The sequence below is a fragment of the Cryptomeria japonica genome, chromosome 5, assembly GCF_030272615.1.
Source record: "Cryptomeria japonica chromosome 5, Sugi_1.0, whole genome shotgun sequence".
Classification (NCBI taxonomy): Eukaryota; Viridiplantae; Streptophyta; class Pinopsida; order Cupressales; family Cupressaceae; genus Cryptomeria; species Cryptomeria japonica.
The window spans coordinates 166,075,308-166,219,486 of NC_081409.1; the positions used below are offsets into that span (position 1 = coordinate 166,075,308).

General features: G+C 35.2%; 3 protein-coding genes and 1 long non-coding RNA gene across 8 annotated transcripts; 1 reads left to right on the top strand and 3 right to left on the bottom strand.

The window, feature by feature from the left end:
* Positions 1-13,144: 13,144 nt before the first annotated feature.
* On the bottom strand, positions 13,145-14,144 carry LOC131041155 (alpha carbonic anhydrase 7-like). The gene is made up of 3 exons (XM_057974140.2): positions 13,825-14,144; positions 13,515-13,732; positions 13,145-13,420 (listed from the first exon to the last, which is right to left on the bottom strand). The coding sequence occupies exons 1-3, from the start codon at positions 13,904-13,906 to the stop codon at positions 13,310-13,312; spliced, it is 411 nt and encodes a 136-aa protein (XP_057830123.2). The 5' UTR covers positions 13,907-14,144; the 3' UTR covers positions 13,145-13,309.
* Positions 14,145-26,146: 12,002 nt separating this feature from the next.
* Positions 26,147-66,491, bottom strand: LOC131041144 (cytochrome P450 716B2). Of its 4 annotated transcripts, none has more exons than XM_057974125.2 (8): positions 65,214-65,352; positions 64,940-65,133; positions 48,037-48,254; positions 28,858-28,964; positions 27,357-27,459; positions 26,916-27,083; positions 26,671-26,724; positions 26,147-26,459 (listed from the first exon to the last, which is right to left on the bottom strand). In XM_057974125.2, the coding sequence occupies exons 2-8, from the start codon at positions 65,049-65,051 to the stop codon at positions 26,370-26,372; spliced, it is 852 nt and encodes a 283-aa protein (XP_057830108.2). In that variant the 5' UTR covers positions 65,052-65,133; positions 65,214-65,352; the 3' UTR covers positions 26,147-26,369. The 4 variants fall into 4 exon arrangements, with proteins under 4 accessions (XP_057830108.2, XP_057830110.2, XP_059077289.1 ...); XM_059221306.1 differs by lacking the exons at positions 26,147-26,459; positions 26,671-26,724; positions 26,916-27,083; positions 27,357-27,459; positions 28,858-28,964 and adding exons at positions 45,908-46,148; positions 46,443-46,496; positions 46,678-46,845; positions 47,506-47,608; positions 47,837-47,943; XM_057974127.2 differs by lacking the exons at positions 48,037-48,254; positions 64,940-65,133; positions 65,214-65,352 and adding exons at positions 29,060-29,277; positions 29,370-29,628.
* On the top strand, positions 48,254-48,930 carry LOC131041146 (uncharacterized). The gene is made up of 2 exons (XR_009104973.2): positions 48,254-48,420; positions 48,533-48,930. It is a non-coding gene; the product is annotated as an uncharacterized LOC131041146 (long non-coding RNA).
* Positions 66,492-66,603: 112 nt separating the features above from the next.
* Positions 66,604-69,365, bottom strand: LOC131041145 (alpha carbonic anhydrase 7). Of its 2 annotated transcripts, XM_057974129.2 has the most exons (7): positions 69,207-69,365; positions 68,904-69,121; positions 68,410-68,516; positions 68,168-68,270; positions 67,389-67,556; positions 67,097-67,150; positions 66,604-66,770 (listed from the first exon to the last, which is right to left on the bottom strand). In XM_057974129.2, exons 1-7 carry the CDS (start codon positions 69,301-69,303, stop codon positions 66,702-66,704), a joined length of 816 nt encoding a protein of 271 aa, XP_057830112.2. In that variant the 5' UTR covers positions 69,304-69,365; the 3' UTR covers positions 66,604-66,701. The 2 variants fall into 2 exon arrangements, with proteins under 2 accessions (XP_057830112.2, XP_057830113.2); XM_057974130.2 differs by lacking the exon at positions 67,389-67,556.
* Between the last annotated feature and the right edge of the window lie 74,814 nt (positions 69,366-144,179).

The following is a 144,179-nucleotide window of genomic DNA, read 5'->3' on the forward strand; positions in this document are numbered from 1 at the left end:
TTAGTTCAAGTGCCCATAAGATACAAATAAAAATACACAACTCGATATTGAAAGAGTAGACACTAAAGAAATCAAGGCATATTAGATTTTCATTATTTACTTCCAATTCCCAAATTTACCTTTCTATTGAAGTCATTCCATATAATGTGAAGTATATAGTTGCTACTAAAGTCATCCCAAATTTTGTCAAATGTAGTAGTTTCTAATAGAGTCCTTTGCTTTTGAAATCATATTCACAATAGTGTTAGGATGACTTAGGCTAATGTTGTCAAAGTTACACATACACTAATCTTGTAGAAGTGACATAAGTTGATATCGGTAAGTTAGCCAAAACATTACTTTACCTCTACAGTCATCCAAGCATGTCTAAAATCTTCCTAGAGAGCCAAAATTATGTTAGCTACCTTTATTCTATTCCTAGATGATGCAAATTTGCGCATGGGTCCAAATTATTTTCTCCTAGATGCATTGGTAAGAAATTATGTAAGCATGGTACCCACAAAATAGAACAAAGTGGTAGAACCACTCTTCTAGGATGTTATTTCTTAACATGCTTCACTATTGTAATAGGTACAATATAAGAGTTGTTCCCTTGCCTCTTCTAGCATTCAGCTAGAATAAATTGTATCCTCATCTACTAATTTTGGTCATTAACTTTCATTCTAAATGTGTATCTCTATCTACCATAGCCCAACTTTGTCCTCCAAATTATTCTCCCCTTGTGGAGTTTAATACACCATTGTTCATCCACCTATACCAAATGTCTCTCCTATGAGACTTCACCTACCAATATATATTCAAATATATTGAAATTATTTTTTCATTCTCCACTCGTTATTTTTTCTTCCACATAGCCTTTTACATCTTAGATGCCAACCTACATATATGCCTTATACTAATTTTTTGTTTGCATCTCCATTCAATATCCTACATAAAATTTATTTTATATTCTTCACTCACTATTGCTTCTTCAGCATGGGTCTTAGATACCAATAACCCACCTTGTTGCACTTGTACAACATACACTTCTACATCCATACTCAATACTAACTTTTCATTTGCATATCCATGCAATATCCTACATAACTTCTCACTTAGTTCACTTACAAAAATTATTTAAATTTTCATAAATTTCTCATCCTCTCCCTTCCCCAAAATCTACACAGATATTTGCTTATGCCCACCCCCTTCAATGTTCACTCATTAGACTATCTCCATGAATTTTGAATACTTTTTTGATCCAATTCTTTTCTCCTTTCCAAACACCCTTTCTTCCAAAAACAAATTAGCTCTCCCTATTTTTCCTTTTGTTGTCCACTACTCTACATATAGAAACTTTGATAATAAATAAAACAAGGATTCCCTTTTAATGGCCACAATGACTAATTATTTTCCACACTATCTTGTTTGTGTGTTTCCTTGAATAACCACGCCATTATAATATTTTACTTTCATTCTTAATGTAGGACAAATTAAAATAAATAATCCAAAATATTTATTTATATTATCAATTATATATACATTTTTTTAGTAAAATAAGTAAACAACATTTTATGCGTTTCAATTAAATATGAAAAATAAAATATAAAATACATTATGTCTATTGAATATAGAAATATTTATTTAAAATATTTTCACAATCATAATTATCTTTTAATCTATAAAATATTAAAAATAAATAATTAGGCATCATTATTGAATAATTATATCATAATTTGTAGAAATAAATTTAGAATGAGATGTAATAAATAATATAAAATAATGCTATTAAAGACAACTTCAAAAGTAGGATTGTAATCCCTCAATCACTCTCATTATTTAGTGATCTCTCCATACGTTTATTGATTCAAATTAGGGTATATATGTATTGTGTATTATAATCAATTTTGAATCTACTTTATACTTGGATTCTATTGATTTCACATTAATTTAATGGCCCCTTACACATAACACAATGAACTAAAGGCTTGTTAATCACATAAGTTTGCGAAAAAATTTAATGAATTTATGGGTTGTTGCAGTTAATAACTTCGTATGACTTACAAGATTACAAAATTATGTGATTTTGATATAAATCTAAAAATAAAAAATGGTTATACTTAGTAAATTAAGATTTTGTTTAATTTTTAATTTAATGGTTTGAAATAGTTTATCATCTAATTTTTATTACTATAAAATAGATATATCAATTAAATTATTTCAATTGAAAGTGAAGATTTGAAGAATATCAATATTTCAAATTTATTCAAATATAAAATAAAGGATGTATATATTTGGTTTGAAAACAAAGACAAATTTTAAGATGGGATGTGAGTATGCATTGAGTTTTTAGATTTGACTTCATATTATTTATTAGCATTAATTATTCATATCATATTCTATTATCTATTGTGAGGATGAAATTGAGGTAGAGAAGAGAATGAAAACTTTATGACAATCAACAATGGCGTGGGAAAATTTACTAGAATATATCTTAAAATGAATCAATATAGAATACTTTGAGAGATGTCCTAGTAAGAGGAAAAATGGTAAAAATTTTCTTTAAAATTGAAAAAATAAAAAATTACATAAAAAATAGAAAGTTATAGTCATTTAAATCATGTTTGAAGCTAGAAGACAACAAAAATAGAAAATGGGGAGTCCAATATGTAATAATTAAATCTAAAATATTCTTCTACTTAAAAAAAGCAACAAAATTAGAAAGTTGCAGTCATTAAAATCAAATCAAATCTAATATATAAATCTTTTAAATGGAAACATACTCATGTTTTACATTTTCTAAATGAAAATATGACCATGTTGTCTTTTATTTTCTCTTGACGTACTTTTTAAAATCAACTTTTGAAAATAGGCTATAATAAAAAAAAATTTAAAAACATATCATCCACCAAAATAAGTATTTTCCCTCTTTGTAATTGTCATGCCAAAACATTGAAATTAACACAATTTTATCTCCAAAATGTAAAAGGTTCCTATAAATTATTGAATTAACAAAGGAAAGAAGTGGAGAGGGGGCAGTACACCAGTAACATGGGCCATCTACACTAGTGATATAAACTAGCAATTGCACCTTGGTGTGCAATGGGTATGCCAAAGAGGTGTGGAAGGTAAATGATAGAGAGGAGGAGATGGAGAGAACAATATGGAGAAGGATATGAAGATAAAGAGAGGAGAGAGTAAGAGATAGTGATGGAGATAATATATTGAGAGGGAGAGAGAAAAATAGAGATAGAGATACAAAGTGATATATATAGAGAGGTAGAGAGGGGAAGAGATATAGGGGTGTAGCGTCGTAAAATTGTGACACTTGCAATTTCAACTGCGTTTGGGTCTTCACGATGGCGGCACAACGTTGAACCTGAATGGAGACCCCGAAACCTGTTTACGACATCAAAAACTGCATCTTTCTGCACCTTGGCCTAATCCTCCTTGCATCCTATTGTCCCGGGAGGTGGGACCAAGGTGCCCAGCGCCCTGGTCCCTGGCCCTATTTTGGGCCCGATCTCTTCTTGGGCATCGGGTCTTCAAGTTTGCAATTTGGAAAATATTGTTCCTAGGTCGGCCTAAGGTCAGAAAAATCAGTCTCCCAACCCTAATTGACAAGTATATAAACTACATTTCCCCTCCCAGAAAAAAGGTGGTAAAAAGGGAAAAACATATGTGTGCAAGAGGCGGAAGTGATAGGCAAACATTAAATCATTCAAGCATTCAAGCATTCCTTCAAGCAATTGAGCATTCTAGGTCTCCATTCAAGGCTAGGTGTTGCATTCAAGACAAGGATTCAACCATTGAAGAGGAGATCACATACAACATACAACATCATTACACCTTCGCATGTAAGAATACAAACACTCTTACAACAAGGTATTAGTACTTGATTACATTACAAACATTTACATTTACAGCATTCTCATTTCTTGGTTAATTCCAAAACCGAGGTTTGACCTGAAGGCAAACCCCTAATCCCTAACCCCCCAATCATCCTCTCTTTTCTGTGTGTAGGTTGCAGGTACGCGGCTATAATTGAAGATTTGGAATCCTTGTGCAAAGACGAACAGATCCCCCTTCGTTTTACGGATTTTTCGGAGGACCGTGTGCACTCCGGGTGCCATCGTCCCGTCAACTTCCGCTCAAAATTGCAGGACAGCATCGTCTCGACATTTTACTGCTAATTTCAGGTCCGTAGCTTCATCTCGTGTCCCTATCTCCGTCTACAAGTGAATCTTTCTTACTTTTACATACACTCCTAGTTCAATCCTTCTATCTACATTCTTTACAAAAGAGGGTATCCTTGTTGTCTCAACCCTTGAAACTCATTTAGAATTCAATCTTGCATTGTGTGGGATTGGATCTTGTGAGTTTCAACCCCTCTTTTGAATGTAAAGTCTCTCCTAAGTGAAAACCGTCAATCCTAGTGACCTCCTTTCTCTCTCCTTGGAGTGGGGGAACACCTAGGGTTCGATTTTCCGCTTTACAAGGGGTAGAGAGAGGTGAAAGAATAAATATGCAGAGAAAGAGATAGAGAGGCAACCAGATATAGGTATAGGAGTCTAGGAAGAAGGAGAGGGAGAGAGAAAGAGATGGATGGATAGAGGGAGGGAGGGAGACATGTCTAGAGAGTGAGTGAGAGAGGCATATAAATACAAAGCAGAGATAGACAAATAGAGATGGGGAGAGGGAGAGAGAAATCTAGGGAGAGAGAGAGAGAGAGAGAGAGAGAGAGAGAGAGAGAGAGAGAGAGAGAGAGAGAGAGAGAGAGAGAGAGAGAGAGAGAGAGAGAGAGATGTCAACTTATAGATAGAGAGAGTGAGAGATAGAGGGTGATATAGAGAGAAAGAGAGTGATAGGGAAGTGATAGAGAGATGGGGAGAGAGTAAGGGATATATAGGTAGTGAAATATATGGAGAGAGAGAGAGGGGGGGGGAGGGAGAGATGACTCAATAGGTAGAGATTAAGAGAGGGAGTCATATAAATACAGGGAGATATAGAGAGAGATAGAGGGGGATATGGAGAGAGCCAAGGGGATAAAGGTAGAAAGATATGGATAGAAAGAGAAAAAGAGAGGAGTGAGATGGAGACAGAGAGGGAGAAGGAGATATAAATATAAAGAGAGAGAGAGAAAGAGTGATCTAGTTAGAAGGAGAGAGAAAGAGGGAGAGATATGGAGGAGAAGATGGAGGCATACAAAGATAGAGATAGGAAGTTATATAGAGAGAGTTAGAGAGAGCGAGATATATATAGATAGAGAGAGATGAGAGAGATAGAGCTCATTATATCTCTATCTCTTTATTTCTCATTATCTCTCAATCTTTCTCTTCTTGTCTCTATCCTATTGCTATCTATATTTTTGTTCCTTGCACTCTTCATCTATCTCTCTATCTCTTTTATATTTAAATTTTTAAATATTTTATATTAATTTTATAATATTTATATATAATGATAATACATAATAATAATAATATGAATTTTGTATTAAAATTACATAACAAATATAAATATATAATATTTAAATATAATAATATTTTCAAAATAAAGTTAATAATTATATAATATTTATATGTTCTTGAGAGTCTTCTCGAACATCTGCATGTTATCCATGTTCTTCCTCCATTCATAGCCATCCGTCATCTCAAAAATGACATATCCCTCCTTCAGGAACCTTTTGAGCTTTTCCTTATTAATCAACATTGTGGTATGATCCTGCAAGAAGATTTTAAAATATGTGAGTTTTCAAAAAAACTCAGTAAGAACTCTGGGGTTGTTTTGATACCTTTCCTCATTTCTACATTTCTAGTTCTGCCATAAGATATTAGAAGAGAGAATGTTCCAAAACATATTAGTATCTTTTCTTAGCCCCTCAATATGCCCAATAATAATTTCAAGAATATTAATAGTCATAGGATAAGAGATACCAAACATATTCCAAATTTCCTTAGCAAAAATACAATCAAAGAGAATGTGTCTTGCAGTTTCAGGAAGCCTGCATAAATTACAGTATTCAGCTGCAGAGGTGTCTTTTCTAATTGGGAGTCTGTCAAGAAGCAGAAGCCATTTAAAGCATTTTATTTTAGGTTCAACAGAGCCTTTCCATAATATTGTAAAATATTTCTTCCAAGAGCAAATGTCAAGAGAGGAGTACCAAACAGGAATTGACATGGTCAATGATGGCATCATTATATCCAATCACTTTGTAAATGTTCTTAGCTTTGATTTTGGATAAAATGTTCCCATCCGACCATTTACAGTTTAAGTATCTATGCGAGTCCACATGACAGGTAGTAGGCAAGTCCTTGATAGCTTTAAGAATCATATTATAAGTTTTCTTCTAGGAGGCCAAGATATCAAAATTGCTTCTAAGATCATTCCAGCTGATTAACCTGTCATGCTCAAAGAAGTCAGTCAGCTGAGAAATGCCCATACTAGACCAATATCTAGCAAAGCAGTCTTGGGAGAGGGCAAGGGGTTTGCTAGATAAGTGCAAGTTCCACCAAATGGACCTTTCACCATATAGCTGATTATCATCATGGAAATCCTTGATAGTAATATATTTCCTGACATAACTCCAGGCTTTCCATATGGACCTAAAGACGGCGGATCCTTGAACAACAATAGGAAAGTTGCCAATAATCAAATCATTAAAAGGCAGATTCTTCCAAGATTTTGCATTTTTGGGGCTTCCCCTTTCTATATTGTTCCTAACAAGGATCTTCCACGGATCATTACCATCCATAGAGTGGAAAATCCATTTGGCAGCAAGGGCAATCCCTTGAAGTTTAAGATCCTTCAATCCCAAACCCCCAAGGAGCTTATCAGAGTGGCACCAATCCCACTTAACAGCGTGCATCTTTCTATTTCCTTTACCATGAGACCATAGGAAGTTTCTGACAACCTTTTGGATTTCCAAGATTTGGTAATTATTGAACATCCAAGCTGAGGAATAGTAGATATTGTAGGAAGAGAGAATTTTTTGGCAGACTTGAACTCTATCGGCCAAGGATAAAGATCTATTATGCCACTTATCTAGCTTCTTAGTGATTTTATCTTTAACCCAGGATCACATATCTTTTAAGGAGGGTTCAATAGAAAAGGGGATGCCCAGATATCTCACAATTTTATGAGGACCTCCCCATTGAAAATCATAATTTTTAAACCAGTCAGGGGGCTAAACATCCCATCCAAGACATATAGATTTGGAGTGGGATAAACAAGCACCAGAAATAGTGTAAAAGAAACTGAGTTTGTTCTACAGAGCTTCAAAATTGTCAGCACCTTCTTCAAAGAAGATAGCAGTATCATCGGCAAAATGGCAGTTTATAAGTTCATCATCATTAGGGAGAGGGATGCCCTTAACCACAGGGGAGATAGAGTTATCCCTAAGAATGTAGTACAAGGCATCAAAGGCGATAACAAAGAGGGCAGGGGCCAAGGGGCAACCTTGCCTGATGGATCTACCAAGGGGGAAGGAGTCACAAAGAGAGCCATTAACATCAATCTGGGAAAAGGCATCATTGAGCAACATATTAACAGAGTTGCAGAAAACTCTAGGAAATCCAAAAGCCTCAAGCATCATGGAGATAAAGCTCCATTCCACTCTCTCATAGGCCTTCTCAAAGTCCAAAAGAAACATGGCAGAATTTTGGTGGGAGTAATTGGCCCAATTCATGGCTTCCTAGCTGGTAATAAGATTCTCAAGAATATATCTTCCTTTAATGAATCCAATTTGAGTAGAACAGACAAATTTGGGCAGGATATTCTCAAGTCTTAGAGAAAGACTTTTGGCAAAATTTTTATAGGAGACATTAAGAAGAGTGATAGGTTTCCAATTTTTGATGAGAGCCTTGTCCCCATCCTTAGGAATCAATTTGATAATACCCCTGTTGATAGAGCTACCCAGGGAACCTCTAGATAAGGCTTCTGAGTAAATATCTTAAAGATCTTTACATATCCAACTAATGTTAGCTTTGTAAAACTCCACAGGTAAGCTATCAGGCCCAGGGGCTTTGTCATTATTAAGGGAGTTGATGGCTTTTCCAATCTCTTCCAAGGAGATATCTTTGGACAATAGGTCAGCATCAATAATGGATATCCTATTTGGGATAAGAGATTTGCACTGATTTCTAAGGGAAGTAGCCTCCTCTGAATCCTCAGAGGTGAAAAGTTTTTGGTAAAATTCAGCAAAGGCCTCTTTGATGTTGTCAAGGTCAGTAATTTCTTGATTATCAACAATAATTCTCTCTATCTTTTCATTGGATTGTTTATGCTTTACGAGGTTAAAGAAAAACTTAGAACCACGATCACCAAACTGAAGCCAGTGGGCACGGGATCTAATTTTGGCACCTCTAGTTTTAACCTGTTGGTGTTGTCTAAGGGCTTCCTTAGCATTGAGCACTTGAGAGACGAGATTATAGTCTGAGGGGTTGGCTTGAATGTCATTTTTAGCTCTCTGAAGGTTAGAGGACAGATTTTTTTCAGTGAATCTATAGTCTTTGGCTCTTTTTTGGCCAATGGTTTTTAACAGATTCTGCCAGGCGAGAATGTTCATGTTCCATCTGTCAGTATGGGAGCTTGAGGGAATGAGAATGTTCATGTTCCATCTGTTAGTATGGGAGCTTGAGGGAAAGTTGTACCTATTAATGAGTCTAATGATATGAATGGCAACAAGAACGTCTTCATCTTTAAGAAGGCTAGTATTCAGGATAAACTTAGGATTGGAGCCTTTTCTGAGCACAGGGGAATTATAAAATCTAATACAAGAAGAGATAGGATGGTGATCGAAGAGGGAAGTGGAGGTGATGAGGACAAAGTTGCCCAGGTTATCAGGCAAGACAGAGAAGAAATTTTTATTAACATAGAAACGGTCTAATCTGGAATAGATTCTAGAGGGCCCTTGTTGGAAATTACACCATGTATGCCATAAGCCTGGATTAGTGTCTTTATTTCCGGCCAAGGGGTCAAAGAGAAGTTTAGCATTTTTCATTCTATTCCAGTGGATTTTTTCCAGGTCTTTCCAAGCAAATGGAAGACCACCAACTTTGTCCTCTTGGGATTCAACCATATTGAAATCCCCACCCACAAGCCATGGGATATTAGGAAGAGCAGCTAGCCAATCCCAGAGGCACGCTCTCTCCCTAAAATCATTCGAGGCATAAATAAAGCAAATGCCAAAGGTATTGTTGTTGTTAATAGTAATCCACACAGCTCTATTACAAGGGGAGATCCCATTACCAGTGATATAATTCCCCCATCTTGGATTAACCATAAGTGCAACTCCACTCTTGCCCCTAGGGTGGTTAGTGCAAAATTTGATAGCATCTTTCCAAAGGAAGTTAAGATTGGTTTCAAGCACGAAACCAATAGCTTTAATCTCTTGTAACATCAAGAAGTCCATGGACTTACAAGTATCTAAATAACGCTTAATAATAAATTTCCTGTCAGGGGATTCAAGCCCCCTTATGTTCCAAGAGATGAAATTCATGAGGAAACATGGGGGGGAGGAGAACATTGGTCTGTTGAACCCACAAGTGGGGCCATAGCAGCAGAGGGGGTGTCCCCGTGCTTTTTACTGGAGGATTTCTTATTCTTGGAACCCAAAGGCCTCCCTCGTTGTTTCGATGTGGGGAAAACACCCTTGAATTCATCATAATTAACTGAGACAGCATGGGACAAGATATCCACCTCCATGGACTTCTTGGAGTGGAGATTAGCAGAATCCGAGTAATGTTTACCAACAGGGATGACCTCAAGCACACAGTCATCGCTTAGCTCTTTGAAAATCTTATGAGGGAAGTTCTGGGGAGGGTCTGAGTCAGTGCAAAATACAAAGGGGTCCTTGTTGAACAAATTGTTTGGGGGGGGAACTACTTTGGGTTTCTTGAGAGATGACCAGGACAGGGTTGTCTACGTTGAGGCTAGAAGAGGACTTAAGTACTCGGAGCCCACAGTGGAGGTGTTTGTCTACTTATTGGTCCTACGCCTACGTTTATTAGACTTGTTTGCCATAGTTTGGAAATCATCATTTTGATTCTCATTTTCAACAGACATAGAGTTAGTCGAGATTATGATAGGGGAAGGAGTAGCAGGGAGGGGATTAGAGTGTTCACCTGCATGAGGGGTTTTGATCACAGAGGATTCCACATTAGGGTTAGCAGTATTGGTGGATTTTTGAGGGGGCGAGGGCTTAGCCGACGGAGGTTTTTTTTTTAGGATGGGGCAGTCCTTCCTCAAATGCTCTTCCCTTCTACATAGGAAGCAAGCATTCAGACCTCCAAGAACTTCAATAGTGCAAGAATAATTATCGTCAGTAATGTTAATGTTGATTTCATCCGGAATCTCTTTACCAAGATTCAACGAAATAAGTATCCTAGCATCCACATGTGGAACCAATCTCACCGTGTCATCCATTCGGATGACTTTACCAAGTGGTTCAAGCAATTGCGGAAGGAAATGCCATAGAAAAGGCAAGATTTGTTTAACCAAGATCTACCGAGGGGTTGAGAGGGAAAGAACTTCCTCAAGAATGGCCTCGGGGGACCAAGCCAGGGCACGAAAGGAGGTAGAACCCACGGTCCAATATTGTTTTTTAAGCACTTCGGGTTGGGATTCGTGATTAGCAAAAAAATCACATATAATGCTTTTTGAATTTGTCTGCAAAACGAAATATGAAAGCCAAGTTTCAAGTTCCAGTAGTTATGGAACCAATCATCTAAAAAATTTCTGGGAGGGCATTTGTCTACTTCAACAACAGAGAAAAAAATAGCAGAATTCCTTAACCTATTTTTTTCCTTCACAATTTCAACAAGCATTTCCGGATTCAGAGAAACAGAGAAAGGTAAAGCAGTAACAGCAGCCACATTGCTCATATCGGTTTCAGAGGCTCCAAGAGCACTCGCCAGATCAAATCTTGCGCTCGCGTCAACGGCAATGCCAGAGTTAGCAACCACCTCGGAGAATGATTTGGGTCTTGCAGGTAAAGAGTTGATGGTTTTAGTGGGATTAAGCAAGTTTGGATTGTCATAGGGCATTGATGCTCTAGGCGCAGCCGAGGGAGAGATAGGGGGTAAGGCCTCTATCGAACGACAGAGGGAAGAGGGAGAGTTTTCACTCATATTAATTGAAATAAAAACATGGAACGAACACACCTGTTAGCTCGCCGTCGCCGCCATTCTCCTCTCTAAATCAATTTCCAGCCTTCGGGCCCACCGATGACTCGCACAACTTCTCCAAACTCAATTTCCAGCCTTCGAGCGCATCGATGACTCGCAAAGCAAAGCCCTTCACACAGAGCATAGCATATTCCCTATTCGCACATTCGCACTTTCGATTTCACGCAGAGCACTTTCACCTGCTTCTCTTTTTTTCTATTTGAAAAATTGTAAATTATTAACAATAATGTTATATGTAATATACATATCATAGATAATATTAAATAAATATAAATACAATATATTATAAAATATAAAATATATAATAATAATATAACCATGATATTATTTTAAAATAAATATAATAATTTACATTATAATATATAAAAATAATATAATTACAAATATTTTAATTATTACTTGATTTTAATATTATAACTTATTTAACATTATATTTTTAATGTTAAAACACTAAGAGCTTTTATTTATTCCTCATAAGTATCCACATCTTACTCTTGGAATCAAAACTCCATCCTATGTGAAAGGGGTGATTTTTTATAATTACTAGAGATAATTGCTAAGAACAAATAACAAATAAAATTTAAAAAAAAAAAAAACGAACGAACGAACGAACATGTGAACACATGAAATTTTCCTTCCAAAGTTAAAAAAGTAAGAACATGTGAACACACACGAAATTTTCCTTGTAAAGTTAAAAAAAAAAAGTAAGAAAGTCATGTAATTAAAAAATGTTTGTCCTGCGTTTTTTACTCTAGTTCAGGCCTGGAATTTGAGTTGTTATGTGAATTTTTTAATGAGGGTTTGATCATTTCAATATCTTTTGACATTTAAAAAAAATATTAGTTGTCAAAAAAAATTAATTAATATTATATACAAAAATCTTAAATTTATTAAATTTCTAAATTCATAATTTTTTAAATAATATTAATATTAAAAGATAACAAATTAATAATTATTAATAATTAATTTCAAAATCATATTAAAAAAATTAAGCTCACAAATTTAAAATTAGAAAAAAATATATCTATCATTTTAAAATATTTCTAAATTTACATTGAAGAAAATCTTAAATTTTTAGAATTTATTAGTAAATTAGATTGTGATATATAGAGTTTTATAAAAACATAAAATGTCAATTCATTCGATCCAATAATTTGTTTACCTATCATATACAATCCAAAAGTGTAAAAACAGCCATTTTGACCATCAAATTCCAATCCAGCGGTCCATTCAGTAAGTGTGCATTCATCCGGTGAAACAAAATGAAAACCAATGAACAGGTGACGATATTCACCGATAAACAGTAAAACAGTCGGAAATGGCCAAAGGCAGATAATAACTCTGCCAACAAGTTCCCGAGAAACACTAAAACAGTAGACGCAAAAAGCGGTAAACCCATGAAAGTATGGATCAGGCCTGGAATTTGACGGAATTTTTTATGACGGTTTAGTCATTTTAATATCTTTTATTTGATATTTTAAGAAAAATATTAACTGTCAAAAAATATAAATAAAAGTAGAAGATTGAGAAAATAATGATATATTGACTAAGTTTCTAAATTCATATATAAAAAAATAGAATATATTGCAAAAATTTATATTAAAATATTTTATCAATTATATTCTATCATTTCAATTATGACAAGTTTCTAAATTCATATGAAAAAATTGAATGTGCATTAAAAAAATTATATTAAAATATTATAAAATTAGAAACAACTACATCCTTCCATTTCAAAATATTATAAATAAATTTGTATTTTTATAATAAACATTCTAAACTAATATATATATATATTACCTACTATATTTTTTTAGATTATAATACCGTTTTAGAAAAAAAGAGATGAGATCATCCATCATCTTGCATCCATTTTCCTGACCGTGCACACAGTTGATGGAAAAAAATAGCTCATCCATTTCATATAAGGGAATACCTTCGTAATTATTGAATGAATTAACAAAAGAAAAAGTGTGCAGGGGGCAGTTCAATCAGTGACATCTAACAGTTAATAAAAATACATTTTAAAAAAAAAGTGAAGAGCACTGAAAGCCAAACAGCCTTGAAAAAACATCTGTCATTAATGAAACAATGAAATGACTACCAATTTGTTTAATAGCTTAAATCCTTCGGAAGATAATTTTACATTACCTTCTGCCATTTACAGTATGCTCAGCTGGAGTGTGCCGATGGCATTGATTAAGCCTGAATCTTCTCCCCTCTATCTCAATGCTACCAGCACCTGTGGCCCACTTCACCTAATCAAACATCACCCAAAAATCAAAAATCAATATCCTTGACAGTAAATCAAACAACCCAAAATCCTGAAAGCGCAGCATTTGAATGACAGACCATGATAACATGGCCCCTGTTGAGGAGGGTTGCATTTGCAGGGAAATAAATCCTGCGCAGTTTGCCCAAATCGGGGTCGATTTTAGCCCGCCTTTTCACCACATCAATGGGAGACTGCTGCTGCCCATTTCCACACGCTCTCCATTCCTCATGCAGATCTCCCCAATGCTCTGCCCCTCTTTCCTCTCCCTCTTCATACGTGAACTCCCTTTCATCCTCTGTTTCATTCACATCCCCATGTCACAGAAAACCCTACAAAGATCTGCAAATCAAAACCCCCAAAATAAAACAACAAAATCAAACGCAATACCGACTTCCTGAGTTCGAATCCCCTCGATGTAGAGCAGTAACCCTAACAGAAGCAGTGCAGCTCGCATTACAGGCCGTGCCATGGCGTACTCAATCAATACTCAAAATTGCAACGAAATGTTAGAACTGTAATCCAAAAGGCTACCAGAGAACTATAATAAACAGTCTGAGTTATAACAGTCTGTCAAATTAGAATATTTGTTTATTGTAACAGAGTTTTGCACGCGGCACGCCGTACTGTGAAATGAATTCTATCTGTGTCGCAAACTAAGTTTATACAGTGCACTTGCAGGGCAACTTTTCAATAGACTTACGTTATTTGACGCGGTTACCCGGTTGTCTGGTAGAGAATTTTGCCAATCTTTAAGTATGAACATGCGCCAATCAAGGTACAAAATTTCCTGTAAAAGTCATTTGGTGTGACGGGAAATGGGTTTCACACCGTCGTTTTTGACGGCCAGTTTTCTTCGTGGAAGGCTTCTCGTCGAAAAACTTCTAAAATTGCTTTCGTCATGTACGTTGAGTTGAATAGAATTTTCCTAGGTGGGCGTTTCGAAAATTTGCTACCGTTTAAAGAGACCAGTTTTGCACGATCAAATCAAGAAATTTCCTACCGTTATAATTTGGTTTTAATAAATTAAAGATGTTAAAAAATTTAAATATAAATTTATTATTTTTTATTTGAAATAATAAAATTATTTTAACTTGTAGTAACTTATTATCTTAAAATTTATTAAATATTAAATTATAACAATGTTATTATTTTCTTTTTGAAATTTAAAAATTAGTTTAACTTGTCATAAATTTATTTTAATTTGTGGTAACTTATTATCTTGAAATATATTAAATATAAAAGTATAATAATTAAAATTATAAAAAAATATTATAAATTAAAATAAATAATTGTTATCATTTATTTTATTATTCTTTATTAATTATTCTTTATCATTATAATTTTTATTAAAAATTATGAATACAATACAAATAAATGATTTTTATCTTTTTTTTTAATATTATTTTTTATTAATTTTTTTAATAAAGATTATATTCTTTATTAATTAATTTTTTATTAATGAGGAAGATTCTTGTACCAATGAATCTTATTAATCTTTGGAGATCCTAAAATAGTAGAAATATGATTGATATCTATATAATTATGTAGAAAATAAATTATTGAAAAGAAAAATCTATAATGAATTAATACTTCTTCATCTTAATTCCTAACCCTAACCCTAACTAGGACATCAACACTTACCCTAACCATAACCCTAAATCCTAAGCTTAATCATAATCCTAACCCTAACCATAATCATATTCCTTCCTCTAAGGTTTGTAATGAATCTTATTAATCTTTGGAGCTCCCTAAAATGGTAGAAATATAATTGATATCTACATAATTATGTCAGAAAATAAATTATTGAAAAGAAAAATCTATAATGGATTAATACTTCTTCATCTTAATTCCTAACCATGACATCAACACTAACCCTAGCCATAACCCTAAATCCTAAGCTTAATCATAAAACTAACCCTCACCCTAATCATCTAAGCTTAACCTCAACCATAATGTGAATCCTAATCCTAACCATAACCATATTCCTAACCATAATCCCAAATTGCGAGTCTAACAATAATCCTAACCCTAACCCTAACCATGTTGTAAATCCTTACCATAGTCATGATGTAAATCCTAACCATAACCTTCTACCCTAACCATAAGACTAACATTAAATTATACAAATTATTATAATTAAATAAAAGATTGTTATGGTTTTTTATATTATTCTTTATTAATTATTTTGATTATTATAATTTTTATTTTTACTACAAAATTATTATATTATATTGATAATATAAAGTACTGATCTTGTAAAAACTATAATAATAGAGGAGATCCTAAGGCAGAATACAAATCATATATTTAAAATTTGATAGGAAAAAAGCGAATTTCGGCAGAGTTTTTTCGGTGAGCGAAAAACAGCAGAGTTGTTAGTTTCCGACGCCGCGATGGTGGCGTCACCCCCTGGTGACCCAAGTGGCGGTTGTAGCCAGCTGGACACCCCTAGCCAAGGTAATTTGCAGGAGGCGGTGTGCGATGAAGTTATGAATGACATTAATTCCTCCTACAGACGGACGGTACTCGGCAGTCCTCAAGGCAACTATGGCGGTGGCTCCAATTTATTACCATCTACCTCGCGTCCGAAGTCATTCTCTGAGGCAGTGGCTCACACTGTTGAAATTAACGCTAAGGCTAGGTTTGATCCTGTCTGCCCTAGGTCAAATGAAGAGGCCGAGAAAGGTAAGAACCCTTCGGCTTCCCCTGCGTCCTTCTCTATTGCTCCCAATTCTGATATGCTTAATGAAATTCTTAAGGAAAAAACTAGATTGAGCAACACGGCAATTTTCTTTTCGGTTACTGATGTGGACAAATGTCCTCCGAGGAAATTCATGGATGATTGGTTTCATAATTTCTGGAACAATAAACTAGGGTTTCATATTTCTTTTTGTAGGCAGTTACCGAAAGGTCTATATGTTATTTTCTTTGTCAATTCTGATGCCCAAAAAGAAGTTTTAAAAAGACAATATTGGTCAGTTGGTTCGACTTCTTTTAGGGCATTAGCCTGGTCGGCGGATGTTGTTCATGAGGAAGAGCTTGCGTTGGCGGCGCCTAGATGGATTTTGGTGAAGAATGTTCTGCCTTTTTTATGGCGGTTCCTTCCTCAGTTAATGGAGCCACTAGGAAAGACCATCTGAATGGATGAGTCTGCGAGATTGGTCCCTCACATGGACGCAAGGATGTTAATTTCCCTCCAGTCGGGTAAAGAGATTCCGGAAACAATCTGTGTTGATATTTTGAATGAATCCTTTGTTTGCCCTTTGGAAGTTTTGGGTGGGCTCAATGCGTGCTTCCTTTGTCGAAAGGAAGGACACCGTAGAAGGGATTGCCCTGTTTTAAAGAGAAAGTTGGTGAATAGCCCTAGTGTTGCGCACGTCAACCCGCCTGATAAAAATGTGAGCCCCGCTAACGCTAAGGTTCCTCCTCCAAATAATGACACTAGCCCTACTGGTGTGAAGGTCGCGTCCTCTCCTAACCCTTCCTCTGTTTCGAAGAGTCTCAATCCCAGTATTTCTCCTAATCCCTCTGCTACTGCCAACATGCCCCCCAAAGACCCACCTAATCCTACTGGTAGTGTTGCCCAACCTCATTTCAGCTCGCAAATTATTCCCGCTGGATATTCAGGCATTGATCTCAATTCTGATGATGGTTTTATCATTGTTCAGGAAAAGAAAAAACGTAAAGCTTATCATGGCTCACGGCAGAAAATAGTGGCCTCTGATTCCATTAACAGGTCGGTCACCACTATCCATCAAGGATCTAAGCCCATCGAAAGCCGCCAGGAAGAACTATCCGGTGACCTTGTCTTAAATACTAATAACTCGCAGATTGTGGCTGTTGACAAGTATTCCACACCTAATAATACGGTTAAAAGACCTCCTCAGAAAGCCTTTAAGGAGATAGAAGATGAGTACATTCTGGAGGTTATTCCTGCAGGTACCTTGGCGGCTGTTCTAGCTGCTATGCCATCCATGGACATTGATTCTTCTAATGTTAATTGTGATATTGAGGCGTATCTAAACTCTAACAAGGTTTCCTTATGAATTGCTTATCCTGGAATATTAGGGGGCTTGAGTCCCCCGACAGAAAGTTTGTTATCAAGCGTGTGGCTTCTTCTTTTCAATCCATTGATTTCTTTATGTTGCAAGAGATTAAGGCTACTGGCTTTATGCTAGATTCTAATCTTAACTTTATATGGAAAGATGCTGTTAAATTTTTCACTAAACATGATAGAGGTAGAGGGGGAGTTGCTATCTTGATTAACCCAAAATGGGAAAAATATATTTCCCACCATGGTTGCTCCTCGTGTCAGAGAGCCGTGTGGTGTATTATTGAACATGACAATCATACCTTTGGCATTTGTTCCATCTACGCTTCTAATGACCCCAGAGAAAGAAGCACCCTGTGGGATTGGTTAAGTACTCTCCCAGATATCCCTTGGCTCTTTGGGGGAGACTTCAACATGGTTGAGTCGCAAGAGGATAAGTTTGGAGGCATCCCGTTTCACTGGAAAGATAATGAATGTATGCATTGGAATAGATTTATTAATACTAAGAACCTTTTTGACCCCCTAGCTGGTAATAAATCTATCCACCATGGTCTCTAGCACACTTGGTGCAATTTTCAACATGGTCAATCCAGAATATATTCTAGGCTTGACCGTTTTTATGCTAATAAGCACTCCTTTTCCTTTATTCCCTTCGATTCGGATTGCATTGTTAAGACTTTTGCTACTACTCTTTCGGATCATCACCCTATTTTTGCTTGTGTTAACTTCATCACTGCCCCTACTACTCCTAAAGTTAGGGATTATAAATTCATCCTTAATTCCAGTCTTCTTTTGGACAATGATGTCCTGGCTGCTATCCAGATCGTTAGTGGTATTAATAAATATAACCTTCGACATTGTTCTAACCTGGAAAGATGGTTGTGTAATATCTCTACCTGGAAGAATCTCCTTCAAACTATCGGCCAAAAAAGGGCCAAGGATTACAGATTTGTTGAAAAACAGTTAAATACCAATCTGCAAATTGCTGAGAGTAACATTCAGGACAATCCTACTGACCTCGATCGGTTATCTCAGGTTATGGTTGCTAAAGACGCCCTTAGAAACCACCCGCAAATTAAGATTAGGGGTGCTAAGATTAGATCCAGGGCTCATTGGCTCCAAGTTGGAGACAGAGGGTCAAAATTTTTCTTTAACCTTCTTAAGCACAAACATTGTAAAGAAGCTATAGATAAGCTCTCAATAGACAATCAGGATGTTTCCGATCCTTATGCTATCTCTAATGCCTTTGCTGACTTTTACAAAGCCCTGTTCTCTTCGGAAGATTCGTTGGAGGCTGAAGTCTGTAGGGATAAGTGTAAACCTTTAATTCCTGGCAAGCTTGATTCTAAAGATATCTCTAATTTATCTAAATCCATCTCCATTGTTGAGGTTGAGGCTGCGGTTAAAGCCCTTAGCAACGACAAAGCCCCGGGCCAGAACGGTTTTCTGGTGGAATTTTATAAGGCTAATCTAAGCTGGATTAGTAAGGACCTTCTTGATCTTTATAATGAGGCCATTTCTAATGGCTCTCTTGGCCCAGATATTAATCAAGGTATTATCAAACTGCTTCCAAAAGATGGCAACAAGGCTCTTATCAAAAACTGGAGACCTATAACCTTGCTTAATGTCTCCTATAAAGTTCTTGTGAAGATTCTTGCTCTTAGATTAGTCGATATCCTGCCTAAGTTCATTGGTCCCTCCCAAACTGGTTTTATTAAGGGCGGGTACATACTGGAGAATCTTATCACCAGCTGGGAAGCCATGGACTGGGCTAAAAATTCTCACCAGAACACTGCCATGTTGCTTCTTGATTTTGAGAAGGCCTATGACAGAGTCGAATGGAAATTTATTCTGATGATGTTGGAAGCATTTGGCTTTCCTCCTTATTTTTGTCTTGCTGTTCAAACTCTTCTTAAGGACGCCTCTGCGCGTATTGAAGTTAATGGAGTTCTTTCCCCCTCATTTCCGCTCGGTAGATCTATCAGGTAGGGTTGCCCTCTGGCCCCTGCCCTTTTTGTCATAGCCTCTAAAGCCCTGTACTATATCCTCAAAGACTCCTCCTTGTCTCCCAATGTCAGAGGTATATTTCTTCCCAATGATGAAGAGCTTATTAATTGCCAGTTTGCTGATGATACGGCTCTGTTTTTTGAGCTTACTGAAAATAACTTTAAAAATTTGCAAGGAAAGCTTGATGTTTTCTGTTCTGCTTCTGGTGCTTGTATTTCTCATGCCAAGTCAATTTGTCTTGGTTGGGATGAGCACCCCCCTGAGTGGTTTGTTAATTCCGGATTTCAATGGGGAGGCCCTAACAAAACTGTCAAATATCTTGGTATCCCCTTTTCTGTGGAGCCTACCCTTAAGAATATGTGGCTCTGGATTAAAGAGAAGATTCTCAATAAGCTTAATAAATGGCATAATAGAACTCTTTCTTTGGCTGGCAGGATTCAAGTCTGTCAGAAAATTTTGTCTTCTTACAGTATTTATTATTCTTCAACTTGGTTGTTCAGTAATTATCAGATTCAAGAAATTCAAAGTGCCATCAGAACCTTTCTCTGGTCTGATGGTAAAGGAAACAAAAAGCAGCATGCTGTTAAATGGGCCTGGTGCCATGCTGACAAGATCCTTGGGGGGCTTGGGCTTAAAGACCTGAAAACCCAGGGTATTGCCCTTTCCGCCAAATGGATCTTTCATTCCTTGGAGGGTAACAGCCCTTGGAAAGTGCTTGTCAGGCATAACATTGAGAGAGGCTTTCCCAAGAAAGCTAAGTCTTGGAAAAACCTCCCTTTCAGTGATCTTCTTTTAGGTAATTTCCCTGTTGTTGTGCAAGGTTCTGTGGTCTTCAAATCAATATGGAAGGCCTGGGAACATGTTAGGGATCATATCTCCAACAAGGACTGTTACTTCAATGATCAACTCCATGGAGAAAGATCTATTTGGTGGAATTTGGTCATCAATGGGAAGCCCCTTGCTTTATCCCAAGGATGCTCTGCCAGATCCTGGGCTAAACAAGGGATAAATCAATTTGTGGATTTGTTTGAGGATGGTCTCCTCCCCTCGTGGGATGCCATTAAGACCAAATATGACATTCCTGACTCTCAGAAGAAAACTTACAATATGATCCTTCAAGCTGCTAGAGATCTCCCCTCTTTATGCCATGTTGATTCTCTTAGACATCTTAATTGCGAGTGGCCGGGGGGAGTTGTTATGGCTAGCCTCAAGGCCAAGAACATCTACTCTGTTATTAATCAAACTAATGATATTATTGTTCATGTGAACTCTGTCTGGTATTCTTCCTTTGATACTAAGATGTGGAATAAGTTGTTTCAGTATTTATGGAGAAGTCCTATTGAGCCAAAAATTAACTGTTTTAAATGGCTTGTTCTGCTTGATAAGCTTCCTGTTAAAAGCTTTAATTCTGATTCTAACTTGTGTAGCATTTGTAGACTCCCAAAAACTGGGAGACATATTCTTTTCGATTGTTTATTTGCTAAAGAAATTTGGAGTATGTTTGGTGTTATCTATCCTATTACTGTGAGCATTCTTGACATGATTACTGGTTATATATCTGGTCTTCCTAAAGATTCGAATCTTTTTTGGAATATACTGTCCTCTAACATTCTTTGGCAGATATGGAAATGTAGGAACGAAGAGAAGTACCAAGGTAAGCCAAGGGCTCTTACTGAGTTTTTCAGGAAACTCACATATTTTAAAATCTTTCTGCAGGTTCAAGTCACCATGATGATAGAGAGAAAGAAGCTGGAAAGATTTCTCAAGACTGGTCACGCGTCCTTCTACTACTATGAGCTGAAAAATGGATACCTTTGGCGGAGAACGCTGGAAGATCTTCACGCCTTTGACCAAGCTTGTGACAAGCTCAAGAAAGAAATCAGGAAAAATGCAAATCCCAGGATGGAAGATCTCTCCTTGCTGTCTCAAGTTCAAGCGCATAAGAATATAATCTGGATGGAAGGCCCCCAAGGCTGGACTGCCTGGGTCGATGATTTCTATGATATTCTTCACTAGTTGGTTATCAAGTACCTTTATGTATTGAGTTGTATATTCTGTTACTCTGATTTTTTGGCGGCAGTCGGAGGTTAATCCTCCCTGAGGGACTTCCTTTTGAACTCTATTGTACTTTTTTGATCTCCTTATGCTTAATAGAAAAAAACTATAATAATAAAAAATAATTAATAAAGAATAATATAAAAAAAATAATAATTTGTATTATTTTAATTTATAATAATTTGTATAATTTTAATTGTTATAATTTTATATTTAATATATTTTAAGATAATAAATTAGGTCAAGTTAAAATAAATTTATGACAAGTTAAAATAATTTTATTATTTAAAAAAATTATAAATTTATATTTAAATTTTTTAACATTGTTAATTTATTAAAGTAAAATTAACTGACTGGTAATGTGATGTGCATGAAAGAAAGAGCCACCACGTCCAATCAAACCGTACAAATGACATGGGGCGGGCCATTTTGTCCGCTGCCTAGCGAGTTCCAGAGTCTTCTAGAATTTGACGACACTTGGGTGCGTGTTTTATGTTTTTTATTTTTTCCGAATATTTAATTCTCAGACGTGTATGGTGTGGATTTATTCCACCTGATCAGATGACACTCCACCGAGCTCACAACTACAATATGTTTCATGTTTTAAGATAAAAATAATTATAATTATAACATTAAAAATAAGATTAATTATTTTAAATATTATAGACATAGATATGTAAATAAAGATCCAAAGGAATATATATAAACTCTATCAAAACCTTTAATATTTAAAAATTAAAAAAGTTAGTATATGTTAAGTATAATAACAATTTATTTGAAGTAATATAAAAAACTCACATTTAAATAGTTCTTTTTTTTTCCTTTTTTCTATTGTTGTAATGTTAGTATTTGTTGTTTAATTGATAGCAAATCAATTTTACAATTAAATATAATAATGTAATTTGTAATAAAATATTACTAGCATACTTATATTTTATAAATAAAATTCATGTAGAGGATGCTAAAAGATATTAAATAGAGAGCATTCTATACCAACTCCCACATGGTATCAAAGCTAGCAATTTACTCTTACAATAGATATATGAGAGTTTTAAGAGTTACTTATATTTAAACATGATGATGATTCTAGTGAAGATTATTATACTACTTCCCTTGTTTCACATGATTACTTGTGAATTAATGAGGGTGAGTCGTTATCTTATCATATTGATGCTTTGTTGACTTTGTGTAATGATATTATAGTTTTTTGTGAATAAAAAATTAAGGATGATTACAATGATTCTATAGGTAAGTCGTTATATATCAAAATATGCTTACTTGCTAATTGTAAACATATATATGATGTTGCCATCTTGGTTAGTAAGTTCAAATTGTAGCTAACGAGTAGATCCTTGATCTGATTTGATATGTGATTCAAGTGCAATGAAGTTGCATATAATGAAAATGCATTATATAATGCACTTGTGTTATGTAACACAAGGATATTATATAACACACTCATGTTATGTAATACAAGCTTACTATATAATATTGCATATAATGAAAGTGCATTATATAACACACTTGTGTTATGTAACACAAGGATATTATATAACACACCCATGTTATGTAATAAAAGATTTTAATACATAATATTGCATATATTGAAAGTGCATTATATAACACACTTGTGTTATTTAGCACAAGGATATTATATAACATGCCCATGTTATGTAATACAAGCTTAATACATAATATGCTCTTGTTATGTATAAATAAGTTATTCTACCTTTTTAAACTTGAAATAGGTTTGTATGACCATACATAGAAGTAAATGGACTTCTATTTTATCTCCCAAAAATATGTTTGTTATATTAATTTTTTTTTAACTTCATTGTTTTCAAATTGACTTGTTTTATAACAATAATAGACAAAATACCACTGAAAGTTACCTTGCTTCTTAGATTTCTACCAATATAATTATTTTTTTTCTATTTTGAATACATTTAGACATTTCTTTTCATTTTTTTTACCAATATCTTAGTCTTCCTCATATCCATGTATCCTTTTTTTATATAAGTTTTGATTTGCTATCAATATTTGAAAAATAATTATATAAAATTTCTTTATGCTTCATTCTTTACACATTAAAAATTATAAAATTAATTACTTTTATGTAAGTTGTGTGACACAAGTACTCAAAGGTAGTGTTTTTAAAAAAATCTACTTCAGAAAAGTAATAAATATGCACAACTTTTATTACTTAGGTTTGGCTATATTTCTACCAAGTAGATTTAAAAAATGGAGGCCATGCACATAGATGCTATTTAATATTTTAGTGATAAAAATATGAGCAATTTTTATGTGTGATTAGCATGACCTTTAGAATCAACTTTTTTTCAAAAGCCTTAGTAATTTATAAATTGAATTTAGAGTACTACAATTATTGGTGTTATCATATCTTTAAATTTTGAGTGTACGCATCTTCATTTACTCATCCAAGCTCAAGTTTAGGTAACTTTGTTAAAAAAATGTGGTAACTTTTCACTTCTTTTTTTTTTACTCCAATCCCATGCACTTACCCTTCTTTTCTTTTCCAATACTTCTTCCCCAAAGAATAATATTTTCACATTTTCCCTTTTCATATCCACTACTCTACATAGAAAAAGTCTAGTGATTTATTTTTCCATTGGAGGTTCCACCATAATTTCTAACTATCTCGCATACTTTCTTGATCAATTATGGTTTTGTGCTACCCTAAGTATCTAATTGTTTCAATAGTAAAAAAAAAACTTATATAATCATCAATAAATAGTATCAACAATAAAACATATTCCCAAAGAAATGTGATAATAGCAAAAAAAAAGAACCACATAATTATAAAAACCTAAAACTTAGCACTAACCAAGAAAGAAAATCCACAAGCTCAAACTAAAGATAAATGAATCCAAGATAGGAAAACAAAAATATGTATCTTAGAATGAAGATGACCAACAACCAAAATTAAGATTGACAATCCCTTAAACAATCATCCAAATTTTGCAAATGTCAACTATTAGTTTAAGTGTCAATAAGAGACAAATTTAAAATAAAGAATTCAATATTGAAAGAGTAGACACTAAATAAATCGAGGCATATTAGATTTCCATTATTTACTACAAATTGCCAAACTTATCTTTCTATTGAAGTCATTCCATATGATGCGAAGTTATATAGTTGTTGCTAAATTCATCCCAATTTTTGTCAAATATATTAATTGATAATGGAGTCCTTTGATTTTGAAATCATATAGACAATAGTGATAGGGTAACTTAGGCTAATGTTTTCAATGTCACACATACGCTAATCTTGTAGAAGTGGCATGATTTGACATTAGTAAGTTAGCCAAAACATTACTTCACCTCTAGACTCATGCAAGCATGTTCAAAATCTTTGTAGAGAACCAAATTTATGTTAGTCACCTTTATTCTATTCTTAGATGATGCAAGATTGCTTATGGATCCAAATTCTTTTGTGTTGGATGCATTTGTAAGAAATTATTTAACCATGGTGCCCATAAAATAGAACAAAGTGGTAGAAACACTCTTCTAGGATGTTATTTCTTAACATGCTTCACCATTGTAATAGGTATCTCATCTACTATTTTTGATCATTAACTTTCATTCCAAATATCTATCTATATCTACCATAGCCCAACTTTCTCCACCAAATGTTTCTCCCCTTATGGAATTTAATACACCATTATTTACCTATACCAAATGTCTCTCTTATGAGACTTCACCTACCACTATCTATTCAAATCTATTGAAATTATTTTTTCGTTCTCCACTCATTGTTTTTTATTCCACATAGCCTTCTATATCTTAGATGTCAACCTACATCCATACCCTATACTAAATTTATGTTTGCATCTCCATTCAATAATCTACATCAAATTTATTTTATATTCTCCACTCATTATTACTTCTTCAACATAGTCCTCTACATCTTACATGCCAATAACCCCACCTTGTTGCACTTGTACAATGTTCATACACTTCTACATCCATACCTAATACTGACTTTTCATTTGCATCTCCATTCATATCCTACATAACTTCTCACTCAATTCACTTACAAAATCAATATGAATATTATATCTAAATAAAAAATCTTCACAAATTTCTCATCCTCTCCCTTCACCAAATCTACATAGATATTTGCTTACACCTCCCAAAAAAATAAATAAGCTCTCCATCTTTTCCTTATATTGTCCACTACTCAACATATTGAAAATTTGATAATATTTTAATTGCCACAATAACTAAATATTTTCCACACTATCTTGTTTGTGTTTCCTTGAATAGCCACTCCTAATCTTTTGCTTTTATTCTTAATGTCGAAAAAATTAAAACAAATAATCAAAAATATTTATTTATATTGTCAATTATATTATAATTTGTTTAATAGAATAAGTAAACAACATTTCTATCCATTTCAATTACACAAAAAAATAAAATATAAAAAATATTATGCCTATTGAGAGTAGAAATATTTTCACAATCATAATTATGTTTTAATCTATAAAATATTAAAATTGAATAATTAAGCATTATTATTGAATATTTAAATCATAATTTTTAAAGAGAATTTTAGAAGTAGATGTAATAAATAAAATAAAATAATGGTATTAAACTAATTTTCTCATATACCTTCTATAAAAAATAATACAAAATTGGTATGAAGAGCATCAAAATTGTCATCATTCTAGGAAGACAATCTCATGTACATTTATTTCCACTTTCCTCTTTAAAAGATGTCTAAATCACTTCAACAAAGTGTTAATTTTCTTCAATTAAAAACACTATCTTTGATATATATCTATTGATGTTGCACCAATTCAATGTAGTTGGGGGTTGCGCTTCGGAGTGTACAATTTCACGATTCTTTCATTTGTAGATTGGATGGGTCGTGCATTTTTTTCATATTTCTACAAAACCATACAATTAAAATAATATTAGTTCTAATATTATCATTTCTAAATATAAGTTTCAAAGATGAAATATTATCTATAAAATTTGTTCATGCTACAATCTTAATCTTATTCTGATACTACAATATTTGATAAGAAGGACAAGCATAATTATTTTTTGAAATTATTTGTATATATAAATTATAATAGTGGAGAAAAAGGTTTTTACATCATGTATGGCCATATGCAAAGCTCTAACTTGTTCCCGCGATACTGTCCTCACCTGTTTTCATATTTGATTTCATATTATAAAAATGTCTAAAGTCAAAATTAATAAAGACAATTTAAATCTCATGATTAGAATAAAAAATGAGGATGCAAATTTTATGAACATAAAAATAATTGAACCTTTGACAAAGAAGACGTTTTTTGAAAACTTTTGAAAATGAAAATAGCTTTACAATGGCAACAAACCTTGTGGACAATGTTCCAAGTGACTCCTTCTGTACAAGGTGGAGTGGTGAGAGACCCATTGTAACGATAATATTTTCTACTACCAATTTTGATGTGCTTGGGATTCACCATACCCAAAACAACTTCTGGAGGCTCCTTATCAGCAATGGAAGCAATTTCATCTATTAACTATAGCAAAACAAAAATTAAAAAAATCAACAAAGATGTCAATATCTCAAACTTTTTGTCAATAGATGGGCCTAACCTTTCTAACGCTTTTTCCCATCTTTTCTATCTTTTTTGCTAAATACTCAAACCCTTTACTCAAAAGATGAGGTTTTACTTTTGATGTTAGTTTAGACTACTCCCATACACCTACAAATTCAAATTATATTGTACTTTTCTAAAGCATTTTATAAAAACAATTAAAAATTGTCATGAAGCATGGGTATGTCAAGTTACCTCCGCAAGGAAGGTGTCGGGTCTTCCATAAGTGTAGAGGATTCCAACAACAACAATCTTCTTGTCTTCTGATTCATGCACTAGATGCATTTCTAGAGGATACCTACAAGTGAAATGATTTACTTGAACTCAAAAAACTATAAAGATCCAAGTCAATATTATTCTTTATTATAAATTGAAGAAAACAAAATATACAACATTACCACATAAAAAAATCCTTATTTGATATCAGTGTCAAATGAGAACCTTCTAATAAATATTAAAACGAAATTGAGAATTAATTTAAAAATTTAGTCGAGAAAAAAAAAAGGTACAGATTCCTTGGTCTATAAGATTAACATTAAAAAACATGGTACCCCTTAAAAAAACACTATAAATAAATTATTGAAACATTTAATCAAAAGATCCTCAAAAGAAAAAGATTGAATTTAAATATTATACAAATTTGCAGTCAAATATAACAATATAATACTTTGATAGGTATTGTTAGGAATAAATTTGTCCTAACTTATTGTTTAAAGTTATATAATATTTTAATTAATACATCATTGTGAATAAAAGGTACCTAGAGAAGTTTTGGCAGTATGTAAAAGATGTTCCCATCAACACTTGTAACGACATAGTATATTTTAATATCATCCTTTTTCTCTACAACACACATCAAAAAATAATACAGATTCCATTGATGTAACATTGATTTAATGGTCCGTTACACATAACACAAGGTCGGGTATGGACTCACTAAATATTTTCTTAAGCCTAAAAAGTTACAATTATTTAAATCACATTTGAAGGTAGAAGGTAACAAAAAGAGAAAGTTGTTGTATCTAATATAAAAAATAAATTAGATAGAATAAAAAATTAAATAAAAACATCCCGTCTTTTAATCAAAACATTCTTATGTTCATTTGTTGTTGGCTTTTTATTCTTCTAATATCTAAAATACAATTAAAACAAGAAAGTAATTTCTATGTAACGTGATCATTTGCTCTTTTTCTTAAAAAATCAAGATAAAAGTCATACAAATAAAATTAAAAATTTATGTACCAAACTATTATCAAAATAATAATAAAAATGACTACTTTTGCATTGTTCATTAAATTATTGAATAAACAAAAGACGCATAAGACACATCTATTCTGACTCCAAAACGACAATACGGATTGACTAACATGCCTGTTTTATACTGACTATCTATCACGCTGTACTGACTATCTATTTTGGAACCAAAATAGCTTCAGCCAGACGTATAGATGGGGGCAGTACACCAATGATATCTAACCGTTAAAATAAATTATTGAATTAACAGAGGAAATAAGTGCGAAGGCGGCAGTTACAACAGTAACATCTAACCGTTCATTAAAAAAATGTGAAGAGCACTGAAAGCCAAGCAGCCTTGAAAAAGCTTACATCTAAACAGTAATTGGTATGAACGAAACAATGAAATGATTAGCATTCTGTTTAAAAGCTCAAATCCATCAGAAAATAAATTTTACATTACCTTCTGCCATTAACGGTATGCTCAGCTGGAGTGTGCCAGTGGCATTGATTAAGCCTGTATCTTCTCCCCTCTATCTCAATACTCCCAGCACCTGTGGCCCACTTCACCTAATCAAGCATTACCCAAAAATCAAAAAATCAATATCCTTGACTGTAAATCAAACAACCCAGAATCTTAAAAGTGCAGGATTTGAATGACAGACCATAATATCATGGCCCCTATTGAGGAGGGTCGCATTTGCAGGGAAATAAATCCTGCGCAGTTTGCCCAAATCAGGGTAGATCTTAGCCCTCCTTTTCACCACATCAATGGGAGACTGCTGCTGCCCATTTCCACACGCACTCCATTCCTCATGAAGATCTCCCCAATGCTCTGGCCCTCTTTCCTCTCCCTCTTCATACGTGAACTCCCTTTCATCCTCTGTTTCATTCACATCCCCACGTCACACAAAACCCTACAAACATCTACAAATCAAAACCCCCAAAATAAAACAACAAAATCAAACGCATTACCAACTTCCTGAGTTCGAATCCCCTCGATGAAGAGCAGTAACCCTAACAGAAGCAGTGCAGCTCGCATTAAAGGCCGTGCCATGGCGGTACTCAATCAATACTCAAAATTGCAACGAAATGTTAGAACTTTAATCCAAAATGCTACCAGAGAAGAATAATATATAGCTGTTATAACAGTCTGACAAATTAGAATATTTTTGTTTCTTATAACAGAGCAAAGCACGCGGCACGCCGTACTGTGAAATAATTTCTAATTGTGTCGCAAACTAAGATTATATAGGGATTGGGAGGGAGACTGTTCAACAGACTTACGCTAATTTACGCGGTTTTCCGATTGTCTCGCAGAGAATTTTGGCAATTTAAGTATGAAAACGCGTCAATTAGGGTACAAAATTTCCTGTAAAAGTCATTTGGTGTGACGGGAAATGGGCCTCACACCCGTCGTTTTTGACGGCCAATTTTCTTCGTGTCGAAGGATCGTGGTGGAAAAACTTCCAAAATTGCTTTCGTCATTCTGCGCGGAGCGTCAGAATCGTCATGTGCGTGGAGTTGAATATAGGGTTTTTCTAGGTGGGCGTTTTGAATATTCCTACCCTGGTTGTCTTTGCAGAGTCTTTTAGAATTTGACGACACTGGGTGCGTGTTTTATGTTTTTAATTTTCTCTGAATATTTAATTCTCAGACGTGTATGGTGCAGATTCATTCCAGCTGAGATGACAGTACACACGGCTCACGAGTACAATATGATGGACGGCTACTTTTACCATTTTTTTGGGCCAATGAATCGTTAGTGAGAATTTAATGCGAATATGACGTAATTTTAATTGAACTGAGAAATTTGTTATAGGGGGTGGATTCATAACATACAAATTTATGGTCAAACATGATGTGTGATGGTCGATTTGTCTATGCAGCATGACCACATTAATTAATTGATTTAAAATTAGAAGAAAATTAGAATATAACCATTTTTTTTATTTTCTTCTAATTTGTAAATGCAGTCAACGGTGCATTTTGTTGGTTGTATTTGATGGCAACATGTTTTGAATTGGATGAAGTAATTTGAATTTTTTTAAATTTGTATTGAATCAAATATGTAAAAAGATTACAAAGAAAGAGAGTAGTTCAAGAATACAACGGCCCCACTTTCCATCTCTACTACCTCTTTCTCAATGTACATTTAGAGAGTGAGGAGAGAGGTGAGATTGGTAGAAGCAGCAAGGGAGGAATAGAAATCGAGGTCTTGTAGGGGGATATATATATATATATATATATATATATATATATAGAGAGAGAGAGAGAGAGAGAGAGAGAGAGAGAGAGAGAGAGGGATAAAATAGAGAAAGGGACATGGAACATAGAAAGTAGAGATAGATGGATAAGTATAGAGGCAAAGAGAGGGAAGGAGGGAGGGATGTAGGTATAAAGATAGTGGGTGGGAGGGAGATTTATTTAGAGAAATAGAGGTAGGTAGGGAAGGAGGGAGAGGGGAGATATATATATATATATAAGTAGAGATAGAAGGGGAGAGAGAGGAGGGAAGGAGACAATGAGAGCTATGTAGAAAATTAGAGAGAGAGAGAGAGAGAGAGGGGGGGGGGGAGATAAAAGTAGAAAGGGATGGAAAGAGAGGTAGGTAGAGAGAGGGAGAGGGGAGATAAAGAGAGTAAGAGGGAAGACATATGGATAGAGAGAGTAGATAAATAGTGAAGGGGAGAGAGGAGATAGAGAGTAGAGATATATGGATAAGTAGAGAGGCAAAGAGAGGGAAGGAGGGAAATTTATCTAGAGAAATAGAGGTAGATAGGAAAGGAGGGAGAGGTATATATAAAGAGAGGGAGACGAGAGATAGATATAAGTAGAGATAGAAGGGGAGAAAGAGGAGGGAAGGAGAGCTATGTAGAAAAATAGAGGAAGAGAGTGAGAGGGAGGTATGTAGAGAGAGAGACCTGTCTAGATATTGGGGTGGAGAGGAGAGAGTGAGATGTAAAGAGGTAGAGAAAGAGGAGAGAGGGAGAGTGTTAGGGAGAGAGATTAATATAAAGCTCAAGGGAGACAAAGAGAGTGAGATAAAGAGAAATAGAGAAGGAAGAATGGTGGGAGCAAGAGAGAGGGTGAGAGGGGGAGAGGGAGAGTGATAGGAAGAGTGATAGGTATAGAAATCGAGGGAGACAAAGAGAGTGAAATAACGATAGAGAGAGAATGATAATAAGAGTTTTGTGATTATTGAAATTTGACCGAGTTTGAAAAATTATAAGATCTAGAGCTTGGGGAGGGAGGAGAGAGTGAGATAGAGAGAGGTAGAGAGGGAGAAGGAGAGAGATAGGAAAACATATTGGTCTAGAGCTTGGGAGAGACAAAGAGTGTGAGATAGAGAGATAGAAAGAGCATGATGATAAGAGCCTACTAATTATTGAACTTTGGCTAAATTTGAAAAATTATAAGATCTCCTAAAATCTAGAATCTATATTATGACTTTTAGAGACCTGAAACCATTATCAAACATCTTACCAATATTTACGTAAAACATAACTTAAAGTATAAAAAGATAAAAGACAAAGAGAAAATATAACTTATACTAAAAACTAAGGGAAGGCCAAAGACATTAGCATATAGGGGCATGCTCTTTTTCTAGCTTTATGTCAGCAAAACATATGTATGTATTTTGCTTGTTTACCATAACAAATACACGTTATAATACGTGTGTGTTTTTCTCGCATAAAAGTATGTACCTGTTTCTATTTCAAATAACACGTATGGGTATGTACAGGATCATGGTGGGCCAAAACAAGCCCTTAAGTGACAATGAAATTTTAGAAAATCAGAGTTATGCAACTTGACATGAAAATTTGAATAAGTTATGAACACTATTTAAAAAATATGTAACAAGAGAATCTGTAGCAAATTGAATGTAGTTTCTAAGCTACTAGTTGTTTTTTGAAAAAAAAAAAATCTATTTGATGAAAATTTGAAATTTCAATGCAGTGGTACTAAAATTTCAAGAAAAAATAAGAAGTAGGTGTATGTCTGACCACCCTAATCACAATCAAACCATAATATTTTTTTATAAAATTTATAATATAAATAGTAGACTCATGTTCGGATGTGACACATATTTTTTTGTAATTTTTTATGAAGTAAATAATTAATTATGAATTTTTTACTACAACTTTTCATAAATTTAAAAACTCCTACGTCTAACCACCTTAACTTGGTCTAAACTTTATGAAATTCATTTTTTTTTCCTATAGTAGATGAAGCATAGAATGTGACGCATGTTTCAGATTTAAAAAATGTGATACCATTTGTAAGTTATCGGTGTTTTCAATCAGCCTATTAGTTAGGACTTTCGTTAGAATTCAATTAGAAAATAAATAATAATTATTTATTAAAATCAAAATAAGACAAACCTTATATTGTTGGAAAGCTGAGAACCTCCTTAAAAACCCGTTTTTCATTTTATCAATTTTAGCTAAACAAAAAGTCATCAGCTACTAGTGCAAAGTCTAGAAAATCAAAGAATACTCAAAAACACATTTTTTCTATTGACTTTCCAAGCATGTCATTTCCAAGCCAAATCCCAAAGCATTTCCAAGCCAAATTTTGAAATTTGATATCCGATTTTAATAAGTTATGATATTAATATATTAATATATACAATATATAAACATAATAATATTCAATATATATAATAAAAATGTTATATATTAATACTATAATATATAAATGTATATATTAAAATATATTATTAATATTTTTGTTAGTGGTCATATAGTTTCGTAAGGGGTCATATGGTATTCTGAGGGGTCACATGGTCTCGTTAGGTGGCATATGGGATCGTAAGGGGAAACACATGTGCTAGAATAGCATATGACCCCATAGGACACCATATGGACATCATATGGTCCTAAAGGGTCATGTCGTGCACTAGGACATTAAAAAGGGTCATATGGTGTCCTAAACGGTCATAGGACACCATATGACCCCTTAGGATACCATCTGACACCTAAGGACACCATAAGGGGTCATATGGTATAAGGGGTCATATGGTGTCCTAAGGGGTCCTAAGGGGTCATAGAACACCATATAACCCCTTATGACATAATATGACCCCTAACGACACCATATAGTGTCCTAAGGGGTCATATGGTATCCTAAGGGGTCACAGAATACCATATGACCCTTTAGGACACAATAAGACCCCTAACGACACCATATGGTGTCCTAAGGGGTCATAAGACATCATATGACCCCTTCGGACACCATGTCCTAAGGGGTCATATGGTGTTGTAAAGGGTCATAGAACACCATACGACCCATAACAAAACCATATGGTGTCCTAAGAGGCCACGAGACACCATATGACCCCTTAGGACACAATATCACCCCTAACGACACCTAAGGGGTCATAGTTGTCCTAAGGGGTCATATGACGTCCTATGCACCCTTAGGACATAATGTGACCCCTTAGCACAACATAGGACCCCTAACAACACCATATGGTGTCCTAAGGGGTCACAGAACACCATATGACCCCTAACGACACCTAAGGGGTCATATGGTGTCCTAGCCCCTTAGGACACAATATGATCCCTAACGACACCAAAAGGGTCATATGGTGTTTTAAGGGGTCATAAGACACCATATGACCCCTTAACACACCATATGACCCCTAATAACACCATATGGTGTCTCAAGGGGTCATATGGTGTCCTAAGGGGTCATGGAACACCATATGACCCCTTAGGACACCATACTACCCATAACGACACCATATGGTGTCCTAAGGGGTCATGGGATAGCATATGACCCCTTAGGACACCATAAATTGTCCTAAGGGGTCATAAAACACCATATTCAACCCCTTGAGATATAAATATGACCCCCAACTCATAGGACACCACATGGCCCCTTAGGACACCATACAACCCCTAATGACATTGTACGGTGTCCTAAGGGGTCATAAAACACCATATGACCCCTAACACCACCTTAGGACACCACACAACACCGTATGGTGTCCTAAGGGGTCATAGGACACCATATGACCCCTTAGGACACAATATGACCCCTTAGCACACCATACGACCACTAATGACACCATATGGTGTCTTAAGGTGTCATATGGTGTTTTAAGGGGTCATGGGACACCATATGCCATGACCCCTTAGCACACAATACGACCCCTAAATACACCATATGGTGTCCTAAGGTGTCATATGGTGTCATAAGGGGTCATAGAACACCATACAACCCCTTAAGACACCATACGACCCATAACGACACCATATGGTGTCCTAAGGGGTCATAAAACCCCATATGACCCCTTAAGACACCATACAACCTCTAACGACGTCGTATGGTATCTTAAGGGGTCATAGAACATTATATCCAACCCCTTAGGATACAATATGACCCCTAACAACACCTAAGGGGTCATGTGGTGTCCCAAGGGGTCATAGGACACCATATGACATAGGACACCACATGACCCCTTAGGACACCATAAGACTTTTAATGACACCACATGGTGTCCTAAGGGGTCATATGGTGTCCTAAGGGGTCAGAGGACACCATAAGACCCCTTAAGACACAATATGACTCCTAATGACACCTAAGGGGTCATATGTTGTCTTAGCGAGTCATATGTTGTCTTAATGAGTCATATGACACTACATTATCCCTTATGATACAATATGACCCCTAGCTACACCTAAGGGGTCATATGGTGTCTTAATGAGTCATAGGACACCACATGACCCCTTAGGACACCATACGACCCCTAATGACACCATATAGTGTCCTAAGGGGTCATAGGACACCATATGATCCTTAACGAAACCTAAGGGGGTTCATATGGTGTCTTAACGAGTCATAGGACACCACATGGCCCCTTAGAACAACATACAACCCTTAACGACACCATATAATGTCCTAAGGGGTCATATGGTGTCCTAAGGGGTCATAGGACACCATATACCTATGACCCCTTAGGACACAATATGACCCCTAACAACACCTAAGGGTTCATATGGTTCTTTAAGGGGTCATAGGACATATGACCCCTTATCACACCATATGACCAACAACACCATATGGTGTCCTAAGGGGTCATAGGACACCATATGACCCCTTAGGATAGTATACGACTTTAATATGACCCCTAATGACACCATATAGTGTCCTAAGGGGTCGTATGGTGTCTTAAGGGACATAAAGACCACTAAAAAAACCTAAGGGGCGATATGGTGTCCTTTCATAAGAGACCATATGACCCATTAGGACACCATATGACCCCTAACAACACTATATGGTGTTCTAAGGGGCCATATGGTGTTCTAAGGGGCCATATGGTGTCGTGAGGGGTCAAAGAACACCATATGACCCCTTAGGACATAATATGACCCCGAACAACACCTAAGGGGTCATATGGTGTCCTAAGGGGTCATAGGACACCATACGACACCGTATGGTGTCTTGAGGGGTCATATGGTGTCCCAAGGGGTCATAGGACATCATATGACCCCTTAGGATATAATATGACCCCTAATGACACCATATGGTGTCCTAAGGGGTCATCTTGTGTCTTAAGGGGTTATAGGACATAATATGACCCCTTAGAACACCATATGACCCCTAAAGACACTGTATGGTGTCCTAAGGGGCCATATCATGTCCTAAGGGGTCATATGGAAGGGGTCATAAAATACCATATGACCCCTTAGGACACAATATGACCCCTAACAACACCTAAGGGGTCACAAGACACCATACAATCCTTAACAACATCATATGGTGTCCTAAGGGGTCATAGGACACCATATGACCACTAACGACACTTAAGGGTTCATATGGTGTTTTAAGGGTCACGGAACACCATATGACCTCTTAGCATACCATAAGGCTCCTAACAACACCATATGGTGTCCTAAGGGGTCATATGGTGCTCTAAGGGGTCATATAACACCATATGACCCCTTGGGACACCATACAACCCATAACAACACCATATAGTATACTAAGGGGTCATATGGTGTCCTAAGGGGTCATATTGTTGCATTATTTGGGAGATTGTTTGATTTGGTTGTTCATTGTTGCTGCTAGGATATGTCTTCATCATTGATGTCAACATATTCGTGTGAGTGATTCCAATGAGTTTGAGAAAGGTTTTTTGTCTGATTTTGTAGTTTGGTTTTTCTGATCACTGTTTTGCAGTATCCAATATATTCTGGTGTGATAAGATCTTGTGCTGAGATTTTGGATTATTATTTGGGATGATCTTGTGTATCTTCATTTCAGATGGTTCATGATTTGGTGCATCGCAAGTTATCTTTCTTTGTGACAGTTGTTGATTGGTTGTGTTCTTTTGCTTTGAGACATTGACAAATACACAACACCAAGATTTTGACATGGAAAACCCAGTTAAGGGAAAAACCACAATGGGAACCTACCCACAATAAGATGATACTTTGTAGTAGTATGTGAAAATATTACAATGGGGAGTGCACATGCATTCAAGCTCATTGCCTAGAGCTCATTGCTCAAAAGATATATGCCTAGAAGGCTACAACCCTCAAGGAAGTCTCATTGACATACAAATATGATTCAGACTACAATCCGAAAGGAATGAAATGCAATAATAGCATCTATAAATGCCAGATGATAGTTCTGGTTAAGAATAGTTGTCTACTGTGCAACACCAAATTCACCACAACACCTCGCTGAATGATATGTCCTTGTTCACACATTTACCTTTCTCTGATAATGTAGACACAATACCAACTACTAAATTACATAAGTATCTCACCTATACATACAAATGATCAACCTTGATAACAAGGTCAACTAAACCCTCAACCTTTAACTCATAATTACAAAAGTGACATTGCATGATACAAAGATCGACCACCAGACCAATATTATGATTTACATTAGATAGCATGGACCTAATTCAAATTCCCAAACAATTACATCCACTAGAAATTCCACCAAAATCAACCGCAACATGCTACACCATCGGAAATACTACATAACACACAAATTATCACTGGTTCAAAGAAATCACCAAAAACTTGCTCAACGATCAATGTGGATCACCAAAATAAATTGTACATGACTATTAAACACCATCAAGCACGATTGCTGCTAACAATTGGTATCTGAGCTATATCCTCTGGTAGAAGCTTGATCATTTGAGGAGATCCAAGATGGCAGCTGAAGGTATTCTTTTCAAGAAGGACAGTCTAAGGTTTGATTAGCAATTTTTTTGCACAAAGTGTCTTTGTTGCCTCCAAAAATAATGTCATCCACATATACAACCATAATAATCATGTGGTTTCCATCTGCTTTAATGTACAAATTGTTGTCTGCACTTCCTTTTTTTGAAACCTTGCTCCTTTTGATACTTATCTAACCTTGAGTACCATGCTCTTGGAGCTTGCTTCAAGCCATACAATTCTTTCTTCAACCGACACACAAAAGTTTCATCATCATGTAGTATAAAACCTTCTGGTTGTTCCATGTATACTTCTTCTTCTAAATCTCCATTCAGGAAGGCAGATTTTACATCCATTTGATAGACCTTGTATCTCTTGTAGGCAGAGAATGCTATAAATATTCTAATGGCTTCAAGTCTTGCAACCAGTGCAAATGTTTCCTCAAAATCAATCCCTTCTACTTGAGAATAACCTTTGCACACCAATCTAGCTTTATGCCTAACAATCTTACCTTCTTCATTCATCTTGTTTTGGTATACCCATTTTTGTGCCAATGATATTCTTAACGACTGATCTAGGAACTAATTCCCAAGTTTTGTTCTTTTCAATTTGTTGTAGCTCTTCTTCCATGGAATCCATTCATTTCTCACTCTTCTTGGCCTCATTGAATGTTTAGGTTCCATTTCAATCATGAGGCAAAAATTGACTTGTTCATTGGTTCGACAACTCTTCTTATATTCTGCACACCATCATTCTTGTTGCCTATAATTTGATCTTCAGGGTGATTTTTCTGCACATACCAGTTAGGGGGCTTGCTTGATGCTTCTTCTGGTTCACTATCAGATTGCACTTCATCCTCATCACCAGAATCATCATACCGGTTGACTTGAGCTTGTCTTCCTTTATGCAAGTCTTCATTCACTCTTACATGCACACTCTCAATGACTCTCCCGAGTCTTTTATTGTAGCACTTGTAGGCCTTACTGTGAGTTGAGTAACCAAGGAAAATACCTTCATCACTCTTGGAATCAAAGCTGCCTTAGCCATCCTGATCTCTTTTGATTAAGAATTTACTCCCAAACACTTTGAAGTACTTGACTGATGGCTTCCGATCATACCACAATTCATAAGGTGTCATCCTATTGTTTGTTCTCAATTGAACCCGGTTCAATGTGTATACAACAGTATGAACTACTTCCTTCCAGTACATATCCAGTATGTTGGCTTCATTTAACATGGTTCTTGCCATCTCCTTGACAGTCCTGTTTTTCCTTTCCACCACACAATTTTGTTGTGGTGTCCTTGGAGCTGAATACTATCTTCTGATTCCATGTCTCTCACAGTAGTCTTCAAACTCATTTGATGTGAACTCTCCACCTTGGTCTGATATTAGGCATTTTAGCTTGCATCCACTTTCCCTTTCAACCATCTTCCAGAAGATCTTGAACGTTTCATATGCTTGAGATTTGTTAGGCAAGAAAGTGACCCATGTCATTCTTGAGAAATCATCAATGAAGAGCATGAAATATCTCTCATTAGCTAGAGCTCTTGTATTGGTTAGACCACATAGATCAGTGTGCACAAGTTAAAGTGGCCTTGAAGTATTATGTTCTTTAGTCTTGAAGGTCACCTTATCCTGCTTTCCTTTTACACATTCATCACAAAATGTGCTTGTCGGTTTGATGATTTCTGGTATGTGTCTCACATAACCTTTCTTACTTACCTTAACCAAGTTGTCAAAGTTTATATGTCCTAATCTTCTGTGCCACAACCATCTCTCATCCACTTGTCCCATCATGCATTGGGATTAAAAGTATTCTTTCAGATTGTACACATTTCCATCTGTTCTTTTTCCCTCTACAATAATCTGGCCGATACTCTCCTTTCTTATCTAGTAACTGGTAGAGTCAAAAGTGAATTTATATCCTTTATCACACATCTGACTCACACTAAGCAAATTGTGCTTTAGGCCTTCTACATAGTATACATCGCGTGCCTTCAATTTTCCATTTATATTTAGGGTACCTTTGCCTTTTATCTTGATGGAGGAGTTGTCTCCAGATCTCACCGAGTCTCCATTCCAATCTTCAAGTTTAATAAACTTCTTTTTGTCACCGGTCATGTGATTGGAACATCCACTGTCTAAAACCCACAAGTTTCTTCTTTATGCATGTAGGGTAGTCTGCACAATCAGACTTTATCCCACTTTATTTTTGTCCTTCTCAACCCAAACCGATTTGACCTCTTTGTTCTTGTCTACTGCAATTTCATGTTTTGGTTTAACTACCAGTTTATCATCTAGTGTTGACTTCTTTTGCTTGATTTTTCTTAGCCTGCAACGCTTTGCAATGTGTCCAAACTCTTGACAATTATAGCATTTCACATTGACATTAAATGATGAGCTTGAAAAATTATTGTAGGACATTGGTTGACTTCTCCTACATTCAAAACTCCTACATGACCAAATCCATTGCACTGATAACAAACAACATCCATATCCTGGAGTGCATTGAATGGATTTCTACTTGCAAAACTAATAGGGGGCTTGTTCATCAATCTACAATTAACAATTCTATGTCCAAACTTATTACACTGATAGTAGTAGCCATGGAAGTTAGGTACATACCGATCTTGTTGTTGTGGACCGGCAAACCTTTGTCTCATCGGATGTCTTCTTCTCATGCTGTTGACTTTAGTGAACCCTTCATCATCAATCTTGAACCCACCTTTATAATTTTCAGTCTGGTACATTGGGTGTGGCTTCCGGTTTTGAGCATATCGGTTCACAGGCTGATTTCTTGTAGCCTCAGCATAGGTCTTCTTACCGGTATCTTTGCTAACAATAAATGTTTGCTTCTCTTTACATTTACTTGAGGAACTGAATTGTATCTCTTTACCAAACATGTCTTTGTTGTTTTAACTTTGTCCTTATTCAAATCCTAAACCACCAATATCTTTTGATTTCTTTTGATTGCTCAACATCTTGTCCAAGGCTTCAGTGCTACCCTCGTACTTCCTTCTCATTTTCAGTTCATCCTTGCTCTTTTTGAGCTCCTTTTTGAGCCTTACAATCTCTTCTTCTAATTTCTGATGCTCCTTCTCCTTCTCTAACGCATTAGAGCTTGTGACCTCATAAATCCATTTGACTTCTTCTACCTGGAGTTTCAAATTAGAGATTACTTTCTTGGATTCCTCCAGAGATTTCTCAAGTTATCTTCCTCATCTTCATCAACCGGTTTATCTAGTGCCATAAAGAGATTAACTTCTCTTTCATCCTCATGACAGTCATCTTTTGATGCACTCTCTTCATCTGTGGCATCATCCTCAATGGTATATAGGTTGTTCTGCTTTTGGTTGCTTCTTCTTCCTTGCCGGTAGACTTTCTTCTCTTTGTCTTTACCAGAAGATCTTCTAGAGCTCCTTTGCTCATCTCCACCAGTTTCACCATAGGGACATTTTGCAGCAAAGTATCCTATTTTACCATAGTTAAAGGATTTGAGAGGCATCTTTCCTTTATAATTACCGGATCCTCTTTTGAGCTTCCTTACAAATTTTTCCACCTCAACATCCGAGTCTTCACTGGATTCACCATGAATAATTTCTTCCTTGCTCTTTTTGATGGAGTTGAAAGCAACCTCTTTCTTTGAAGTTACTTCACTAGTTGTCCTCATCTCATAAGCAGTTAGAGAGCCAAATAACTCATCCATTGAAAATACTTTTAGATCCATGGCTTCCTCTATAGAAAATACATTAGTATCATACTTAGATGTGAGTGATCTAAGCACCTTTTTGACAATAACTTCATCAACTATTTCCTCTCCAAGTCCTCTGATGGTGTTCACTATTTCATCTTTCATCAACTATTTCCTCTCCAAGTCATCTTTCATCTTCAAGCCTTCAAGCTGACCTCTTAGTGTTTGCATCTTGGCCTCCTTTGTTAGGATAACCGATGAACAACTGAGAGGGGGGGGGTGCGTGAATCAGTTGTTAACAAATTATATCAATTAAACCACTTAATAGCTTTTAACTGGAGCACATAAACATTGAATAATGAAATAGCAGAAACAGATACCAGTAAGCAATAAAACTTAAGAATGAAATAAAGAATTAACACAATGCAACCATACCACATAACACCATTATTTGTACATGGAAAACTCGGTAAAGGAAAAAACCATGGTAGGAAGCCTACCCACAGTTAGATGATACTTCTTCAGAAAGTATGTGATACAATAAGGGGCCTGTACATGCAGGAAGGCACACTACCTAGAGCGTACTGCTCATTACAAAAGTCTCAATGACTACAGAGACGTTATAACCACCTCAAGATAATTGGACAACAATCCATAATAATGAACTGCCAAAGATAGCATCTACCATGCCTGATTACAGTCTCGGTTAAGCTCAATACCGAAGACCTCTAACCTCTTACTTAAACCCAATTCAATCACCTATGATCGACCAAATCTCTTTCGCATATGATATTACATTCCACGACCACGACCATTACATTTCCATTCCCATCCTCTTTTTCTACAATGAGATATTACATCAATTTATACAAACCCTAAGGCCTAAACCAATTAGGTCAAACACCTAAAAGATATTACAATAAGATCATTACATACATCCATATTAAAATGATATGCCATGTCGGCTTTAGACCGAAGCAATAATAACCAATCCGTAAATCATCCTAGTAACATGTAGAGAACACATTAACATGACATCGGTCCATAATCTAGATAGGCATCGGACCTAATCTAGGTCCACCACGCTAAAGAGATGTCTTCAATTAGTTGAGGCATGATCAAGGGTCACCTTCTGCATCCTGAATTCCATCTAGAAGCCGCACCAACACCACTTAACATTTTGCCAAGGATTCTTAGTGAAAGCTCTGCCGGTTAAACCTTAAACCCATACCGATAACACAATATCTTCTACCGGTAACCAAAAACCTGTCTGTCGGTAACCAACCATATCAGCTAGAGTTGACATCAATGACAAAACATTAATGTAACACATAATCAATTCATCCATATTGCCAACATCCTTGACCTTGACATCTCCTTCAAATAATCTCTGCAATTTGTCCCAAGTCTCTTTGGCAGATGAGCAGTGCATTACCTTGACAAATTCATTATCAGATAGCCCATTGAGTATAGCATGTTTAGCCTTTGCATCATTTTCATACTCCTTCTTAGAATCCAGATCAGTAGGAGGAACACTAGGGATAGTATACCCATTCTTTACCAACATCCAAACATCAAAACCTAGAGAGGACATATAGGTTTCCATTCTTCTTCTCCAAAAGGCATAGTTGGTTCCATCAAACATGGGAGCTTTGGAGGAGGAGGAGGACTCATTTCTTGCCATTGTGTTCTTAAACCAAAATATACCCAAGCTAGAGAAAGCTTTGACCAACCGATAACCTAAGGCTTTGATACCAATTTTAGAAGACAAGATACCACTGAGAGGGGGGGGAATCAAGGGTTTCCAATAATCTTAACCTTTTAAACCTAAGAGAGTGTATCAATCAGTAGTTCAAAAACTAATTGAGTATACCGGTTAGACAAAGAAAAGATCAAGATGCAAGAACTCACAAAAACACATCACACAACATCGGATGTACGAGGAAAACCCAATGTGGGAAAATCCTCGGTGATAAATGTTGCTGGAGTCTACTGCTCCAATCCAACCTCAAATGAAAATAACCATATTATAAAGAATTAGGGCACCAACCCAGGAGCACCAACCCTTGTTGATTTAGGGCACCAACCCAAGGAGCACCAACCCCTGTTGATTTAGGGCACCGAACCCTATTTGTTTATGGGCACCAACCCAAAGGAGCACCAAACCCTACACCAAGCTCCAACTCAATGATATAAAATGAAATAACAACTTATTACAATGATAGCACTTTGTTACAGATGAGTTTTGTAACACCTCCAACGAATTCACTCCACCAGTTATTCTATCTCACTGCTTCTTCTGTTATCGGTTCATTATTCACTCTCTGACTCCTTACTGGCCAGTCTCTGCCTTTTTTGATTTCTTCAGATCCTTACTCATCACTTTCTAACTTTGAGATGCCTTCTCACTGGTTGCGACACTACTCAGTTTTCTACCAGTTGCTCTACTATGTATTCTACCCAGTCTGAATCCCTCTAGTTCTCACTCAACTCTCATTCACTCTTTGTTGTTGTCTTGTTGGATCTTCCTTTGTCAGTTCACACAACTGCTATACTCTTGGCAACTTATTGGTTACTTTAATCTTACTGGTTAAACCTCTGCTAAACCCTCTTGCTGGTTCTCTTCCCTGTCAGTTCTACTCCAATACTTAGACACATTTTGATATTTTCTCTGATCACTCTGTGTTGTCTCAATCACTCTCTCCTCTCTAACATCTATCTCTTATGCAACATCTTCTCCTTTGATCATGAATCTGCAAATTTATATATCTCTTCTGGTTTTCCTGCCTAACTGTAATATTTAAATATTTCCTGCCCAGGGTTTTCTTTATCGACTTTAGTCAGATCAGATCACATCAAATCTCATCTCTGAGATTGATATCCTGCAACAAGACAACACTACACCGCTATATCTTCTTTTATCTATACACGTTTTCTATTTTTGGCAAGCATGACTCTGCTTTTTTTCAATCACCATTAATGTTCTAGCACTTTACTTCTCAGTTTCAATAAGGAGATTAGATATCATGCATCAATCATGAAGACAATAGATCAAATCTCTGCCACTCGGTCTGCATCAAGCCACGTTCCTTTGTACTCCTCCCATGATATTAGCAGTCGACATTTAATGTTGACCTACTCTTTACGAACCTTTCCGAAATACACCTCATCGAATACTTGTACGATTGCCACCTGGAGTCCAAGTGTCTTCTTTGTCGACATCTACCTCAGCTTAGTCCACTTTGTTGGTTCAAGCTTGGTCATCGACCAAAAATATCCTACCGGTATCTACCTTATGCTATTGGTCTTCTTACTCAACCGATCACTGGGTTTCTTTGTGTTCTGCTTGTCTCTAGTCTTCTTATCGGTGGACAATATTACTGCCTTCATACCGGTAACATATCTTTCATGCTGATCATGCTAACTTACCGTTGAACCACCATGCTAGTAACATCTCCTTCTTGCACCTTCCATACACCAAGCTTACCGGTGACCTATTATACATACCGGTTGACATCAATGACAATACAATGCCAACAAATTTGTGTTGTTTCCCTATATCAACCTCTTTTTTGATGCAAGGTCAACCTTGTGGTCAAATACTTGACCCTTTAAAGTTTATAACTAAAATTAAAATGTTAAAAACTTTAACTTATTCTTTCCCAATTTCAAAGTTCAAATTTAATTTTTAATTATTCCCACCTCTTCCACTAACAAGTGTGAATTGACTATACACATGTATGTGACATTATCTATCTATATTTAAAGGTAGAGACTAAGCTTTATATTTGAAGAACTTGATGTTTGAACTACCAAACTTAATGTGGGTAAGTCTTTTCCAAAGAATCCCCTTACAATAAAAGAATTACAAGATCAAATCACTAATATAAATGAAAATGTGGATGATGATGATATGGTGACTTTAATCATTAATAACCTAACATCTTCATATGAATCGTTTATGGAGTCCTTAAACTTGTTGACCAAAATTCAAAATGTAACATTTGCTAAAATTGACACATTTATTATACACATATATAGGAAAACATAGATGAATGATTCTACTTCTTAAAATTCGTAGAGTGCATTTTTTGTATGATATAAGGGAAACAACAAGAACTTATGGTTTTCTTTTTTCTTTTTCCACTTCACAACCACACAAAAAAGTGAAGTGCTATTATTGTCATGTAAAGAAGAAACATTTTATAGAAAAATAATGTAACATATATTACAATAAAAAATTGCACATTGATGCTAGTGTGGTAGATCTAGAGATAAAACAATCTTATTCTTTCATCTCCTATTTCTTCTATAAAATACAGTATGATTCTATTCATGAATTCCATTGATAATGAAATAATATTCATTATCTTCTAGATATATTTCCTTGAGATGAATCCTTTCTTGTAGATTAAAGGACAATATTGAGGACATCCATATCTTATTTGATGATAGTTCTATCATAGGTATTGTCTCTATATCATTGTCTTTGGATCTTGTCGCCATCCATTTCCACAAGGTTTTATATTATCAATTCAATTAGAAATATGACTCTTAATTTCATTGTGGTACCTTGTAGCATTGGCGTAATTAAATTAAAAATATTAGCAATTTCCAAAATTAGGCTAGATAAAATAAAAAATAAAATATTGATATTAAATTTATCATCAAAAGTCAACACAATTGTTTTATGTGCACATTAATATGTTCACACTTATTTTTGCTTCCTATTTTAAAAGGTATTTTCTCCTTTTATTTATTTCTAGTGTTATTGCATCCACTCAATGTATTTGAGGACCACCTTAAGGATTGTATATTTCCACAATTCTTCCATTTGTGGGTTGGATGGGTCGTGCATTAAATTTGTTTTCCTGCAAAAAAACATAATACATAAAATTAGCTATAGTAATCTAAAAGTTATTGTAGAACAAAGAATTAATATGTTTTAAAATTAACTAGAAAATATGTGGTGATTGTTTAATCAACATCACATCTTGAAAAATAAATTTAAAATAAAATTTCTACTTATTAAATTTGTTGAACCTATGATCTTAGTGTTCTTATACGATAATATTTGATAAGAAGTGCAAGTATAGTTATTCTTTTAAATTTGTGTATCAATAACATATATTTACAAGTATAAAATTAGAAAACTAGATATTTACATCATGTATAGCCGTTTGTAGAGATTTGACTTGTTCTTCCGATACAGTATTCACCTGCTTTGTACAAATAACTTTGTGTTAAAAACCGCCTAAAATATCAAGGTTCAAAATCAGTAGAGTCAATTTAACTCATAATAAAGATAAGTTATAATTGCTAAATATATAACCTTTTGAAGGCAAAGACATTTTAAAAAACTTGTAATTATGATTTTTTTAAAGCAAAAGGGCAATGAACCTTCTCAATAATGCTCCAAGTGACTCCCTCTGTACAGGGTGGAGTTGTTAGAGACCCATTGTAGCGATAATATTCCTTGCTACCTATTTCAATATCATTGGCATCAACCATACCAAGAGCTTCTACAGGAGGCTCCTTATCAGCAATGGAGGCAATTTCATCTGCTAACTATAGTAAAATAAAAACACAACACACATTAATAATGGTCTCAATGAGAGAAACCTTTTGTCCATAGATATGTGACATCTTTGAATGTTTCTTCCAATCCTTTTAATCTTTTTAAATAAATACTCTAACCCTTTAATTGGCCAGTGGGGTTTTACTTTTGTTGTTATTCATATTGTTTGCACACATCTATAAGTCTAATTTCTATTGTATTGGAAAATAGACGAGCAACTTGTAGAAAAGATAAAAGAGAAAAGTCAAATTACCTTTGCAAGAAAGGTATCAGGCTTTCCATAAGCATAAAATATTGCTTGCACACATCTATAAATCTAATATCTATTGTATTGAAAAAATAAATAAGTGACTTGTAGAAAAGATTTTTTTTTTAAAATGTCAAATTACCTTTGCAAGAAAGGTATGGCTTTCCATAAGCATAAAAGATCTCTTGCACACATCTATTAATCTATTTTCTATTGTATTGGAAAAAAAAAATGTGACTTGTAGAAAAGATTTAAAAAAATGTCAAATTAGCTTTGCAAGAAAGGTATTTGGCTTTCCATAAGCATAAAAAGGTTGGTTGCACACATCTATGAATCTAATTTCTATTGTATTGAAAAATAAATAAGTAACTTGTAGAAAAGATTTTAAAAAATGTCAAATTACCTTTGAAAGAAAGGTATCAGGCTTTCCATAAGCATAAAAGATTGCAATAACCGCAGATGTATTGTCCTCTGCTTGATGCACCAAATGAATTTCTAAAGGATAACTGAACCAATACATTCAATTAGTCAATACCATTATAACCATAAATATCCAAATTGATCTTACCGATTTTATAAATTGAAAACAATCCTTGTCAAAACACAAAACGTTACCTACATACAAATATAATAATAATAATACATTATATTGATATTTATTGTATAGATTTATAATTTAAAAAAATGTATGTATTGAAAGCACTACATATAAATAATAATAAATGAGATGTTACGTTGTGCCATCTACAGAATGCTCAGCTGGGGAGTGCCAATGGCATTGATTAAGCCTATAGCTTTTCCCCTCTATCACAAGACTTCCACCGCCTGTAGGCCACTTAACCTAATTCAACATCACCACATCAATAATTTCAGTGCCCTTGAAAATAAAAGTACAAAACAGAATTTTGAAAATAACAGAATTTCAATGGCAGACCATAATATCATGGCCCCTGTTCTCCAGGGTTGCATTTGCAGGATAATAATTCCTTCGCAGTTCGCCGAGATCAGGGGAAATTACAGCCTCGCTCTTCACCAAAGCGATGGGAGATTGTTGCCGCCCATTTCCGCAGGCTCTCCATTCTTCATCCAGCTCTCCCCAGTGCTCTGGCCCCCTCTCGTCGCCCTTTATGTAGTTAAATTCACTCTCATCCTCTGTTTCATTCAAATTTCTAGGTCACTAAAGTCCTTCAGAAAATGAAACAAAGATCTGCAAATTCAAAATAAGAACAAATTTCAGATGCATTACCGACTTCCTGAGTTCGAACCCCAGCGATGCAGAGCAATAACCCTAGCAAAAGCAGCGCTTTTCTCATTGCAGGTCGTGCCATACTGTAGGAAATGCTATGGCTGCCGGAGATTAAATGTAATGGCAGCAGATATACCTCAAAATTACAATATTTATTAAGAATAGTTAATTTTTTGTGTGACAGGTCTCACAAAAGAATATCTGTGAAGGAAACTCAGTGTGGCGAACCAGGTTTAAATAATATCTTGTTCGGTACAGTATTCAACAGTGAATTAGTAATACGAAGGGAAGGAGTCTTGGCGCGAAAGTCTTGTAAACGATGTCATGAGCTCCAGAAAATGTAAGGTCAGGCTTCAAATTTTCTTTCTGTGAGAAAACCCTGATTTTGCATTTATTATTTTCTGAGCAGATCGCGGAAACAGTCAAGTTTGTAGAGTTGAATTATGTTTTTCAAGAGTTTTAGGTCGGGTTAGGTGGCCATTTTTCCACCATGCGATCCTCCATTTCACAGGTGTAAATCTTCTGGAAACTGATGACCATAAATCTGTCCAAGGAGCAGTTTCAATGTATTTTTGTTGATTATTCATGTGGTATTTTTGACATAGTATGAAGTAATGGCGCTTCATTATTATTTGGTTGATTATTTAGGTAGCTGATGAGTAGGTATTTTTGGATGAGTAGGTATTTTTGGTTGACTATGAACTTATTGTGTTCTATTAGGATTCAATTTGGTAGTTATATTGGTCTTCTTTTAGTTTTAATTTAGAAGTTTTCATTGAAATATATGACAATGTTATGTTTAAAATATCAAATTAATTGGTAAGAAGTGAAAATTATAATTTATTTGATATGAATATTTTCATGATTATATTTGTAATGGTTGAATTTGCATGTTGTCATTTTTTATTTAGTTTTATGTTTAGTTAAAGAGGATTTCTTAATGCGTGTATGCATATTGACAAATGGCACAATCTTGTGTGAAGTTAGGTTCATTCTTCTAAGTTTAATTTGTTTCCATATATACATATCTTCATACTTTTATCCACACCTTATCTTTACATACAACATTTTGATACACTTACTCGTGTTAAACAATAGTAATGCTCAACTATACACCAATCTGAATACATCCATTACCAACATGATTTTGATTGTTTTCCTATCTCAATACATTTTTGTTGATGTAGGGTCAACCTCGTGGTCACATACTTGACCCTTCACATTTTATGATTTGAACTCATTTTAAAACAAAATACTAACCATTATGAGTTAACCATACACATGCTTCCATGATTTGATGTTATGCGTTCATATTTTAAGGTGGAAGCCAAGCTTTGTATTTGAAAAACTAGTTTTCTAACAAACTCAATGATGATAGGTCTTTGTTAGATCAACCCCTTAAAATAAAAGATTTAGGGGATCAACTAACCACTATAAATAAGGTGGATTAAAATGATATGGTAGCCTTGATCAACAATAGCCTACCACCTCCCTATGAGTTGTGAAGTCATCACAAAATGTTATCAAAAGTCAAATTTGACTTTTGGTAAAGTTGACATATATTTGTTGTAAAGAATATATGCAAACATAGATGAATAAATTTGGTTCTATAATTTTAGAGAGTATTGTATGGACTATATGTAACCATTCGTATCTCTCATTTGTGATTTAATTGAAGCTCCTTGATAGATTTGGTGCTTCATTCTTTGCAATACTTTGTTTGAAACCTCTTTAAGGCCTAAATGTCAAACTATTATGATGTTGAGTAGGTTAATGGTTAGTCTTAGTTATAATTTTTCTTTAAATGGTTTAATTTGGATTGTTTTGGTTAATTTTTTAACTTTGTAAGGGTGGGTTGTGGTTTGTTAATATGTGTTCTCTATCTATTTTAAGCTAATTGTTTTTGTTGGGTTGATGGGTTAATCTGTTGTACTATTTTGGGATCAAGGCCCTCTCCCTGCTTAATCAAAAACATTCTTCAATAGTTTGTTTTTTGGTTCACCCATTACATTTTAGTGAAAGTAATGCTCTCCACTAGTTTCTTTTTTTATTCACCCATTACATTTTTGTGAACCTAGCACTATTCAGTAATTTATTTTTTGGTTCACTCCTTACATTTCAGTGAACCAAAATCCCTTCATTAGTTTCTTTTTTGGTTCATCCATTACATTTTGGTGAACTTGATTGACCCATTATATTTTGGTGAACTAGACACCTTAAAAATTTCATTTCAAAATAACTAAAAAGTTAAAAAAAAATTCTCCTTCATCTTGTATTGTATGTTGTGAATCCTCTATACTAAACCTTTGATTAAATTCATAAATTAATTTGTAAATTCTATTCATATTGTTTATTGAATAATAATAAAATTAAACATTTTTTACTCTAGACTACAACCATTCTTATTCTTGAACAACTTTGGACTTCTCAAATTTATCCTTCAATCCAAACAATACCACTTCTTTTTTTATTGACTTCTCCTCTAATAAGTCTTATCTTCTTCATATCCTCTTCAGTAGATTTAATATAGACTAGTTAGTATAATAGAATTTAATAACCTCATTAGGTATAATATTTGACTAGTTGAATCTAACAATTTTTCTTGTTGCTCGATTTCTATAAGATTGTTTATTCTAGAAACATCTTTTTAATTATTTTAAATACTTATTATGAATATTCTTTAGATTGCATTTATGGGGAAAGAACTCTCTTTTGATTTGTGTTTTATTGTGCACTCATATCAATTGGTATCAAAGCCAAAGGACCACATCCTAATATCTAGTCTTCTCAAAGGTTTGATCAACATTTATCATCTCCCTCTTTTTTTAATTGTTATAGATCTATGCTTCCTAAGGTTTTTATTTTGTATTCCCTTCTTGATCTTCATTTGTAGCCTAAGATTTAATTTCCTTGAGGATTTATTACTTTAACTCTTATTAGATCTATATTATCTTTCTATTCAACTAAACCAAAACTTTCAAACCAATAAAATATTTACTCGAGAATATTTAAGTAACTAATAACATACAAATATCTTGCAACTATAATCCATGTAAAGAATATTATTCAATAGAATAAATACACCTAAAACACTACTCAAAATTGAGTTATCAAACTAAATTTTCAAGATTGTTCTTAATTGAAGAATTTCTAACCTCTAAAAATAGTAAAAAATAGTATTAAAAAAGTATTTTCCTTATATGCAATAGTTGTTATTTAGTAAAAATAAGTTCATTCTTGCTCATTTAAAAAAAAATAAAATACTAAAAATATTCATGCATAAAAAAATCATCCAAACTAAACATGGTGGTGAAGCATTTTGTGTCACTTATCAACATACTAGACCCTTTAATGTTTAGCAGACTCACAAGATGATCTCAAAGCTTCAAAAACTATAATTTTACAATTATCTTCATTAATATATCAAGAAGTTGTCCTTGATTTTTTATATACTTCAATTCTACTACTTTCTTTCGAAACAAATATCAAATTATAACTATTTGTCCTACTATGATGGATTAGATTCTTGCATGACATTTTTTTAATTTATGAATGTGGTTAAGGGGATACTCCTATAGTTATTAAATTCTATAAATTTGTGCATTAGGCACCATTTACATCCTTTCTCTTCCTATCACTATGCCAAAACCAAAACCAGTACTAGTTAATGAAAACAAATAACCCAAAGCAACTTGATAGGCACTAGAATATATTCTAACCCTATACCCCCCAAAAAATTAAACGTCCCATTAGCATCTCAATTTGTAACACCTCCATAATAGAGGCTTGTCCATCTTTTGTCCCTTGCACCATTTTCTCAAACTTAGGCTCAAAGTTGAGAAACATACCCTTTAGCAAATCTATCTCTACTTTTGTCTACCTTGTATGTGTATTCTTATTCATGTGTGTGCCTCAAAAAAGAAGGGAGCAATGGGCTATTGTAATTCTAATACAATCTTGACTAGCAACAGTCTTGGATTCAAAGGCCACAACCATACACTACCATATCCACATACAATTTCATTTTGGCTCACCACTTCGTCTTCACACTTAACTCTAGTATCCTTTATATTGTTACACTCTAGCTCCAACAACCGTGCTACCTAAAGACAGATTCTATATCTGCATCCACCGTATTTTTGTAGTCTAGAGCTTTAGAAATTTATCACCAACACTATTTTCAAGGCTTGTAACATCAACTATGATAAAATATTAAAAACATTCCCAATTCTTCTATCTAATATTCTTCCTCTAAATTTTGTCTACCTTTCTCCCATCCACAATCCTAATGTAGCTTCCATGTTTATTATACCATCCAACTCTTCTTACACTAGAGTTAGTAGACTTCTCCTTCATCTCACATGCTTTGTTGCAGCCATCTCCTCTATGCTTGATCTCACTTTCCCCATCCTACCATTTATGCCCTCCCTACATTAATTGGAATTAATGCCTCCATTCCTTCTTTGATTAGGACTAAAGTCCAAATCATACCAAATATCTAACAATGATATTCCACCATCCTTCATTATCCTTTCAACAACCTAATTTTCCAATGGGTTGGCCATACCATTAAACTTTCTCTATAAATATGTGTAATGTTGTATTAATTCACTTTCTTCCAAAATAATCTAGATTGGATTTAAATATTTTTCTGGCTTCTAGTTTGACATTTTCCTTTGTTTGATTGCATTTATAATAATTTGAAAATCCCCTCTATATGAATTCATGTACATAAAAAATTTCTACATGTTCTTATCACCAAAAATGTCACATGGAATTTTGTCTTATTGTTGGTCCCCTTGATTAATTTCATTCACTCTACTACCTTGAGATGTTCCCTTGCCAATCTCTTACAACACAACCTACTCATGAGGGTCTCAGGTTTCCTTGAGTAGAACCATCAAAATTTTCTTTTAAATAAACACTCCTTCAAAGGGGACCACCTCATTTCTTCTCTACGATACAAACATGGATAAATCCATTTAACCCAATGAACAATGGGGATTCTTGGCCAACTTGATATTTCTCATGTTATATATCACAAAAGTATTGTAGGTTGAATTTGTTTCTTTCTAATTTCTAGCTTGTATCATGACATTATTATCCTAATAACAAAATTTTGAAGTATGTGATCTTAGCCTATATCATTCTATGATAAATATCCTCTCATTAATGGTGTAGCAAGGTGAAGTTAGCTATAGCTTAGATAATAATCATCCTCTTTTCATCCATCCACATCTAGATAAGGATGTCATACTACATCCCCACCTATAACTCATCCAATATTCATTAAAAAATAGGTTGTATCTCCCAAAAGGCAATAACTAGTCCCCCTTCATCCTCCAAATCCTCATCCTCCCAAAATACTAAATACCTTGTAGTCATAGCATTGCAATGTGCTACCATTTTCGTATCTATAGTAATTTGATTATTATAATGCTCTTCTCCCAACTATAGGCCACTAGTTGTAGTCTCAAATAAAATACCAACACATTAGAGTCCCAAGAAAAGGTCCTATATGTAATGCCCCATTTGAAAGGCCAAGGAAAACCTAACAAAATAACCTTTCTTTTAAAACAACAAAAACAAAAAAGATACAACAATATGCCACTCTTGTAGTACAATATTCACACAAGTGTCATATGGAGCATTATGACACAAAGGAAGCGACAAATAGAATAGCCTCACCATTACATATGTAAGGTGGTACTCGTGGAAGATTGAATAGTCACGAGACAAAACAACCATGACGAACCTACACGACAAAAAAAACACCATCTAAAAGATTATCAAATAGAAACTAATGATCATGTTCTCCCATGACACTACACAATGACATTAAGATGAGAGAATAATAAACCTCCAATACATATGAAGACACACTTAAAAACACTAACAACATACTTGAAAACTAACACCAATGATAGTTGTCTTAGAGGATCCAACAAATCTCAACTAGATGAAAACACTATAAATTTATGAGATAAGGAGTAGGACAAGGACACTGGCACCTCCAGTCCCCTCAACAGGATAAAGATGATCTTCAACAAAAACAACAACCTACAAAAGAGGTTGCTAAACTAGAGGCTTTACTGCCTCTTGATCATGTAAGGATTTAGTAGTCGAGGGTTTGGTATTCACCTTACCTAATTCATGAAATGAGTGAACCACAAAAGGAAAGGTTGGAGGCCTAAGGGTCAATCCTCTTAGGATGCCATAAGAAGACTTGGGGTTCAATGATCAAGATTACCAAATTTGGGCCTCATTGAGAGGGACCATGACATTTTAGGGTGCCATGGTCTAGACTAGGGCATTCCATGCCCTAGTCCCTTTGCAAACAAGACCAAGATAAGGTGTTTGGGGGAGGGGTACCTCACCTTGGGACCCACCAATGGGTGTTCATGGCCTCAAAGATAGAGAATGGGGTCAAATCAGACCTAGAGAGGGGATGAGGGTAAAACAAGATAAAGTGGAAGCACAAACATGAGGTATAAATTGGACGGGTGAGAATTTACACTACATTTAGCCCCCACTTTAACGAGAGTATTAGCCTATGCAAATACTCGTGGTAAAGTAGATGAAAGATGAGAGAGAGGAGAAATTAGGAGTAAGATCACAAGGAGTACAATACATCACTAATTTTGAAGAACCAAACCCCTAATATTAGGATGTTAACTCACACAATTGCATGCAAGGGTACACAAAACAAAACAACGACAAAAAAGGCAAACAAAGACAAACAAAGGCAAAAGGCAAAAGGCAGAAGACACACAACACAAAAGATAATAAACAAAACAAAACCTCAAGTCAACTAGGCTAAGAGACCTCGATAATCAAAATATCTCAACCACTAATATCACTTGAAATGCCATCACAAGAACACAAATGATCACATGAAAAGAGAAAGAGCATGCATCAAACCATGAAACACAAATAGCCAAGCTATGAGCTCATGGAGAGAAGAAAGAAGGAAGCATGGATAACACAAGCTAGTTGTGTTTTTCTAGGTGATCCATGAGAGGAAGAGAAAGAGAGGACATGGATACCACGAGATAGCTGTGTTTTGATAGATGATCCATGTTGGGGAGGAAAGTCAGAATAGATTAGCTATGTTTTTCTAGTTCCACTCATCTTTTCTTTTTTTATCAATAAATGATATATTATATTAATTCATCAAAAAAAAGTATTATTGTATTTCTGAAAAGATTAAAATTCAAAATTTTAAACGAGCTCCAAAAGAGGTTTCTAAACTAGATATTCATGACCTAGCTTCCTCCATCCTTTTTATCTATCTTGCCACCCCCTAACTATATACATAATATGAATCAAATGAAACATCTGCATTGTCGATATTAAATAGATAATAATGTAACAAAATTTTCATCTATTAATCACTCTGCTATCATTATCTCCTTACCTCTATTTTGAGAAGAGGTAGCCTACTCACTAGATTGAGAGTTTCCAGCAGCCACATGGTGATGCAGAGAGAAGCCAATCCACAAGGTCCTATCCTTTTTCTTCGAACCCTTTGGTCTTCCTCGTTTCTGTTGAGAGGAAGATGCCTCCAACGCCATCAATGAGCATTCTCCGTATGGCCCCCATCGAAGAGACCTTCCTTCCACACTGTTCAAAAAGAACTTAACCCATGTCATTCCAATCCGAGCTGATATCCTGGGGGCCTCCTTATCGCTAGTTGCACTCCAAATAAGAAAGGGTCATAATGGGGGTGTGAATTCGCTCAATTGGAGCCACACACCACCTGGGCATGCAAAGCCTTTCATTTCCAGGGTCATAGCCATGAGGGATTCAAAATCACCGTGCCATTCCTCTTTGATGTTGTTTTCCACCAGTCATCTAACGTTCACCTTTGTCTTGAGTTCGAAACACCATGCGGTGAACATAGATGCAATCTCTACATTGCATTTATATTTGAAGGGGCCGTTCAAGAATTCTTCACCAAGAACTATCTTGATGTGGGTCAAGAATTATTTTGAATTGAAATTGAAAACATTGGCCAACCGCTCATCTGAAATCCGAGCCCAGAACGCCACCATTGGCTTCATGACAGTTAACAAGAAGTTTGCCTCCATGTTGCCCTGAGATGAACTGCACCTCCTCTTGCACGCAACCCAAAAAAATTTGGTGTTTTAAATGAAAGCCGAATTCAAAACCGCTTCTTAGGGACGCCAACTTCAATTTACTCACATGCTAAGGAATTCAATGCAAAACATGTGAGGATTAAAATCCAGCTTGACTTTCCTCCAAATTTCCAGCCTGCTCGAGTCTAATAAATTGATATGACTACCCATGACATACTTCCTTTATGTTGGTCGACCATGTATCCATGTCACTAGCTGCTCTATACCATGCTCGAGGATTGTATCACCTTGGTTGCTTGAAAAATGAGGCTACTCTTCTCCACACGCATATCATCAAATTTGGATGAGATATGCTCTTCTTAAATAACGTCCGCCACCTACTCTTCATTTAAGACGCCATCCCTTTCCACCCCCTATTGCCATTTCATCGAGTGAGCCATTTATCTTTTTTTCATACCAATATTACCCTCTTCGTCCAATAAAAGATTAAAATTAATCTATTGACAGACCGTTGGAGCCAAAAATTTGAACTTGTGTTATTCCTTCTTGTTGACCAAAGGCAAAATTGGGACATTCATCGACTTCTCTATTTCCCTCTCTTTTGATGTGAGATACTTTGAAGTTTTGAAAGGAAGAGAGAAGTTGCCTAATGATTTTGATGTCTCGTTCAATTTTCCAATTATTAGTACTTCCCTTAGCTATTGAATGAACAATGATCTGTGAGTCTCCCTCCAAGTGAAGATTGACTACATTCAACCTTCTAGCCATTTGAACTGCTAAGAGTGCGACTTTAGCCTCTTGCATATTGTTTGTGTTCTTAGTGATGTTTTGAAAACCTATAGCCATTATACCACCTTTCTCATCTTATGCAATGCAACCCACACTTGGAGTTCTAGGGTTACCATGGGGTAAAAGCACAAAATTATGTCACGTTTCAGGTCAACTTATCAAGACAAATGAATTTACGTAATTCTAACTAAAAATTAATTTTAGTCAAACATATGGTCTATAAAGATTCATTATAGCTATCTTATATATGGGCCAAAACTTTTCCAAATGGAATTGTCTACTATATGTATATTTTATACCACTTTGGATAATCTAATTACCAATTTCTTTTTTTTGAAAAAATCGATGTTTCAACAACTAAATATAAAATTACCCTTTTATAGATCTATGAGTGAATATTAAAAAATATATATCTTTTAATATTTTAATTAGTTTTTATATTTTATATTTTATATTTTAAATTTATTGAAAGTAGGTCATCAACACTAAAATATAAGGTTGATTATCTTGTAAAGGAAAAATATTAAAATTTATTTAAAAAATTTGAAAAAAAATAAACGCACTAGAGAAAAGAGTTTATGTCAAGATGGTATAATTCTTTTCTAGTTTGGATAAATAATTAAGAAAAAAGGTGACACCAAATGGAAAGAGTTATATTTCAGTACACACAACTTTTCAAATTTATTAAAAAATATATATACATAAAAAATAGTTAAAAATATATTTTTGCAGTAAAGTTTCAAGTTATCAATATACACAAAAAATATTGAAGAAAAAAAGTTAAAATTTACTATATAAAGTGTGACGCCTCGTGTTACTTCAATTTCAACATTGTATCAACAACTAAATTATAGTGTTTTCTTTATAAGAAAGTATATTCAAATAGTTTTTTTATGTTTTTAAAAAATTGCAAACATAAAATACACAAAAAAGTATACATTTTATTAGTTTTCATCATTTCAAAATTCAAAACATATATTTCACTTTCTATTGATTCAATTTAAAAAGTTGAATCAGCATTGGCCATTTCCTTTATAAAAATGTGACACAACTTTGTGCTTTTACCACATGCGTTGCACCATCAAAATTTATCTTGATCTAGTTTGGTTCCAGAGGAGACCAGATTATCTTGTCTTTTGTAAGCAAAGCATGAATACTTGAAAGCCCATTAACATGCAAATGTAAATATACTCATCTTGGTGTGTATGCAATTGTCTAGTTTCAAGAGTTAAGCACCTCGTATAAGATTGTTCTGTCTAGTTTTGAGCATGCAACAACTTGTATAAGACATGAAATGAAAATACAAATGTGTTTCTAGTTTTTGGAATGAAGCATCTTGTATAAGAGTTTATTTTCTTTGGTTTCAATTTTGAACACCCCATGTAAGACAAATATATGTCTGGTTTCAAGAACATCTTATGTAAGATTTTGATTTGTCTGATTTCAAGAATGATCAACCCATTTAAGACATGCAAAAATATAGTACAACATAGTATAAAGAGGGCAATATGTATGCCCCCTTAAGATATCAACATAGTCCTATGTTGATGTCTTAAGGAAGCTAGAAACAAGGATACACACCATCAACACCAAGGAGATATCCTTTTAGGAAACAATGTTCATAACTCCAAGATAAAGAGGCATTACTTTATAAGAAAGGATAAGATAGTTGAAAAAGAGATATTTTGTGACAAGTGTAAAGGGAATCCTTGGAGGAGAAAAGATCCTTGCTCAAAAGACATCTACCTTCAAGAGGAGTTTCTTGTTCACAAACATAACATCTTGTACCAAAAGAAAGTCCAAGGGGAACAAGAATGCATACATTCCCTTTATTGCTAAGTGAGAGATTCTTGATGAAGGATGACACATTTTTGACCTAGAATGAAGGGTTTGTTTAAAATAGACATACATTGCAAAGCAAAAAAGAGGTTGTAGTCAAGGATACACACCTCTTGCATAAGAGAGAATCCTTGAGCAAATAACAAATACACATAAGGAATGGCATCAAATCATAAGCAAACGCCACTCAACAAAGGAAAAGTGGATCCTTAGAAAGGATAGGAAAGATCAATGCCCCCAAGTGTAGGGACAATAATAAGGATTTACACAACCTCTAAGGAGAGATTATACACAAGAGAAATGCACTATCATATCATATCAAAGGATTTAAGTTGTAAAATCATAGTGTATGGTTGTGATGATGAATTTAGTTTGAGTATGTTTATATTATCATCTTGTATCTAGTCTCGTTAGTGAAGTTGATCTGGAAGTGTCATCCCAAAGAATATGAGGTAAGTTACCCAAATAGTGAGTTTTTTTTGGTAACTTGTTATGTTCCACATTTGTTAATATTTGTTGAAGTCATGTTCTATGGTTTGAAAGGAGAGTATGTCTACACATGATTCACTATAATCCAGAGTTTTTGGAGTTTATCTTTTGTGGTAAAGAAATTAGAAGTGACAAAATGGATACTGTGCAAGTTGGCTAACTAGCTTACAATTTCAAATTGATGAACTAGAGAATCGTAGTGTGTTATCACTAGATGTAGTCTGTGGATGATTGTTAGGACTAGATAGCTCTACATTTGGAAACACATGTAGCACACTCCTTCTTCTAGAGTAGTGTGTGGGCTATTAGATCTGGCCTGCTACATGTCTGAGTAAGTGTTTTATTTGTGTCTAACTTGCATATTCATTAATCTTTATTTTAGATCAACATGTGAATGTAATTTAAATTTAAATATGTATATATAGTGATCTAGGATCTATCCTAGAATGTTGGAAATCTATATAATATGGACTTTAATGCAATTATTTAATATGTGTTTGATGTGCGAATTTGAGGGTGATGCTATGTGAGTTGTATTCCAATCATTGTGTGGGTTCACTAAAAGAACATATGTAGTGTGGGAGAGTGTTTTGAAGGTTGACCAGATCAAGTCCAAGTTAAGTTTTTAGTTTCTAGGTTTGTAATTCACATCTCTATATAATAGTGAGATTGATATTTCACTAGCTAAGTTGCTTCTTAGATATTGAAAGAGGGGATTGGTTTCTCTCGTGCGAAGAATTATTTTGTATTCATATTTCATCATCTTGTGAGGATACAACATCATTTGGGGATGATAGGTGTAGTCAAATGGGATGCATTGTAGTCTCATCTGCTTCATTTATTATTGTTTTCGATGACCTTGTATTGCTATATTTTTGTCTTCCTATGATTAAGCACAATAGGACTTTCATTGTCTTCCAAATATCACTACTTGGGCTAATCACTTTATAGACATTGCAAGTTTATTCTGTGAGACCTATCTTGTATACTTGGAGGACACTATTGAAGATATCCATCTCCTTTTTAATGTTACTTCAGATGGAGTTGCATCACCTTCTTCAGATGTTGTGGTGAAACATCTTGATCCTCTTGTTCCTTCTCATCCTTATCATTTTTCATAATTTGACATTGGAGTGGAGACCCTTAATCAACATTTGGAGGAGTTACATTTTTCTTTCTATTGTGCTCTATAATCATCTATGCTAGGTCAGGTATATTGTCATTTTCATCACTGTGGCCTAATTATTTTGATTAAATTGTGGTAGCTTTCAATATCGACATGGATACACCTGAGAAAGATTTAGAGAGATCACTCCTCATCTATCTTCCCTCATCTTCCTTTCAACAATGGGAAGACATCTTGCATATAATCTTCATTTTTTTTTCCGAAGGGGAGGAATGTTATTTGAAGATATTGGGTCATCTTCAACATTCATTATTGAGAATCTAACATCATTTCAAAAGACTATATTGAGAGGGGGTTGCATGGTCTCTCTTCTATTTCTATCTTATGGAGGGAATTTTTTCCTTACATTGAATTTTGTTCATCTCATTCTTCATTGGGAGCATTTTATTTGCATCTCTTTTAGGGAGGAGTTTTGTTCCACTAAATTTTATTCTTTTCCCTATTTTTGAGAGATTGGATTGCATTTTTATATGGGTACCTAATATGGCCTAGTAGTTGAGATCCATCTTTGCATTTTTACATTTGTGTAAATTCCCTCTAAGTTACATTTAATGAGTGGTGTTGGTGTGAAAGGGGTGTTTTATCTAGCTAGTTCTTTACCTAGGTCCTTTTCACAAATGTTACTTAAGTTTACCTAGGGTACACATAGGATAGTTATCACTTTGTGTCTCAAGTCATATGATTAAAACACATGTCATAATCTTACATATGCAATCCTATGTTCACCTTGGCCTATATAGCCAAGGGGTATCCTTTTTAATCTCATTCAATCAAGTTGATTTAACCTATCATTTAAATCATTTTATATAATAGAATTATCCTCTCATAGTTTATCTCTCTTGTGCTTTCATAAAGTTCCCAGATCCTAGGTGGATACAATCAATCAAATCTTGCATGATATAGAGCATTCTATACCAAATCTTACACAATCATACTTACTAATCAGTAAGGAAAAAAATGTGTATGACTTACTTGACTAAATATTCCCACATGATTTTTAAAATCAAATACAATTATCATATTTATTGATTTTAACATCTATTAATAAATATATTTTTATACCATTTCAAACAAACCATCCTCTGGATTTTATGCTACAGGTATCGTGCGACCACCTTTAAAGGACCTCTCATGCACGAGACTCATCCCTTCTATGGTCCTAGACTCTCTAGCTTGATTGTCTGGTTCCTCTCCCGGGCTTTGCTACCCCTCTCTTTGCTCTATGGTTGCCTCATTTGAATTGAACAAGTCTTAGCCTTTTTTTTCTCATGTCAAGGATTCCTCTTGGACTATGGTTTATAGAAAGAAAATATGTTCTCCTTCTTTGTTAAGGCCTCAATCTATTCCTCTTGTCCCTCTGCTTGGCCTGAGGTCATATTTTTAGGCCTTTGATATTTGTATGCTTTGTTGTTATATTGAAATAGTTATCTTGTTGTCGCCTTATTGTCTTCTTTGGGTTTAAGTAATAATTTGTCAAATTTGTAAGGGTTGGGGCCCTTCCCCACTTATTTTAATAGAAAATAACTCATATATCTAAACTAATTGAATGCATTATCTTGAAATTTCATCAAGGGTCAACTATTTAAAGTTTTAGAATTAATCTCATTTATTCACATGTTATGATTAGTGGATCACATAAATCCATCTCTCACAAACTTGAGTGGTTCACTTAGTATTCATTATATTAGGTGATGCTAAGGATGAAATATTGGGCCTCTTAGGAAGTCATTCATTGAAGTACTACTTTAACTTGAGTGCAACTGACTAATGGAGTTTCTCTTAAATAAAATCCACTTAACTTACTAACCTATTTGTAGAACCTTTAGTGAGGGTTGTTCCTTATGAACCCTTCATTATAGAGCTTCTAAGATAATTCATTAACAAGTACATATGTTTTCTCTATTGCACCTCAAATTATTTGATGTTTCATTAAAATTCAATTATATAATTTTTTAATTGATTGAAATATTTGTAAATAAAATTTAACTCTAAAACTATACAATTAAATCTTGAATAAAATACCACATATTTAACACTCTTAAAAATGTTACTTCACAAATAAATCCATATTAAATTTATTATTATCTATATATTTATATAAAATTATTTTGTTTGCAAGGTTACAATAAATATTACTTTAGAAGTGTATGAGCTTCAATTATAATCATCCTAGAATAGAGAAAACTTCAACTATAAAGATCCTTTGAGACATGTGCACTAACTCCATCTATAATCATTTTTGCATTTTCAACACATTTTTGGCCCTCAATAGTGCCAAGACTCCATCTACAATCCTTTTTGCATTTTCAACACATTTGTAGCCCTCAATAGGGCCAATACATGGAAGCGCATTGTTGTACTCTTAGAGGTAATGCCTAGCGAAATATTTAATTTATAAGCAATCACAATTTTGTTTAAACAAAAATTTAGCACAAGAGTGATCATATTTAAGTAAATATATGACTCATAAAGTTTTATTTCATTAAAGGGCTTGAAATTTACTTGCTACTAATACAACTTTTTTTCGTATACATTTTCAGTAAAAAATGAAATGAAGTTTTAGGTGATAAGCCTCTTTAATATAGAGAAGTTAGCCTGATGGGAAGGCCATTAGCAAGGGTAGGAATTGGGTTAGCAATTATCTTTTCGTTCACATTCACTAAGTCCCATTTAACATTTTTAACAATGCTATGGATAAATACAAGAATTACCATTCGTGCAAATTCATTGCCTGGACACATTTGTGGGCCACCTCCAAATGGTACAAATGTGTAAGGCACTGTTCCATTCTCCTCAAATCTTGATGGATCAAAATTTTCTGGATCCTCAAAATATTCTGCATTTTTATGAGTGGAACGAGTTGTCCAAAATAACTGCAACACAAAGACACACAACCAAAATATAAGAAATACAAGCAACTAATAGTAGACTTTAGAAGTAGAAAAGTACTAGGAAAACCTCCTATTATTGACAACAAAAACCTGCAAATTGTGACAGTTATATATTGATAATAACTAGATGATAGTAATAGAAGTTGCACATGATTCAAGTTCCTTTACTATTTATATGGTGAGAGCCTATATCAGGATTTATTGCTATCAAAAGGGAAAATTTCAAATTCTATCAATATCATTTATATAAAAAAATATTAAATATTTAATATTAATGGCTAGTCTTCAACAACAAACTTAAGTTTTAAATTTGCTTAGGTGGCTCATTTGAAATGATGCTCACGTTTTCAACAAGGTCCACCTATTAATGTGATTTACGCTGAGCCACCTAAACTCTACTAATATCATTTATATTCAATTTTTTTAAATATTTAATATTAACAATCAGGTTTAAACAACACACTTTAAGCTTTAACTTGCCTAGGTGGCTCATTTGAAATCAATCTCTTTTTCAATAGGGTCCACTTATTAATGAGATTAAAGGTGAGCCATCTAACTGAGTCAAATCTAGAGTGTATTGTTTAAATCACCGTTAATCCAGTTAAATTCACTTTTCTCTTCTCTTGCTCTCATACCCTATGGTAGATATAAAATTTGATTCAAAACATTGAAAATAAAATATCTACCTAATTAAATCTAAAATAAACAAACTATAAATCATTAATCCAATTGTTTGATTGTTAAGAAAAACACATAAAAATTTATAAACACATCACAATCCTTCAATTATTGAATGTAAATAGATGACTGGGTTAATCTACGCTGATACGAGTCGGGAGATAATGGTGAGAATTGGGTTAAATACTGTGCACTTTGTTTCATATATTTACAACTATCCACTTGACCGCGGACCACTTTTTGCAAAAGAGAAAGTGTAGTCAGATACAATTATGTGCAAATTCACTCAACTTTTATAATTGTAAAAAGATGGAAGAGCCAAATTTGTTTGTCTGTAATCAGGCTTTTGGGTTATCGACAAACCGGCAGATGTATTTTGTTTTTTTCAAATACTTTCTGTGTTGAAACCTGATGCACCCAAATCTTTTGGCCTATCTAATAACAAATTAATTGGAGTGAAAAAGGTAAAATATAAATCTTTTTTGCGACTCTGTATCATTTTTATTATTTTAAAATAAAAACAATGATTATTATTTAAATAATGTTTGGGATCGCCCTGGCTGATTTTGGAAACAAAAGTATCACAATTTGTAAAAGAAAACCTAGTTGAAGGCGCATACCTTCCATCCCGTGGGGATGCTGAAACCAGCAAAAGAGATATCTACAATAGCCTTGCGCCATGTGCCTCCTGCTGGGGGATAAAGTCTGAGTGTCTCTTGAACAGCCCTCCATGTGTACTTCATCTTTTGAAGGTCATCCCACTGGAGTACACCCACCTGGGTTCCCTCCTTCTCCCGCTTTATCTCCATTTGCTCTGCACTCTTTCCCCAAATCAATAATTCAATCTAGACAAATTGAAAAAAAATCAGGGTTTCAGAGGGTTTTACTGTATACCTTGAAGAACCTTTTGGTAGCAGTCCGGATTGAGAGCGAGATACCTCAGGATCAACGTTACAGTGACAACACTGGTATCATGGCCAGCCATAAGAAGCAGCATAATGTTATCCTTGATCTCATCGTCTCTCAACGCATTCCCACTCCCATCGTTGTTGCAGAGCAGAAAGGAAAGCAAGTCCTGCTGTGGGGAAGCGGATCCCGATGCCAAATCCACTCTCCTCTTGTCAATCACAGTCTGCAGAATTCCTCGGATTTGATTGCTCCCAATTCTGGCTTTCCGGTACAGAGTGCCCGGAAAATCCAGAGGAATCTGCAACATTCCGTTCAACAAGTCAATGAAATGGCGATACAAATCAGATTGCTGAGGCCCTTCATCCATGCTGAGAAAAAGAGAACAAGCCACAGCAAACAAGCAACGCTTCGAGACAGGAAACGCCTTGATTTGGGTTTCCCCAAGCCAGAAACGTTTAACGTGGCCATTGATAATGGAATCCACTCTGCCCACGAAAGTTTGCAGAGCTTCTGGCTTTAAGAAAGTGAGCAGCAGTTTCCTCAGCTCTTTTGCTTCGTCCCCAACTTTGCTGATTAAAGAATTTCCAAACAATCTGGAAATAGAAGGCGGCCAAGCGCTTTGAACAAGCTTGTTTTCGTTGGAGAAGAGAAAGCGGTTTCCCTCAGGACTGTAGAAGATAGCTGTAGGGGATCCGAGCACGTGGGTCTTGAAGATATATCCTCCATAGAGCTTTAATTCTCTGGTAAAAAAATCCTTGACCTGCGTTAGCCCTTAGGGAGGCCAGAAATGGTATAGTCTCGCCCAGTATCGGCCAGCCTAAGCTGCCCGGGGGAAGATTAGGGGTTGAAGAGGTTTTTCTGAGAAGGATCAGCAGAAAGAGTACAAACCCTATCGCTGTAGCTACCGCGATCATATACATTCTCCTCTGCTCCCAGAGAGACTGATTTCTGCAACAATTCCGCACAATACTTTTGGAGGAAATTTTTCGTGATCAGATTTCACGTTGCAGAAACAATTACGTGACGCGTTTTGGGCCTCAATTTCAACTCGAAGTTTATCGAAATATTTAGATTTAGATTTTTTTTTTTTTTTTTTAAATTTTATGATTAAAATTACATTAAATCACATACAATCATATGGGTGGGTTGAAAAGTTGTGAAAGGTCAATTGCATCCACTTAAGAGAATCCAATCATTGCTTAAAGAAAACTACTAAATCATGAGCACAATGGATAAATGAAGGCACATGTTAAGCACAATGGATAAATGAAGGCACATGCTTGCATTCACAAAGGCCCTTCATGGGTTTGAACCTTGGTGGCCACAATAATGACACCACCACTTAACCAACACATTATGAGAACAACCCCAAAAATGTTAAAATATTTTAAATATTAAGATATATAAAATAAAACATGATATTAAAACAGTTTCTGTTGTTCTTGCACCCACTCAATATAATTGAGGACTATGCTAAGGAATGTAAATTTTCACAATTCTTCCATTTGTTGGTTGGACGGGTCGTGCATTCAATTTGTATTCCTGCAAAAATCACAATACATAATATTAGCTATAGTAATCTAAAAGTTATTATGGAATAAGATTTAATATTTTTAAAAATTAACTAGATAATATATGATATGTGCTTAAATATTGTTAAATGTAGAAAATAATATTATAAGAAATGATTTTGTGATTGTTTAATAAATACAACATCTTGAAAAATAAATTTTAAACATGAAATATTTACTTATTAAATTTGTTCAAGATATGATATTAGTCTTCTCACACCATAATATTTGATAAGAAGTGCAATTATATATATAGCAAATATTCACAATTATGAAAGTAAAAAATTTGATATTTACATCATGTATGGCGTTTTGCAAAGCTTTGACTTGTTCTTCCGATGCAGTACTTATCTGTTTTGTACAAATGATAAAAAACACTCATGCATTAAAAAATGTCTTAAATATCAAAGTTCAAAACTAATGAGACAATTTAAGTGGTAATTATAACTTATTAGTAACTTAAAATGATGATGATGATTTGTATAGACATAAAAAAACTTATAATTGTTAAATACATTGACCTTTTGAAAGTGAACACATTTTTTAAAGTTAGTAAGAATGATTTTTCAAAAGTAAAAGCACAATGAACCTTCTCAAGGACGCTCCAAATGACTCCCTCTCTACAAATTGGAGTGGATAAAGACCCACTGTAGCGATAATATTCCTTATCAGGCACTATAATCTCGAAGGGATCAACCAAACCCAAAGGTTCTTTTGGAGGCTCCTTATCAGAAATAAGAGGAAGTTTAGCTACTACCTATAACAAAATAAAAACACGACACACATCAATACAATTACATACTAGACTTTTTTGACCTGTTATATTTTGACATTGTATCATTCTGTAATAAGTCTTTCCTCATCATTTTACAATTCTTAACTATAATTTTGTAATTTTATATTTGTAATCTGTATTTCTATTAATAAAAAATATATCAATAAGGGAAACCTTTTATTCATGAGTGTGTGGCCCCTTGCAATACTTTTTCTCATGCTTTAAATCAACACTCCAACCTTTAATTGGATGGTAGGACTTTACTTTCATATATTCAAATTGATTTCAGACTCATAAATGGCCCCTTCAATACTTTTTCTCATGCTTTTAATCAAAATTCCAACCCTTTAATTAGATGGAAGACTTTACTTCTATTTATTCAAATTGATTTCACACACATAAATGACCCCTTTAATACTTTTTCTCATGCTTTTCATCAATACTCTAACCCTTTAACTCATGATAAGACTTCACTTTTCTTTAATCAAATTGATTTCACCCTCATGAATCTAATTTCCATTATATTGAAAAAGAGAAAAATGATTTATGAAAACTGTTAAAAAATATCATGAAATATGGGAATGCCAATTTACCTTTGTAAGAAAGGTATTAGGTTTTCCATAACTGTAAAGCATGGAAACAACAGCAGAGCTATTGTCCTCTGTTTGATGCTCCATTTGAAACTCCAGAGGGTAACTGAACCAATGCAACCGTTTAGTCAGAACCATATAGATCCAAATTAATCCCTACCCTTTTTATAAACTGAAAAAAATCTCATGTTGAAAGCACTACCTACATATAATAATAATAAGAAGTAGTAGTAGTGAGAAATTACATTATGCCATCTACGGAATGCTCGGCTGGGGAGTGCCAACGGGTTTGCTTAAGTATATAGTTTCTCCCATTTATCACAAGACTACCACCGCCTCTAGGCCACCTCACCTAATTCATCATCATAGAATTTTCTATCAAGAATTTAAGTATTTTTGAAAAGAAAAATATATTAATTAATCGTTTTTGGATTAGATTGTGTGTAAATTTTTACATCAACATTGCAGATCACATTCTATGTTCCATCATCATCAGAATGATAATATTTTTGCATCAACTTCTCCCATCACATTCTGTGATCTATCATCAGAATGATAATAGCTATTATCATCGTGATGATGGATCACAAAATGTGATCCCCAACGCAGATGCAAAAATTTACACACAATCTAATTTGAAAACAGCTGATTAATATCTCATAAATTGTAAAAATTTAATATTTATTATTAAGAAAAATAGGACCCAAAATCTTGAAAAAGCAGAGTTTCAATTACAAACCCTAATATCATGGCCCCTGTTCTCAAGGATTGCTTTTCCAGGGTGATAAATCCTTTGCAGTTCACCGAGATCAGGTGAGATTACAGCCTGGCTCTTCACCAAAGCAATGGGAGATTGCTGGCGCCCATTTCCACAGATGGCCCATTCATCAACCAGATCTCCCCAGTGTTCTGGCCCCCTCGAGTCGCCCTTTATGTACGAAAATTGTTCCTCATCGTCTGTTTCATTCACATTGTACCTTAGAAAACCAAGAAAATGTCTACAGATTAAAGAAAAAAAGATCATAAAATTCAGATGCATTACCGACTTCCACAGTTCGAACCCCAGCGATGCAGATCAATAACCCCAGCAAAAATAGCGTGTCTCTCAGTACAGGTCGTGCCATGATGGTGAAATGCATGTTATGACAATCAAGACGACCGAAGAAATAAGAACACAAGTTATGACAGTCATGATATTTATTGAGAACAGTAGCTTTGGTTCAGAACAGTAGCTTTACGTCTAAATCAAGATATTTTTTGAGAACAGTAGCTATACTTATTATGACAGGTCTCACAAAAGTAGTATGTAGGAAACGGTCGAAGTTATTTTGGTTTCAAAATAAACTTTTTGTACAACATGATAGGGACCTGTTTTGGAATGAGAGTAGACTTTCTAGGTGTAATAAATTAGGTTTACATTATAACTTGTTAGGTACAGTAGAAGAGTTAGGAATACAAAAATATCAAATAGTCTACAGATGGATAGATCTTTTTATAGAAAGATATCAAATAATTTATGGATGAATGTATATATAATCTATGAATGGATAGATAAATTTTATTTATAATCTATGATATCAAATAATCCGATTTTAGATTCAGACTATACATAATTTATATAGAAAGATTTAAAATATATGAAACTAATGTAGTTATTTCTGGATTCGATTGTGTAGATCCATCATCAGAATGATAAAGAGAACTCAAAGATTAGAAATATTGATACAAATTTTTTTAATGGAGGTCTAACTTCTACAAATTAATTATTATTATCTTTTTACACGAAAAGCATCTCTTTTTACACGGAAAGCATCTCTTATATGAGATGGACCAGCTGATTGTTAAAATCAATGGCTCAAAACTTCCAAAAACATATGCAAGATGATTGAAACAGTTTTGTCCGTTTTTCTCACCGACAGTACGAAAAAATTGTTTTCTCCGTTAGATTTTTCTCACCGACAGTACGAAAAAAGTTTCACGTTTCGTTCGGACCGACAGTACGAAAAAATGCGTTTCACGTTTCGTTTCTTACAGTTCAGACTTTTAAAAATCTGTGCATCTTAAGCCGAATCCACATTGTGACAAAATATGACAGTTGGCCTGGGGAATGGCTACGCAGCGGACAAAACGGTCCGTCCATGCCATACCTTCCCATCCCCATCCCCATCCCCGCTGCCATCATCACCGTGCACTCAAACGGTCCCATCAAAATGTTTTAATTTTTTTTTTCTCGGGAACGGAGATGCCTCGTGCTACTCCATGCCTTGAAAAAGCAGGCAGGAGGTTTTTTTTTATGTTTTTTTAATTTTATTTCGTGCTATTTATTTGTTTTTTTGTTTTTTTTTAAATTTTATTTCGTGCTATTCCTGCTATTTATTATTTTATTTATTTTTTAATATGATATAAAAAAAATTTCGTATGTTATTTTCTTATTGTTATATAAGTATGCATAATTTTTTTATTTAATTATATATAATTTTTTATTGTTATAATATTATTTATTTAATAGATGTATTAAATTATAATGTTTAAATTTTAAGAAAGCTTATTAAAGAAATAATTTTGAAATTTACTTTAACTTATAATATTACTATAAAAATTTACTTCAAATTAGTTTTATAATGATACTTAAAATTTAAACATTATAATTTTATAGATTTATAATTTTAAGTAAATTTTTGTAGTTATATTTTAAGTTTAAGTAAATTTTAAAATTATTTATTTTTATAGATTTACTTAAAATTTAAACATTATAATTTAATAAATCTATTAAATAAATAATATTATAACAATAAAAAATTATATATAATTATTTATTTAATATATTTATCAAATTATAATGTTTAAATTTTAAGCAAATCTATAAAATAAATAATTTGAAAATTTACTTAAACTTAAAATATAACTACAAAAATTTACATTCCATTTCCTTTCCCGAGTGAAGGTACAAGTTGTGTAGATCCGTACGGTTTGGTGGGACCGTTTGAGTGGACGGTGATGGCATGGGGGGATGGGATGGGACGATTCTACTGTTTGGTTGATTTAATACATCAATCTTCTAGTGTACTTAAATTAAATATATATTAGCTTTATTTAATACATCAATCTTCTAGTGTACATAAAGTGAAATTTACTTTTGGTAGAAGCTTCAACATTTTGGAAACGGAGCAAAAAGTAAATTTAGTTATTTGGTATTTAGGAAAGATTCACTTTAACATCTAAATAATAGCACTCCAAATTAAATTAGATCAAATTTATTTGAAAAAAATATATATTTAATTTAAATAAAATTAATTTTTTTATCTCAATTTAAAATTATGTATTAATTTTTCTATAAATTTTATTTATATTTAATTTTTGAATTTATTATTTTAGTCATAGAATTTTATTTTTTTGAATTAAATTTTGAAAGATGAGGATATATATTATTTTATTAATACATTTATAATCATTTTTTAGAATTTTTAAAATAATTATATAGATAATGTTTTATGATTTGTCATTTAATGAGGTTATACACATTGATTAGAAATAGTTTATTATTCTATTAAAATTATTACCATTGATCCAAAGATTTATCAAAGGTATACCCACCATACTAGGTGTCAACCTATGTCAACGTCTTTGTTGATGTGTTAGTTATAATTTGGTACATGCATCTTCACACACATATTCTCGTATACTTGCAAGATTTAAATGTCATATCTCTATCTCCTAATATCTCTCTATCCCTCACCATCTCCCTTCCTATCTCATATCTATCTCTCTATCTCTATCTCTAACTCTTTATCACTCTATATCACAATCTCTCTTTCTACATATCCTCCTATCCCACTGTATCTATTCGTCGCTCTAACTCTATCTCTCCATTTCTTTCTTCCATCTCTCCTTCTATCTCTATTTCATTATCTCTCCATCTCTATTCTCCCTTTCTCTATATATCACTTCCTATATCTATCTTTATATTTCTATCTCCCCCTCTCTCCTTCTATATATTTATCTCTTCCATATATATCTATCCCTCTCCTCTCTCTTTCTCTTTCCATCTCATGTCCATATTCCTCTCCTTCTCCATTTCAATCTCAATCTCCATCTCTATGTTCCTCTATCTCTATATTGTTACCCCTCTATATCTCCCACTATCTCCCTCTCTCCTTATTGAAAACATAACATGATCCTATTGGTAATGGAGCTTGATAATGTTCTCAATTGAAATGTTTCATTTCAATCATGTTTGGATCCATGCAAGTGGATGTATAATTGATTTGAAGCTATCACTTATCTATTTGAGACTTTGTTAAATGACCTACCAATTTGTCTCATGCATTACACAAATGCATGCAAAAAATAGGCCAATTTTTTATTTAAATTGACCTTCCATAACTATTCGGCGTACCCATTGCACACCAAGGTGCAATTGCTAGTATTGATCTCTTTTGTTGATTACTCATGTGGAAGTTTTAATAGAGTATCAAGATATGACGTTTGATTTATTAAGTAGCCGACAAGGAGTAGGTATTTTTGTCAGGTGTGAAGTCATTGTCTTCAATGAAGATTCAACTCTAATAATTGAGGTTTTTATCAAACTTTTATCTTCTTGCATTAAATAAAATTTAATTTTTGAAGTATTTATATAGCTTTCTTTTGTCTGCATTAAATAAAAGTAGTATTTAAAGTATTTGGTTAGATTTTGTTTTTCTACATTGAATAGAAGTCAATGTTATGTTTAAAGATATGAAATTGTTTGGTAGGAATTAAAAGTGTGATTTATTTGATATCATAAATTTTTTTTGTAATGGTTGAATTTGTATGTTATGTCATTTTTCATGTAGTTTTATGTTTAGTAAAAAAGAATGTTATTTATACGTGGATGTATATTGAGAAACAACACAATCCTTATAAAGATAGATTCTTCATATACACACATGTTTATACATTTATCAACATCTTATCTATACATACAACATTTTGATACACTTACCCATGTTAGACATTAATTATGTTAAATATACACCAATCCCAATACATACATTACCCACGTGATTTTGATTGTTTCTTGTCTCAATACATGGATCAATTTCATGGTCACATGTTTGGGACTTTAAATTTTATAATTCAAGCTCAATTTTATAACAAACATCCACCAATTCCATTAACCATTATGACTTGACTATATACATGTTTGCATGATTTTATGTTAAAGCCAAGCTTTATTTGAAGAACTTATTTTCGATGGTCAAACTCAATGAAGGTGGGTCTTTGTGAGAGCACCTTTTTAAAATAAAAGATTTATGGGATCAACTTACCACCATAAATAACAAGGTTGATGAGGATGATATGGTAGCATTGATTAACAATATCCTACAGCCTCCCTATGAGTTGTGGAGTCATCAAATTTATTGTCCAAAAGTCAAACTCTAACTTTTGGTAGCATTGGTACATATTTATTACAAGATAATATAGGAAAATGTAGATGGATGAATATACTTCTAGAATTATAGAGAATACATTTGTTGTACAATATAAGGGAAACTGCAATAATTGTATTCTTGCCTTCTCTTTAAACTTTAAAACCATAAAGAAAAATGAAGTACTATTATCATCATATAAAGAAGGAATGCTAAAAAGAATAATCTAAAATATATTATAATAAAGTCACGTTAAGGCTAATGTGGTAACTATAGAGATAGAATATTTCATATTCATCTCATATTGCTTCTATCAAGTGTAGTGTTACTACATCCATGAATTCCAAATATTCTTTCTCATGGTATCATATTTATTATCTTTTAAAGATATGTCCTTGGGATGAATACTACATAGATCTATTTATTTATTTTTTTATGAGTTGGTTCTTTTCAATTTGAGGAAATCCATATATTTTTTAATAATGATAACTTTCCATCACAATTATTGCGTCCATACCATTGTCTTTAGACATTTTTCTCATTCATTTCCATAAGGTTTTATATTATCAATTTCTTCAATTAGACTTAAGACTTCTAGTTTGATTTTGTTCCCTTTTAACACTACCATAACAACATCTTAACAATACTAAAATACAATGCATACTTTCAAATATTTCTTCTGTCATACTCATTTTAAGAGTGCAATTCTTTTTCATAAAAGAATTAAAATTGTAACCATGTCTTTAGACCACAACCACTCTTAGATGAAAAAATTTATGCTTCTCAAATTTCTCATTCAATCCAAATTCAATACCACTCCTTTTTAGTTATAATTAATCTGATCTTCTTCATATCATTTTCATTAGACTTAATATTTTATTAATAAGTATAAAAAATTAAATTATCTCATTATATACAATATTTGATTCCAGTAGAATACAATATTTTGTATATGGATATTTCTATAAGCTTATTTCTTGAGATTTAAATATTTATTATGAAGATTTTTTGGATTTTCTTTATCGAGAGAAATATCTCATGTGAATTTTATGTTCTTGTGCACTTATATTAGTTGGTATGAAAGCAAAAAGGACAAAATCCTTGGATCTAGTCTTCTTGAAGAGTTGATTAACTCTTACCAACTCCCTCCATTTTTCATTTCCACATTTATATAATTATTAATGGTTTTCCTTATTATTCCCTTCTCTATCTTCATTTGTAGCCTAAGATATAATTGTAGACACCCAAATCTGTCCACTTAATTAGATGAATACTAAGTATTTATTTTATTATTTAACCATCGATAAAAAATTAATTAAATTAATATTTAATTAAGTCATCTTAACCCTCTTCTCCTATTAATTAAATAAATTATTCAATTTATTTAATTTAATTCATTAAACAATGTTCTGACAATTAATTAAATAAATAAAGCATATTTGTTTAATTAACCCCTCTCCACATTTAAATAAATCAACATTTATTTAAATCCCTAAAATCTTCTCTCTCACATTTAAATAAATAAATATTTATTTAAATCTCTAAAACCCTCCCACTTGCATTCTCCTACAAATGCAAGTTGCACAATTTTAGTTGAAATAAATGAATTTTATTTTAAAATAAAATCCCCTTTTATCCTCACCCACTTGCTCACTAACTTCCTTCTTGATTCTTTTAACCCCCTTCTAGATTCTTCTAACCCCTTCTAATTAGCCTAATCCCCTCCTAATCATTTGCACATTCCTTAAGAAAAAGGTCACGTCTCAAAACATGCAAATGTTAGACAATTCAGATAACCAAAAGACAAATGAGAGGGGGGGGGGGGGATGGTGAATCAGTTGTCACAGATTACAAGAAACATTAGCAATTTAAAATTTAATATCAGAACCCAAAACAATAATACCCGAATAGAAGATAAACCAATTAAACATGAATAATAATCATAGAATAAAAGCCATCCACACAACACCAAGATTTGTACATGGAAAACCTAGTAAAGGGAAAAACCACGGTTTGTAAGCCTACCCATAGTCAGATAATACTTCAACAGTATGTATGTTAATTACAATGAAGGGGCCTACACTTGTAGGAAGGCCAACAACCTAGAGCACATTGCTCATCACAAAAGGATTCTCACTGACTATATATAAATATAGACTACAATCCAAAGAAACGTTGAACTACAAAAGATAGCATCTTCTATGTCTGAGTACAGTTCCGGTTAATCTCAATACCGGAGGACTAAATCCTCTTACATAAACTCAATTCGATCTCCAATGATTGACCAAATCCTCTGTCTAAATGATATTAAATTAGTCGCACATTATATTCCTTGACCATGACCTCTTACATTAACCATGATGATCTAGAATGAGATCTTACATCTTATTTATACAAACCCTCGACCATAAACAATCACGTCGGCCACTAGACAATAAACCAATTACATAATTACAAACCATGTCGGTCTTAGACCAAGAAAAATAATATCCAACGCATAAGATATCCTAGAAATACAACAATAGGTCCTATCCACATGTTACATTAATGCCGGTCCATAACCTAGATCAACCAGGACCAAGTATATGTCCACACGCTTCAACAATGATCTCCAAACACCATTCCTCGAACATGATCACCAACAATATCCTGAAACACCATTAGAAGCTGCACCAACATCACTTATGCAATTCATCAAATATCTTCACCAAAAGCTCTACCGGTGAAACCCTCACTAGAACTAGAAACCAATCTTCTAAGAAAGGAGAATAGCATCCAATCACCAGACCAAAACCAACTGACCAAATATAAGTATAAGCAACATGAACAAGCCAATTCCATCACCAGATTATACTTGAGCCTACCAGATCATGCCTAACCAAGTTAACCAGAAACTACTCATCCTACCAAGACCAGAAGGGTGCCAGTAAAGCATCCAAATAGCTAGTGCTGACATCAATGACAAAAAATCAATGCAACATATAATCAATTCCACGAAAAGGCCAACACTCTCTCCCTTTGGCATTGATGGCAACACTAGATGTGAAAAATATCTAAGTACCAAGAAATGCCAAACAAGTCTCCCCCTATGGAAGACAACCAACAATCTCCTGTATATCACTCTGAATATCAATATCTCTCCCTCTAACATTTATAATTTTTCACATCACTATCTCTCCCCCTTTGACATCATTGCCAAAAATCTGACAGAAATATCAAAGCAAAAATCATAAGCCTCTGAATCTCAAAGCCGACTACTCCCTCTGAGCAGTAGCATCCCACATCAGTGCTAGAATGAATAATATCTCAGATAATACATGTCAAATTGATGCCAAGCCACATCAATCAAGTCTCTTCCGGAGGGGCAAAAACCCCCAATCTGTCTCTCAGGTACTCAAATGATTCCTTGGATAAGGGTTTAGTGAAGATATCTCCAATCTGGTCTTTAGTGTTCACATAAACTAGTTTAACTTTATTTGCTTCCACCTTCTCCTTCAAAAAGTTATACTTGATAGATATGTGCTTTGTCTTAGAATGAAATACCAGATTCTTTGATATATCAATAGTAGCAGAGTTATCACAGTGAATAACTACCAGTGCATCACAATCCACCTTTATATCCTTCAACATTTGCTTCATCCATAAAACTTGTGTACATTTAGTAGCAGTAACAACATACTCAGCTTCAACAGTAGATAAAGAAGTACATGACTGTTTCTTTTTGATCCATGAAACCAACTTCTTTCCAAGAAAGAAATCTCCACCAGAAGTACTTTTTCGATCATCAACATCTCCAGCCCAGTCAGCATCTGTATATGCACACAAAGTAAAGTTATCATTATTAGGGTACCATAAGCCATATTTTGATGTACCTTGCAAGTATCTAAAAATCCTTTTCACCACCATCTCATGATTTTCTCTAGGATCACTCTGAAATCTTGAAACAATACAAACATCATTCATAATGTCAAGCCTAGTCCGAGTCAAATAAAGTAGACCTCTAATCATAGATTTGTATCTTGTAGGATTTATCAGTGCAGAAACATCTTTTCTTGTCAATTTCTCACTTGTAACCATAGGTGTACTTACTGGTTTAGAATCTCCCATATCAAATTTCTTCAACAATTCCTTAGCATATTTAGTTTGATAGATAAAAATACCTTTGTTAGTTTGAGTAATCTACAAACCTAAGAAAAAATTCATCTCACCAATCATAGACATCTCAAATTCTTTCTCCATATTCTTACAAAATTCTATGCATAGTTTATCTTCACCTCCAAAAATAATGTCATCAACAAATACTTCAATAATCAGTATATCATCATCAATGATTTTATGATATAAATTACTATCAACACTGCCCTTAGTAAAACCAAGCTTCAAAAGATATTTATCCAACCTTACATACCAAGCTCTAGGTGCCTGTTTCAATCCATATAAAGCTTTCCTTAACCTGCAAACCATATCAGTATCATCTGATAGTGAAAAACCATCAGGTTTTTCAATATAAACTTCCTCATCATTATTCCCATTGAAGAATTCACATTTAACATCCATCTGATAAACCTTGTATTTTTAACAAGTAGCATAGGCAAGAAATAACCTTACAACTTCAATCCTAGCTACCGGTGCAAAAGTCTCTCCATAATCAATTCCTTCCTTCTGAGAATATCCTTTACAAACCAATCTAGCCTTATTCCTTATAACTTTACCATCCTCATTCAAATTTATTCCTAAACACCCATTTAGTTCCAATGACATTTTTATTTTTAGGCCAAGGAAACAAAGTCCATGTGTTATTTTGCTCAACCTAATCTAATTATTCTTCCATATCTTTTAACCAAAATTCATCTTTACATTCTTCAATTACTGATACCAGTTCAACTTGTAAAATTAGACATACCTCATTAGTTGCCAGTCTTCTTCTTGTCATTACTCCATTGCTCTTATCCCCAATGATTTGATCTTCAGAATGATTCAATCTCACATACCTAGGAGTATTTTGCCTCTCTCTTCCTCTTCCCTATTCTTCAGTTACTGTAGAATTATCTGATGTTTCCAGAGTAACTGGTTCAACTCTCTATTCCGGTAAAGGTGCTACCGGTTTAGATATAATCATTTCCACTGCCGGTTCCTTCTCATAGACTCTGATTTGACTTCTGTTCAGCTCATCTACTTTGACATTAGAACTCTCCACAATTCTCTGCAATCTCTTGTTATAACATCTATATGCTTTTCTTTCATTAGAATAACCAAGAAATATTCCTTCATCACTTCTAGGATCAAATTTCCCAATAGTATCATCTCTCCTGATATAATATTTACTACTAAAAATTCTAAAATACTTAACTGTAGGTGTATTGCCAAACCATAATTCATAAGGTGTTTTATCGGTTTCTCCTTTGATATGTACTCTGTTGAAATTGTAAACCATTGTACTCACTGCTCCTCTCTAGTAGATATGAGGTAGATTAGCTTACATCATCATTGTTCTAGTAGCATCCAAGATAGTTCTGTTTTTACTTTCCACAACTCCATTCTGTTGAGGTGTCTGGGGAGTAGAAAATTGTCTTCTTATACCATGCTTGTCACAAAAGTTATTAAACTCATCGGATGTGAATTCTCCTCCATGATTTGATCTCAAATATTTAATCTTAAATCATGTCTCAGTTTCCACCTTAGCCTTGAAGATTTTAAACTTATCAAATGCTTCAGATTTTTCTCTCAAAAAAGTAACCCACATCATCCTAGAATAATCATCAATGATTAGCATGATATATTTATCACCATGAATTTTTTTAACTCTATTAGGGCCACACAAATCAGTATGAATGAGATCAAGAACATCATTTGATTTATCTTGTATACTCCTAAAAGAGGTTTTGACCTGTTTACCCATTTGACATTCCTTACATATCGGATTATAGGGCTTCATAATCTTAGGTATATCTCTAACAGCCTTAGTTGAACTGATCTTCACGATGCAATAAAAATTCACATGACAGAGCCTTTTATGCCATAGCCAACTCTCATCAATCTATTTAATCAAACATGTCTTCTCACTAGAGTTCAAATGAAATATGTTACCTTTTGTGTGTGTCCTGGTTGCAATCTCCAAGCCATATCTGTTAATGATTTTACATTTACCATCCTTCAACTATAATTGAAATCCCTTATCTACCAATTTCCTACACTCAAAAGATTATGCTTCAAACCTTCAACATAATAAACATTGTCAGTATTATTCTTACCATCTAATGATATAGTTCCTTTTTCTTTAATCATACATGCCTTGTCATCTCCAAATCTAACTAGTCCACCATCAAATTCTTGCAAAGACAAAAGCTTCCCTTTATTTCCTGTACAATATGATGTGAACAACCATTGTCAATTACCCATTCATCTTTTTCCTCAATTTCAGCAACAAGTGCCTTCTCCTCAGGTAAATTCTCTTCCAGTGTCGGATCATCTTCTTTGATAGCAAGAATACCCATTCCTTCCCATTGTCAGATCCACTAGCAGATTCTTCTATCGGTTCATCATCTAAATTAGTAATACCTTCCTCATCCGTTATGTAACATAATTTGTCTCCGTTTTTCTTGAATCTATACTTGTTCTGATATCCAGGGTTAGGTTTAAATGATCTTTTAACTCTTTCTTCAAATCTTGAATTGCTTTTAGGACATCTAGATGCAAAATGACCAATCTTATTGCATCCAAAAAATTTAAAAGGTGCTTTTCCTTCATACTTACTTCCTACCGGTCCTTTCGGTACTCTTCTAGAAAATAGTGCTTCAAGTTGCTCAAACTCATCATCTTCTCTCTTCATATCTTCTAGTTCTTTTGCATATAAAAATTTCCAGTCTTTCTTACTTGTTGCAGATGTAGATGCATGAAAAGCAGGTTCAGTCTTTATAGCTCCAGATCGTCCAAATTCCTCAAGCTCAAAAGCAAATAGTTTCCCAACCAAAGTATCTCTGTTGACAGATGTATTAGCCATTGTTCTCAGCTCATTGATAGGAGTAGCCTTCATTCTGTAAGCCAATGGTAGGGCTCTTAGGACTTTAGAAACAATTTTATCTTTTCTCAGAGTTCCACCACAACATTGAATTCCCATAACAATCTCATTTACTCTTTCCATGAATGCAGTAATCCTTTCATCTTCTTCCATCTTCAATTTTTCATATCTCACCCGATAACCATCAAGTTTAGCAGTCTTCACTGCAGGGTCACCTTCATTAAGAGTTTGCAATTTATCCTATAGAGCCTTTCTAGATGATTTGTTTGTTAATCCCATTGTTTGCTGATCAGAAAGTGCACACAAGAGGGCTTCTCGCTCTACAATCATTCTCAAGATCCTTGTCTAAGTTAGCTGGAGGAGGATTGCTAGATCCCGGATTAAATGGTGTGACACCATTCTGTGTGATCTCTAAATCTCCTTGCCAAGACATCTTAGATGAGTCTCCATCTAAATTTTCCATATTGTGTAATTTGTTCCTTCAAGTCTCGGTATATCCCTTCGAAAGATAGTTGCAGAAGAACTGGATGATCTTGAACTGTTAGTTGCCATAGGATCTTCCTCAAGCAATTAAGCTTTTTGTAGAGAGGACCAAAGCTCTGATACCAATTGTTAAACAACTCAGATAACCAGAAGACAATTGAGAGGGGGGGGGGTGAATCAGTTGTCACAAATTACCAGAAGCATTAGCAATTTAAACTTTAATACCAGAACCCAAAACAATAATATTGAAATAGCAGATAAACCAATTAAGCATTAACAATAATCACAAAATAAAAGCCATCCACAAAACACCAATATTTGTACGTGGAAAACCCGGTAAAGTGAAAAACCACGGTGAGAAGCCTACCCACAGTTAGATAATACTTATGTAGTAAGTATGTGAATTACAATGAAGGGGCCTACACTTGCAGGAAGACCAACAACCTAGAGCACACTGATCATCACAAAAGGAGTCTCACTGACTACATATAAATCCAGACTACAATCCAAAGAAGTGTTGAATTGCAAAAGATAGCATCTTCTATGCTTGAGTACAGTTTCGGTTAAGCTCAATACCAGAGGATAAAATACTCTTACATAAACCCAATTCAATCTCCAATGATCGACCAACTCCTCTATCTGAATGATATTACATTATTCACACATTATATTCCTTGACCATGACCTCTTACATTAACCATGATGATCTACAATGAGATCTTACATCGTATTTATACAAACCCTCGACTATAGACAATCAGGTCTGCCACTAGACAATAAACCAATTACATAATTACAAACCATGTCGGCCTTAGACCAAACAAATAATATCCAACACATAAGATACCCCAAAAATACAACAATAGGTCCTATCCACACGTTACATTAATGCCAGTCCATAACCTAGATCAACCAGGACCAAGTATAGGTCCACACGCTTCAGCAATGATCTCCAAATGCCAAGCCTCAAACAAGATCACCAACAACATCCCAAAACACCATAAAAAAAGGCACCAACATCACTTATGTAATTCATCAAAGATCTTCACCAAAAGCTCTGCCGGTGAAACCCTCACCGGAACTAGAAACTAATCTTCTAAGCAAGCATAATAGCATCCAATCACCAGACCAAAAGCAACTGACAAAATATAAGTATAAGTAACATGAACAAGCCAATACCATCACCAGATTATACCGGAGCCTATCGGATCATGCCGGATCCAAGTTAACCAGAAAGTACTCATCCTACTGGGACCAGAAGGGTGTTGGTGAAGCATCCAAATAGCTAGTGTTGACATCAATGACAAAACATCAATGCAACACATAATCAATTCTACCAAAAGGCCAACAAAAAAGTCTTCACAAAACATTAAAGGCTTTGCGTCTCCAACAAATTACCCTCCAAAGTCTTCAATAACCATTAATGGTTAACTCAAACTCAACCCTTGGTTAGAGAATTTCTCTCTAACTCAACCATCCATTTAACTCATGAGTCTCTTCAATCATTCATTGCTTTGACCATGGTTATCCCTTTAACTCTTGTACAAGAGTTTATACATTGTATAAAAGCATTACCCTTGGATAAAAGCTTTATCCACTAACTCAAGCCTAGCCAAACCCTCCTAGGGTAACCCTCATGTCATCTCAAGCATTTAATGCTTCTTCCCTCTCCTCTCAAGGCCTCTCATAGTGACACTTGTCATAACTACATTGGTTTGAAAACCATCACATGGATCACAAACTCATCAATCCTAGCCCTTCACAAGCTCACTCAATCTTGGCCATTCAATCAACATTTTTCTCTATAAAAGGACCTCATTCCTCAAGCAAAGGTGAAGCATTGGAGTATTGTTACTATACTTGCATAGTGTTACTAAGTTTCTCATAGCAACTCTAGTTTGTGCCTTTGCATAAGTCATAGAGATACATTCTCAACCACACTCAATACTCCATTTTCCATCCATGGTTTTATGATAGAAGATGAGATCTACAATCAAGCAAGGAATTTTTGGATCTTGGAGGGGATAGGAACAAGGAAGAGCCAACACCATTAAGCATAGGGGGGAGTATTAGAGTTGTCTAGTTCTTTATTTTCCTATTTGCAAAATAAAGAACTGGTGGTGTAGTTGTTCCTAAAGTGTAACTTGCCAAAAGGACATATGGGCTCCACCGTGAGTTACAAGGCTCTTAAGTGAGTCACTACACAATGAAATTACATCTAAAGACATCAAATATTACTAGACACCTCTTATTTTTGAAGCCCACCCATTCTATTGATTGAGGATATTTGTGAAAAGTTCAGTGGAAGGACATAGATGGTTTTTCTCCCAAGATACCCACCATACATATTTCCTTGAGTAGAAACAAGGCTTTTTGAAAAGATACTTGTAGCTTGATGAAAGTGGTGACTCCCCCATCATAGGGACCACCTATCTGTTATGCTCGCACAAGACTTAGTATATCACATCCTTACTTGCCACGACGAGATACATAAGGTATGTAGTACCAAAGTTGAAGAAATATCAAGCCGTGGGCTGAAAATATCGCAACTGGCCATTACCTTAGGGATAAAAAGTATTTGATTTGTCTTCATTTTGTTTCATACTAGTGGAAATTTGGGCCAACTTTAGGCCTATGAACACATGTATTATCAAGGTCAAAAAGTTTATGAATGGGTTGATTTAGACCCACACCTTTTGTGCCATTTTAGAAAAGGCAAGAATATGTGCTTGTTTACTTGATGTGTTTTCTTGTCAAAGGATTCAAACAATTGAAACAAGTTACACCCCAACAACGATCTCAACAAACAAAACAAGAATCTTGAAAGAGCCATCAATGCTTCATGTTTAGAAATCTCTCAAATACGCCAAGAAGTCAATTTATCGAAAAACCAAAAAGAAGCAAAGTGAAAAGAAAAGCCAAAAGAGAATAAGTTTCTTGTACAAAAATCATAAGTTGTTGTTGAAACATCACACTTTCATCCATCGATATCACGATTTTATTCATGGTCTTACCGATGACTTTTGAATTAGAACCACTTGCATCACAAGCTTTCTTTCAAAGAAGGGCTCTATCATATTGTCACAATCACGGTCAACGCATTCCTCCATCATACATTCTACAACCTGCAATCACTTATTAGAGATTCCTAGGTTCATAATCCTCCTACATTTTCTTAAATCATTCACTTCTAATCTTTCCAAAATCAAAACATCATAATCATTTCTTCCATCTTTCTCATTTCAAAATCATTTCCAAAATCAATCATCAAATTCATAGTCCCTTAGTAGAAATTCCAAGGTTCACATTCATTTCAAAATCCATTTAATTCTCAACACACCAAGGTTTTTGTCCTTAGTTCTTTTAGGATATTGCTAATCACAACAAAACATACTTTCTAGTGTGCCTCTACATCTAGGATCAATCATCCTAAGAGGCCTTACTAAACATCTAGATGGGCTAAAACTAGTTCCTAAGTGCATCCTCTCATTACTAGACAGCTTGTGTTTGTAACAACACAAGCCTTGCTACACCTCATCTCACGATTGTTAAAAACATCAAAACAAGAAATTCTAAAGAGGACTTTATTGATACCCATCCTTTAGTGTAGGGGATCAAACATCCACAAACACTTCAACTCATCATCATCATAAAAATCTTGGATCTATAAGAATGGATCACACATAAACTTTTGCATTCATCTCATTCTCAACCACACACTTTTTCACCCACAAAAGCGTGCTTCAAACATGGCTAAGAATAGGTCTCAGAGTCATCGACAAAATCAATATGAAATATCGGAAGAAGAAGAAGCGAACGTTAACCCCTTTTCCAGAAGAGGAGACCCAAAGACCCCTACACAAGCACATATAGAGGACACACTTAGCAACCCCAGATTTAACAGACTTTTTGAAGAAATTCTCAAGGGAAGTGTTGATGCCCATTTTCTGAAACTTGCTCACAAAGGAGCCAAAATTCCCGCTGACTTTGACGTATCCCAACTTAAAGACATACCAAAATAAGCCCAACATAGCCATCAACATGAACAAAATCATGGTGAAAGGGAGGAAAGGAATACATGTAACTATGATGATAACTATCAACACGACAACATCCCCCCTCATCTTACAGAAATGGATATGTTAAGATAACAGATGCAAGATCTCGCTCAATAAGTGCACTCAGGAAGGACACAAAAGCAATATGCTCTTGAAGATATCTGCCCATATCCATTTGATAGAAACATATACATGCCTCCTTTCCCACACACTTTCAAAACCCCAAAGTTTGATAAATACAAAGGAAAGGGAGACCCTAGAGATCATGTGCAAGAATTTTTCTCCACCTATTTAGAGGTTGCATACGAGGACACATATTTAATGCACCTTTTTCCCCAAAGTTTGGGAGGCTCAGCCATGCAATGGTTCTCATGCCTACCCGGTGGGATCAGGACCTTTGAGGACCTCTTACAAAAATTTATCACTCATCATGCACATAACATAGAATAGGATGCCTCCATGGCTGATCTATGCAATACAAAACAAAAGAATGGTGAGTTATTCTCAACATTCTTACAAAGATGGAGACACCTTTCTAGTAGACGCTCCTTTCCCATTTCTGAAGAGAAATTAGTTAAATTTTTTATTTCAAACTTAAATGAGGAAATGGAATTTTACTTAGACATAAAATGTACTAACAATTTCAAAGATGTCATAGTTCAAGGACTTAAAATAGAGAAATCCCTTATAAAAAAGAGGCTTGTTAAAATATACAATGACAACAAGGAGGGTGCAAGACCAACCTACAATAGTGACAAACCAAAATTTTAGGCTAAGAACAAAAACATTGTTAATGATGGTGTTGTGGATGCACAAACTGTCAAAATTACCCAACCCATAGTCAAAATTGCAAGGGTTGCAGATAATCGTAACCATCCCACTATCAATCACAGTAATCCTCAAACCAATCCTGAAAATCAACCTTCAAACACACAACAAGAGGAACCTAAAAACAAGTACCCGAGCTACAAACCCAATCACACCTACACACCCTTGGGAGAATCTCTTGAAATTTTTTTACGCCAGCTCATCTCTTCTTATCTTATCACATTACCTAAAACATCACACTATGAACCACAAGTCAAACCTTCCTGGCGGAGAGATAATTATTGTGAATTTCATAAAGGAAGAGGGCACAAAACAAACAACTGTCATCGATTAAAGGATACCGTTCAAGACCTCATTGATCGAGGTGACATAGAAGTGGATGGTCACAATGCAAAATCTTCCAATACTAATCATACTATGTTCAAAAATCCACTCCCATCATATGAGAAAGGAGGTCCCTCCCATCAAGATAAGAATCAAGATAACATGACAGATTATACACACGTAGACTATACCTATATTGTCAATAATCTTTATGATGCCAATGAACAAGTTGCTACCATTACCATCCAAGGAAAGGATCCCACATGCAATGTTGTTACCTGTCGTAGCAAGCTCGTCTTACCAGGTGCACCATCAAGAACAACATATGTGTCGAAACATTATAACCTTATGGACCAATTAGATAAGACACCAACGCTTATCTCCATACTAGAGCTTTTGCATATATCCACCTCATATAAAACCATCTTAGATCAATCTCTCCAAGAAGCGTCAGTTCCACCCAACCTCAATACAGATCAATTTCAAGCCATGGTTGGTAGTCTCAAATCATCACCATGTCTCACTTTTACAGAGAATGATGATGCATCCTTTCAACAACTGCATAACGCCCATCTCCACATTGAGGGATTCATATATAAACACATAATCAAGTGAGTCTTGATTGACAATGGAGCTAGCCTTAACATTTGCACATTACAGTTAATAAAAACATTGGAATATGCAAAAGATGTAGTAGATGCCAGAAAGTGGATCACCATCAAGGCCTATGATGATGCAGAATGCTCCTCTAAAGGGTGTATCACTCTACCAGTTAGGGTAGGACCCATGGTGAAGAATGTGGTTTGTCAAGTCCTAGACGTCTCTCTTCCATACAATCTCATATTAGGTAGACCATGGATTAACGCCATGCAAGCAATGCCATCTACTTACCATCAATGCATCAAGTTTCCATATAACAGAGTAGAGATGACTATCCTTGGTGATGCCAACCCATTCATTTTTTGCAACCATATAAGGCATCAACCTAATATCATAGTTCCTAGCAATAGAGAAGCCATCACCTCATCATCTTACATTCACCTAGCAAACCTCACCAATCCACCGATCCCTACACCCAAACAAGAAAAGCTGAAAATGAAAGTACAAGATGAAGGCCCAGGAGAGTATAATATTAGTCAGCTTTTCTATGTTGGCCAACTACCCCTCTCACCTAGGACTTATGGAAAACCACAACAATCACTCAAACCACTTGTTGCATCCCATACTACACCACTTGATGGCTTTATCCCAAGCAGATCACATGAACAAGAAACTATTGAGGAAGATTTGACAAAATGGATCTACAAAGAACCTTTTGACATAGTTAGACAACAGGTCAGGATCCCGATAGAAAGGTATGTTAAATATTTTACACTAATGTAAAATATGGGCTATGATGGCCATAGTGCATTGGGATTCCACAAGCAAGGTGTACAAGAGCCATTGCAACCATTGTTAAAACCACGAGATACAACTGGACTCGGATTCAACCCTGGTTCAGGCAGCTCTTCTAAGCTTAGGATTCCTAGCAAACGTAAGAGGACCACTTCAAAGATCACCCATTTTATAAGTAGGACAATATCTATTGCAAATCAACCTCCCAGGTCTAAATTTTCAAGTTACGAAAATACTCAATTTACTGCAAGTAAGCAAAGAAGTTATGTTGCCCACCAAACTATCATTCCAGGGATAAGACTCTTGTCTACTTCAGACACCCAAGTGATTGATAACTCAATGACGAACGGATAGTACCAAACCGGTACTGAGAGGGGGGGTGGGTGAATTAGTATAGACAAAAACACAATCCTAAACCGGGTTGTCAGCAAACACTATGCTTTGATAGACAAACAATAACACCGGTCTTAAATAGAGTACAACCGACAAAACTCAGAATAACTGAGACAAGCATAAACCGGTTGACACTTATCTTTTCATACAATCTAATACTTCATTTCCATTTCACCCTATTGCATGAACATGTAATCTATCATCAAAGATATATAAACAACTAGATCAACATGATTTACCTTCAGACACAAATCACTCAAACCATCACATGAATAACACCACACATGACACACAAATGTTTCAAGTGGAAACCCAACTAGGAAAATCCACGGTGGGGATGAATATCCACAAGATGTTTTTGAACTCTTTAGAAGTCCACTCTATTCGGAGCCTTGTCTGGTTAAAGACTGATACAATAGGTTATGTTAGGAACCAATCCTGTTAGGGATCACTCGGTTAAGGGATGGCTAGAATACCCGGTCAAGGGTTAAACCCTGTTAAAGGTTACCTTGTTAGAGGATTTCAAGAACTCAATGGTTTTGAGTCACCCTATTAAAGGATTTACAGTAAGCCAGTTAAAGCTACCCTGTTAAGGGATTTCTCAACTGTTGAGGTTGTTAGAGATCAACAGGTATTACAATGATCTGGCAACAACACTCAATGCCAATGCAGATCCGCTTTAGCTCCTCTTCACCTTTTGCACTTACACTCTGCAGGTATCACTTCTCTCTTTTGGTCTGGCAAGAATCACGTATCCCTTCACTTGGATACACACACACAACTTTTGCCAACAACCTCAGAAAGAAACACAACATTGACCTTATAGGAAATAGATAGGTCGGTAGCATAAACCCTAAACCCTAAACCTATCATGTTAAGGAATTCAAATAGTTCAATCCTGACCGTTGAGCACATTGCATTAAATGCAATAGTCTTGATCCAATCTCAAGACATTCTCCATCGTTCATTTTCCATCGATTTCATGGCGGTTGATAACCCATCACACGTTATCATCGTTTACAGACTTCACACATTCCCGAGGTAGATAGGAACAATCTCCTTCATACAAGATCCTTCATGCACACAAGGTTGTCGTGGCAACATGATCTGTTCTTTGTTACAATGCTAACTCATCACACAACTGTCGTGGCAACATGATCTGTTCTTTGTTACAATGATAACTCATCACACAACTATCGTGGTTGAGTCACACAGGCTTGAAGTACTTCAACCGGAAACCCTGAAGATGAGACTACCAACCGGTAGTCATACAAAGCTTCCATGTGCCATGCTGGTTCCCATAACCACGTGCCGGTTCACCTTAAACCAACACACCACTTCACTTTGGCACATATACCGGTTCACAATGTTATACCGATTCTCACATATACCCGTTCTTGGTAACATACCGGTTCTCTCCTCTTCAACATATTGACATCAATGACAACATACAATGTCATCATGTCCTCATACAGGTTCACATAATGCCAACAATCTGCCCCTTTGGCATTGATGGCAATATACAAAGATATCTCTCCTCTTCACATCTTCTAACCCAATTTCTGCAGATATCTTCTCCGCTTCTCTTCTTCTCCCCCTTTGACAACAATGCCAAAGTGGAGGCACAAGCTTCCCCGTTCCATTATGCTGCTCCCCCTGAGGAGTAGCATCTTTCAACACATCAATCCAAAAAAAATTTGACTATGCAATACCTGACTGATGTGGAGCATATACCTTTAGTTTACCTCCTGAAGGGGCAACACCCCTAATTCACCTCTTAAGTACATAAATGTAGCCTTTGGGAGAGGCTTGGTGAATATGTCTACTAACTGCTCCCTACTAGAAACATGTTCCAGTGCAATCTCTTTGTTCTGAACCTTTTCCCTCAATAAAATATACTTAAGCTCAAAGTGCTTGGTTCTAGAATGTAAAACCGGATTCTTGGAGATGTTAATTGCACTAGTATTGTCACAAAATATACTTACCAATTTAGATACAGGAAGTTTGAAGCCATTTAATACATGCTTCATCCAAATTGTTTGAGTGCAGTTCATGAAAGATACAACATACTCTGCTTCCGCTGTAGATTGAGAGATACATAGATTTAACCAGCTTACTATAAATCCTTAACAGGGTGACTCAAAACCATTGAGTTCTTGAAATCCTCTAACAAGGTTTAACTGTTAACCGAGTATTCTAGCCATCCCTTAACCGGGTGATCCCTAATAGGATCGGTTCCTAACAGAACCTATTGTATCAGTATTTAACCAGGCAAGGCTCCTAACAGAGTGGACTTATAAAGAGTTCAAAAACAACTTGTGGGTATTTATCCCCACCGTTGTTTTTCCCAGTTGGGTTTCCACGTGAAAAATCTGTGTGTCATGTGTGGTGTTATTCATGTGATGGTTTGAGTGATTTGTGTCTGACGGTAAATCATGTTGATCTAGCTGTTTATATATCTTTGATGATAGATTACTTGTTCATGCACTAGGGTGAAATGGAAATGAAGTATTAGATTGTATGAAAAGATAAGTGTCAATCGGTTTATGCTTGTCTCAGTTATTCTGAGTTTTGTCAGTTGTACTCTGTTTAAGAGATTTCTCAATTGTTGAGGTGGTTAGAGATCAACAGGTGTTACAATGATCTGGTAACAACACTCAATGCCAATGCAGATCCACTTTAGCTCCTCTTCGCCTTCTACACTTACACTCTGCAGGTATCACTTCTCTCTTCTGGTCTGGCAAGAATCACGTATCCCTTCACTTGGATACACACACACAACTTTTGCCAACAACCTCAAAAAGAAACACAACATCGACCTTATAGGAAACATATAGGTCGGTAGCATAAACCCTAAACCCTAAACCTGTTAGGTTAAGGAATTCAAACGGTTCAATCCTGACCGTCGAGCACATTGCATTAAATGCAAATGTCTTGATCCAATCTCAAGACGTTCTCCATCGTTCATTTTCCACTGATTTCATGGCGGCTGATAACCCATCACGCGTTATCACCATTTATAGACTTTGCACATTCCCGAGGTAGATAGGAACAATCTCCTTCGTGCAAGATCCTTCACGCGCGCAAGGCTGTCGTGGCAACACGATCTATTCTTCGTTACAATGCTAACTCATCACACAACTGTCATGGCAACACGATTTGTTCTTCGTTACAATGCTAACTCATCACACAACTGTCGTGGTTGAGTCACACAGGCTTGAAGTACTTCAACTGGAAACCTTGAAGATGAGACTACTAACCAATAGTCATACAAAGCTTCCATGTGCCGTGCCGGTTCCCATAACCACATACCAGTTCACCTTAAACCAACACACCGCTTCACTTTGGCACATATACCGGTTCACAATGTTATACCGGTTCTCACATATACCAGTTCTTGGTAACATACCGGTTCTCACATATACCGATTCTCTCCTCTTTAGCATATTGACATCAATGACAACATACAATGTCATCATGTCCTCATACCGGTTCACATAATGCCAACAGCGATAACAACAATCCTGTCAGATAAAACCCTACAACAACTATCGACAAATCTTTCACATCAGCAAACATCCCTATAACATATAGTGACAGAGTTCTACAGAGTGATTCCGAGACGGATTCACATGAATACGAGTGGGATTCTTCATTTTCAAAATCATTTGATGGGGACACTTTTGAGTTTAATAAAGTTGAAGGAGATGCATTTATTAAAACCTTTTGGGACCCAGTTAATGAGGATACTTCAACAATAGATAGGTCACCTCCCGAGCCTAATTACAAAGAGAATAGTACCGACGATGACCTTGGTTCCTCTGTACTTACCATAACCAACGCATCCTATGAACTTAACCTAATATATGAAGCAATGCCAATTATTCACCCCAAACTCATTGAGTGGAACCTGCAAAATCCTCCACACCTTGACACCTTCCAAAATGATGATGCAATCATAAACTTTATAGAATTATGAGATGACATACCAAGCGGGGATCACAAAAATGGGTATGCTATTGAACTTAACCGTGTGACTTACTTTGGAGAGAATGCCACACCTTTCAGTCGCAAAAATATTACAATCAAAACAGGATCCTCAAGTGAAAACCACACTATGGCACTTGTGAAAACAAAAAGAGTAAAAACAAAGGACGTATCCAATGGTGAAAACCTCTCTGAAACACCTGAGGATGGAAGGTGTGACATTCTCCCCTTTAGCACTAATCATGAGAGATCATATATTCTCATAGAAGAAACAAAGGAGGTCAATCTGGGGACACCTGAAAATTCACACATACTACATCTAGTAGAATCACAGACTCCAGTAGAAGATTGTGATTTTACAGAGTTCTTTCGCAAGAAACAAATCAATTTTGCATGGTCCTATGCAGACATGCCAGGACTTGATCCAAAACTAGTAATGCATCACTTAATAGTAGCAGAAGGAGACATACCAGTAAAACAAAAACTTATAAAGATGCATCCTCAGATTGCATTATTGGTAAAAGATGAACTCAAAAAGCTATTAGATGTGGGTTTCATAAGACCCATTGACTATGAAGAATGGATCTCCAACTTGGTACCAATGGCAACACCAACTGGGGGCATTCACATATGTATAGATTTTAGATATCTAAACAAAGAATGTCCTAAAGAGGACTTTTCTCTTCCAAACATTGATATGATCGTGGACCTCACAGAAGGACATGCAATGCTATCACTCATGGATGGCTTTTCAGGATACAACTAGATCAAGATTACTCTAGAGGATCAACACAACAAATTTTACATGCCCATGGGGTGCATACTATTGGAATGTAAAGCCATTCGGTCTTAAGAATGTTGGTGCCACATATCAAAGGGCAATGACTACTATCTTCCATGATATGATGCATGTTGGTGTTTTGGTATGGTTTTGTCATTGATGTCAACACCTACTAAACACTTATCAACTCTGGCATTTTGGAGAATCAACAACATTCACTAGCAAGCAAGTGACTCATGCACAGTCACCAGTATCTAGTACACTGGCAAGATATAATGATCACCGACACTTGGAATGATATGGAAAACACTTGGTTATGTCAAAGACATCATGTGGACACTTTGTCTTGGAGTTTTGTTTATTGGTACATTAGCATTTGCATATTTGCTGTTACCAGCAAATAGGTCCAGGTTACATCGGCAGGATTATCTTTTCCAGATCAACATGGCACACTATGGAGATGACTTATTATTGTTGTAAATGCATTCAGCCGACATATTGAATCAGTTATTGCATCGGGTATTAATTGATATGTAAATTAATTTTATTGTAATATCTTGTAGAGCTGACCTACTAAAATTGGTCTTAGGTTATGGTATAAATGTAAGATCTTATTTGTAAGATCAAGTGAAAAAATGCGAAAAAGGATTGTGTGAAGGTATATGCGAGAATAAGTAGAGCTATACATGTAGACATCATTTGAAGATTGAAGGAGGGTTTTTTGAGAAGACAATTAGAACTACACTGGTACTGAATCCAACATATGAAGATGCTATTTTGAGCAGTACATTCTTATTGGATTTAACCATCCAACTGTAGTCAGTGTGACTCCCATTTTGTGATTGAGCAGTGAGCTCTAGGCGCTTGGCCTTTTTGCATGTGTAGACCCCATTTGTATACACTTACTATCTGTAGTAGTATCATCTAATTGTGGGTAAGGTTTCCCACTATGGTTTTTCCCCTTACAAGGTTTCCACGTAAAAATATTGGTGTTATGTGTTGTGGATGACTTTGTCTTTATGTTTCATGCATTAATCCTTACCGGTATTGCAATTAATTGTTAAAACCGTCTACCGAAATATTGGACTGGTTTACCAGTATTAAGCATTAAGTTGGTTAAGTTATTTTTGGCTTGAATTTATTAGACAACTGATTCACCCCCCCCTCTCAGTTGTCTCTGGGACCTAACAATGCATACACTGATGGAAGACTATGTGGATGATTTACTAGCTAAATCATTTACCAGACAAAATCTTCCACAGACTGGAGCAATAAAATGTACGCCTAAACCCAAAGAAGTGTGTCTTTGGGGTAACCTCTGGGATGCTCCTGGGATATATTGTCTCAAACAAAGGAATTGAGGTTGATCACGCAAAGGTCAAAGCAATTATGGAAATGCCACCTCCTAGGAACATCAGTCAATTAAGAACATTACAAGGAAGGCTACAATCAATTCGGCGGTTCATTGCACAATTGGTCAACAAATGTCATCCCTTCACACATTTGCTTCACAAGAATGTTCGTTTCAAATGGGAAGAGAATTTCGAGCAAGCATTCTAGCAGCTAAAGGACTACCTAATGAAGCCACCATCTCCAGATAGGCCCTTATTGTTATACATATCAGCTACAACTATGACCTTAGGCATCATACTCACACGACATATTGCAGAAGGCAAAGAATGTGCAGTATACTACATTTCCAGAACATTGGTAGGGTATGAACTCAATTATACCCCTATTGAATGAGCTTGTCTAGCAATAATTTTAACAGCCACCAAATTGAGGCACGACATGTTGACACAAAAGATACAACTCATTGCCAAGATAGATCACTCAAGTATCTACTCAGTAAAGCAACACTAACAGATCGTTTGGCAAAGTGGGTTATGCTCCTCAATGAATTTGACATAGAAGATGTGGAACACAAAGCCATCAAAGGACAAGTCATTGCAGATCAACTAGTTGAAGCACTGCTCACAACCGACCATCCTCTCATTTCCAATTTTCTAGATGAGGAGATTTTCATAGTTATGCTAGCATGACAATGTAAGTTATATTTTGATGACTCATACACCAAACATGGTTTAGGAGCTAGCATTCTCTTCATCACACCTCAAGGTGATAGCATTCCAAAATCATATCAGCTTACATTCTCGTGCACCAACAACATAGAAGAATATGAAGCCTTGATCACAGGACTACGCATGGCCATGCAGTGGAACTTAAAAGAGCTATAGGTCTATGGTGATTCACAACTAGTAATCTGACAGGTCAATGATGAATACCAAACTAAGGATGATGAGCTCATGCCTTACAAGAAAATGGTTGATAGCTTCAAATAACTATTCACAACTATCACTTTTGAGCAGATTCCTCGAGGCCAGAACAGAGCTATAGATGAAATGGCTACAATAGCCTCTCTCCTTGATCTTCCACACAACTCCACACACTATGAGTTCTTAGTTGAACAACTTTGGATCCCAGCTTATGATATCCCAGAATCCGAGATGGTCTTTCAACTCATCGATCCTGATTCCCCATTGTATGGTGAATTTTATACCTATTTACGTGATCAAATCCTTCCCCCTAACCAGTCAAACAATCAATGAAAAACCTTCATATGCCAATCCTCCAACTATAATCCTTGTAGCGTATAATATTTAGTAGAATTTTATTATACATTATGTTTTAAATAGAAAGTTCAAATAATCTATAAATAACTCTTAGCCTCCAAAAAATAGTAAAATGAGTTAATAAATTTATTTTTCTTATATGAAATAGTAGTATTCAGTAAAAATTAGCTTGTGCTTTTGTATTAAAAAAACCAATTAAAATACTAAAAAGGATCATGCATAAAAAAAAATTCATGTAAACTATACATGGTGGCAAAGAATCACATTTCACTTAAATCAACATACCCCCCTTGATGTTGAGTACACTTACAATATGATCACAAAGCTTCAAAGAATAAAATTTTACAACTAGGTTCATAAACATATTTACAAGTTGTACATGAGTTTTTATATACTTCAAATCTAATGCTTTCTTTTGAATAAAATATCAAATGAAATGATATTTCAAATTAGAATCCTTTATTATACTGTGATGGGTTGAATTCTTGGCTAACTTGATAATGCTCATGTCATCACAAAAAATATTGTACATGCTAAATTTGTTTCTTCAATTTCTTTTAATATCTTTTGAATCCATAATGCTTGTGTACCAAAAGAAGTGAATGCAATATAATTTTATTTTGTAGATGAAACAGAAATTTTACTTTATTTCTTTAAGAGTCATCTAACAAAACCTAAACCAAGTAAAAAATAATTACCAAATGTAAACTTTCACTCATCTAAACTACCTCTTCAATTAGAATCACAAAGACCAAAAACCTCTAACTTTTTAGAAGTGTAATAGGTAATACTAAAATTTTTAGTACCTATCACATACTTCAATATCCTCTTGGCTACCTTCATATGACTTTCAAATGGATTAACCCTATACCTTGAGAAAATAGAAACTGAATGTTGGTTAGAAAATGAATTTTCCAACAATATATCTCAGAAACTCTTTCAACACCATCTTCTCTACATAACACAACTTCATGAGTACTTGGATTGGGGGCTAGTTTATAATCAACCATATAAAATATCTTCAACATATATCTAGTTACAAGTAACTTGGAAAACTCTGATTCTCTTTCCTTGTGCTCCCTCCTTAGATTTGGTGTTGACTACATGGTTATTCTTCTTTTTGTGGATGGACCAAGGGAAAGAAAATTATACCCCTTTAGATATGAAAATATGTGGTCTCACCACCTTGATTCTAAAATGTGAGTGGAAAAATGGTGGAACTCCCTGGTCATTGGAACTAGCCATGTTTCAAATAGCCCAAAAACATAAAATCTTTAAAGATAATGTGGAAGGATGGAACATGTACACCTTTGGCAATAGTTTTGAACAAAATAAGGGTATCATTTTTGGTTTAGATAAGATTCAAAAAAATATTGAAGAGAACTCGACTATAGAGGAAGAAATTAAGGAAGAGATTGGTTTGAGAAATCAACGGATTAATCTTAACAAGAAAGAGGAGATTTTTTGGAAACAAAAATCTAGAATACAATGGCTCAATGAAGGAGATAAAAACACAAAATTCTTTCATCAATCCACTATGAAGCATAGAAGCAGGATCATGATACACAAGCTTCTCAATGAGGATGGTTTGTGGTTAGAGGAGGAAAATGACATGGCAACCTTGCTCACTAACTTCCTAAGCCTTAAAGACTTAAATGCCCAAGGCAATTTCAAGACCCTAATGACTTACTAGATGTTATCCCAGAAGTGATATCTGATGAGTATTTGTTGAAGTTAAATGAAAAAGTATCCCCTCAAGAAGTTAAGGATGCTATATTCTCCTTTGCCCCATTCAAGGCTCTGGGGCTGGATGGCTTCCCCCCTGCTTTCTTCTAGGAACATTGGGATATTATGGGTGATGATATATACAAGGCGGTGAAGGATTTCTTCAGATCAGGTAAAATTCTCAAACAACTCAATGTCACCTTCATTGCTCTTATTCCTAAAAATGAGAATGTTGTCTCCACAAAAGATTTCAAGCCTATTAGTATTTGTAATACTGTTTATAAAGTCCTCTCAAAAGTGACGGCTAATAGAATAAAACCCTTGTTAGATAAGATGATATCTAGAAACCAGAAAGGGTTTGTAAAAGGGAGACACATTCTTGATGTTGTTATGGTTTTTACTCATGAACTTATTCATTCTATGAAAAATAGTAAAAAACCATCCATGGCTCTTAAATTAGATATCTCTAAAGCTTATGATAGGGTTTCCTGGGACTTCCTCTTTGAGATTTTGAAAAAATTTGGGTTTAAAGGGAAATTCTTAAACTTGATTGAGCAATGAGTGTCCACTCCTAAATTGTCAGTCCTCATCAATGGCTCCCCTAAAGACTACTTTTCTTGTGGTAAAGGTCTTTGCTAAGGAGACCCCCTCTCTCTATATTTGTTTATCATTGTTGCAGAAGTTTTAGGCAGGAATATTGATAAACTCAAAATGAGAGGAAAGCTAAAAGGTGTGATGGCTACTTCTACTCTTGAGCCAATCTCGCATCAACAATTTGTTGATGACACCATCATTTTCGGAGAAGCTTATGTCTCTTAAGCTAAAATCTGGAAAAGTACCTTAGAAAATTATGCTAAGATCTTTGGGCAACACATAAATTATGAGAAAAGTAATATTTTCTTCATGAATACTAATTCAAACCTTTAGGAGAAGATTACTTCCATTTTAAAGTGTCAAATTGCTATTCTTCCCGACTCTTATCTAGGGCTACCTCTCATCTCCAAATACCCCTCCCAAACCTTTTGGAATGGCATAATAGAGACATTTAAAAAAATCTAGCTGGATGGAAAGGGAATCTCCTCACCATGGCAGGAAAAATCCTTTTAGTGAAGTCCTACCTCCAGAAAAAATCCAAAAAGATTCCTCTGATTTGGTACAGAGGAACGGAGAAAACTATCCCTAGATGCTTGGGATAAGGTTTGTAGACCTCTAAAGGGGGAAGGGGGGTCTTGGTTTAAGGAAAATCAAAAAATTTAATAAAGCCTTGCTAGATAAAATGGGATGGCAACTTTCAGAAGGAGAAAAAGATTGGACTGAAACAGTGATAGCCAAATACCTCAACAACGAAAGCAACAATAAATTATTTAATCAAACTGATCTTCCTTCTGGATCCCCTATTTGGAATAATATAGCCAAAACAAAGAATTTAATAAAAAGAATGACAAAATGATGATTGGTAATGGTAATAAAACCAAAATTTGGGAGGAAGTCTAGACTCAAAAATCCACCCTTGCTGATCAGCCCCAACTAAGAATTGTCAAGAACTACTTGAGTAGGAAATGGGGGAGAAAGGTTCAAATCTATGTGGATTGGCAAGGGAACCATGCATCTTTGAAAAAAATGAAGATTTGATTCATAAGTCCGATGACATCCCGGTCCTTCTTTGAAATCATCTTTTAACAGGTACTAAAGCGCTTCTCTCTCTTTTGCTTGATTGCTCCTTTTTCCTACCTCACTCTAAGGATGAATGGATATGGAAACCTAGCTCTACTGACACATTCTCTATAAAATCATCTTATCAAAGTTTTGAGGAGGAATTTGTTGAAGACTTCAATTGCAAATATATATGGCTAAAAGTATTAACTAGGCAACAACTCATGGAAGGATTCTTACAGTTGACAATCTCAATAAAAGATTCTTCTCCTTTGTTAATAGATGTGTCCTCTTCTACCAGGAAATGGAAGCTATAGATCACCTATTCCTTCGCTACAATTATGCTAAAGATATATGGGATGCTATTTTGAAGGATTTAAAAGTCTGCTAGATCCAACTGAAAATAATGAGAGACTTCATGAAACTTTGGCCCAGGTCTCCCTACTATCATATTGTGGTGAAAAACCTTTGGCTCCAAACCCCTCCAATTATGGCTTGGAATTTATGGAAGGAGAGGAACAAGAGATTTTTTAGGGATGAAGAAAGAAACAACAAAGTCCTCTTCCACATTATCAAACAACAGATCAAATAAAATATCTTCGCAAAGCCCTTCTGACACTTCTAAAGTCTACCCCACTCTACTGGACCTTCGGCTAAAGAAAATCTAGGGCGTTAACCATGATTTTTTGAGGCTAAATTGGAAAGCTATGGAGCTAAGGAAGAATTGCTACTAGAACCCTCCTGAGACTGGCTGGCTCAAATGCAACTTTGATGTTTTCTCTAAAGGGAACCCTGGCTTATTTGGTGCTGGAGGCTTAATTAGAGACCAAAATGGAAGGATGATAGAAGGGTATAGTGCTAATATTGGAGTTGGATCTAACAACAGAGCTAAAGCTATGGTGGCTTGGATGGGTCTTTCAAGACTCCAGAACCTCACAAGGGGGAATGTGGTTCTTGAAGGTGATACAAAAATGATAATTGACTACCTGAATGAGTCCATTATTTCCCCCTGGGAGATTAGAGGAATAATAAAAAATTCCATTCACCTATGCAAATATTTTAAAAATATAAAAGTGAAACATATATTTAGAGAGGGTAATGCGACTGCTAATGACATTGCAAATCAAGGATTAAGTAAAAATGAATGGCGGTTTTTTAAATTTGAAGACAACTCCATGGGACTTAAACAAATTCTTACTAAAGAGAGACACAAAGATCCCCAGTCGAGTGGGGCTAATCATTCAAGCTGGATTGATGAAATCTTTTTTTGATTTAAAAATGACTGCCAAAAATTTCAAATTTCAAAATAAGTACCCGCCTTCATACAATACACTTTGTAGGATTCTGATGACTTGGCTTAGTGGATTGACATGGACCCAACTGAGTTGGAAAAGGCATGACATGGATGTAGGAGAAAAGAAAGATCTAGAGAATGGTACAAATTTTAACTATCATTTCCTAGAAAGGTTTTGCAAAGGTATTGATATCATTAGATGGATAGGTGGCAACTTTAATTATTTCAAGGCCTCTAGGATTCATAATTGGAAAAGAAATATCACATTAGGGGACAACAAAGACATAAAGAATAAAAAAGAATTTTTAAAGAGGAATATTTTAGAAAGAAAAGTGAATGTGAAAAATCTCAGCTGTTTTTCCAGTCGCTTTCATAGAGAAAAACAACACTTTGCAAATTTAGATACCAAAATGGGGGGCCCTCTTAAAAGGATAGAACCAAAAAATTGTGAGGATTTATAGTTCAATGAGGAAAATTTGGGATTTATTTCAGGATGCGGGGCTTGGAAGAAAGGTGTGGTCTTGGTGCGAAGCATATCCTTTGTGGTGTCGCCTGAGTACATTGTGATGGTTATGAGTCTATAGACTGAAGGAGAAAGAGTGGAGAAGTAGAGTAGTGGAGACTACAAAGATTACATGATGAAATTCTTTGAAGATGGGGAGAATCCTGTTACGATTCAAAATGGGTATGACCATTATGCTCTTCCTAAACCTTTTCCCATTGTCAGCTATTTTGTGATGAGGTATTTTTCTTTAGAAGGGAGGTATACTACTATGCATGAATATGATTTTCTGATTTTCAACCATATTAGGCATGGGGAGAAAATCAATATTCCCTTTTTTTAGTTCTCATCCCTTGAGTCATGTATCCAGAAGGGAGAAAACCCTCCGCTCCATCAAGGTCTTATTTACTTGATGTATAAATATGCCTTTGAGCACTCCCCAAGCCATAGCCATTTGATTCCCTCGAGGAACGAAGAGGAAATCACAAAGAAAAATCCCAAGAAGAAATAGGGAACCCCTGCTAAAATTGAAATTTTAGACTCCAAACCCTATAGCTCACCTGATTCCACTCCTTCGGGTAAGCCAAAGGGTAAGAAATTGATTCAAGAAATTGTCCCCTTGGAAGTTTCCCTTCTATGTGTCAACCTAGATAAAAGAAAATTGGAATCCCCCAAGAAAACCCCTGTCAAAGCCAAAAAAAAGGGAAAGAGTCGACTAAAAAAAGTATAACTATTGACCTGGACCTACAAGAATCAAAGGAAGAGAAAGATAAGACCCAGGATCAAGAGATGAAAGAAAGAATCTTAGGGGAGAGGAGATCTACCAGACTTAGAGCCAGAAAGAATATATTTAAAGGGGGAAATGAGGAAATGGGGAATTACAAGGAGGGAGCCTATAATCTGGAAGAAAATGAGGAAACTTCTAGGTAGAAATCGAAGGATGAAGGCTATCAGGATGAAGATGAAGACCCAGAGGAAAATTTTGAAGATGAGATGGAAGAAGATAGTGGGAAGGAAGAGAATGTTAAAAAAGAAGAAGACTCGGATAAACCTAACCAATGCCCGCTGGCTCCTAACTACCTTGATGATGAGGAAATGGTCCCCTGTTCTCAGGAAATCCAAACTAGAAAGGAAAATAATAAGGATATGGCCGAGCAATTAGAGGAGCTAAAGGGTAGAATTGCTAATATGGAGGAGAAGCATGAGGGTTACAAAAAAGAATTTGATAACCTCAACAATGCCTTCAATGCCCTCTAGTGTATCACAGATGGTATCATGAATAAAGTCATTTGGGGGTGCTGTTAGGATCTGGTAAAATCAAGAAGCAAGGATGGAAGCTAGCAAAATAAGGCAGAGAGGGGAGAGATTTTGATGATGGAGACAAGAAGATGGACACTTGGGAAAGTCAAATTGATAGGCTCCAAAGGTAATTGTAACCTAATAAAGAAGGACTAGCTGCTCTACGATCTTCTAAGGTTTTTTTTTTCTTTTGTTATGATCTTTAGAAAGTTAATCTGCAGGGCCTGCGATTTTGTTTAGTTTAACTTAATTATGCTGAACTACGATACTGTTAAGTTTAATTTGGACATATATTGTGATATTATTGAGAATGGTAGTTGAAATTTGGTTAGAACTAGTAGATTAAGCTATAGGGATATGAGGATTTTTTTATTTAAGGGGGGCTCTATTTCTATGTCTTTTAGGATGACTATTCTTAAATGGGTTAATGTTGTTGTGTGGTAATCCTATTGTTTCATAGGTTCAGGGCCTTCTCCCTGCTTATATAATAAAAAACATATCTTAGCATACATATATTGACAAATGAAAATTTCATCCTCATGTTGATAAATCTCCATTCCTAGAATCAGACCTAAATATTTTGTGTCCAATTTAATCATAATAGAAATTTTGAACTCATCCTTTATCTTAGAGTTGGTACCCAAACACAAAACCACCAACATACAAACTTACAATAAGAATGTCATTAACTTCTTGTTTGTAGTAAATGGTAGGTTTACTCTTACTTCTCCTAAAGTCTTCTTTCAAAAAATATCCATCAACCCTATCATACCATTCTCTTGGTGCTTGTATGAGGTCATATAAATCCTTCTTCAATTTTTAGACTTCTTGTTGTTTACCTTGTACATCAAAATCCTATGGTTGTTCTACATAGACTTCATCTTCTAATTATGCATTCAAGAAGGAGATTTTCACATCCATGTGATGAATGCTTCATTTCTTTTGAGAAGCTATTGAAACCATAATTCTAGTGGTCTCTTATATTGCTATTGATGCAAACAACTCTTCATAATTTATTCAATCTCTATGTGAATCCTTTAGCAACTATCTATGTCTTGTGTCTTTCATCACTCCCATAATTCTACACTTTATATTGAGATTATCTAGAATCAGAATGCACAATACAACTTTCTACAAAGGAAACAAAATTAGCACAAATAGAAATATCTATCATAGATAATGAGAGTGTATGTAATGCACATAGAAAACTTGCATATATAAGAAAGAGAGTGAGGTTAGAAGGTAGGAAACAATAATAGACTACCCCTCCAAATATGGCACTTGTGAGCTCACTTGACAAGTGTGTGAGAAATCATCAAATATGCATGAAAGAGGTGTCTCACAAAGTGAGAACATATCTATCACCACTAGAGATGACACAAAAATATAAAGGTTTTTGAATGGAGACTTAGCAATGTGAATCAAAATTTGTCTAGGTATGCTTGAAGCTAACTAGTTTGATAAAGTCACTATTTACATCAAGATCTCCTCTTAAGTGGAACTTAGGGAGTAATATATACAACTATGATGATGCGTACTGACTACTAGCCATGTTAGGTAGCCATGTTCAATTTTCTCATGAAGTAGAGTAAAATAAAAAATCGTATGGGGATAAAACTCCTCTCTTAAAAAGAAATGATACAATGTGAATGCACTAGTGAAGAAGATAGGTCATAAAAGGAAGGACTCATGATAACACACAAGGAATACTTCTATCCACTATGTATAATGAATTTTCCCTCTATGAGAGAGAAAGAAGAGACTCTGCAACCCTCCATTTGTGAGATTAGGCCATGGGATGGTAGGATTATTTTTAGATAATTCTTGCAGCAAGAGGATGAGATAATTGAGTGGATAAATCTATAAGAATCTTTATAAGGAAATATTCTATCCTTTGGGATATTTACAAAACACCAATATGTTTTACACTATACTGATAAATTTAACAATTTTCAAGCCAAGCTAAATACTTCAGATGCAAAAGAAGTGCTTCTTAAATTTAGTTTTTGTTTGTCTTATTTCCTACATAAATAGGTGGTTATATTTGAAGTTGAGTCTTTGGATGGGGTGCCTTTAAAAAATAGGTTAAGGTTTAAAAAGGGGATGCATCAAGGTACTTCTAAAACATAAAGTATTTTTTGTTCACAATTATAATTTCTAAAAAGTCAATAGTCGATTCATGAGTCAAAATGACCTTGAATGATCGATCATTCTCCCTAGGATGAGGACACCAAGAGGATGACTATCCCCTATCTCTAATTTCTCACACTTGTGAGAGGAGACATGTCTCTTCTTTGCTTCTCTATGAGAATGCTTTCTCTTATCTCATTTAATCTCATATCTTGATAAAATCTGCTTCGTTGATCAAAACATCTTGCACCCTCTTGATACACTTGTCCAAAGGCTAAAGACCTTGTCCCTGCAAACAATCTTAGCCCTTGATCCATCTTCAACTCCTAGCCCTCCAACTTCCACTTACAAATTCTCTTTAAGAGAGGTTTACCCTCCTCATTTCAAGATCCATGAGTTAAGTAGTACCCTTATGCTATCAAATTGAGTAGCAATAAAAAAACAAACATCTACATACAATCACATACCATCAATCAGAACACATCAAAACTATCAATAGAGATATAAGTTTTAGTTTGTTTAATGCATTATTGTTTTGTCTCTGTTATTTCTCTATCTAAATGTTATTTGCTTTTAAATTTTTGAGTTTCATTGTGTATATCTAACTCAATTATTTGCAACTTAAATAAGAGGTCGACAAAAACATAAAATATAGAAATCCAAATCAACACTCTCCTTTATTACATATTGAAAACATTCCTTCATAGAATATAAAACATTATAATCATAAAATACAATAATATATTACACTGACATTTATTGAATATAAAGTTATAATTTTGTTGTTACATAGGTTGAAAAACTAGGTACATTATACCAATAGTTCAAAACATTGCAGAAGTACATAATACTAAGCAAACTATATTTATATAATGATTTGGAGGGATACTTATTCAACATCATGTAGTAATTAGGGTTAAGAATGGATGCAGTCACTCATGCTGCGTAGCTTCCTTGCATTTCAATTTTACATTTATTATTTTCTTACCACACAATCAAAAAATAGTCATGCTTCTGCAATCAATGTCAGTGGAGTAATTGTGGGTTGGGGCCTATCCGTGACAGTTGTATTGCCTATTCAATCATTATGATGCACATTTGTATTTATTTTTCAATTAATTAAAAATTAGATTAAAATATGATTTTTATTGAGACTTAATATTGTTTTTAAATGATTTTGGGGTGATTATATTCTATTCATTTTTTGGTAGTTTAAATTTCAATTCGTCATACGGTCTAGACAATATAATTGTTGATTTGATTCGATTATACTCTCATAGAGGTATTCAATATCTACAAGAATTGAAGTTAATTATTCAATTATTAACTATTTTACCTTGTAAAGTTGTAGTCTAAATTAATATGAAAAATTATTATACACTTAGTCTAATATTTATACAAGAACAAAATTTCAATTCTATTAAATAATCACATTCTATTGAAATGAAATTGACAATGAATTAGTGTAAATAGTTTAATTATACATTATCTAAAAATCATAAATATAATCTCATAATTTTATTAAGTGTTTTTAAAAATAATTCAAAAATATAATTATATTTTATCTACATTATTTACTTTTAAAAATTTACTTAGAAATATTCATTTTATTTTATCTAGATTCATTTTTTTGACTTTACTTGTACTATATTTGTTTTACTTTTATATGTACATTTCATTTTAGTTTTGAAAATCTCCTCATTTATTATTTCAATGATTCTTTTATTTTACTTTTTATATTACTCGGAATATTTACACAAGAATAAAATTTTAACTCTTTTAATTATCTATGTTCTATATTGAAATGACAACTAATTAACTAGTGTATATGACTAAATTATGTATCTATCTAAAAAATGTTAAAATATAATCTTAAGTTATATATTTATTTAAAAAATATTTTATTTTAATTTAAAACATTTATTTTAATTTAAAACATTTATTTTAATTTTATCTACATTGTTTACTATTTTTTTTACTCAACAATAGTCCAAGGCCAGAATATATTAAAATATACATTATTTACTAATTTTTAGTTTAGAAGTTTTTATTTTATTCTTTTCAAATGTCTTTTATTTTACTTACGATACTTTTAATACTCCAATTTTTTTTTGTAAAAATTGCTTATATAATATATTAATAATTATAGTTTTTATAATAAAGATATTGAAACAAAGTCATCATGGATAGAAGAACTCTCATCAAGGATTTGGTTTTGGAGAAAAAACACCTACCCCAAAAAAAAAACTAAAAAAAAACTTAATTCAACTTACCAATATTAGAACTAGCCTCAACAAGGGAAATAGATTGTAATGAGAAAATATCCTTATTGACCTTGTATACAAATATAGAACATTAAAGATGTTTTTAATCTTGTGGAATAAATTATTGCCAATATCAAAATGAAAAAGATATAAGATAGAGAGAGAAAATTATTCAACACCATCTAGAAGAAGAAGTGGAATGGAAAGAAATAAACTAGTAAAGTAGGGAACATTGGAAGAGACCACCAATATTAGTAGCATTGCTTGTTGAATGTGTTGAAGTAAGCAAGTAAGATCTTTAATTTGTAATAAAAAATAACCTTTTACACAGAAGAGAGAAGAATCAATATAAGATGTTATTCTATTGACTAAATATAAAATACGAATACAATATTTAGAAGATATAAGACATACAAGAGAATATTTTCTTATAAAGGCAATATGAGACCTAGGAAAGGTTAGGACTAGGACAAGTGTCATAATCATGTGAAATGAGACAAAATGAGATAAGTATTCTAGATGTACCATAGAAACTACCTAATTAAGTGTAACATGCTAATTATTTCATAAAAAAACATAAGAAAAATACTTTCTATTTACTTAAAAATAATAGCCATCTTTGCATAAATCAAAAATTTAAAAAACTTTTCCAGCTAAATAAAATCATGAGATGAAATGTAGTCAAGTATCAACTAAATGAAATTACATAAGCAAGTAACTATCTTGTACTATTCTTCTAACATGTATTAATATGCAATAAGTAAAAGAGAAGGGTTAGAGTTTACTAATGTTATGCTTTCCAATATAGAATATCATAGAAGTCTCATCTTATTTTGCACCAAGGTGAGCATCATCAAGGTGCTTTGCCTTCAACCACAAACTTGGTGGTCCCTCGCACACCTTCCTTAAGGAAGTGGCTCTACCCTTCACAAGTGTGCAAACATAGGAATAGGTCCGTTTGCCTTATGAGATGTGGTGTTTTGAACCTACATAGCTTTAGTTGGTCACACACTATAGGTACCTCCTAACTACTATGACCTTTTGATTAGGAAGTGTATCTAGATCTTATGAAATGACAGACGCAAGCAAACACTGTGCCACCTTGACCAAAGTTTAATATAGTTGTAAAGCACATTTAACATGTTGTCATGTTCACCACCCTAATCGACTTGTTACAATTACTCAAATTCTGGTTGACTTCATTGGGTGGACTTAACTACTATGACATGCTATTTGCATTCTGTCAATTGTTCAAATTTTTTTCTCAAATCTCAATTAATTGTATTTCACCTTAATTCAACTTATTAATTTAAACACCAATATATATTTTACTACTTGCTTAAGATTACTCGAGAGTTACTACACTCATCATGATTCACATCAATCTTTCACCTTAAAAATTATGTTTGAAGGGGGTGCTTCTTGGCACATTGCATGTGTCATTTCTTCATTTAATTTCAATGTTTTCTTAAAGACTAATAATCAGTTGGGGCATTACTTATCATTGGCTTTACAAGACTTATCAGTCGACCGTGTTACATCGAGTTCATAGTATCTAGTCTATCGAAATCTTATTTTCAATTGTAGCGGTTGTTTATGGAGCATAGAGGTTATCCTCGTATCTCATTTCACAGTTCGACCCAATAAGGGTTTTCATAAGTATGACAGACTAAATATATGTCATTCTCGGCTCAACTACAGTTCGATAATAAGCAAAAGTATTTCAATGCAACTGTATATTCAAGTTTGATGTCATGATTATGATCGATGGTCACTGTTTACTTACAGTCTTAAGAAAATATACAGCATATGTTATTCTTTGGAGAAACAAAGACTATGTCTCTTTACATCACACTTAAGTTATAAAAAGAGAATGTTTGCATACTGATCAGATTACATCTACATGCACGGGTTCCTATAATTGGTTTTAATCATTTGAGATATTACATTTTACATACCATGGGCATTATAAGTCTTATCGGCCAACTAAGATTCATTATGCCGACTATGATTCATTATATAACTGATATTCTTGAGCTAATGACTGATATGAAACAAATGCAATAAATTATTCTTCAGAGCCAATTATTTTATCCTCTATTTTAAGTGTCCGCTCGACAACATAATGGTCTGATACAATAAGTCTAACAACAATTGCAACTCCTCTGAGCTTGACTATAGCTCGATGTGAAAGAATTATTATACATAATGCTCTATACTCAGTCTATGTACATCTATTGGACTGAAAACCGTAGGATAATGTAACCACAATATCATGCCAAGCATTTACAAAGATCGACCTTCAGAAATAGAGTGGACATGTTAAGGTTGACACGATTTTACTACTGTCTTAGAACTTGAGCACAAATGCATCCACATTATCCTAAAGTCAACAACTCTGTGAGCTAACAGTTTAACTTAGACCCATTCAAATAATCTATTACTGAAGGATCGGTATCACATGTTATCAAGTTAAGATGGCAGCAAGATTAATACATGTTAATGCTTCTATCTACTGCTATGAAATTTGTTACATAACTTGGAGATACAAAATTATGATGGTTAAAGATCATGCCTGGTAAAAATCTCGTTTATAATACAAATGACGTGCTGTCCCTTCTCAGCCAAGGACCGTGATCAATCCAGTAAAAACACTCCAAATTCCGACCCCTACTATCAGCATATTCTATTCTATTTTTCCTTGCATTCATTTTCCAACCTTGTGCTCCTGTTCCCAAAGATCGGCCCCCTTCAATAAGGCTAGATTTCAAAATAGAGTTACTCATAGCCCAAACAAGAATCTGTTATCACCATGGCCACCGTTTCTTGGCATACCATGACTCTCGTAACACCACAAACTCTCCCCTCGATCACCTCCATTACCTGCATTAAAGGGTGTCATGGATAGTAATAGTGAGATGCAATTACATGGGGGATCGGTTTTAAAGGCCGTGATCACAATGTCTCCCACAATTTGAATAAATGAATGAAAAAAAAAAAAAATAAAAATAAAAAAAAATATATATATATATATATATATATACAAGCTTGAATTTATTTACTTATATCAATTAAATTTATAAGTCGAAGTCATAGTATAAATTTTAATATAGAAGAAGACGATCATGACCTGTCTAATTGACTAACATGGTCTTGACATCCCATTGACTCAACCCTAATGGCTCTAGGAAAAACAAAGTAAACCCTAATAGGTTACTTATGTCGAGGATCATGGCAATGATGGCATTTTGACCCCTTCCCATGTCTGTGACCCTTGTTGTTGATACTCTTCCTCCCTTCTCTGAGGGTGATAGAATTTACTATATCCACTTAGACATACAACGATAATTAGACATAATATTTTACCATTCATGATATCCATATCATTCATTTCTTAAAATCGTCAACAGATAATCTCAATAACTTCAATTAACATCATCATATCTCTAATTATGAAATTAAACAAAACAATAAAATCGTTCATGAAAGAGGGATGTAACATTAAGCTTAACTACTAGGTGTGAATGGATCCTAGAAGGGAATCGGTTAGGGAATAATCATTTTCACACCAATAACCCCCCTCAAGTACAAATTAGAGAAGAAAAGATTAATGTAAGAATGAAAAATGGGTTGAAGAAATAAGGCATGATGAGGTATCCATGCAGAAGCAATCTCTCACAAATATGTGTCATTCATGGCAGCTAGGTCTAGATTATGTTTTAGTCCTGATTGAGCATATGGAAAAACAAGTAGAGCTAGTAGTTTCTTAATGTGTGTTATTCTTTGCCTATAGTGCATCACCTCTTTATAGCTCACCTTCACATAGGCCTACCCTTTTTAATCTCACAGTTTTGTAGTGAAGCAACATGTGCACTCCTCAACTAAAGCAATAGATGATTTCACCTCTCCTCATTGGGTTTTGAATATGTTTTTTTGATAATTATGTCATGAGAAAGTTTTTGATTGAAGGGGAAAATTGGTTTTACAAGGACCAAAAACCTAGAGTTAACAGAACAAAAGAAAGACCAGGACCTAGCCACAAAAAGATGCCAACTAGTCCAATAGAATAGGGCAACGAAGCCCAAACAAAAAACAAAATAAAACAACTAAACAAAATTATAGACCCTTGCCTATTTTCTCGTGCTTCACAATGACCTCTTTGTTAATAAACAAAACTTTTTTACTAACACTAGCTGCAAGGGTCATACACTTTTATTTGCTACAAAGCCTTGTCGCAAGACCCAACTGGGGCTCCTCAATGTCCTCATCATCCTCATCCACGTTCTCTAAAGGAACCTCGAGAATATTGCTTGTCCTTGCATTTGTTGTCTTAGCGTTCTTCTCCATCTTCATGCTGCCTGGTGGGGAAATACCCTAGGAAATGGCATGCAAGACTTAGGCCTACTCATTTAGCTTGCAAAGACCTTCATTAGTGTTATCCATAGCTTCCTTACTAGCCGCCGCCATCATAGTCAAACTTTGCTTGAGTTTCAGACAATCATCCTCCAAAGCTTTCATTCGCCTTTCATGGTCCTTGAGGACTTCCGAATGTCCATTTGGCTGATCAATCCTTTCCTTTAGACAATTAATGTCTTGTAAAATCCTAGAGAATAGGACATGTTGGTGCTCCTATAAATTCCATAGGCTATGAATGGAAATCGTAACCTCCAAGATAGAGGAACCCATCTCCTTTGGTGTAGCCCTACCCCCATCAACAGACAAAAAGAGATTAGGATCCTATTCTTTCTCATGCCCACTTGCATCCATATGGGGTGCCTTTCTCTTTTTCACAGACACAAAAGAAGGATTAGCATCTGGGGACCCAAGAGTCTTAGACTTCCCCTTCGCCTTGAAAAAAGAAGACCTAGCCCCCTTGCTCCCCTTCACATCAAAATTAGGAACAAAATTAGAGTCATCATCCTCATCCGAGAGCACGATCTTCCTACCCCTAGGATTGGGTTTTTTAGCAGAGGATGGCATTGGGTCATGGTTTTCATAGATATGAAAGGCCTTTTCCTCATCAAAATCCTCCTCCTCATCAGAGGACATATTCCCATAATGCACCCAAACATTCTTCTAAAATTCAATGCCCGTCTTAGCCCTAGGGTTCTGCTCCACATGAAGGTATTTAGCATGTTCCATGGTCAAAAGAATCCCTCATGAAGAATGGGGGAGGCAACCCTCTTTGCATGAGCCCGAATACTATGATTCAGAGAGGCCATCGGAAAAAGGGCGAAGAGATACACTTGTCGTGCCAAAAATGATTCAAAATGATAAAATGGTAACTGAAGAGATTGCAAAATTTACCATCCAGAGTGTATCACATGATGACCTCTGAAATCACCTTCGAGGGATTAGGGAGAGAAGTTCTATCCCAACCACCATTCATGTTTTTCCTCATTTTCTACCTCTCTTTCGACATGAGGAAGGTGTTAAAAGTGGCAATGGCATATTTTTTGTCCTTGTAGAATTTGGTTCCTTCAATCAAGGTATTGGATACCTTGGCAACCAGTTCCTCATTTACTTCTAGCTCGATACCAAAGATGTAGAGCACACCATCTCTCCATCCTTGAATGAAGGAATCAGTAATGAGGGTATCTGACCCATGCAGTGTCTCCATATACCTTGTTAACCTACCTGCAGAAAGCTCCTTCCAAACATCTTCCTTATGATGCCACTCCTCATACACCGCCATGGGCTCCAAAAGGTTTCTATCCCCTCTCATCGAGAAAGAAACTCCAAACCCCATAGTCTGCACATGGGGGCTTCACTAAATAGGAAATATCATATCATGTGCATTCATATTGGGGGATTTAATATCCCAAAAATGAGGGTGCAATATATTGCCCATTGGTGAAAATAGGGTGGTTTTTAATTCAGGCTATGAAAAAATGAAATATTTTGTGCAAATAGGGGGGCTTTTAATTCAAGCTGGTTATTGGAAGGGGGTGGAAAAAAAAGGAGTTTAGGGCAATATTTTTTGAAAATAGGGGGATTCTTTAGTATGCCATGAACACAGGTGATATAACCTAGGTTCACTAAGGGAAGCCCCCATGAGTCTATAACACAATAGCGATAGAACTCGACCAAAGAATGAAGAAAAGAAAAGCCTCCAAAAGGTTTGGCTCAGTCATAATAAAAACCGTCCTACCCAGGACACATTGAAGCCCTTTCGCCTTCATTATTTCTAAGAACCCTCTATGCTTCACACACATTATAATCATTACTAATGAGGTTATAAATATCCACATTGATACGATCATTAATATCTCACACTAATATGCTAGCTAAACCAACCCCCATATTGGCCAAAATATCGGCCACCTTATTACCTTCCCAAAACACGTGAGAGATTTGAAAGTCTTCAAAATTTCTCAGGAGCGTAAGGCAATCTTCAATGATATTTTTTATCTCCCAACTAGGGGAAGAGGACCCCTTAAGATAATTAATAATGTTTAGGGAGTTGCACTCAAGCCAAACCCTTCTCATTCCTTTCTCTTTAGCCAACTTGACCTCGATATAGGTTGCGAAAGCCTGAACAAAGTGGTTTGTTTGAGAATCCAAAGGGAGGCCCATCACTGATACAAGCCTGCCATTGTAATCACAAGCCACTCCTCCACAACTAGCAGGTCTGAGATTCCCCTTTGTCACCCCATCCGTGTTGATTTTGACCCATCCCGATGGGGGAGGGTGCCACTTGGTCCCATCTCTAGGATTCTTCATCTTGAACAAGGTTGGGGAAATATCCCAATTAATTTCCAACCTTTGAGCAATATCTAGATCATCCTTTGAAGGGGTGAGAGTACCAACAATATTAGTCTCATCACATACAACCTGAAAGTTTTCTCTGATAGCCAAATGGATTTTATTGGCAACAACATTAGCACAACAAGCTTTATTCCTTAAAATCCAATTGTTTCGTTCCTTCCAAACACCCTAAGCAATATGAGGTTGCATGAGGTTCCAAATGCACGAGAGAGCCTGATTAATAGAGGGCAAGACCCATTGAGACCAACATTTGACAAGAGAATCCAGAGACCACAAGTTCCAAAAGTAAGCCCAAACTTCATGATAGGAAATCACAACTAAACAAGATGTGGAAGGCATCTTCAGCATTCTGCAAGCACAAAAATAACTGTTTGGTGATATTCATCCCCCTTTTACAAAGATTGTCAATAGTTAGGACTTTATTTTGGATAATCGGCCAAAATATGTTGATTTTTGAAATGATCCTGTGGTTCAAAACTAACCCCCAAAAAGGATTGGGAAAGAGGTTCCTAGTTTGCAGCTTAAAAGCATAGGAAACATAGAAGTTTCCATCCATGGATAAATACTAGGTTAAGAGATCCTCTGATCTAGACAAAGGAATGTGCACAAATCTCAAGCATCTTTGAAGAGTTTGTAGAGCGGGATAAACAATAGTCAGGTCAACCCATTTAAAGTTATTGATACAATCTGCCACCTATTTGCCAAACCACCCTATATAGATTTTCTTGAAAATGGTTGAACATGAGATCATTGGCTAGTGGAGCATCCCCAAGCCACTTGTCATCCTAGAACAAGATACTCCCGCAATTTCTCAAATACCACAAAAGGCCTTTGGAGAGAATAGATTTAGTACTCGAAATGAATTTCCAAAGGATAGAGAAAGAAGCCATAGGTATCTCATCCCCAATAATCTCTCGAATATGTGAGTACCCATTTAAATACTTTCTATGGATGATTTAGGACCAATCATTGTTATCTTTCCAGCTTCTCCAAAGTTGTTTCATCGGACGGGCTGAGTTGAACTCCTTCAACTTATAGATAGCCATACCACACATATTCTTGGCTAAGAAAACTTGATCCCATGAAATAGATGCAGTCTCTTCTTAGATTTTGTGAGAGACCATAGGAAATTCCTTTGAATCTATTCAATTTTAACCAGGAATATTTTAGGGATTTTGGAAAGGCAAAGGGCATAAACAAGAATATTTTGAAGAGTAGCCTTGATCAGCTGAACCTTCCCCTCCTGGGATAACATAGCACCCTTCCAACCAGCAAGCTTGGATTGAAATCTATCAATGATTTTATTCCAAAAATCATTAGGAACCTCCGAGGAGCAGAGGGGAAAACCAAGGTATGTTGACAGGAGAACATCAATATAGCATCCCAGGATATGAGCAATTCTTTGTTGCCTTGTTTCTAGGGTGTTAAGAAAGAAAATAGAACTTTTTTGGAGGCTAATCATCTATCCAGAAGTATTTTCATATAATTCTAGCATTCTCTTGAATTTTCTAGCTTTCACAATGGAGCTCTCTCCCATGCGAATAGTATCATCAACAAATTATTGATGAGAAAAAATGTGCCCATTCAAAGAAGGAGCCCAACCTTTCAAAGACCCACATCTAACCTATTTTTGGATATATCTTCCTAACACCTTAGCCATTAAAATAAATAAGAAAGGTGAGAGAGGGTCTCCTCATCTTAAACCTTGATAAGAGGGGAAGAAACCAAAAGGAGAACCATTCAGGATCACCAAGAAAGAGGCATAAGAGATCAACAATGAAATAATTCTAGTGAAGGGCTCATCGAAGTCGAAAGCAGGCAAAACCTTCATGAAAGCTCCAACTCACCTTGTCATAAGCCTTGAGGAGGTCCAGTTTGAGAAAGAAACCAACATTATTAGTCACTGAGAGAGAATGGATATTTTCATGCATAGCCATAATTGACTCTAGAATTTGCCTCCCTGGAACAAACCCATTCTACTGGCTAGAAATAAGGGAAGGGATGAGAGGCTTAAGCCACAACACGCTGATGGTTCTAAAATCCAAAAAAGAGTCAGGCCCCAACTTCTTCAGGATACGAACAATAAATGTGGCATTTAATTCCTTTAAAAAGTATTTCAAACCAAAAAACTCCTTAGCAACAACTAGCACATCCTTAGCCACAATATCCCAATAGGTTTGGAATAAGAACATAGGAAAGCCATCCAAACCAGGGGCTTTGTTACATTCAAAAGAAAAGACAACCTCTTGGACCTCTGTATTTGAAGGAATCTGAGATAAAGACTTATTCATCTCTGAGCAGACAAGAGATGGAATTTCCGATAGGAGCTCTAGTTGGTCTTCCAAAAAAATATTTCAATCTTGGGATAAAAGGTTAGAAAATAAATCCATTGGCCCTTTCATAATCTCCCCATCATTCAACAATAGACCTTAATTGAAGTTGATAGAGTGAATTCTTTTAGAGGCTCTATGTTTCAGCATAGACATATGAAAATTTTTAGTGTTCCTATCCCCATTCTTAAGCCAGATTGATCTGGATCTCTCTTTCCAAAACTCCTCCTCTTTAGCGATAATATCATGCAATTTAGATAAGATAACAGTCTCCCAATCCACGAAGTGAGGGAGTGCACCTTGAGATTGAATTTTCAATTGGATATCATCAAGATCCAGCTTAAGGGCCTCTTTAATTCTGAAGATATGACCAAAGGAGGTCTTGTTTCACTTCTGCATATTCAATATCGCAATCCAAAGCTTCTTAGCAATCCTAAACATAGCAGTGCCCTAAATATCAATGGGCCACCAATCCCTAATCTTATTCTTAAGGTCTGGATCAAGGGTCCACATTTTTTCAAACCTAAAAGAAAAATAAATTTTCCTTCATATTTTATCAATCAATCATCAGCGAAATGGAGAAGTGATCAGACCCAATCCTAGACAAAGAAGAGTCTACAATTAAATCCATTCAGTTAGATAGGTGAGATGAGAGCCCTATCCAACCTAACCTGGATAAAATCACTACCCATTCTCCTATTAGACCAAGTAAAAGAAGCCCCATACAGATCAAGATTCTGTAAACCATGTGGATTAATAAAGTCCAGCAAAACTTGACAGCTATCTAAATCAATGATGGTATGATGAAAGAATAAGTATCTGATAGATTACTGAGAGGTGGGGGTAAATCATTAAATTGAAAAACTGATACAAACTTTCCCAATCTCAATCTCAATCTCAATCACACAAAGTAAACTTATCAATAAAATATCCCCGTCAAGATAAAATCTCATAAGAAAAACCAATATCAACCAGTTGACTGTTATAGTAACTTAATAGTAAACAACATTGAACTTATAAACATCCAAATGCTTTATCATATGTCAACTGACTTCATTTCTTAATGCTTCTAGTTATCATGACTTATTAGAATAATTAAGTGGTTAATCAAATCAACCATAAGATCATAACCACAAAAACATTCACCACATGACACAAATATTTTTAATGTGAAAACCCAAATGGAAAAAACCACGATGAGATGGGACTCACAAGATAACTATCTGAACTCTTCTGAAGTTCGCCCTGTTAGGATCCAAGCCTATTAAAGTTTTTACAAAAGTCCTGTTAATAACTAATCCTGTTAAGAATCACCCGGTTAAGGGATTGACTACAAATGCCTTGTTAGAAGCAAGTACCCTATTAGGAGTAACCTCGATAAAGGATTTGAGAAACCAAGCTAATGGATCACCTTGTTAGAGGATTTAAGAAGTAACCACACTTATTAGAGCTTACCCGGTTAGGGGATTTCAGTTCTGCTGTAATTGTTAGAAAACAACAGGGTTTTCCTTGATCTATCTGAATAACACTACACTTGCTTGATCAAATCCTTTTTAAGTTCCTATTTGCCTTTACTCAAACTGTAGATTCATTTTCTGGTTTGGCAACCACACACTCAACTGATTTATGCCAACACCTTTACAAAACAACTTCATCGACCTTATAACAAATCAATTAGGTCGGTAAAACAACAAAAACTTAATTCTCTCATAGAGATTACAAACAAATCGGTTCAAGTATGATCATTGGATTTACATAGAAATATTTACACATTAATCAATAAAACTCCAACTGCTCCTTGATCACTGCTTCATCGGACTCAGTAACTCATCACACGTTTTACATTAGATGCAATACACTTTGCTTATTCCCTAGACAAAAATGCACCAAAACAATTTGAACTTATCTTCATACAATGATCACACGTGTTGTCATCATTAGTGTTAGGTCCCAAAGACAACTGAGAGGGGGGAGCGGGGGGGGAATCAGTTGTCTAAATAAATTCAAACCAAAAACAACTTAACCAACCTTAATGCTTAATACCGGTAAGCCAAACTTAATGTCGATAGACAGTTTATCAGTTAATTGTAGTACCGGTAAAGATTAATGCATGAAACAAAAAGACAATAACATCCACAACACATAACACCAATATTTGTACGTGGAAACCTTGTAAGGGGAAAAACCATGGTGGGAAACCTTACCCACAATTAGATGATACTACTGCAGATAGTATGTGCATACAATAGGGGGTCTGCACATGCAGAAAGGCCAAGCGCCTAGAGTTCATTGCTCAAACACAAATGGGAGGCACACTAACTACAATTGGATGGTTAAATCCAATAATGATGTACTTCTCAAAATAACATCTTCATATGGTGGATTCAGTACCGGTTCAGTTCTGATATGTCTTCACAAAAACCTTCCTTCAACCTTCAAATAATGTCTGCGTGTATAGCTCTACTTATATTCGCATATACTGAATTACAATCCTTCTCACATTTGCATATCGATCTTACAAATAAGATCTTACATATATACCAAAGTGCAAGACCAATTGAGTAGGTTGGCTCTACAAAAGATATTACAATAAAAACAATTTACAAGTAAAACAATAACAGATGCAATATCCGATTCAACATGTCGGCTTAATGCATTTACAACAATATTAAATCATCTCCATAGCATGTCATGCTGATCTGGAATAGATAAGCCTGTCAGTGCTTATCCTGGACCTATTTGCCGGTAACATCAAATATGCAATTATGAATATACCAATGAACAAATCTTCAAGACAAAGTGTCCAAATGATGTCTTCAACATAACCAAGTAAATTTCCATGTCATTCTAAGTGCCAGTGAACAATATATCCTTCCGGTGTACCAAATACCAATGACTGTGCATAAGTCACTTGCTTGCCAGTGAACATTGCCAATTCTCCAAGTGCCAGAGTTGATAAGTGTTAATAGGTGTTGACATTAATGACAAAACCATATCAAGATATCCAAAATACCAACAATCTCACCCTTTGGCATTGATGGCAACACAAGATGGAAAAACCATCAAAGTGCCAAAATAGAAATGCACACTCCAATTGAAGGTTTTGTCATTGATGGCAACCTTACAATCCTATGTCACTGGCAAGGCAATCCACCGGCACTAGCAAAAACAGATTCTATACCGGCACACAGACCACCAGCACCGACAGTAAAAGGAAGCATATCGACACAGAAGCCGACAGGAATTTTGTTGTTAATATATTTTGTTTATTATTGTAAAATCATTGTAAGCCGACTTGGCAAGTTGTAAAATGATTCTTATATAAGAGAGATCATTATAGAACATTGAAAGAAGATAGATGTAATACATAGAGGAATGTAATTAGGTGAAATAAGGCAGACCTATTATGCGAATTATAGGTTAAGGGTTTATGTAAGAAGCAGAGCTATAAACCGGTACTGGATCTGGCATAGTAGATGCTATTTTGAAGCAGTACAAGACATTGGATTTGTATAATCCATTTTGTAAGTCAGTGAGACTTCCCATTTTGTAATTGAGTAGTGAGCTCTAGGTACTTGGCCTTCCTACATGTGCAAGCCCCTCTTGTAGCAGTAATATTCTCTTATTGGCCAGTAAGTGAATATTGTGGGTCACAAATCCCACCAAGGTTTTTCCCACACGGGTTTCCTCGTTAAAATATTGTGTTATGGTGTGTTTTTCATGTAATTGTTTTTATCTTTGTTTATTGCATTACTTATTGCTTACCGGTACACAGTATTAATATGCTCTACATGTTTTAAGTTAAGAAAATCTTATTACCGATTAGATACTAATTCACCCCCCCCTCTCGGTATCTGTGGGAATCCTAATAATTGGTATCAGAGCTTGGTCCTCTATTTTCAGAAGCCTAACAGCTTGAGGAAGATCTTGACACCGGTAGAGATGGAAAACTTGATGAAGCAACTAGAAGGAGCTCTCTCAAACTATGATGCAGAAAAATTGAAAAATATCAAACTTGAAGATGATCTAAAGGCTGCTCAGGATATTATTCAAGAACTTCAAAAAAAAAAATCTTACTATTTCAAGAAACAAGAGAAGAGAACTTTGTGAAAAGATGCAAAATGAGAATGATGAAAAGGAAACTCTTAGTGATCTAATGAATAAGCTGAAACAAGAAAACATGACAACAAAGAATGAGATGCAGGATATGATTATGAGATTTTGTAAAGAAATTGAAGATAGAAAGAAGAATGAAGAAGATTTGACTAGAAGACTAAATGATGTTGTAAATGAAAACACAAGACTTAGTTATGAAAATGATATGTTGAAAATAGATCTAATGCATGCACAAAATGACTCAAATGAACTCATGAGACAAAAAGGTATCTTGGAAGGAGAACTGGCTGCTGCAAATCAACATAAAGAAAAAATCAAGAAAAGCTCAGAAGAACTTGGTGGCTTGTTGAAGAATCAGAAACCTAATGGTGACACTAATGGCCTTGGCTTTGAAACTAGTGAAAGCTCCGGTACTGCAAACACACAGGATCATGGCAAACTGGTAAGACAACCTACTACTTATAAATTTAATGGCAAATTCTTTAACTGGAACAAGTATGGTCATAAAGCAAATCAATGTAGATCTAGAAATTATCAGAATACTAGTACACCCACTGGTCAATGTTCAAAATGCAACAAAGTTGGTCATAATTCTGAAAATTGCAGAATGAATGTGAGATGTTATGTTTGTGGAAGATTTGGACATTTATCTAATCAATGCAGAACACAAACTGGTATAGGTTATGGAAAGGTTATTCATAAAAATAATGTGACTTGTTATGCATGTAACAAAATTGGGCATATTGCAAAATTTTGTAGAAGCAAGTCCTCACCAACAAACAACAAAGGTCCTAGTTTGAAAGGAAAATAAAAGGTTGAAGAAGTTAAGCATGAATTTTCAAAACAATGGATCAGGAAATCAGAACTAAATGTTGATAGGAATACTCCTCCATCGACAGAACAAAGTAACACTCCACTGGCAAAAGAAAGTAACACTCCACTGGCAGGAGACTCTTCATCCAACTGAAGAAAATTCCCTTGAGGGTTTGGCAATCAAATGAGAAATATGATGTTATTCCCTCAGTTGATGGTAAGAAGTTGAAATTACTTCTATATTGGCAGATAAAGTTAAGTGATTACTTAACCGACACACATTAAATGTGGTAGTTGGTAGATTGACATTATAAATTAGTGTTTTTGGCTCCATTTTACTTCACCGAGCATTCAAACATTCGAAGAGCACGAAATTTCCAGAGCTAAGGCATTTCGAGCAAAGAAGCAAAGCAATTCAGCAATCAATCTTTCCAAAGGCAGAAAAATGCATTTATAATCATGACATCCTCTTCTGTACCTGAATTCATAACAAACCCTATTGTAGTGGAAGTAATCAAGCACCCTAGGCCCATTTTTTAGTTAGTTCCTAAAATAGCAAAGAAGGATGATAATGTTGGTGCTTTTTCTCAAATCCCCAAAGGAGTAGTTTTTGCAGAAGACCCTATGATGTATATTCATTTCCATATAGAAGAGTTAGGAGATGAAGAAATTAAGAACATGTACAAGACTGTTATTTGTGACGATTCCGGTAATGTGAAACCTGAACACAAAATAATTGAAACCTTAGGATTCAAAGAAATTCTCTGCATTCCAGATTTCCCCAAGGAAGTTATTAGGATAGTATTGAGCAGGGTACATGGTGCATTCTTTTGGCTAGATTCAATTCACAAAATCACTAAGGAAGCTGTAAAAGCTGTAAGAGGGTTACCCTCCACCGGTAATAGACCTGAGAAGACAAAGAAGGTCTCAAATGACCTAGTAATGAACCTAATAGGTACAACATCTAACAAAAGTTCTTTAAGGGTGAATGATGTAACTGACATAAATGTGAGATTCATTAGAATGATTCTAGGCTACAAAACAACACATGCAAATAGAATAAATTCAGTTTCCATCTTATGCATAAAGAGTGCTCATGACATGATTAAGGATAATGTGAAAATTGATGTGTGTGAATGGTTGAAGGATGAATTGATTGACAATCTGGGAAAGATCAAGAAGGATAAGAAAGGGACATTTAGATTTGGAAACTTACTTGTTTCCTTAATGCTACATATAACAAAATAGGTGCCCGGTATAGGTAATAAGAACCTTGGATTTGACATACCGGTAGGCAAACAGTTATCTGACTTATTGAACAACATGGGTGAAAACAAAGAAAAGAATATTAATGAGTACTTTCAAGCATTAAAGGCTAGAATGAACATGAGAGTAAGATTATCACAAGCAATTGTAAATAAATATAAGGATGACATATGTTTTGTGATTAAGAAGGATGGGATTTGGATGGAGGCAGTTATCCCAAGAATAATTTGGGTCATTGAAATGGGTTATGAGATAGATGATCACATGATTGAAACATATGCAAAAGCCCTTCTGGAAGCACCCAATGAACCTAAGGAAGAGGTATTTGGTAGTGCTGAAACCATTGAAAATCAAATTCAATCTAAGAAGAGAGTGAAGAAAGTAGAAGCAATAGTGAGGAGAGGTTCAAGGTAGGCTAAGGCTATCAAAGAAGATGTACTGAAACAAACCGGTATCACTGAAGATGAGTTACAAGAACAACAACCAGAAACTCACCTTTCACCGGTAGCAACTTCTTCAGAGAGTGATATGCTAGCTGCATTTAAAAGAGTTGTAAGGAAAAGGGAACCTTCACCGGTATCCACACCTTCACCTAGAAGAACTAGACAAAAATAACAGGCAGTGAGGCCCCTGGCTAAGAAGATAACTCCAAAGAAGAAAAAGTTAACACAAAAGAAAAGGACTCAACAAAATATTGCTCTGATTGACAGACTGTTAGATGAAATAACAGAGGATGGACAACTAAAGAACATCAACAAATTATATGATTCACTATCAGTTGATGATAAATAAAAAGTTGAAAATAGTGTAACTCTACACTTGGATATCTATAAGAAATTTTTGATGCAAATTGTAGATGAAGTACTGATAGAACTATTTAAGAGACTTGAAGCTAGAAGGCAAGCTGTTATAGAGCTTGACAAGAAAATAAAGATTGAGAAACTACTTGCTGTTTATCCTGTTAATGCACCAAAGGAGATAGATGATAGAGGCAGCAATAAAAGACAATAAAAGTTCACTGAGAAGTTGAATTTGGTTTTGGCAGATCTTTTTCAAATTGTAACCAACCAGTTACAAGGTTGAAATAGGAAAATACACTCTATTGACACTTTGACAACCTTTGTCATTGATGCCAAAGGGGGAGTAGTGGTATGAGAAAAATCCAATAACTTAGGGATCATCTACTCAGGGGAGCACACATTTTTGGTAACAATTTTTGGACTTCAATTTTTGGACACATTTCTGAATTTTTCTCATGAGTGTTGCCATCAATGCCAAAGGGGGAGATTGTTGGCAAATGCACACTCCAATGAGACATTGTAGGTGATTGAAGGTTTTGTCATTGATGGCAACCTTACAATCCTATGTCACCGGCAAGGCAATCCATTGGCATCAGCAAAAACAGATTTTACATCGACACACAGACCACCGGCACCAGCAGTAAAAGGAAGCATACCAGCACAGAAGCCGGCATGAATTTTGTTGTTAATATATTTTGTTTATTATTGTAAAATCATTGTAAGCCGACTTGGCAAGTTGTAAAATGACTCTTATATAAGAGATATCATTGTAGAACATTGAAAGAAGATAGATGTAATATATAGAGGAATGCAATTAGGCGAAATAAGGTAGACCTATTATGCGAATTATAGGTTAAGGGTTTATGTAAGAAGCAGAGCTATAAACTAGTATTGGATCTAGCATAGTAGATGCTATTTTGAAGCAGTACAAGACATTGGATTTGTATAATCCATTTTGTAAGTCAGTGAGACTTCCCATTTTGTAATTGAGTAGTCAGCTCTAGGCACTTGGCCTTCCTGCATGTGCAGGACCCTCTTGTAGCAGTAATATTCTTTTATTGGCCAGTAAGTGAATATTGTGGGTCACAAATCCGACCAAGGTTTTTCCCACATTGGGTTTCCTCGTTGAAATATTTTGTTATGGTGTGTTTTTCATGTGGTTGTTTTTATCTCTGTTTATTGCATTACTTTCTGCTTATCGATACACAGTATTAATATGCTCTACATGTTTTAAGTTAAGAAAATCTTATTACTAGTTAGATATTGATTCAGCCCCCCCCCCCTCAGTATCTGTGGGAATCCTAACAACATATGTACCAAAGTGCAAGACCAATTGAGTAGGTTGGCTCTACAAAAGATATTACAATAAAAACAATTTACAAGTAAAACAATAACGGATACAATATCCGATTCAACATGTCGGCTTAATGCATTTACAACAACATTAAATCATCTCCATAGCATGTCATGCTGATCTGGAATAGATAAGCCTGTCGGTGCTTATCCTGGACCTATTTGCTGGGAACATCAAATATGCAATCACGAATATACCAATGAACAAATCTTCAAGACAAAGTGTCCAAATGATGTCTTCAACATAACCAAGTATTTTCCATGTCATTCTAAGTGTCGGTGAACAATATATCCTTCCAGTGTACCAGATACCAATGACTATGCATAAGTCACTTGCTTGCTGGTGAACATTGCTAATTCTCCAAGTGCTACAGTTGATAAGTGTTTGTAGTCACATAAATCTGTCCAATTTAATTAAATGAATATTTCCTATTTATTTGATTAAAAATCCACTAGCCATCAGTTAATTAAATTAATATTTAATTAATTTATCTTCAAACATTCTACTATTAATTAAATAAATTATTCAATTTATTTTAATTAATTCATTATACCAAAATTCACAATCAATTAAATGAATAAATCATATTTATTTCATTTAATCCCCTATTCCTCTTTTAAATAAATTAAATAAAACATTTATTTAAATCATTTATCCCCCCCCCACTTGCATTTTCCTACAAATGCAACTTGCACACTGTAGACACCTAAAATTGTCTAGTCTAATTAAATAAATATCTTTATTTATTTAATATCTTTAGCCTAATTCTTCTATTAATTAAATAAATCTTTATTTATTTAATTAATTCATTTATCCTCTTCTAGCCTTATTTCTCATTTAAATAAATACATTTATTTATTTAAATTATCCTTTTTCCTAAATTAAATAAATATTTTATTTATCTAATTATCCCACTTCTTCTATTAATTAAATAAATCTTTATTTATTTAATTAATTCATTAGCCTTTTCTACACATGACACATGTCATTCATCTCTTAATTCATACACTACCTACCCCTCTCATTATTTTATTATTTCTTTTACCTACCCTCTAATCATAGCCAACCATTTATCTTTTACACCTCTCAATCTTATCCCTCCATTTCTTATGGTGTCTTCTATATAAGGAGATGTTTCCTTCATTATCAAACCCTAACTAACTAACGGACTACTTGATCAATTGACTGCACTACGCTTTGTACTTTCATATGCGATCCTACTTGCAACCACATTTCCATTCTTTGTTGAGCTCTTGTGCACCTAAAATCTGAGAGCAAATATGTCAAGCAAGATCAATGGAGATAGGAAGAATGGAGATCCAAACCCTATTGGATATGTGATGGTATAATCTTTGTGATTTCATTTGATTTGCATTGTCTTAGGTAATCTTCATATGTTATGGTGGATCTTTGTTGTTGTTAGGCTAGGGTTTTGTGGTTGAATTCATTTAGTCTTTCAACATTGTTGTTTCCATTTTCATCGTATACATTTTGGCACGCCCGGTGGGACTCTTGTCCCTTTTGCATTTAACATCTTTTGTTGTAGATTTTGTTTTGAGGTTGCAGATCTGACATTTCCGACAACATTTTGATATTTCGCGTCTGTGCACTTTCGGATCGTGTTTTTGATTTTCTGCCACATTTGTGAAATATGGAACTACGTCTGCATATTCAACAATATTTTATTTTTTGCAGATTTTGGGAAACGCATTTGTATTCCATAGTCACGTTTGTGAGGTCTTCAGGTGTGTCTGCGTTAGGAAAATGCGTCTGCGTTCAAGAGCTGCTTCTGTGTCAGATCTAGGTGCGTCTGTGTGTTCTGGCAGCATCTGTATCTGTGACAACTACGTTTGTGTTCAGTTGTTGCATTTTTTGTTTCATTGATTCAATTTTTCGTCATTCGGATTTCAGATTTGGTTTATTTTGAGGTAACATTTTCAAATCTAGCTAACAAAAGTGGTGCAGCTTGTCTTGGTCAACAAAACGCATTGTTGAAGGCCCCTATTTCACAAATTCTTTTGGATATAAAATTTACCTAACTTGTGTGCTTCCAGGAAGGGGTGATTATTTGAAACAATCCAAACTTCTAATAGATCTTTGTTGTAGGACCTTGGCAAGGGTTTTTGATCTTTATTATGTGCCTTGTTTTCATAGATTAGCAAACACTTCAATTGGTGCACTAAAATTGAACCATTGTCTTTTGTGTCTTGAGCAATAGGCTCTTTTTATTTAATCTTTAGAGGGCCTGTCTCCCCGTGTGGTCATTAGGACTACTAGTGAGGAGAGAATGACCCAAGTGGTAGCAAAAGAAAAGCCATCTTCTTCCAAACCACTATAAATAACTATATCCATGGTGAAAACTATGGATAATGTGTGCTGATTAGTTCATACCGACACTATGTCTCCCCATAAACCCGTTTGCTCAAATTTATTTGATCAGTTGTAGGGCATAACCCCTACTGACTGGGAGCCTTCTATATTGACAGAGCTGAAAGTGCTGCATGTATGGCCACATGAGCAGATGCCCTTACTAGCACCTTTTTGTTTTAGAAGCCAAAATCCTTCTAGTTGTTGGGGCAGGAGGTCGGACCTCTAGTAGCGGCCCACACACATATGGTTCTTAGTAGAGATACAAAGTTCGCCACGAGGATTTTTCATGGGGACTGATGCTTGGCTGCCTCGAGAAGTGAGTGCCGAGGGTGGAGCCAGTGGGGTCAAGCATCTAAGTATCTGCTCTGAATAGTGTAGCCTCGGGAGAAACTCCATGTGGGATCAACAACTATTGTCTTGGCTAGCCATAAGAATTGTGCTTGACTTATTTTGAACTTTCAAACATTCAAGACCAAACATCAAAACATTCTGTCTTTTGTGTCTTCAAGTGTATGGAAAATAATTTTACATCAAACAACACACTTTCTTTGAGTCATTTTGAGTCTAAACACTTGCAAACATTGAGTCCTCATCAATACTGTGTCCTCTTGTCACGAAAAGAAGTAAAAAATTCAGATTTGGTCACAACAAAAAAACTTCATAGATTGGAAAAATTGCCCAAAGTTTGCAGAAACACATCTGTGTCTGACAGAATAGCGTTTGTTTCATCTAAACACGTCTATGAAGGGCAGAAAGGCGTCTGTGTCTTTTGAGCAACAGTGCAGCATCTCAGAAATGTGTCTATGTCTGGTAGATTCACATCTATGTCATTGAAGCGCGTCTGTGAAGTATATAGGCACATCTGTGTTCAGAATTGAAAACTTTCATAATTCAGCAAACAAGAACAGTCAGTTTCAGACTTATTGAGCTTCCTAGGTTATCTCTCTGGGGTTTTCATCTAGCATTCAACCTGTCTTTGGGTCTCACAAAGTCCATCATTGCTTTTATTACATTCACATTTGTCTAAACTTGAGTCAAAAGGTCACTTTCTTGTCCTCATCATACTTTGTCAACACACTACATACAAAAACATTTTGCTAAGTGGTCCCTCATCAAGGTCTATCACCAGAGTCAAGGTCAACTTACCTCATCAAGAGAAACTATCATCTCTTTGGAAGTCACACCTACTCTACTACATACATACTTGGTCTTACACTTTGGACATTGCAAGTACACCTCAGATTCATTTACATTCCATCCAACTCTTGGTCTTACATACTCTTTCTATTTTCATCTAGTCTCACACATCTTGGTCAAGACCTAGTTCATGGTTGAAACCCGTTTCCAAAAATCTAGAAGAGAAGCTAAAGAGGCTCAAGAGTCCACAAACATGAGTTCCTATGAATATGAAAATGATATCTTTTTCAATTCCGATCATACTACATTACTTGACATGGATGCCTATAGAAACATTCCAAATATTGGGAACATGGACACTATAAACAACAATGATACACACAATGACAATATGGACAACTTTTCTGTACATTCAGCAGAAGTGGAAGACACCTTTATGAATCCTCATTTCAATCAATTGGTTGAGGAAATAATGAGGAGAGATAGACAATATTTTCTACAAGTGATGGCACAAAGTGGACATGTCTCAAATAATGGAAAATCGACCTTTGCAACAAACTCACTCCAACATGGATCAAAGGAGGCCTAATAGTGGAGGAAATAGAGGACCGCATCTTGTGCCTAAATCACCATCATCTTTGTTTCAAAAACCAGAGGTCCCTTACACACATGGTCAAGCATATGATACTCACCTTCACAGACCATTATGGAGGTCTTATGCAGAAAAATATGCTCAATCACATACCAATGCTAAGGATCAACCACCAAAGCAATTGGATATTCAAAGGCATGCTCAAAATTTGGACACAAGGAAACCCTGCGTCAAATTTGGGGGCAACACACTAGAAAAAGCTCACGACATGCCTATAGAGTATGGTATACATGGACAAAGCAAATATTCCATTCCTCATCATGACTCTATACCAAGTGGTCCTTATACACAACATCATTATAGACCTCCTCCATATGAACATGTGTATGATCAATATCAGCCATATATGCAACATGCTCCTCCTCCACCCGGTGGTTCAGGCATGGGGTATAGTCCAAGAAGTCGGTCTCCACCAAAGAACAATTTGGAGCAACAAATCAGGGACTTACAAAAGAAAATGGAGGACATAAATACACCAAAGCCAACTTACACAATGAGAGACATATGTCCTTATCCATTTGACAAGAGCATTCCAATGCCTCCATTTCCTACACACTTTGTGACGCCTAAGTTTGATAAGTATAGAGGAAAAGGGGATCCTAAGGCACACATAAGACAATTTTTCACAGCTTGCATTGAGGTAGCAGCAGAAGAGACATATTTGATGAGATTATTCCCACAAAGCTTAGGTGATAGAGCTATGGAATGGTTCTCTCAGCTTCCACCTGGAATTAAGTCATGGGGTGATCTAGTAGAGGCATTTATCCAACATTTCTCATACAACATAGAGACAAACATATCAGTCACTACCTTGTGCAACACCAATCAAAAGGATGGAGAATATTTTTCATCATTTTTACAAAGATGGAGAAATCTAGCTAGTAGATGCTTTTGTGAAATCCCACAAAAACAAATGGTAGAGATGTTCACCCAGAATGTCAACAAAGACATTGGTTATGACCTAAGGAAAGCTTGTTTGTCCACCTTCAAGGACGTCATTGAAAAAGGCTTAGCAATAGAGAAGGTCCTAATTGAACAAGGAGTCATTAAGATATTCAAGGAAAACAAAGATGACTTTAAAGGAAAAGACAAGACAAGATTTTGGAATAAAAACAAGAACATAGTCAATGATGGTGTTGTGGATGCCAATATAGTACGACCCGAAATCATTTTTTCTGGATCAAGTTCTACAAACAATCAAGTGAATACTCAAACAACTTCCAAGTCATAAAGGAATTACACCCCATTGGGAGAACCACTTGAGTCAGTTTTCAAGAAGCTAGTGGCAAACAAAGTAATCACAGTTCCAGATTTTCCTCCATATGAACCAAAGGTCAAACCAAATTGGTGGAATAATGATGCGTATTGTGAATTTCACAATAGCAAGGGTCATAAGACAAGAAATTGTCATTGACTGAAGAATAATATACAAGATCTCATTGATAGAGGTGATATTGAGATCTAGGGACACTCATCCAATCAAGAACATGAGATGTTTAAGGAACCATTCCTAAATAATGACAAGGGAAAAGCTGCAGCCATAGATGACTAAACCAACTATACAAGAGCATCCTATAACTATGATTCAACTATCAATCACATTTCGATGGACAATTATGTCTCTACCATTATCATCAAGGACAAAACGCCTAAGAATTCTACCCAAAGACCCAAAATTGTCCTAAAAGGCATTGGATCTTCTTCCGAACCTACCTCTAAATGTCATTTTACAACCCATCGAGGTAAATTCACTTTGCAAGGTGCTCCAGCTAAAACAATCACTTCCTCATCAACCAAGCTTGAGTATGACCTTGTAGAACAGTTAGGGAAGACACCCGCACTTATTTCAATCCTTGAGCTCTTACGTATATCCCCTGCACATAAAGCTATTCTTGACAAAATCTTGAGAGACACTACTATCCCCACTGATCTGAACGTGGACCAGTTTCAAGCCATGGTGGGATACCTTTCCATTCCACACTCCCTTACATTCACAGAAGCCGACGAGGCCTACGTAAGTCAGCCGCATAATGCACCTTTGCACATTGAAGCCTTCATACACAAACATCGAATAAAATGAGTCCTGATAGATGGAGGAGTAGGTCTGAACATTTGTACATTGAGCACTATTAAACAATTGGGATATTCTGATAAAGCTGTGAATTGTACAAACAAAATTACCATCAAGGCATATGATGATGAAGAGTGTTCATCCAAAGGCACAGTCAACTTGTCTCTCAGAGTTGGGCTGGTTACAAAGGATGTGGTTTGTCAAGTCCTAGACCTAGATCTCACATACAATATATTACTAGGACGTCCTTGGATTCATGAAATGAGGGTAGTCCCATCTACATACCACCAATGCATTAAGTTTCCTCACAATGGAGTTGAAATAACAGTTAATGGTGATCCTAATCCATTCATATACTGCAATAACTTGAGACCAAAAACTGAGACCTTCATTCCTAGTAATCGTGAAGTTGTTCCTTCTTCTGCATACATTGATCCTAAGTCATTAAAACCTTCTACATCAAAGCAAGTAGAGCTCAAAGAAAAATTCAAGATTAAAGATCTGGGATGTGGTGAGTATATCTTTCATGTTGATCAACTCCCACTATCTCCTAAGACATCCAATCGACAAGAACAATCTATAAACAATTTGAAAGGAATTGGGTGTGAACCACCTAGTGTTGTGTCTACCAAGTCTGAATGCAAATCTCCTCTAGTGGTGCAAGCATCTCTTGATATCAATAGTGCTAAGAGTGGTTCTGACGAAGAATCTATTGAGTGTATCGCCAAACCTCTTAAGAACTCCTATAGCTTTACCATTTCATCCACTCATTCCATTTCCACTCCATTTCCAGACTTGGATCAACAAGAATTAGAAAAGCCCTTACTCATTGGGGATCAAAAATTAAGTATTGAAAAGAAAAATCTAAAAGTCAATAATAAAGAAAAGTACTTTAGTCCAAATCAAAATCAAGGTCAAGGATAAAAATCCTATGATAGAAAAAGAGAAAGATATGATCTCCCCTAATATCAAAATAACTGGGGGCAAAAGTTCTACAATTTCAAGTCAAAAAGAATACTTGTTGATCCTAAGTCTCCATCATGCTATCCTACTTTCACTTCTTTTCACAATTATAAACCTTCACCACTCACCCACTTGTTTCACACATCCTTTTCCTTTTGGTGATACATCATGGACCTTTAATGGAGCTTCTTCAAGGGACTTTGTTATCAGGGATTCCCAAACTTCTTTAGGTGACACGCATATGGGCCTACGTAGTCCACACACTAGTAATTCTATCTCAGTTCCTTTATTAAGGAAGACAGTCACTCAAGCTACACATCATTCAGTCAAGGAACAATGTAGTTACAATCATAAAGTCAAGCCTCACACATTTGAGGTAGGTGACTTAGTTCTAAGAGAAAATCCTAAAAATCAGCAAGGCAGAGAGAAGAAGGGCAAATTCGAACCAAATTGGCTTGGTCCTTACATCATCACAACAACATATGGATCTGATGCATATCATCTCTCAACCATAGAGGGTGAATCCTTGGAGGATCCTATCAACAACATGCACCTTCGCAGGTTTTATACATAGCTCTTTAGAGTATCCTAATTTTTAAAAAAAAAAAAATTCAAAAAATTCAAAAAGACAAAAAAATCATAAAAATAAAAATAAAATCGTTACTTGGTGAAAACCTGGCAAACAGGCACCTTGTGACAAAAAAAAATATTGAAAAACAGAAAAAAAATTCGTCCAACGGTGAAAACCACTTCGGTGGTGCCCTAGGCAAGTACCATGGTGAAAACTAGGTCACCAGCGCCATGCGTAGAGACATTGCTCCTCCCTCCTTCAGGATTCCATTTCATCCTTCACTTTGCACACACTCAGAACCTCTTCATTCATAATAAACCCCCTTTTCCCCACTTTCCATCCATCATAAATCAACTCCTATCTGTGGCTAAGGCAAATCCTACGTCTAGTGATGGGTGTGGAACTAAGAACATCACATGTTTTGAGGAGTACAGTTTCTTCCAGTTTTCTTCAGTCTATTCACACACAATCCACAATAAAGCAACATTTGCTTTGCAAGTCCGCAATAAAGTTCCATCTTCTTCACAATAAAGTATCAGTTTCATGGATTCAGTCAGTTTCAGATGAGACACAACAACAACAATGGACTTCAACAAATCAAATCTTTCAATAGACTCAGACAACATTATGGTTCAGTGCTATCTATCCTTTTGTGAAAATAAACATTGTGACCACAATCAAATAAGACTTACACAAGTGACAAGAGACACTAAACTTGAGGACTACAATGGATGTTGGTGTCAAGTCTTGGTTTTCTTTTTTTATTTTATCTTTTGGTGACATGTCTTTTATCTTTTCCAGGATGTCTCTGACTAGAGATTCTATCTCCAAGATGTCTTTGACTAGAAAGGCGAGGATGGGGTGTCGCCACCTATTTTTCTTTGCTGTCTATGGATTGTCTCTTAGTAATGCTATGACTTGTCCAAGGATATGAGGACACTGTGAATCTAGTATGAATTGGGGCATTCCTTGTTTGTGACTGTCTTATCTCCATGCAAACAGGTACAATGACTTTCTGGGTCGAACATATGCCTCGATTGTCATAACTTACTTGCCATAATAAAGCTCAATGATGATAACGCACAATAAGCTCTTTTCACTTTCATATCTTCTATCTTCCATCCCCCTTTCTTGATTGACCTCCATCATCCTTCTTGAGTACGTGTAGCCTGCTATAATATGACTGAGTATAATGACACGCCAAAAATATTTGTATTTCATGTAGTTGTACCTACATTATCACATGTTAGCATTTCATATATAAATATAGATATCAAATTGCACCATATCTTGCACACAACACATGTTAGCACATTTTACATTCTCATCATGTAAATAGCTATTTGCATCATCATATCCATCTACATTTCATACATTCACATTCACATATGCATAACATATAAAACATAAAAGAACAAAAAACATTGCATTTCATCATATACATATTTGCATCCATATCATAAGCATCACATAACACATACATCATAAAACATCTCATCACATAGGTACAGATGCATATAGCTACCATAAAAGATGGATCATCTCATATATATAAATAATCAAAAGTGTCATGATACAATGATGTCAAAATACATATAGCTACAATCACCCGAAGGTGTCTACATCATCATACAAAATGGTACAAAACTGATACATAGGGAGCCCTCTATGGCTATGATGAACTCCCTCCCTCGGAGCCGCCTAACCTCGATGGAGTCTGAGCCCTAGAAGGACCCGCCCTAGGATCATCTCTCCTGCCCCCTCTATCTGGTGGTGGTGGAGGACCCATAACCCCACCACTGGACGCCTGTCTCCTCTGACTCCTTCCCGTAGCCGTCGCTATCCATGATGGTCTGTGAAAGCTCCTCGCCCGCTGCTCTGGTGGCACTGAACCATAGTATAGGTCTCACCAGTAACTTATCTCCTCCCCTGCCTATAGAACATAGGCATATCCAGCCCCTGTGTCCTCTACCGCTTTCTAGCCCCCAGTGCTGTCTCCCTCTCCAGGTCCTAGATCTCATCTACCTATCCCTGACAGATCTCCCTCAGCTCAAGAAGATCATCCTCCTCCTCCTCAGTCCCCTGTGCCTTTGCTTGTGGCTCCCCCTGTACTGGTGGCTATGCCTGTACCTGTGCCTCTACCTGTACTTGCCTCTGCCCCTGTCCCTGCACCTATAGTGGCAATCCACTGTGACCCCTCACCACCTGAGCTTGTCTCTCCTCCCCACCCTCCTCTCTCCAACTGTACCTCGCCTCCTCCGTCGACCTCTCCCCCCACCATCTCCATCATCATCCCCATCCCCACCAGCATCTCCATCTAGAGGCTCCCCTGGGTCTGTCAATCGTGGAAAGGGATGCTCAGCCCAATATGCCGTGTACTCTGCATCCATGCCTACATCCTCAATCTCTGGCCACATATCCCATGGCATCGACACCATCTCTACCAGCTGCATCATGGCCTGATCATACGACAACAATGGCTCAAAGTGTGCCTCATCCCTGGCTGTTCGAGCATACATCCCGAAACCCCGTGGCATCCACTGAATACGGCCAAACTACCTACATACCCTATCAACTAACTATCTCTCCAATACATAGGGCGTCCACCCAATCAGATATCTGCTCTGGAAAGTATAGGGTAGATCCACTACGTCATCCTCCCACTGCTCGCACTCACGGTACGACCTCCATATCATAGTGTCGATCTCATCCAAGACTTGATGCCAATGCTCCAACCTACCAATCTGTGGTTGTGATGTAATCATATCGTACAAATGAACAAATCTATGTCCATGACCGTTGCCCCTGAAATGTATCGGTCGGGTAACCGATAGATGCTCATATGCCCACACCTGCAACAATGTAACTCCGCAGCCCAATCCTATGGATCCATGATAAATAAACAGATGTAGCTCATAGTATAAGTGTGCAAGCATGCACGGTCCCTAGACATATCTGGTGTGTTGTGTAACCAGTGTCTTCAAGGTGCTCCGCCAGCCCACATCCAACCCTCATGTCGCCCTATCTGGACATAGGAACCCACAGATCACTCCTCCTAGCACTGCTAGTAGTGCCATTCCTGTCGCTATCATGTTATCCCATGCCACGTGTCCTGCCCTCACCTCTAGTCCTGGATCCTAAAACACTCATCTCAGGGCCTCCCTATCTCCATCTTGATCATAGGGTATCAGCTCCCCATCGATTGGTATCCTTAGAATCCTGTAAACATCCTCCAAGGTGACTGTCATCTCACCCATCGGCAAATGGAAAGTACAAGTCTCCGAGTGCCATCTCTTAGCCAGTGCAGTCAGCAAACCCATGTTTGCCCGAAACTCAAGCACATACAGAATGTATCTTAGACCCATAAACCAATAGCAGCTCGGTCCTCAAATTTCAGCTCTGGTCATAATCTCTGCATCGATAGGAATCTCTCTCATGACTCCAACATAGGCAAATACTCCTGCAGTCAAGCAAAGAAATCATGTCAGTCAAAGTGACACTCACTGTTCATCACAAAGTGTTGCTATCTATCCTAGTGACACTCACTGTTCATCACAAAGTGTTGCTATCTATCCTAGTGGTAGTCCCTGTTCATCACAAAGTACTACGTGTTTTGCACTCCTTGTTAATCACAAAGTGCTGCTCATATTTGCACTCCCTATTCATCACAAAGTGCTGCTCATTTTGACACTCACTGTTCATCACAAAGTGTTGCTCATATTTAGTACTCCCTGTTCATCACAAAGTACTATGTCTTGGTACTCCCCGTTCATCACAAAGTGCCTTGATCTATCCTATCCTAGGGCCTCTGCTTGAGTGTATCCTCTTGAGTAGTTTCCTAATTGGCAACGTATGTTCTATCATAGAATTGTCAATCCTAGCCCTATCTGCTATCCTAGTCTTCCCTAGAAGACCTGCTTGAGTGTATCCTCTCAGCAGCTTATCCAATCGACAACGTATGTTCATCACAGAACTGCCGATTTGACCTAGAAGACACAAACGTGCCTGCTCTGCATAGATGCGCCTGAAATACACAGATGTGCCTATGCTTTGCATAGACGCGCCTGTCTTGCACAAACGTACCCACATTTCACAAATGTGTCTGCATAACATAGACACATTCGCATTTGATATAGACGCTGCTGAACTCATAGACACACCTGGTACAAACACAGATGCGCCTAGCCAACCTAGACACACCTGGCACCTACGCAGATGCGCCTACACATTTTTGGACATTTTTGACATATTCTAAAATGCATTAAATGCGCTACCTAACATGCATTTATGACAACATTTATTACAACAAAGTACAAGGAGGTTTTGCGATACTTACCGGCTCTCCTGCATCGGCTGGCCTCTGAAATCGACGAACGCGATCAAATCTGTGAACCAATGCCATCACTGCTGATTGCTACTGCTCTATTCTCTCTCTGCACTCTGATCTCTTGGATGTGTGGATGATAATGAGGATGTATTCCCCTCGTGGTCTATCTTATAGAATACCCTAGCCCTAGCCCTAGCCCCTAGTTTCCCGAGTCAGTCTTTGTTATCTCGTGACTCTGTCACTCTATCCTATCTGGTCAGTCCATTCTAGCCTTTCTTTTTTATCAAGAGATTATCTGCGATCTTTCTAGATATTTTCATCCAATCTCTCGAGGGGGCATATCATTGCCATCTTGGGGCAACTTTGTATCAGTTCATCTTATCTTCTTTGAAACAACGCGACAAGCTGCATTGTCTCAAAGAGGGGCAAAATGTAGACACCTAAAATTGTGCATTCTAATTAAATAAATATCTTTATTTATTTAATTAGCTTTAGACTAATTCTTCTATTAATTAAATAAATCTTTATTTATTTAATTAATTCATTTATCCTCTTCTAGCCTTATTTCTCATTTAAAAAAATACTTTTATTTATTTAAATTATCCTTTTTCCTAAATTAAATAAATATTTTATTTATTTAATTATCCCACTTCTTCTATTAATTAAATAAATCTTTATTTATTTAATTAACTCATTAGCATTTTCTACCCATGACACATGTCATTCATCTCTTAATTCATACACTACCTACCCCTCTCATTATTTTATTATTTCTTTTACCTACCCTCTAATCATAGCTGACCATTTATCTTTTACACCTCTCAATCTTATTCCTCCATTTCTTATGGTGTCTTCTATATAAGGAGATGTTTCCTTCATTATCATACCCTAACTAACTAACGGACTACTTGATCAATTGACTACACTACGCTTTGCACTTTCATATGCGATCCTACTTGCAACCACATTTCCGTTCTTTGTTGAGCTCTTGTGCACCTAAAATCTGAGAGCAAATATATCAAGCAAGATCAATGGAGATAGGAAGAATGGAGATCCAAACCCTATTGGACATGTGATGGTATAATCTTTGTGATTTCATTTGATTTGCATTGTCTTAGGTAATCTTCATATGTTATGGTGGATCTTTGTTGTTGTTAGGCTAGGGTTTTGTGGTTGAATTCATTTAGTCTTTCAACATTGTTGTTTCCATTTTCACCGTATACACACACATTTATTAAAATAAATTAATTTATTTTAAATAAAAATCCTAGTTTCCCTCACCCACCAAATCCACTTGAATTCCTAAACCCCCTTCTAGATTCTTCTAAACCCTTCCTAATTAGCCTAATCCATCCCCTGATTATTGTCACATTCCTAAGCAACTTGAAGTCACTTCTCAAAGACTTCAAAGTCTTTGAAAAGCATTAAATGCTTTGTGTGTTCAACAATTTAACCTCCAAAGTCTTCCAAGACCACTTATGGCTCTTACATGACCATTAATGGCTCTTACATAACCATTTATGGTTATTTGAACTTGCACTCATGTCTCTCCTCAAGCATTTATTGCTTTGACCATGGTTATCCCTTTTGCCTTTGCACAAGAGTTTATCCATTGGAAAAAAGCTTTATTCTTTGAATAAAGAATTTATTCATTCAACTAACCTTGACCTCAACTCCCAAGTTAACTCTCAGGTCATGTCAAGCATTTAATGCTTATTCCCTCTCCTCTCAACCTATCTCACATTGACATTTGTCATCCTGGGATTGGGTTGAAAGCCCTCACATGGATCTCAAGCCATTCAATCTTGACCCTTGTTGAGATTACTTCATCTCAACCATCCATTGCTCCATTTTACCTATAAATAGAGCTCACATTCCTCATTTTCAAATCCTCAAGCATTTAGCATTCATAGTCATAATCCTGAAAACTTGTATGCATTTAATCTATAGTGAATTTTAGAGAGCATTTAGCATAAATCACTAATATATTGTTATCTTGGATTAAAATAAATCTTATTTCTTTTTCATAATATGTTTAATTAGTTTTTTTTACACTTTCATAGCATAAGCTTGAGATCATATACAATCTTGAATCTCCATAAGCATCCATAGTGCATAAAGCTGCTGAGAGCTACACTATTTTAGAACTTGGAGAGGAGATGAACAAAGGAGAAGGAGCTAAGAACATGTTAAGAGGAATTTGGAGATGCCTTCTTATATTTGTGTCATTTGTTAAATATGTTAGCATGATCTTAGTATCTCTTTTGATATGCCTGCTTAGGTTAATCTTTGGATGAATAACACTAACATTAATCTTATTTCTTGTTGTTTTTTGGTGTGTTATAATACCATAGGTTTTAATCTAACCTTGTCCTTTTTGCAGAGCATCAGTGTTAATAGGTGTTGACATCAATGACAAAACCATATCAAGATATCCAAAATACCAACAATCTCCCCCTTTGGCATTGATGGCAACACAAGATGGAAAAACCATCAAAGTGCCAAAATATAAATGCCAAATACCAATAACCTACAATCTCCCAAAAGAAATCAAAACCAGAAATCAAAATTCAGGTATAGAGAGTAATCAATCTCTCCCAAAATAACAATCTCTCCCCCTTAGGAGTGATATGTGTTTTTCCATATCAATCTCTCCCCATTTGACATCAAATGCCAAAGTAATACATAAACCAAGTTCAAATACAAAATACCAACTTATTCAGTATACCAACTACTACCCCTGAGAAGTAGCTCACCTCATAAAAAATCGGAGTAAAAGGTTTCTCTATTAGTTTTGCCAGTTGATGACAAACATCAACTGTCTAAGTCTCTACCGGTGGGGGTATGACCCCAAGCTGATCTTTGAGATATTCAAAAGTCTCTTTAGGCAAAGGCTTAGTGAAAATATCTACAATCTGCTCTTTAGTATTCACAAAAACTAGTTTTACTTCTTTTGCTTCAACATTCTCCTTTAGAAAATTTAGTTTGATAGAAACATGTTTAGTTTTAGAATGTAGTACCGGATTCTTAGATATATCAATTGCTACAGTGTTATCACAATAGATAGTTATAGGTTCCTTGCATTTTACCTTTATGTCCTTCAACATTTGTTTAAGCCATAATACCTATGTACAGTTAGTCGCTGCTGCAACATATTCTGATTCTGTTGTGGATAAAGATGTGCAACTTTGTTTCATACTCAACCAAGAAATTAATCTATTTCCAATAAAAAATGCTCCGCTGGTGGTGCTTTTTCTGTCATCTACATCTCCTGCCCAATTTGCATCTGTGTATGCACCTAATTCAAAGTTTTCATCTCTAGGATACCATAATCCAAGATTTGTAGTGCCTTGTAAGTACCGGAAAATCTTTTTTACTGTTGATTCATGATTTTCTCTAGGATTACTTTGAAATCTTGAAACAATACATACTGCATTCATAATATCAGGTCTTGTTTATGTCAAATACAGTAAACCTCCTATCATAGATTTGTACCTAGTCGGATTAACAGGTGTAGATTCATCCCTTGGTGATAATTTGTCATTTGTAGTCATAGGTGTGCTTACCAGTTTAGAGTTTTCCATGACAAATTTCTTTAGTAATTCCTTCAAGTATTTAGATTGTGACTCAAGAATATACCTTTATCAGTCTTTGAAATCTGCAATCCTAAAAAGAATTTTATCTCTCCAATCATAGACATTTCAAATTCTTGCTGCATTTCAATAGAAAAGTCTTTACATAATCCATCTCCTCCTCCAAAGATTATATCATCAACAAAAACTTCTATAACCAAGATGTCATCATTAGTAACTTTATAGTATAAATTGTTGTTAGCATTACCTTTAGAAAAACCATATAAAGCTTTCCTTAACCTGCAAACCATATATTGGTTATCTGTCAAAGAAAATCCATCAGGTTTCTCAATGTAAACTTCTTCTTCAAGATCTCCATTCAGAAATGCACATTTAATATCCATTTGATATACTTTGTAGTTCTTGTGTACTGCAAAAGCTAAGAATAATCTGACTGCCTCAATTCTAGCTACCGGTGCAAAGTTTTCATTATAATCAATTCCTTCTTTCTGTGAATATCCCTTACACACTAGTCTTGCTTTATTTATGATTAACTTACCATCTTCATTAAGTTTGCTTCTAAATACCCATTTTGTTCCAATTACATTTTTGACTTTAGGCTGGGGAACTAATGTCCATGTGTTATTCTTTTCAATTTGTTCTAATTCTTCTTCCATAGCTTTAATCTAGTGTTTATCTTCACATGCCTCATTAATTGATGCTGTTTCAATTTGAGAAATAAGACATACCTCTTCATTTTCCAACCTTCCTCTTATCATAACTCCTTGATATTTGTTCCCAATTATCTGATTTTCAGAGTGGTTCAATCTTACATACTAGGGTGTCATTGTTTGCTGCTATTCTTCAGTTATAGTGGAATTTTCAGATGATACCGGTGTAACTGGATCTTCATTCTATACTAGTGTGTTCAATGTAGGTTCATTTGTCAGTATCTTTGTTGTCAGTTCAGAGTCTATATACCTTGAAGTTCCTCTAAACTGTTCATCCATTTTCACATTTGTACTCTCAACAATTTTCTGCAATCTCTTGTTATAACATCTATATGCCTTGATCTTAGATGAATAACCAAGAAATATTCTTTCATCACTTCTAGGATCAAATTTGCCAATATACTCATCTCTTCTAATATAGCATTTACTTCCAAATATTCTGAAATATTTAAGAGTAGGAGTAATACCAAACCATAGTTCATGAGGGGTCTGACCAGTTTCACCTTTGATGTGAACTTTATTGAATGTGCAGACTGTTGTGCTTATTGCCTCTCTCCAATATACATGTGGTAAATTTTCTTCTGATAACATACTTCTAGCTGCATCCAAGATAGTTCTATTTTTACTTTCTACAACTCCATTCTGCTGTGGTGTCCGGGGTGCTAATAACTATCTTTTGATTCCATTTACTTCACAAAATGTATTAAATTCCTTAGATGTGAATTCACCTCCTTGATATGATCTCAGGCATTTTATTTTCTTACTGGTTTCATTTTCTACCATCACCTTGAATAGCTTGAATTTCCCAAGTTCTTCTGATTTTTCTCTGAGAAAAGTAACCCAACACATTCTAGAATAGTCATCAATGATTAGCATGAAATATCTATCACCTCGTAAGCTTTTAGTTCTAGCTGGACCACATAAATCAGTATGAATTAAGTCAAGAGCATTATTGGATTTTTCTGGAATACTTTTAAAAGATTCTCTAACTTGTTTTCCAAATTGACATTCCTTACATACCGGATTGTGAGGTTTAACAATCTTAGGTAAATCTCTAACTGCTTTAGTTGTACTGATTTTCATAATGCAATCAAAGTTTACATGACAGAGTCTCTTATGCCATAGCCAACTTTCATCAATATGTGCAATCAAACATGTCTTTTCATTGTTATTCAAGTGAAAGATATTGCCTCTAGTTTGATTACCAGTTGCAATTTCCAAACCAGTTTTGTTCATAATTTTACATTTCCCATTCTTGAATTGTAATTGAAACCCTTTTTCAACTAATTGACCAACACTCAAAAGATTATGCTTTAAACCTTCAACATAGTAAACATTGTCGGTATTATGCTTACCATCAAGGGATATAGTACCTTTTCCTTTGAGCAAACAAGCTTTATCATCTCCAAATCTTACTAGACCTCCATTATATTCCTGAAAAGTCAAGAATTTACCTTTATCACTAGTCATATCATGTGAACATCCTGAATCAATGATCCATTCATCCTTAACTTCAACTTTAGCTACCAAGGCCTGCTCTACCGGTTGAACAATAGGTGCCGGTTGATCTTCTATTATAGCAACAAAAACCCATCCATTGTCTATCGGATCCTCATTAGAATCATCGGTGACTAATTCATCAACAAGATATCAAGACTTATCTTTATTCTTCTTAAATCTGTATCTTTGATATTCAGGGTTAGGCTTGTATGTTCTTCTAGCTTCTTCCTTCAATCTTGCATGTCTATCAGGGCATCTTGAAGCCATATGACCAATCTTATTACAGTTAAAACATTTAAAGGGTGCTTTACCTTCATACTTACTTCCAACTGGACCTTTAGGCATTTTCCTTGCAAATAGTGCTTCAAGTTCTTCATTTTCTTTTCTGCTTTCTTCAAGTTCTCTTGCATAAAAGGATTTTCAATCAGAGTTGTCAAATGATGATGCAGATGATGTTGATGCCTTAAAAGCTAAATATGTCTTTATAGTAGCTATAGGGCCAAATTCCTCAATTTCAAAAGTTGAAAGTTTTCCAATCAATGTGTCCCTAGTTACTGATGTATTAGGCATTGTTCTTAACTCATTTATAGTAGTAACTTTCATTTTGTATGCCGGTGGCAATCCTCTTAAAACTTTTGAAATAATTTCATCTTCACTTAAGGTTCCTCCATAATATTTAATACCCAAAATAATTTCATTTACTCTTTCCATAAAAGCAAAAATCCTTTCATCTTCTTCCATTTTCAGATTTTTATTCCTGACCTGGAAGCTCTCAAGTTTTGCAATTTTGACCGTGGAATCTCCTTCATTCAATGTTTCCAAATGGTCCCAAATAGCTTTAGCAGTAGATATATCTAATAATCCCATGATTTGTTGATCTGATAATGTGCTCAAAAGTGCTTCCCTTGCTTTGCAATCATTTTCCTCATCTTTAGCCAAGGTAGATAGATTAGGTTTACTTTGAGTAGAAGTAGTATAGTCATTCTTTGTAACATCCCAGATGTTCTTTCCAATGCAATTAAAATGTGTCTCCACCCTAATCTTCCATATGTTAGGTCCCAGAGACAACTGAGAGGGGGGGGGGGGGGTGAATCAGTTGTCTAATAAATTCAAACCAAAACAACTTAACCAACTTAATGCTTAATACCAGTAAAATAGTTAAGTATGCTGGTAGACAACTTTAACAGTTAATTGCTATACTGGTAAAGATTAATGCATGAAACATAAACACAAAGCCATCCACAACACATAACACCAATATTTGTACGTGGAAACTCTGTAAGGGGAAAAACCACGGTGGGAAACCTTACCCACAATTAGATAATACTACTGTAGATAGTAAGTGTACATAAATGGGGCCTGCACATGTAGAAAGGCCAACAGCCTAGAGCTCACTGCTCAATCACAAAATGGGAGTCACACTGACTACAGTTGGATGGTTAAATCCAATAAGAATGTACCGCACAAAATAGCATCTTCATATGCTGGATTCAGTACCGGTTAAATGCTTTCACAAAAAACCTAGCTTCACCTTCAAATGATGTCTTTGTGTATAGCTCTGCTTAATCTCGCATATACCTTCACACAATTATTTTTCGCATTCTACATTCGATCTTACAAATAAGATCTTACATTTATACCATAACCTAAGACCAATTTTAGTAAGTTGGCTCTACAAGATATTACAATAAAAATATTTTACATACAATATAATATCTGATGCAATAACCGATTAAACATTTCAGCTTAATGCATTTACAACAATAATTAATCATCTCCATAGTGTGCCATGCTAATCTAGAAAAGATAAACCTGTCGGTGTAACCCTAGGTAACCCTGGACGTATTTGCTGGTAAAAGCAAATATGCAAATATGAATATACCAATGAACAAAACTCCAGGACAAGATATCCAAATGATGTCTTCGATATCACCAAGTGTCTTCCACATAATTCTGAGTGCCGGTGATCATTATATCCTGCTGGTGAACCATATACCTGTAACTGTGCAATAGTTACTTGCTTGCCGGTGAATGTTGCTGGATCTCCAAAGTGCTAGTGTTTTAGTAGGTGTTGACATCAATGACAAAACCATACCAAAATACCAACAATCTCCCCCTTTGGCATTGATGGCAACACAAGATGGAAAAACCATCAAAGTGCCAAAACAGAAATGCCAAATACCAAAAACCAACAATCTCTAAAAAGATCATAGCCAGAATACAGAGAGTAATAGTCTCTCCCAAACAACAATTTCTCCCCCTGGGAGCAACATGTGTTATCCAAAGTTTCTCAATACCAATCTCTTTTTAAAAGGATAATGTGTTTTTCCATAGATATCTCTCCCCCTTTGACATCAAATGCCAAAGTTCCAATAATGCCAAGTTCATATACAAAATACCGATCAATTCAATATACCAACTACTCCCCTTGAGAAGTAGCTTCCTCATCAAAGACAGGAGTAAAAGATTTGTCTATTAATTCTGCTGGTTGATGACAAT

Excerpts from the sequence above, each read along its gene's own strand:
- LOC131041155 (XM_057974140.2), bottom strand. The coding sequence starts at position 13,906 with ATGGCACGGCCTGTAATGCGAGCTGCACTGCTTCTGTTAGGGTTACTG. Across the intron at positions 13,733-13,824 it reads GATTCGAACTCAGGAAGTCG|AGGATGAAAGGGAGTTCACG; the intron begins GTATTGCGTTTG and ends TGAATGAAACAG. Across the intron at positions 13,421-13,514 it reads ACAGGGGCCATGTTATCATG|GTGAAGTGGGCCACAGGTGC; the intron begins GTCTGTCATTCA and ends ATGTTTGATTAG.
- LOC131041144 (XM_059221305.1), bottom strand. The coding sequence starts at position 65,595 with ATGGATGAAGGGCCTCAGCAATCTGATTTGTATCGCCATTTCATTGAC. Across the intron at positions 65,134-65,213 it reads CTACCAAAAGGTTCTTCAAG|AGCAAATGGAGATAAAGCGG; the intron begins GTATACAGTAAA and ends GAAAGAGTGCAG. Across the intron at positions 63,624-64,939 it reads GCATCCCCACGGGATGGAAG|TTATTTTGGACAACTCGTTC; the intron begins GTATGCGCCTTC and ends TTTGTGTTGCAG.
- LOC131041145 (XM_057974129.2), bottom strand. The coding sequence starts at position 69,303 with ATGCATTTCACCATCATGGCACGACCTGTACTGAGAGACACGCTATTT. Across the intron at positions 67,557-68,167 it reads CTAATACCTTTCTTACAAAG|GTAGTAGCTAAACTTCCTCT; the intron begins GTAAATTGGCAT and ends ATTTTGTTATAG. Across the intron at positions 66,771-67,096 it reads TGCAAAACGCCATACATGAT|GAATACAAATTGAATGCACG; the intron begins GTAAATATCAAA and ends TGATTTTTGCAG.